At 44.5% G+C, this 138,638-nt stretch overlaps 3 protein-coding genes across 12 annotated transcripts; 1 reads left to right on the plus strand and 2 right to left on the minus strand.

Moving 5' to 3' along the window:
• Positions 1-21,192: 21,192 nt before the first annotated feature.
• Positions 21,193-78,622, minus strand: KLHL22 (kelch like family member 22). 7 transcript variants are annotated; one of them, XM_040416409.1, is made up of 9 exons: positions 78,132-78,366; positions 77,916-77,933; positions 61,789-62,103; positions 57,244-57,409; positions 55,595-55,819; positions 52,580-53,073; positions 45,275-45,467; positions 23,240-23,473; positions 21,193-22,738 (listed from the first exon to the last, which is right to left on the minus strand). In XM_040416409.1, exons 3-9 carry the CDS (start codon positions 62,007-62,009, stop codon positions 22,352-22,354), a joined length of 1,920 nt encoding a protein of 639 aa, XP_040272343.1. In that variant the 5' UTR covers positions 62,010-62,103; positions 77,916-77,933; positions 78,132-78,366; the 3' UTR covers positions 21,193-22,351. The 7 variants fall into 7 exon arrangements, with proteins under 7 accessions (XP_040272343.1, XP_040272341.1, XP_040272340.1 ...); XM_040416407.1 differs by lacking the exons at positions 77,916-77,933; positions 78,132-78,366 and adding an exon at positions 78,570-78,622; XM_040416406.1 differs by lacking the exons at positions 77,916-77,933; positions 78,132-78,366 and adding an exon at positions 78,418-78,558.
• On the minus strand, positions 75,867-76,339 carry LOC120988748 (60S ribosomal protein L30-like). Its single transcript, XM_040416412.1, has one exon. It carries the CDS (start codon positions 76,273-76,275, stop codon positions 75,925-75,927), a length of 351 nt encoding a protein of 116 aa, XP_040272346.1. The 5' UTR covers positions 76,276-76,339; the 3' UTR covers positions 75,867-75,924.
• A 2-nt stretch (positions 78,623-78,624) lies between the features above and the next one.
• MED15 (mediator complex subunit 15) lies at positions 78,625-118,629 on the plus strand. Of its 4 annotated transcripts, XM_040416403.1 has the most exons (18): positions 78,625-78,835; positions 89,014-89,101; positions 89,815-89,866; positions 90,637-90,666; positions 91,439-91,651; positions 101,027-101,346; positions 103,878-104,213; positions 104,292-104,480; positions 108,359-108,475; positions 109,148-109,275; positions 110,486-110,610; positions 110,920-111,054; positions 111,171-111,234; positions 111,327-111,393; positions 113,090-113,250; positions 114,830-114,996; positions 117,761-117,859; positions 118,220-118,629. In XM_040416403.1, the coding sequence occupies exons 1-18, from the start codon at positions 78,768-78,770 to the stop codon at positions 118,354-118,356; spliced, it is 2,496 nt and encodes an 831-aa protein (XP_040272337.1). In that variant the 5' UTR covers positions 78,625-78,767; the 3' UTR covers positions 118,357-118,629. The 4 variants fall into 4 exon arrangements, with proteins under 4 accessions (XP_040272337.1, XP_040272334.1, XP_040272335.1 ...); XM_040416400.1 differs by lacking the exon at positions 108,359-108,475; XM_040416401.1 differs by lacking the exon at positions 108,359-108,475 and having other exon boundaries at positions 104,295-104,480.
• The last annotated feature ends 20,009 nt before the right edge of the window (positions 118,630-138,638 follow it).

The following is a 138,638-nucleotide window of genomic DNA, read 5'->3' on the forward strand; positions in this document are numbered from 1 at the left end:
CTGTACCACTGCTTGAAGAAGGTGTCTTCCAGAAACTGGCAGTAGGACTGGGAGTTGAGCTTGACTCCATCCTCAACCCAAAAAGGCCCCACAAGCTCATCTTTGATGATACCAGCCCAAACCAGTACTCCACCTCCACCTTGCTGGCGTCTGAGTCGGACTGGAGCTCTCTGCCCTTTACCAATCCAGCCACGGGCCCATCCATCTGGCCCATCAAGACTCACTCTCATTTCATCAGTCCATAAAACCTTAGAAAAATCAGTCTTGAGATATTTCTTGGCCCAGTCTTGACGTTTCAGCTTGTGTGTCTTGTTCAGTGGTGGTCGTCTTTCAGCCTTTCTTACCTTGGCCATGTCTCCGAGTATTGCACACCTTGTGCTTTTGGGCACTCCAGTGATGTTGCAGCTCTGAAATATGGCCAAACGGGTGGCAAGTGGCATCTTGGCAGCTGCACGCTTGACTTTTCTCAGTTCATGGGCAGTTATTTTGCGCCTTGGTTTTTCCACATGCTTCTTGCGACCCTGTTGACTATTTTGAATGAAACGCTTGATTGTTCGATGATCACGCTTCAGAAGCTTTGCAATTTTAAGAGTGCTGCATCCCTCTGCAAGATAGCTCACTATTTTTGACTTTTCTGAGCCTGTCAAGTCCTTCTTTTGACCCATTTTGCCAAAGGAAAGGAAGTTGCCTAATAATTATGCACACCTGATATAGGGTGTTGATGTCATTAGACCACACCCCTTCTCATTACAGAGATGCACATCACCTAATATGCTTAATTGGTAGTAGGCTTTCGAGCCTATACAGCTTGGAGTAAGACAACATGCATAAAGAGGATGATGTGGTCAAAATACTAATTTGCCTAATAATTCTGCACGCAGTGTATTTTATCAATATGTTGTTTTTGTAACAATAAAGATTTTCTATCTTATATTCTATGCGACTGTGTTGAGTATTTATAGGGGTTTATAGCATTTTAACACCTTAAGGACATGGCCATATTTCACCTTAAGGACCAGGCAATTTTTTGCAAATCTGACCAGTGTCACTTTATGTGTGAATAACTTTAAAACGCTTTGGCTTATCCAGGCCATTCTGAGATAGTTTTTTCATCACATATTGTACTTCATGACACTGGTAAAATGGAGTAAAAAAAAAAAGTTTACCAAAAATTTGGAAAAATTAGCAAATTTCCAAGTTTCAATTTCTCTACTTCTATAATACATAGTAATACCTACAAAAATAGTTATTACTTTACATTCCCCATATGTCTACTTCATGTTTGGATCATTTTGAGAATGACATTTTATTTTTTAGAGATGTTACAATGCTTAGAAGTTTAGAAGCAAATCTTGAAATTTTTCAGAAATGTAAAAAAAAAACACTTTTTAAGGACCAGTTTAGTCACTTTGTGAGGCTTACATAATAAAAACCACCCAAAAATGACCCCATTCTAGAAACTACACCCCTCAGGGTATTCAAAACAGATTTTACAAACTTTGTTAACCCTTTAGGTGTTCCACAAGAATTAATGGAAAATAAAGATAAAATTTCAAAATTTCACTTTTTGGGCAGATTTTCCATTTAATAATATTTTTCCAGTTACAAAGCAAGGGTTAACAGCCAAACAAAACTCAATATTTATGGCCCTGATTCTGTAGTTTACAGAAACACCCCATATGTGGTCGTAAACTGCTGTATGGGAACACGGCAGGGCGCAGAAGGAAAGGAATGCCATACGGTTTTTGGAAGGCAGATTTTGCTAGACTGGTTTTTTTGACACCATGTCCCATTTGAAGCCCCCCTGATGCACCCCTACAGTAGAAACTCCAAAAAAGTGACCCCATTTTAGAAAATACGGTATAGGGTGGAAGTTGTTAGTACTAGTTTAGGGTACATATGATTTTTGGTTGCTCTATATTACACTTTTTGTGAGGCAAGGTAACAAGAAATAGCTGTTTTGGCACCGTTTTTTTTTGTTATTTACAACATTCATCTGACAGGTTAGCTCATGTGGTATTTTTATAGAGCAGGTTGTCACGGACACGGCGATACCTAATATGTATACAATTTTTTTTATTTATGTAAGTTTTACACAATGATTTCATTTTTGAAACAAAAAAAAATATGTTTTAGTGTCTCCATAGTCTGAGAGCCATATTTTTTCAGTTTTTGGGCGATTATCTTAGGTAGGGTCTCATTTTTTGCGGGATGAGATGACTGTTTGGCACTATTTTGGGGTGCATATGACTTTTTGATCGCTTGCTATTACACTTTTTGTGATGTAAGATTACCAAAAATGGCTTTTTTTACACCGTTTTAATTTTTTTATGGTGTTCGCCTGAGGGGTTAGGTCATGTGATATTTTTATAGAGTAACTTATTACGGACGCGGCGATACCTAATATGTATACTTATTTTTTATTTATGTAAGTTTTACACAATGATTTCATTTTTGAAACAAAAAAAAACATGTTTTAGTGTTTCCATAGTCTGAGATCCATAGTTTTTTCAGTTTTTGGGCGATTATCTTGGGTAGGGTATGATTTTTGCGGGATAAAATGGCGGTTTGATTGGCACTATGTTGGGGTGCATGACTTTTTGATCGCTTGCTATTACACTTTTTGTGATGTAAGGTGACAAAAAATGGTTTATTTAGCACAGTTTTTTTTTTTTTTTACGGTGTTCATCTGAGGGGTTAGGTCATGTGATATTTTTTTAGAGCCGGTCGATACGGACGCGGCGATACCTAATATGTATACTTTTTTTTTTTTTTATGTAAGTTTTACACAATAATATCATTTTTGAAACAAAAGAAATCATGTTTTAGTGTCTCCATATTCTGAGAGCCATAGTTTTTTCAGTTTTTAGGCAATTATCTTAGGTAGGGTCTCTTTTTTTGCGGGATGAGATGACGGTTTGATTGGCACTATTTTGGGGTGCATATGACTTTTTGATCGCTTGCTATTACACTTTTTGTGATGTAAGTTGACAAAAAATGGTTTATTTAGCAGTTTTTATTTTTTATTTTTTACGGTGTTCATCTGAGGAGTTAGGTCATGTGATATTTTAATAGAGCCGGTCGATACGGACGCGGTGATACCAAATATGTATACTTTTTTTTTTATTTATGTAAGTTTTACACAATAACAGCTTTTTTAAAACAAAAAAAATGATGTTTTAGTGTCTCCATATTCTGAGCCATAGTTTTTTAATTTTTTAGGCGATTCTCTCAGGTAGGGGCTCATTTTTTGGGATGAGGTGATGGTTAGATTGGTACTATTTTGGTGGGCTGGATCTCACAGGCTCGTCACCGTAAAGGCAGCGCAGATGCCTCAGGAAGGCATCGCGCTGCCTTCCATGCCATCGGGTCCCCCCCACAGCCCCATGGGGACCCGATGGCACCACCGCCGCCCAATAAAAAGCCGCAAACCGCAGGTCTGAATTGACCTGCGGTTTGCGGCGATCACCGACATGGGGGTGGGTCCTGGGAACCCCCGCGCATTTAGCCGAGGTGCCTGCTCAATGATTTGAGCAGGCACCGTCTTCCGATCACCGCCCGCCGCGCGGCGGTAATCGGAAATACACAGGGCGTACAGGTACGCCCTGCGTCCTTAAGTACCAGGACATAAGGGCGTACCTGTACGCCCTGTGTCCTAAAGAGGTTAACCATCTCAGCTCCCCTAGCTTAAACACCCTTAATGACCAGACCACTTTTTACAATTCTGCACTACACTACTTTCACGGTTTATTGCTCGGTCATACAACTTACCACCCAAATGAATTTTACCTCCTTTTCTTCTCACTAATAGAGCTTTCATTTGGTGGTATTTCATTGCTGCTGACATTTTTACTTTTTTTGTTATTAATCGAAATTTACCTAAATTTTTGCAAAAAAATGACATTTTTCACTTTCAGTTGTAAAATTTTTCTAAAAAAACTACATTTCTATATAAATTTTTCTCTAAATTTATTGTTCTACATGTCTTTGATAAAAAAAATGCAATAATGCATATTTATTGGTTTGGGTAAAAGTTATAGCGTTTACAAACTATGGTACAAAAATGTGAATTTCCGCATTTTGAAGCAGCTCTGACTTTCTGAGCACCTGTCATGTTTCCTGAGGTTCTACAATGCCCAGACAGTAGAAAACCCCCACAAATGACCACATTTCGGAAAGTAGACACCCTAAGGTATTCGCTGATGGGCATAGTGAGTTCATAGAACTTTTTATTTTTTGTCACAAGTTAGCGGAAAATGATGATTTTTTTTTTTTTTTTTTACAAAGTCTCATATTCCACTAACTTGTGACCAAAAATAAAAACTTCCATTAACTCACTATGCCCATCACGAAATACCTTGGGGTGTCTTCTTTCCAAAATGGGGTCACTTGTGGGGTAGTTATACTGCCCTGGCATTTAAGGGGACCTAATGCGCGAGAAGTAGTTTGAATTCCAAATGTGTAAAAAGTGCCCTGTGAAATCCTAAAGGTGCTCTTTAGAATTTGGGCCCCTTTGCCCACCTAGGCTGCAAAAAAGTGTCACACATGTGGTATCGCCGTACTCAGGAGAAGTAGGGCCATGTGTTTTGGTGTCTTTTTACATATACCCATGCTGGGTGAGAGAAATATCTCTCTAAAAGACAACTTTTCCAATTTTTTTTATACAAAGTTGTCATTTGACAGAGATATTTCTCTCACCCAGCATGGGTATATGTAAAAAGACACCCCAGAACACATTGCCCTACTTCTCCTGAGTACGGCGATACCACATGTGTGACACTTTTTTGCAGCCTAGGTGCACAAATGGGCCCAAATTCCGTTTAGGAGGGCATTTTTAGACATTTGGATTCCAGACTTCTTCTCACGCTTTAGGGCCCCTAAAATGCCAGGGCAGTATAAATACCCCACATGTGACCCCATTTTGGAAAGAAGACACCCCAAGGTATTCCGTGAGGGGCATGGCGAGTTCATAGAAGTTTTTTTTTTTTGGCACAAGTTAGCGGAAATTTTATTTATTTTTTTATCACAAAGTCTCCGTTTCCGCTAACTTGTGACAAAAAATAAAATCTCAATATGCCCCTCAGCGAATACCTTGGGGTGTCTACTTTCCAAAATGGGATCACGTGGGGTATTTATACTGCCCTGGCATTTTAGGGGCCCTAAAGCGTGAGAAGAAGTCTGAAATATAAATGTCTAAAAAAATTTACGCATTTGGATTCCGTGAGGGGTATGGTGAGTTCATGTGAGATTTTATTTTTTGTCCCAAGTTAGTGGAATAAGAGACTTTGTAAGAAAAAGCAAAAAAACAAAAATAAAATCTATTTCCGCAAACTTTTGAAAAAAAAAAGAAATCTTCTATGAACTCGCCATGCCCCTCAAAAGTGATCTTTTTATAGCGCCGTGCGATTTTACGGTGTTTTTGCAGTGATCAGAAAAAAAATAATTCTGCCACTGCGGTGGGGCGGACTGAATGCAAGTGTGCGCACAAGATCAGGCCTGATCGGGCGAACACTGCGTTTTTTGTAGAGCCTATAGAACATGTCCTATTCTTGTCCGCAATTGCGGACAAGAAAAGGCATTTTCTATATAGTTCTGGCAATGTGCGGATCCGCAAAATGCGGAAAGTACATTGCCGGTGTCCGTGTTTTGCGGATACGTGGTGTCCATGTTTTGCGGATCCGCAAAACACATATGGACGTCTGAATGGAGCCTTACAGGGGGGTGATCAATGACAGGGGGGTGATCAGGGAGTCTATATGGGGTGATCACCCCCCTGTAAGGCTACATTCAGACATCAGTATGTTTTGCGGATCCGTGGATCCGCAAAACACATACGGACGTCTGAATGGAGCCTTACAGGGGGGTGATCAATGACAGGGGGGTGATCAGGGAGTCTATATGGGGTGATCACCCCCCTGTAAGGCTCCATTCAGACATCCGTATGTTTTGCGGATCCATGGATCCGCGGATCCACAAAACACATACGGACGTCTGAATGGAGCCTTACAGGGGGGTGATCAATGACAGAGGGGTGATCAGGGAGTCTATATGGCGTGATCACCCCCCTGTAAGGCTCCATTCAGACATCCGTATGTGTTTTGTGGATCCGCAAAACACATACGGACGTCTGAATGGAGCCTTACAGGGGGGTGATCAATGACAGGGGGTGATCAGGGAGTCTATATGGGGTGATCAGGGGTTAATAAGTGACAGGGAGGGTGTAGTGTGGTGGTGTTTGGTGCTACTTTACAGAGCTGCCTGTGTCCTCTGGTGGTCGATCCAAGCAAAAGGGACCACCAGAGGACCAGGTTACAGGTATATTAGACGCTGTTATCAAAACAGCGTCTAATATACCCTTCAGGGGTTAAAAAAATCGCATCTACAGCCTGCCAGCGAACGATCGCCGCTGGCAGGCTGCAGATCCACTCGTTTACCTTCGGTTCCTGTGAACGCGCGCGCCTGTGTGCGCATGTTCACAGGAAATCTCGCCTCTCGCAAGAGGACGCGCCGGCACGTCCAGGAGGAATAACAAGGCCGCCACCAGGACGCAATCCTGCGTACGGCGGTCCTGTAGTGGTTAATGGCTATGTACACCTTCGGAGGCTATTTTTGTTTATAATTGCATTTTACTAATTTTTGGCTAAAAATCATATTTTCAATTGGTCTTTATTAAAAATACAGAGTCCTTTTTTCTGTACAAAGCTAAGATGATCTAGTAGCAGCCTCTGGATTTTCTCTCTTTTCCATTATTTGGGGGAGCTGAAGGACTCCTTATCTCTGCTCTCTGACCTTATAAACACTCATTATAGCTCAGTTCTTATCTTACTGATAATAGTGTGGCTTAAAGAAATTTATGACCTCTTAGTAGTTTACAGCACAAAGTTAAAGTGAAAGTACCAGTCACACAGTTAGAAAAACAGTTAACCCTTTGTGACAGAACAGCTCAATATTTTTAATGAAGGCCAACTGAAAATATGATTTTTAGCCAAAAATGAGTAAAATGCTCAAATCAAATCAATCAAATATTGCCTCTGAAGGTGTACATAGCCTTAAGGGATTTTCCAAAATTGTATACTGATGACCTAGGTCAGGATAGGTCATCAGTATCTGATCGGAAGGCATCTGACACCCGGGACCCCTGCCACTCACAGTAGCACCATAGCCTTCTTGCAGATTAGCCTAGGCCAGTGATGTCACATTCATCTGTCACTTGGCCTAGGTGCAGCTCAGCCCCATTGAAGTGAATGGAGTTGAGCTGTGATACCAAGTACAGCCGACATACAATGTACAGCGCTGTGCTTGGTGAGCTAAGAAAAGGTTGTGGCACTACTGCCTTCTCAAATAGTAGATCGGTGGGGGTCCCTGATGTTGGAACCCCATCAATCAGATGCACGTGTGATTTACTAAAGGTGGATTTACACTGCAATCATTGGGAAGATTATCAGGACGAGCATTTGACTGTGAGAAGGTGCAGCTGATCATCCAATGAACGAGCAAAACACTTGTTCATTGGGTGAAACTATTACTAGTACAGGCACCTAAATTATCGTTTCTGGGCAGCAGATTTTGCTGTCTAAACAGTGATCTGCTGGCCAGAAACAAAGCAGCTTCATGAGGATGAGCGATCACAATAGCAACTGCTCGTTCTCATACTGTGGAGGAGATCGCTGCATGTAAATATAGTGCTTCACCTCCTCTTAATGAGTAGCCGACTGTCAGGAAGCAGCGCTTCCTTCCCAATAATCTGCTGCTCCTCTGCCCGTCTAAATGCACCTTTAAAGGGGTTCTCCAGGAATAAAAAAAATGAAAATACTTAAATATTATTTTATAATAAATATATTCACAAATACCTTTCATTAGTTATAATTAAATGTAATGGCTTGTTTTGTCTATGGAGTAATCATTAGGAAAAATAAAACGGCCGACGTCCTATCAGTACACACAAAACCTGTCCTAATGACACAAGAGAACAAGTTACTTTATCACAATGAGCCATAGTGCTGCCTCATCCTCCTCTCTGCTCTGCCTCTCAGGAATTATGATCCTGAATACAGGTGAATCTCTGTGGGAATGGAGATGATGATGATGATGAGACATGAGAGGTGGGTGAGGTGTGGCTAATGAGCAGAAGCACTTGTATGCAGTCTCCATTGCCACAGTCTGTCCTGTCCATCCTCTCTGTATTTCCTCTCCTCATTGTCATATATCTTTATTGGACACGAAATCGGATATCCTTAATATATCTATTCCACAACAAGAATTTAGCAATTTGCTCACATCGTTCCAATTCAAACATCAACCGTCATCAATAAAATATTTGGGAGTACAGATCCCCATAGACCGACTCTTTGTATACATTAAATTATCTCCCACTGCTAGATCGGACAACAAAAGACCTATCCAACTACAATAAAAAAGGTTTATCTTGGTTTGGGAGAATGAATGTCTTAAAAATGGATATCTTGCCGAAATTCCTATACATCTTTCAAACAGTTCCGCTGATACCTCCTCCTGCATTTTTTCGTTCTATGCAGACTTTAATCACCAGATTCATATGGGGCTCTTCTAGTCCTCGAATCGCACTCAACACATTGAATAGACCTAAATCCTCAGGGGGGGCGGGCCTACCAGATTTTAAACTTTATCACGCTGCTTCTTTTATTAGACTACTTGACTGGCAATACCATAGTCGATCTAAACAGTGGGTCCAGCTAGAGCAGTCCCTTTATCCCTTTCCCCTTAACCACACTCCTTGGATTGACGCGGAAACTCGTCCCCAGCTTAAAAATTATAACAAACTGACACAACAAACCCTGAAACTATGGGACTCATTCGTACGGAGAGGCATTTGTTCTAGGAAATTTAGTCCCTTAACACCACTCTTCCACAACCCAGCTTTCCCAGCTAGTTCTAATAGAGACTCCTTCTTAGGGATGCAGGCCTCTACGGACCCGCGTTTTTATCACCTCCTATCAGGAGCTCCCTTGCCGTCTTTTCAGGACCTGTCCGCAAAACACTTGAATGTCCGTATATCGTGGCTAGAATACGAACAATTGAAATCTTATATTTCCTCAAAAGGTGAGAAGGGCTCCTTTGGAACGTCCTTATCCGAAACTGAGAAATTATTTATGCTGTCATCTCCGCCGACTCACTTGATTTCTTCGCTGTACAGGAATCTGATGGAAGATACACATGAGGGCAGACCAAGTTTTATTTCAGGTTGGGAGCAAGAATTGGGTTCCTCTATAACAAAAGAGGATCAACAGAAAGCGTTCATATTCTCTCACAAACTATCAATGGCTTGCTCAGCACAGGAAAAAACTATAAGATTACAGGTACCCAGTTAGACTTCATAGGATATTTCCATCAGTCCCAGAATCCTGTTGGAGATGCGGTACGGAGAAAGGAACTATGCTGCACATTTGGTGGGGCTGTAATAAGGGGCAACCTTTTTGGAACAAAGTCTTTGACTTATATAGGAAAATGACAGGGAAGTCAATAGAAAACACCCCTCAAATAGCGCTCCTCTCCATCCTACCAGGTTCTATCGCATCTCAGAAACGTAACATGTTGAGATTCTTCATCTCAGCGGCTAGGGTAGTGATCCCTAGGCATTGGCGCACTACACATGCGCCTAACATTAGAGAATGGGATCAAGAAAAGTTGCACATAAATAGAATGGAAGAGATTTCTGCTGAGGCTTCGGACCTTTCGAACAAATTTCATAAGATATGGTCGCAATGGATCGAGTTCCAAGACTCTCCGGAACTTTTATCAATACTCGCATCGTGATGGCTGTCACTCTCATCATACATTCCCCCTCCTGTCCTCTTCCTTCCCAACCCCCCTCCTTCTTTCTCTTTATTTTCACCTTTCTCTCTTTTTTATGTTTGTCTCTTTATTGTAAGCTTAATGTTATGTTCTCATAGAAAGTGTTGGGGTTAGTCCCCATGTTATACTAATTAACGTGCACATTGCAGAAATACTTTGGCTGTCATGTATTCATGTCAATACACATATATGATATGTATTTCAGTGGATGAAATGTGGACATGTTAATTGCTTGATAACTGAACTGAATAAAAACAGTTTAAACATATATCTTTATCAATTTTGTTCCGTGAGTGTGTATATTCAACAACATTATGGATCAGCTGCGTTGGGCTAGGTGGACTGCCTGCTGTAGCATAGTCACTACCCGGGTCACTGCCTGTAACACCCATCTTCTGATCAATAATCAATATACAGATGTAACACCACACTGGCTAGCCAAGAAAAATATGGAACCTTTCACTATTTGCACAATCAATTAAAGAATTACTCGATCTCGGTGGGACCTCCATTTATGTCATATATCTTCTATATAAAAAGAATCTTCATATAAAAGAGAGGATAAAAAAAAACAACATAAAATGATATTATCCTTCAGGCGGACATAAAAACGCCTCTAAGTTCTTTTATCGAGTATCTTAATTTGATTTGTGTAAGCAGTGAAACAAGGGACAATTGTATGCAAAATATATAATCGTTTATTATAAAAACAAAGAATATAAAAACAATACAACTGCAAAACAAATGATGAAGTTACAAAGTAACACCCAAAATGTACCACACGGTGGTGCTAACACACCCCTATCTGATCAGCACAGTATGATTTAGTGATTTATGACAACCAGTGTCATACTTTTAACAAACAGACTCATACACCAAGAGAAATGTAGGATCTTCTGTTATCAAACAGGCTATAACAATAAAACACGGATATACAGGAAAATAACTGTTATCCCTTGACTCTGTTTTCCTATGACCAATCAAAAATATATGATATTAATATGATAAAATATTCAGCTCGGCAATCAGACTAGGGAAAATAACTTTCCAAGGGTTTAGTCCTCTTTTCAAATAATGTCAGATCTTCCATTAACAATATGCATCTTTGCTAAGAGAATAATCAGCATTATGGAGGCACCTAACACTATATATTCCCACAGTATGGGAACTCTTGGCTATATACCGAGAGAAATATCTTATTAATATCACGAGTAGTAAACAAAATATACGTTACCGGTTCAAAGGTAGACAGAGTTCAGATGGGACCAGTTCTGAAGAACTTTCCTAGTAATCCAAAAAAATAATCCAAGTTTCTTCTGGTAAAGTTTTCTTCCATCCATCCATTCAATCAATCAAAAAGAAAACTTTACCAGAAGAAACTTGGATTATTTTTTTGAAAACTAGGAAAGTTCTTCAGAACTGGTCCCATCTGAACTCCGTCTACCTTTGACCCGGTAAAGTATATTTTGTTTACTACTCGTGATATTAATAAGATATTTCTCTCGGTATATAGCCAAGAGTTCCCATACTGTGGGAATACATAGTGTTAGGTGCCCCCATAATGCTGATTATTCTCTTAGCAAAGATGCATATTGTTAATGAAAGATCTGACATTATTTGAAAAGAGGACCAAATTCTTGGGAAGTTATTTTCCTTAGTCTGATTGCCGAGCTGAATATTTTATCCTATTAATATCATATATTTTTGATTGGTCATAGGAAAACAGAGTCAAGGGATAACAGTTATTTTCCTGTATATCCGTGTTTTATTGTTATAGCCTGTTTGATAACAGAAGATCCTAAGTTTTTCTTGGTATATGAGTCTGTTTGTTAAAAGTATGACACTGGTTGTCACAAATCACTAAATCATACTGTGCTGATCAGATAGGGGTGTGTTAGCACCACCGTGTGGTACATTTTGGGTGTTACTTTGTAACTTCATCATTTGTTTTGCAGTTGTATTATTTTTATATTCTTTGTTTTTATAATAAACGATTATATATTTTTGCATATACAATTGTCCCCTGTTTCACTGCTTACACAAATCAAATTAAGATACTCGATAAAAGAACTTAGAGGCGTTTTTATGTCCGCCTGAAGGATAATATCATTTTATGTTTTTTTTTTTATCCTCTCTTTTATATGAAGATTCTTTTTATATAGAAGATATATGACACCATGGACTCCATTCCTACAGAGATTCAGCAGAAGGTCATCTGTATTCAAGATCATAATCCCTGACAAGTAGAGAGGAGGATAAGGCAAGTCTTTACCTCAGTGTTGTGAAGTAACTTATCCTCCTGTGTGATCAGGACAGGTTTTGTGTGTACAGGACAACGGCCATTTTATTTCCCCTCATGATGTCTCCCTAGACAAAATGAACCATTACAAATGGTGAAAGGTATTTGAGAATATATTTATAATAAAGTAATATTTAAGTATTTTCATTTTCTTATTTCCCAGAGAACCCCTTTAAGCTTATTATTTATCTCTGTACTCTTTATATATAATCCTGTACTCCACAGCATCCTTCTGACATTGTCTATTCAGCACAGGTCACTAGAGAGGTTACAGCCATAGTACAAATGTAACGTTAAGTAAGCCTGCTTTGCTGCTTGAAATCTGGCAGTGGTGTGCTTGTTCCTGCCTCCATTTCCCATGGATGCTATTTCAAAAGCTTTTCTTGATTTGAATAAACATTGCCTTTATCCTGTTACTGAGAAAGTAAAAGAGAAAGGAAAACACTTCTGTCTTATCTCCTCTGTTCCAGCCGATCCCTTCTGCTGGCCGTTTGCAATAATGTTCCATCCATTCTGGCGGACCTTCATGGCTCACAGTGGTGACGTCACCCACTATCCCAGGCCATGATTGCCACCAGGTTACATTTCATCAGCACAAGCTGACGAGCTGCCTAGAAGTGAAGATAAGAATTATATCGGCACACAGTATCTAGTTGTGTTGTGTTCAAAATTCAGATTTAAAAAAATTGTCTTAAAAACAAAAAACCTTGTATAGAATTTCCTGAATCAGAGTAATTAAAGGGGTTGACCAACAACAAAAAGTCAGAATGGCTTAAAAAGTAAAATAAGTCATACCACACCGATCCCAAGCTTCTCCCGTTCTGACACTTCCCTGGTCCACCACTGGCCTTACTTCTAGATCGCTTTTAATATGCAGAAAATGAATGCCACTTGCTTTCTTACGTTCGTAAGTGGTGATTGGCTGAACAGTAATATTTCAGTGTTGAGAGGGACCTGGAAGCAGAGAACAATGGAGGGTTATGGGAAGGTTTGGAACAGGAGTGGCAGAGGATCAGTGAAATGAGTATGACTTTTTAAAGAGGACCTGCCACCGTTCCTGATATGTCATGTTAGCTCTAGTTGGAATGGAAAAGAACTGTACAAGAAAGATGGTTTGCATCTTTCTCTCAAGGGAACGAATGTCCTTAGTGAACAGTTCAAAGTATTTGCTAAGGAGCATTTAAACTAGGAAAGGGGGGCAAAAGAGTGATAATCCAGCAGTCCGACTGCCCCCCGGAACAATGCCAGAAGATGCCAGTAGCACATAGGTTAAGAAATGACAAGCTCAGAGTCTTGTCTACAAATGCTCGCAGTTTAGGGAATAAGATCAATGAACTTGAGTCTATAATGGCATCTGAGAATATAGATTTAGTGGCTGTAACTGAGACATGGTTCAATGGGAGTAATGACGGGGATATAACAATACCAGGGTTCTCTCTATATAGAAAAGACAGAGAAGGCAAGAAAGGGGGAGGAGTGGCCCTGTATGTGAAAGATAGCATAAAATCTAATTTAATACAAGTTAGCGAGATTTAGAATCAGTTTGGGTTACCTTGCAGCTTGATAATCATAAGGTAACTCGTGTAGGTGTGATATATAGACCACCTAGCCAAGTCAAAGAATTAGATGATCTACTAGTTGAGGAAATAGCTAAAATGACATTGAAAGGGGAAGTTATCATTATGGGGGACTTTAATCTTCCTGATGTAAACTGGAAAACCAAAATAGCTAGTTCTGCCAGAAGTACAGATATTCTAAATTCCCTACTGGGATTATCTCTACAGCAAGTAGTTGAGGAGCCAACCCGGAAGAAGGCCATTTTAGATTTAGTATTCACAAATAGGAATTTGGTATCTGATATTACTGTAGGGCAGGCATCCTCAAACTGTGGCCCTCCAGCTGTTGTAAAATTACAACTCCCACAATGCCCTGCTGTAGGCTGATACCTGTAGGCTGTTCGGGCATGCTGGGAGTTGTAGTTTTGCAACAGCTGGAGGGCCGCAGTTTGAGGATGCCTGCTGTAGGGGAAAGCTTGGGGTCTAGTGATCACCAACAAGCATTACAGGCAAATTTATAAGATTAGGCAGAGAGAGGCCAAACAAGTTATAAGAGCTTCTAAAGCACAGACAGAAGAGAAATTAGCTCAGTCAGTGAAAAAAGGCGATAAGACATTCTTCAGATACATAAATGAAAAAAGGAAACTAAAACAAGGAATTACCAAATTAAAAACAAAAGAAGGAAGGTATATGAAAGAAGACAAAGAACTAGCTGACTGCCTCAATGAATACTTCTGTTCAGTTTTTACAAAGGAAAATGAAGGAAAAGGACCTCAGTTAGGAAGGAAGACTAATGAATCTTTTGATGCATGTGTCTTTACAGAGGAAGAGGTTCTAAGTCAGCTGTCTAAAATTAATACAAATAAGTCACAAGGGCCTGATGGGATACACCCAAAGCTATTAAAAGAGCTTAGCGGTGAACTAGCGAAACCATACTTAAGGAGAGGATTGTGGAACATCTAAAATCCCATGGATTGAAAGATGAAAAACAGCATGGGTTTACTTCAGGGAGATCATGTCAAACTAATCTTATTGATTTTTTTGATTGGGTGACTAAAATAATAGATGGCGGAGGTGCAGTAGACATCGCTTATCTAGACTTTAGTAAGGCTTTTGATACTGTCCCACATAGAAGGCTTATCAATAAATTGCAGTCTTTGTGCTTGGACTCCCATATTGTTGAATGGATTAGGCAGTGGCTGAGAGACAGACAACAGAGGGTTGTAGTCAATGGAGTATATTCAGACCATGGTCTTGTTACCAGTGGGGTACCTCAGGGATCTGTTCTGGGACCCATATTGTTTAATATCTTTATCAGCGAAATTGCAGAAGGCCTCGATGGTAAGGTGTGTCTTTTTGCTGATGACACAAAGATTTGTAACAGGGTTGATGTTCCTGGAGGGATACACCAAATGGAGAAGGATTTAGGAAAACTAGAGGAATGGTCAAAAATCTGGCAACTAAAATTTAATGTTCATAAGTGCAAGATAATGCACCTGGGGCGTAAAAACCCAAGAGCAGAATATAAAATCAGTGATACAGTCCTAATCTCAGTATCTGAGGAAAGGGATTTAGGGGTCATTATTTCAGAAGACTTAAAGGTAGGCAGACAATGTCATAGAGCAGCAGAAAATGCTAGCAGAATGCTTGGGTGTATAGGGAAAGGAATTACCAGTAGAAAGAGGGAGGTGCTCATGCCGCTCTACAGAGCACTAGTGAGACCTTATTTGGAGTATTGTGCGCAGTACTGGAGACCATATCTCCAGAAGGATATTGATACTTTGGAGAGAGTTCAGAGAAGAGCTACTAAACTAGTACATGGATTGCAGGATAAAACTTACCAGGAAAGATTATAGGACCTTAAGGCTGGTTTCACACGGGCGTTGCGGGAAAAGGTGCAGGTGCGTTGCGGGAGCATGCGCGATTTTTCAGCGCGAGTGCAAAACATTGTAATGCGTTTTGCACTCGCGTGAGAAAAATCGCGCATGTTTGGTACCCAAACCCGAACTTCTTCACAGAAGTTCGGGCTTGGGATCGGTGTTCTGTAGATTGTATTATTTTCCCTTATAACATGGTTATAAGGGAAAATAATAGCATTCTGAATACAGAATGCATAGTAAAATAGCGCTAGAGGGGTTAAAAAAATAAATAAAATGATTTAACTCACCTTAATCCACTTGCTTTCGCAGCCCGGCATCTTTTCTGTCTTCATCTTAGCTGTGTACAGGAAAAGAACCTGTGGTGACGTCACTCCGGTCATCACATGATCCATCACATGATCCATCACCATGGTAAAAGATCATGTGACGGACCATGTGATGACCGGAGTGACGTCACCACAGGTCCTTTTCCTGCACACAGCGAAGATGAAGACAGAAGAGATGCGCCGGGCTGCGCGAGCAAGTGGGTTAAGGTGAGTTAAATAATTTATTTATTTTTTTAACCCCTCCAGCGCTATTTTACTATGCATTCTGTATTCAGAATGCTATTATTTTCCCTTATAACCATGTTATAAGGGAAAATAATAATGATCGGGTCCCCATCCCGATCGTCTCCTAGCAACCGTGCGTGAAAATCGCACCGCATCCGCTTGCGGATGCTTGCGATTTTCACGCAGCCCCATTCACTTCTATGGGGCCTGCGTTGTGTGAAAAACGCAGAATATAGAACATGCTGCGATTTTCATGCAATGCACAAGTGATGCGTGAAAATCACCACTCGTGTGCACAGCCCTATAGAAATGAATGGGTCATGATTCAGTGCGGGTGCAATGCGTTCAACTCGCGTATCGCATCCGCGCGGAATACTCGCCCGTGTGAAAGGGGCCTAACATGTATAGCTTGGAAGAAAGACGAGACAGAGGGGATATGATAGAAACTTTTAGATACATAAAGGGAATCAACAAGGTAAAAGAGGAGAGAATATTTAACCACTTCAGCCCCCCTAGCTTAAACACCCTTAATGACCAGGCCACTTTTTACACTTCTGACCTACCCTACTTTCACCGTTTATTGCTCGGTCATGCAACTTACCACCCAAATGAATTTTACCTCCTTTTCTTCCCACTAATAGAGCTTTCATTTGGTGGTATTTCATTGCTGCTGACATTTTTACTTTTTTTGTTATTAATCGAAATTTAACGATTTTTTTGCAAAAAAATGAAATTTTTCACTTTCAGTTGTAAAATTTTGCAAAACAAAACGACATCCATATATAAATTTTTCTCAAAATTTATTGTTCTACATGTCTTTGATAAAAAAAAAAATGTTTGGGTAAAAAAAAAAAAATGGTTTGGGTAAAAGTTATAGCGTTTACAAACTATGGTACAAAAATGAGAATTTCCGCTTTTTGAAGCAGCTCTGACTTTCTGAGCACCTGTCATGTTTCCTGAGGTTCTACAATGGCCAGACAGTACAAACACCCCACAAATGACCCCATTTCGGAAAGTAGACACCCTAAGGTATTCGCTGATGGGCATAGTGAGTTCATAGAACTTTTTTTTTTTGTCACAAGTTAGCGGAAAATGATGATTTTTTTTTTTTTCCTTACAAAGTCTCATATTCCACTAACTTGTGACAAAAAATAAAAACTTCTATGAACTCACTATGCCCATCAGCGAATACCTTGGGGTGTCTTCTTTCCAAAATGGGGTCACTTGTGGGGTAGTTATACTGCCCTGGCATTCTAGGGGCCCTAATGTGTGGTAAGTAGTTTGAAATCAAAATCTGTAAAAAATGGCCGGTGAAATCGAAAGGTGCTCTTTGGAATGTAGGCCCGTTTGCCCACCTAGGCTGCAAAAAAGTGTCACACATGTGGTATCTCCGTACTCAGGAGAAGTTGGGCAATGTGTTTTGGGGTGTCATTTTACATATACCCATGCTGGGTGAGATAAATATCTTGGTCAAATGCCAACTTTGTATAAAAAAATGGCAAAAGTTGTTTTATGCCAAGATATTTCTCTCACCCAGCATGGGTATATGTAAAATGACACCCCAAAACACATTGCCCAACTTCTCCTGAGTACGGAGATACCACATGTGTGACACTTTTTTGCAGCCTAGGTGGGCAAAGGGGCCCACATTCCAAAGAGCACCTTTCGGATTTCACCGGCCATTTTTTACAGATTTTGATTTCAAACTACTTACCACACATTAGGGCCCCTAGAATGCCAGGACAGTATAACTACCCCACAAGTGACCCCATTTTGGAAAGAAGACACCCCAAGGTATTTCGTGAGGGGCATAGTGAGTTCATGGAAGTTTTTATTTTTTGTCACAAGTTAGTGGAATATGAGACTTTGTAAGAAAAAAATAAAAATAAATCATCATTTTCCGCTAACTTGTGACAAAAAATAAAAAATTCTAGGAACTCGCCATGCCCCTCACGGAATACCTTGGGGTGTCTTCTTTCCAAAATGGGGTCACTTGTGGGGTAGTTATACTGCCCTGGCATTCTAGGGGCCCTAATGTGTGGTAAGTAGGTAAATGACCTGTGAAATCCGAAAGGTGCTCTTTGGAATGTGGGCCCATTTGCCCACCTAGGCTGCAAAAAAGTGTCACACATCTGGTATCCCCGTACTCAGGAGAAGTTGGGCAATGTGTTTTGGGGTGTTTTCTTACATATACTCATGCTGGGTGAGAGAAATATCTTGGCAAAAGACAACTTTTCCCATTTTTTATACAAAGTTGGCATTTGACCAAGATATTTATCTCACCCAGCATGGGTATATGTAAAATGACACCCCAAAACACATTGCCCAACTTCTCCTGAGTACGGCGATACCAGATGTGTGACACTTTTTTGCAGCCTAGATGCGCAAAGGGGCCCACATTCCTTTTATGAGGGCATTTTTAGACATTTGGATCCCAGACTTCTTCTCACGCTTTAGGGCCCCTAAAATGCCAGGGCAGTATAAATACCCCACATGTGACCCCATTTTGGAAAGAAGACACCCCAAGGTATTCAATGAGGGGCATGGCGAGTTCATAGAATTTTTTTTTTTTTGGCACAAGTTAGCGGAAATTGATATTTTATTTTTTTTCTCACAAAGTCTCCCTTTCCGCTAACTTGGGACAAAAATTTCAATCTTTCATGGACTCAATATGCCCCTCAGCGAATACCTTGGGGTGTCTTCTTTCCGAAATGGGGTCACATGTGGGGTATTTATACTGCCCTGGCATTCTAGGGGCCCTAAAGCGTGAGAAGAAGTCTGGAATATAAATGTCTAAAAAATTTTACGCATTTGGATTCCGTGAGCGGTATGGTGAGTTCATGTGAGATTTTTTTTTTTGACACAAGTTAGTGGAATATGAGACTTTGTAAGAAAAAAATAATAATTTCCGCTAACTTGGGCCAAAAAAAATGTCTGAATGGAGCCTTACAGGGGGGTGATCAATGACAGGGGGGTGATCAGGGAGTCTATATGGGGTGATCACCCCCCTGTCATTGATCACACCCCTGTAAGGCTCCATTCAGACGTCCGTATGTTTTTTACAGATCCACGGATACATGGATCGGATCCGTAAAACACATACGGACGTCTGAATGGAGCCTTACAGGGGGGTGATCAATGACAGGGGGGTGATCAATGACAGGGGGGTGATCAGGGAGTCTATATGGGGTGATCACCCCCCTGTCATTGATCACCCCCCCCCTGTAAGGCTCCATTCAGACGTCTGTATGTGTTTTGCGGATCCGATCCATGTATCCGTGGATCCGTAAAAAAACATACGGACATCTGAATGCAGCCTTACAGGGGGGTGATCAATGACAGGGGGTGATCAATGACAGGGGGGTGATCAATGACAGGGGGGTGATCAGGGAGTCTATATGGGGTGATCACCCCCCTGTCATTGATCACCCCCCTGTAAGGCTCCATTCAGACGTCTGTATGTGTTTTGCGGATCCGATCCATGTATCAGTGGATCCGTAAAAATCATACAGACGTCTGAATGGAGCCTTACAAGGGGGTGATCAATGACAGGGGGGTGATCAATGACAGGGGGGTGATCAAGGAGTCTATATGGGGTGATCAGTGGTTCATAAGGGGTTAATAAGTGACGGGGGGGTGTAGTGTAGTGGTGTTTGGTGCTACTTTACTGAGCTACCTGTGTCCTCTGGTGGTCGATCCAAACAAAAGGGACCACCAGAGGACCAGGTAGCAGGTATATTAGACGCTGTTATCAAAACAGCGTCTAATATACCTGTTAGGGGTTAAAAAAAATCGCATCTCCAGCCTGCCAGCGAACGATCGCCGCTGGCAGGCTGGAGATCCACTCTACCTTCCGATCCTGTGAACGCGCGCGCCTGTGTGCGCGCGTTCACAGGAAATCTCGGCTCCCGTGAGATGACGCGTATATGCGTCGCTGAGCGCAGGGCTGCCGCCTCCGGACCGCAATCCTGCGTTAGGCGGTCCGGAGGCGGTTAAAAGAAGAAAAACTGCTACAAGAGGACATAGTTTTAAATTAGAGGGGCAAAGGTTTAAAAGTATTATCAGGAAGTATTACTTTACTGAGAGAGTAGTGGATGCATGGAATAGCCTTCCTGCAGAAGTGGTAGCTGCAAATACAGTGAAGGAGTTTAAACATGCATGGGATAGGCATAAGGCCATCCTTCATATAAGATAGGGCCAGGGGCTATTCATAGAATTCAGTATATTGGGCAGACTAGATGGGCCAAATGGTTCTTATCTGCCGACACATTCTATGTTTCTATGTCTGTTTTAGTAACCACTTGCACCCCCCTTGTAATAATTCTGGAGCATTTATTCTTATGACTCTATACTGTGCCATTCCTCTATTATATCTACTAGAAGTCTGACACTAGAAGCACTGATTAGATAGCGTCAGACAGTACAGGGACACACCCTCAACTGGCACCACATAGAGTTATACTAATAGATGCTTTAGAAAAGTCAGGAGAGGTTACAGAGGTCTTCTTTTAAGCCTTTTTTTTTTTATTAAAGGGAACCTGTCATCGGGATTTTGGGTATAGAGCTGAGGACATGGGTTGCTAGATGGCCGCTAGCACATCCGCAATACCCAGTCCCCATAGCTCTGTGTGCTTTTATTGTGTAAAAAAAAAACGATTTGATACATATGCAAATTAACCTGAGATGAGTCCTGTCCCTGACTCATCTCACGTACAGGACTCATCTCACGTACAGGACTCATCTCAGGTAATTTGCATATGTATCAAATCGTTTTTTTACACAATAAAAGCACACAGAGCTATGGGGACTGGATATTGCGGATGTGCTAGTGGCCATCTAGCAACCCATGTCCTCGGCTCTATACCCAAAATCCCAGGGACAGGTTCCCTTTAAATCACCAGCCGGACAACCCCTTTAACAGAATATATGACTCCTAATTTGCAATGTGTGCCTATGATACAGATAAATATCTGCAAAACGAAAATCATTAAAACAATACATATCAAATGCATAATTACAGCTTTACTGCTTTTATAGAATACATTTTTAGGGAAAACACCTTCAATGTCTTAATCTGCCCAGTGGACAAAGAATATTTATTCATAAAGCCTTCAAGCACCAATATTGGTCACAATTGCCATGGGGGTAATGCCAAGATGGCAACAGGTTTGCTAAACATAAAAAAGCAAATAAATGTAATATGCACCTTCAATTTGTTATAGGAGGGAACATTCATGTGCTCACAAAACAAAAAAAAACATAAAAAATTATACAATAATTTTTTTAGCATCTTAGGCACTCAAAAATATTAAAGTAATAAAACTTTTCCCTAAAGGTCTGTTTCAGTAAATACTTGTAAACCCTTCCCCCCATGAAATAACAACCTTAGAGGACACTGTGTTGTGCTGGTCCTCTGTTATTCCCCCTAGAAATGTATTACTCATTTAACAACTAGGCATTACCATTCTCCTTCTTAAACAGGTGTGTCCCTACACAGTCTTTATTACACATTAATAAAATGTGCCCCAGAATTAATTCATGGGAATACAATTTACTAAAATAGACACGAGGAGAGCTGACATGTTATCTTAAAGGGGTATTCCTATCTCAGACACTGATGGCATATCGCTAGGATATGCAATCAATGTCAGATAGGTGGAGAGGTGGCTGCGGTGTGCACTCTCCATTCTCCGTTATAGAATGCCTGAAAATAGCCAAGCATGCTTTTCGGAACTCCCTTACCAGTGAATGGAGAACATGCTGAGCACAGTTCGGGGGGCCCCATTCTGGAGATAGGAGGAGGTCCCAGAGGTGAGAGCTGCACTGATCTGACATTGATGGCATATCCCAGCAATATGCCATCAATGTATGAGATGAGAATACCCCTTTAAGACTGCATGTCTTTAACATTTGGCATTGTGTTGTACATTGTGCAAAACTAAGTGCTTTCAAAACTCTAGGCGAGAAAATGCGACAAATCCACAAAGGAGTTTGGAAGGTGAACATGTGAACAGCACCACTCCATGCAGAGGACAATCAGAAGACCTGTCTGGGGAAAAATGGCACTGTACGTGTAACTTGAAAAAGAGACACATTGCTTAGTTCTTTGTGCAGTAAAAATTACCTGCTGAGCAAAGGATTTTAAAAAAAATCACATAAGTACATAGTTGGAGGTGACAAATTGTCAGAAAAACTTTTAAAGTCAATCATTTTTAAATGCTCAAAAGACAGAAGTCAATCTTCTCCAGAATTATCCAAGTCTTCCCAGTCTGAACCACTGATCCCTTCAGATATATTGTCAGCTGGGTGCTGTGCTCTCTCCATACAATGCATGTACACCTCCTGTGTCCAGACATCTGCATCAACCAGAACAGATCTGGGAAGAGTCACAACACAGGCAGCCATGCCTGAAACGTCGTCCTCTAGTTGAGGTCCTTCCTCCCATAAGTCTTTTTCTGCATCATATACGTGTACGTAATCCATACGATCTCCTTGGTTATGTGACCTTCCTCCTAAGACGTAGATTTTATTTTCAAGAACAGCAATCCCAGGCTCTCCATGACCTGCTGGAACTGGAGTCACCAATGACCAATGGTCAGTCTTTGGACAATAACAGGCCACCTGAAAATAGTTCAAAAGGCACAGTCATTGACAAAGGGATACACCAATGTATACTTAGAGCTGTATCTAAAGATGGTCATGCACATTAAATCAAAGATGGTTGATAGTTGAACATCAGTGGAATACTTATACAGTGAACGATTGGCACATATGACCATACACATTTTAGTCCATGTTGGCAGTTGTTTAAACGGGCCATATATGCTCAATGACACCAGGAAATGGAAGAACACTCTGGGAACCTTCTTTCCAAGTGACGGCCTCCCCTTATGTAATGACAAATAGTCACATGACGCAAGAGGATCTGGTCAACAAACATTCTTGCATAACCCTTTTAACAGATGCTTAGGTTAATGGACCAGTCATAAAACTGAACCTTTGTTGGAGATGATGAGATTAGATTGTTCGAGTACATTCTGTGTACTTTGGTACATAATATATACTATGGCTTTACAGTATTTTACCAGCAGTGTTAGAAGAATAGGGGTCTCCCAAATTTACCTCCAATATATCCTGCCGAAAGCCCTCATCATCATTACTTCCTCCGATGACATAAAGTTTATCCAGAAGTGCCACCATACCATGCCAAGCCCGTCTTACTGGCCCCTGAGCAACACGTGTCCATTGATTCCTCTCTGGGTCATAACAGCAGGTTTCTTTTAAATATGTGTTCTGCCTCCGGCCACAAGCGATGTACATTTTACCATCCACAGCAGTGCTGGCATGAGCGTGCACCTGTAATCAGAAAGAGCAGATATTGTACATTCTGGCCGACCATTTCTGAGACCCACACTTAGTCATAGCTATTCATGCTGACAACCACTGCATTATTCATAAGTCCATCAATGCTACCGGTTTCTTTAAGTGGCGATTGCCAGGAAGAAAGCGCCTGCTCATCAGTGGAGGAGACCGCTGCATGTAAATCTCCTCCACAGTATGGGAAGGTCCAATCTTTGTTTGCCAGCAGCAGAACGTGTTTAGATGTCATGATCTGCTGCCAGCAAACAATGACTTAGGTGTCTGCACAAATGATTGAATAACCCAACAAACAAGTGTTTCCCTCGTTCATCTGTTAATTGGCGGCACCTTTAAACCACCGGACAATTGCTAATGAGCATTCCTATGAATGCTCGTTAGCGATTATCTGGCAGATTCTCGGCCCACGTAAAGAGTCCTTTACACTTTTACCCTTTAAAGGGGTTGTCTGTTTCTCTCTGACCTAGGTGTCACTGGTTAAGGGGAAGGGAAAATACCAAATACACACCACAACGAATATACAACAATCTAGGCCTCAAAAGCTAAGGAAGAGGGATGGTAACCTCCTAGTAATCCCTAGGCCTTTCCCTAACTCCTGCCAGTATAAGCAGATCCTGATGGTGGAAATACTCATACACCGGATACCTAAAGCCCTGCTAAAACTGACGAGCCCTAGGATAGGTAGCATGGGTTGAGACAGCTGGATCCTTCCAGAATGAAGGAACCTGCGTCTTCCTGAGGCCTAGAAACAACACACACCAGATAATAAGAAACAGCAAAGGCAGCAAGTACTTAGCTTAGAGATGTATGGAGAAGCAGGAGATCCAAGACAAACCAGCACTAGCAACTCCAAGCAGAAACTATCAACCGCATGGTCAGCAGTGTGAGGCGGATCTAAATACAGTCTCATCCCTGAGGAGAGGTGAGATCCTGCTAAACAACAACATACGTAGAGGAAAACAGAGAGACCTGTCAGATAGCCTCACTTGCAGCAAGTCTATCCGATCTTTTCACCTCTCTCACAGGAGGGACCATGACAGTACCCCCCCTTCTACGGGTGGCCTCCGGACACCCAGGACCGACTTTATCACGATGCGCCCTGTGAAAGGCCCTCACAAGGCAACTGGCATTCACGTCGGTCGCAGGAACCGACATTCTTTCCTCTGGACCGTAACCCTGCCAGTGCACGAGGTACTGAAGAGATCCATGAAGAATACGTGAGTTCACTATCCTGGCAATCTGAAACTCAAGATTACCATCCACCATTACAGGAGGTGGTGGCAGGGAGGACGGTTCAGCAGGTTCAACATATCTTTTCAGCAATGACTTGTAAAACACATTATGAATCTTTAAAGCCTGCGGAAGCTCAAGACGAAAAGCAACTGGATTAATAATGGCAGAGATCTTGTATGGCCCAATAAGCCTTGGCCCCAACTTCCAGGAGGATACCTTCAACTTAAAGGGAACCAGTCACCTCAAAAATGCATCTACAACCGCAAGCAGTACCTCGTAGTAGCCCGCAGCCTGTTAATAATCATATCTTTCATCCTGTTGTCCGATGCTGCGCAAGTTCAAAATACAGTTTTATTCTCCATCAGCGCTACAGTGTCGGCCAGCTTGAAGTCAAGAGGGCAGCGGCCTCCTTGCTTCAAGTCAAGGTAACCACGCCCCCTAACCGTCCCCTGTTGCCTGAGAGTGACAGCCTGCAGTGCGGCCGCGATTCCCCAAGTCTCGCTCATGCGTGGTGCGCACATCTCCTGCTGCCGCTGTTAGCCGGATTTCAGCGGCGCAATGCGCATGCGCGAGACTTGGGGAATCGCGGCCGCACTGCAGGCTGTCACTCTCAGGCAAGAGGTCCCGGTTAGGGGGCGTTGTTACCTTGACTTGAAGCAAGGAGGCCGCTGCCCCCTTGACTTGCGCTGATGGAGAATAAAACTGTGTTTTTTGAACTTACGCAGTATCGGACAACAGGATGAAACATATGATTATTAAAAGGCTGCGGGCTATTATGAGGTACTGCTGGCGGGTGTAGATGCATTTTTGAGGTGACAGGTTTCCTTTAATGTTTCTTGTGGACAGCCACACAGAATCACCCACTCTCAGGTCTGGACCACTCACACGTCTCTTGTTAGCCATACGTTTATACTTTTTGCCCATTTTATTTAAATTGTTTTGAATCTTCCGCCAAATAGATGACAACGAAGAGGAAAATCTTTCCTCTTCAGGTGTACCAGACGTCTCAGTACCAGAAACTGCAGATGGAACCGATATGCACCAAAAAACATCGACTTATCAGTGGACTCCTTGATTCTCAGAGACAAAACATCTCAAACAAGTCTCCAGATTTTGGTTAGTGCGCTCAGTCTGCCCGTTCGACTGAGGATGAAAGGCCGAAGACGAGTACAGAACGCCTTCCAGAATCTGGAAACAAATTGAGTCCCTCTATCAGACACCACATCAGAGGGAATGTCGTGTAGTTTCTTGAGCAAGAGTTTTGGCATTAGGTAAACCTGATAATGGTATAAAGTGCGACATCTTTCTGAAGTGCTCAACAACCACCAGAATCACAGTTTTCCCAGAAGTATTAGGCAAATCTGTGATAAAGTCCATGGACAAATGAGGCTAGAGTCGGGATGGGATAGACAAGGGAAGTAGAGATCCTGAAGGCCGAGTATGAGCCACCTTAGCACGCGCACAAGTCTCACAAGCTGCCACAAAGCCCTCAACACCTTTACGTAACCCTGGCCACTAGTATCTTCAAGAAATGAGATCCACAGTGGATCTGCTCCCAGGGTGTCCCATAAGAACAGTATCGCGATGTTCCTTAAACACCTTGTGTCGTAGTTCCGAAGGGACAAACAACTTCCCCGGGGGACAGGAAATCGTGTGTCTCTCCCTGGGCATCCAACACCTCTACCTCAAGTTCAGGATAAAGGGCGGATACAACCACCCCATCAGCCAATATTGGAGCAGGATGCTCCGAATCACCTTCTCCCCTCCCCCTGGGAAAGCTACGCGACAAGGCATCCGCCTTGACTTTTTTAATCCCAGGACAATAAGTGACAATGAAATTAAATCTAGTAAAAAACAACGACCATCTGGCCTGCCTTGGGTTCAGACGTTTAGCCGACTGCAGGTAAGCCGGATTTCTGTGATCAGTAATTACCGTAACGGGATGAATCGCTCCCTCCAACCAATGACGCCACTCTTCAAAAGCCAACTTAATAGCCAGCAACTCTCTATTACCTACATCATAATTTATTTTGGCAAAAGAGAGTTTTTTAGAGAAAAAAGCACAAGGGCGCCATTTGCTAGGAGAAGAACCCTGTGACAAGACTGCTCCAACCCCTACCTCTGATGCGTCAACTTCCACAATAAATGGTTGTGACACATCCGGTTGCACCAGAATAGGAGCAGATGCAAAACATTGCTTTAATGCTAAAAAAACATGCAATGCTTCTTCAGACCAGACTGAGAAATCCGCACTTTTTTTCAGTCATATCAGTTAATGGTTTAACAACAGTTGAGTACTTCAAGACAAATTTACGGTAGTAGTTGGTGAACCCCAAAAATCGCATGAGTGCCTTCAGATCTTCAGGTCGATCCCAGTCTAAGACAGCACAAACTTTTTCCGGATCCATACGAAAACCCGAAGATGAGAGTAGGTACCCCAGGAATTGCACTTCAGGGACTGCAAATACACACTTCTCCATTTTGGCATACAATTTATTCTCTCTTAAGATCTGTAAGACCTGTCTCACGTGATCCTTATGCGTTTCCATATCAGGGGAATACATTTAAATATCATCTAGATAGACCACCACAAACCTGCCCACAAGATGATAAAAGATGTCATTGATGAAGTGTTGAAAAACCGCAGGAGCATTGGACAAACCAAAAGGCATGACCAGATTCTCAAAATGACCCTCAAGAGTATTAAAGGCAGTTTTCCATTCGTCGCCTTCCTTGACTCTCATCAGATTATATGTCCCCCTCAAATCCAACTTAGAGAACACCTTGGCGCCGACAATCTGATTGAATAAATCTGGGATCAAAGGAAGGGGATAGGGATCACGGATAGTGATGCGATTAAGCTCATGGAAGTCCAAACATGGCCTAAGAAGTCCATCCTTTATTTTTTTTTAACAAAGAAGAACCCCGCCACCATTGGCGATTTGGATGGTCTGATATGACCTTTAGCCAAACTCTCGGTGATATACTCTCGCATGGCTACTCTTTCGGGTTTAGAAAGATTATACAACCGAGACTTTGGCAATCTAGCTCCGGGAATAAGATTGACGGGGCAACCATACTCCCGATGAGGAAGCAACTCCGGGTCTTCACCCTTAGAGAATTCATCAGAAAAATCTGAAAGGAAAGGAGGTAACATTTTAGTAGTTACAACAGAAAGCGACGTGCTAAGACGGAAGGCTGAAATCACTCCAATCGAGAATCTGTCTCACTCGCCAAGTGATAGTAGGGTTATGTTTGGTTAACCATGGTAAACCTTACACCAGAGGAGCAGGAAACCCCTCCAGCACAAAACATGAAATGGATTCAATATGAGAATTTCCCACCTTTAGGCGAATGTCCTGCACGATTTGAGACAGACACTTTTGAGAGAGAGGGGCGGAATCAATCGCAAACACAGAAATATTTTTGTCTAATGCGCTTGTTGTCAAACCATGCATACGGACAAACTGGCCATCCACTAAGGCTACTTTCACACTCGCGTTTTGGCTTTCCATTTGTGAGATTCGTCTAGGGCTCTAACAAAAGGTCCAAAATGGTTCAGCTTTGCCCTAATGCATTCCGAATGGAAAAGGATCCACTCAGAATGCATTAGCTTGCCTCCGTTCAGTTTCCATTCCGCTCTGGAAGCGGACCCCAAAACGCTGCCTGCAGTGTTTTGCTGTTCGCTTGACGATCTGTCCTGGCACACAATGTAAGTCAATGGGTACAGATCCGTTTTCTCTGACACAATCTGGCATAATAGAAAATTGACTTTCAATAGAGTTCATGACGGATCCGTCTTGGCTATGTTACAGATAATACAAACGGATCCGTTCATGACGGATGCATGCGGTTGTATTATTATAATGGATCCGTTTTTGCAGATCCATGATGGATCCGCCCAAATCGCGAGTGTGAAAATAGACGAAGTTAACCCCTGCCCCACTGTCAATAAATACTTCCATTTCCACAGTTTTGTAATCCAGCGCCACCTTGGCAGGCAGGAGAAATCAGGTACTACCGGTAAAAGACAAAAGTACAAGAGTGAGAAGAGGACTAGACACATTAGAACTTTTTTTTTCCCCCTTTTCACCTTGATGTTTAACGTAAGGACATACGTTAACAAAATGTTCTCTTGACCACAGAAAAAACAATGTCTTTTCTTAACCCTAAATTTTTTATCACCTGGTCCAGGTGTGACCTGACCCAATTGCATTGGCTCTTCACCAGACACCAGCTCGAGTGTCTCTTTACCCAGAGTGTCAGAGGAGACCGCTCCCCTGTATGATAATACGTCCCGAGCGAGAGGAACTTTAGATCTCTCCCTCAGGCATCTATCAATACGCACCGCCAGAGATGTGGCCACCTCCAATGACTCTGGATTTGCGTGAAATGCCAAGGCGTCCTTCAGGTTCTCAGACAGTCCTTGACAAAATTTACTACGGAGAGCTAGGTCATTCCACTCGGTATCAGTTGCCCACCTCCTAAATTTAGAGCAATAGGACTCAGCTGAATGCTCTCCCTGCCGCAAGCAACGCAACATAGATTCGGCCAGGGAAACCCAATCTGGGTCATCTGAAAAATTAAACAGAAAGCCCAAGACTGAGGGTCACCTTTCAGCAACAAAATAATAATCCCCACTCTCTGACTCTCGTCCCTAGAAGAGCTAGGACGCAGTCTGAAATATAATTTGCACGATATCCTGAACCAAACAAAGTTGTCACTTCCCCCGGAAAACCTATCAGGGAGAGCAACCTTCGGTTCAGGGAAGGCCTGGTTCCCGCTGCCTAACCCACCGCCTGTGGTCTCTGAAACTGTGCAACGGCCGTGCGGAGGTCAGCCACCTCCAAAGACAGCCCCTGCATACGATTGACCAGTGCAGAAACAGTATCCATAGCTGCACTGATAAAACAAAGGATAACGGTTTAGGCAGTTGATAATGTCACTGGTTAAGGGGAAGGAAAACACCAAATACACACCACAACTAATAGACAACAATCTAGGCCTCAAAAGCTAAGGAAGAGGGATGGTGACCTCCTAGTAATCCCTAGGCCTTTCCCTAACTCCTACCAGTATAAGCAGATCCTGATGGTGGAAATACTCATACACCGGATACCTAAAGCCCTGCTAAAACTGACGAGCTCTAGGATAGGTAGCATGGGTTGAGACAGCTGGATTCTTCCAGAATGAAGGAACCTGCGTCTTCCTGAGGCCTAGAAACAACACACACCAGATAATAAGAAACAGCGAAGGCAACAAGTACTTAGCTTAGAGATGTATAAAGAAGCAGGAGATCCAAGACAAACCAGCACTAGAAACTCCAAGCAGAAACTATCAACCACATGGTCAGCAGTGTGAGGTGGATCTAAATACAGCCTTATCACTGATAACGAGTGGCACCTGAGGAGAGGTGAGATCCTGCCAAACAACAACATACATAGAGGAAAACAGAGAGACCTGTCAGATAGCCTCACATGCAGCAAGTCTATCCGATCTTCTCACTTCTCTCACAGGAGGGACTGTGACACTAGGAAATGTTCAAGCTCAAGTGAAAGACCTGGAGCTGCTGTAATTACACTGCTCCGCTGCTGCAATGTTGACCACGTGCAGGTAAACAGAGAAGAGAACGCAGCACTCATACAAATGCTGCGTTCTCTTCAAACAGCTGATCAGTGGGCCGCCGGATGTCGGACCCCCGCCAATCTGATACTGGTGACCTATATGGGTAATCAATATGAGAAAACTGGACAACCCCTCTAAAGACCAAGTCATTTTTGGTGGCAACATTTAGATTTTTTTTTACTACGCCCTCCAAGGGCCATAATTTTTTATTTTTCCATTGAGCCGTATGAGGGCTTGTGTTTTTGCCATATGAGTTGTATCTTTCAATAGCACTAGTATAAAAATATTTGTGGGGTGGAATGTAAAAATTAACCAGCAATGCTGCCATAGTTCTATTGGATTTAGTTTTTACTGTGCTGTAACTTTATCCTGCGGGTCAGTACAATTATGACTATACCAATATTATATAGTTTTGTTATTTTGTTATGTTTTACAAAATAAAATAAAATAAAAAAAAGCTTTTTTTTATTTTTAAACATTTTTATTTAGGAAACACCAAACAAAAACAAATACATATTTAATCAATGATATCATACGGTAATTCTTATTCCTCATTTTCCTTTTTTTCTTATTCTTTCCCTTACCCATCCCAATCAACCCAAACCTACCTTCCCTCTCTTGTGATGAGTCTCTTTTTACATGAAAAAGAGCTTTTTGCTGCCATAGTTTGACACTCTAATTTTTTCATTTCTGTCGACTGAACTGTAGCTTTATTGGTACTATTTTTGGTTACATATGTCTCTTAATTCTTTTTTTTCAGAGGGGATGTGACCAAAAGACAGCAATTTTGGTATTGCAAATTTTTTTGTGGTATTAAAGGGTTTCTATCACTTCGTATGACATAATTAGCTGTCAGACACTAGCGATCTGCTAGTGTCTGCTCTGGCCAACCATCCTACTATAATCACTTGTGGGGCAGCGGTTTTGCTAAAAAACTAACTTTTATAAATATGCTAATGAGCCTCTAGGTGCTATGTGGGCGTCATTAGCACCTAGAGGCTCCGTCTACCTTCATACACAGCCGCCGCCCAGCGCGTCCCTCCAGCCCGCCCATGTCCTCCTCCGTGTGACGCAGCGGACGAGTTCTCGCGCATGCGCCGTGCGCGGCTGTATTCGGCGCATTTGAGATCTCAGCTCGGAGCGGTCAGACATTCAATGCGCATGCGCCGAATACAGCCGCGCATGCCCATTGAATGTCTGACCGCTCCGAGCTGAGATCTCAAATGCGCCGAATACAGCCGCGCACGGCGCATGCGCGAGAACTCGTCCGCTGCGTCACACGGAGGAGGACATGGGCGGGCTGGAGGGACGCGCTGGGCGGCGGCTGTGTATGAAGGTAGACGGAGCCTCTAGGTGCTAATGACGCCCACATAGCACCTAGAGGCTCATTAGCATATTTATAAAAGTTAGTTTTTTAGCAAAACCGCTGCCCCACAAGTGATTATAGTAGGATGGTTGGCCAGAGCAGACACTAGCAGATCGCTAGTGTCTGACAGCTAATTATGTCATACGAAGTGATAGAAACCCTTTAACCATGCAGGATAAGTAACACGATATTGTAATATTTCAGACATTTTGGACATGGCAGAATGTCAAGGTATATCTTTTATATTGAATAATGAGCGGGCACTCATACACTTGGCAACCAAATTGACATATGCAGAAAATATTTATTAAATCCCCATAAAACACAAGTAATAAAATTTATAAGAACAATGTAGCAATAATATACAACATTACAATCACATATATTGTGGTAGATATAATCGATACTAGTATATTCGATAAAAATATTCGATAGATTGAATGGTAGAAAATTCAATGTTGGAATATTCGATAGAATATTTGATACCACTCAATAGTATCGATAAATTCAATAATATATATCATACCAGAAACTTCAAGTATTGTCCAGATCTTATATATGCTGTTATTTGGGAAAGAGAAGGTATTTTCTTCTAGAGCTCTATCCCAATTTGGGAAACTGAATGTCACTGAAAATCTTGTAGGTGTATTCACTGGGAGCGCAATATGTTCATAAAGTGTCCACAGGAATCCTGATAATGTGAAAAGTCTCTTATAGCATATCCTTTTAAGGTCGATATAAGCTTTGAATCGAAGAATAAATCGATATTTGGCTTACCGTCTAGCGTCTGCTGTCTCCCTATTGCTTCAATGGAGCTTTAAATATTTGCCGGCTTATTCAGTCGCTCCATACAGCAAGCTGGTTTAGATTTCGCGGGAGTTCCAAAGATCGCGGGAGTTGCCACTCTGTTTCGCAATTTCCTTCGGTGTAGCTTTCGACGATAAGAATAATTAATCCTTTACTGTAGAAATTTTCTTCTGTATGGCCATACAGTATTATCGGAGGTTTTTCAATGCAGGTACATCACTTGTTTCACCATACGCGTTTCGGGTAGATTCACTCTCCCTTCCTCAGATTCACTCTCCCTTCCTATCGTCGAAAGCTACACCGAAGGAAATTGCGGAACAGAGTCGCAACTCCCGCGATCTTTGGAACTCCCACGAAATCTAAACCAGCTTGCTGTATGGAGGGACTGAATAAGCCGGCAAATATTTAAAGCTCCATTGAAGCAATAGGGAGACAGCAGACGCTAGACAGTAAGCAAAATATCGATTTATTCTTCGATTCAAAGCTTATATCGACCTTAAAAGGATATGCTATAAGAGACTTTTCACATTATCAGGATTCCTGTGGACACTTTATGAACATATTGCGCTCCCAGTGAATACACCTACAACATTTTCAGTGACATTCAGTTTCCCAAATTGGGATAGAGCGCTAGAAGAAAATACCTTCTCTTTCCCAAATAACAGCATATATAAGATCTGGACAATACTTGAAGTTTCTGGTGTGATATATATTATTGAATTTATCGATACTATTGAGTGGCATCGAATATTCTATCGAATATTCCAACATTGAATTTTCTACCATTCAATCTATCTAATATTTTTATTGAATATACTAGTATCGATTATATCTACCACAATATATGTGATTGTAATGTTGTATATTATTGCTACATTGTTCTTATAAATTTTATTACTTGTATTTTATAGGGATTTAATAAATATTTTCTGCATATGTCAATTTGGTTGCCAAGTGTATGAGTGCCCGCTCATTATTCTATTGTTACATTTGTCTTTTAAGAGAGGGTGGGGTGATTCCCTCTATATGAGCTTGTAGCACCATACCGTAACTACTTGCTAGTGAGCCACCACAACCTACCAATATCTTTTATATTAAATATAAATATTTTATATAAAAAATAAAATGTCAATAAAATATGGAAATCAGTTAGGAAATCCACTAGGCGGACATAAAAACGCCTTTTCTTTTATCTTGAGACTCTAAATTTAATTTAGGCAATTAATGAAAACAGAGGGGCAATCAATTATGCAAAAATATATGTAATAATGTATTTATAAATGAGTAAAAATCCAATATAAAACAGATATAAGATCAATGGATAGACAAATCGACGCAGTACCAACAAACCACCACTATATGGTGGTGTAACCCACTATCACTTTCTCACCAGCACAGAATTATTTAAAGTTACATAAGATAAGATATAAATGCTATATCTTTATCAAACAGACCAATAATTAATACATCAAGAGAAACTCAGGATTTTCTGTTTACCAACAGGTTATAACATGACAAAATACTGATTAATACAAGAACAATAAATGTTGTCCCTTGACTCTGTCTCAGCCTATGACAATCAAAAATATAAATGATATTAATATGATATTATATCCTACTCGGCAATCAGACTATGGAAATATAATTTCCCAGACTTTTTCCTCTACACAGACAATGTCTAATCTCCCATTAGCAATATGCCACTTTGCTAAGAGGACAACTAGCATTTAGGGAGGTGTTTAACACTATACGTTCCCACAGTATGGGAACTCTTGACTATATGCTGAGAGGAATATCTTATTAATATCACAAGCAAAAAGTATAACATACGTTACCAAGTCAAGGATGGGCAGAGTTTCGGATGAGACCAGTTCTCAGGAGTTCTCTAGTAGTCAAAATATAATTCAAGTTTCTTTTGATATCCTTTCTTATTGATCTGATCTGATGGTTTTGATCCCCCTCTATGTTCCTATCCAGCAATACTTATCCTCCCTGATATCTTACGTTACCACCTCCTGGATTATGATCTCCCAATCAACTGAGGAGGGTGTAACGTATGTTAATATTACTATGATGTAATCTTAACCCTTGATATGCTGGAGAAAACAAGTTATAAAATAATATAATATCGTCCATCTACCTCTAGATGGCACTGTTGTACCACATAACAATTTCAACATTAATTCTAAATACCTAATAATATGTTCACATGACCTTTTTAACCTATCTAGTATAAATCAGTATTAAGGGTTTCTTCCTGAAATTATTTTAGCCTGATCATGTGAAGTATCTACTATCAGCTCAAGGTTTTATCTGAATTAGGCCTCATGCACACGGCCGTTGTTTGGGTCCGCATCCGAGCCGCCATTTACTTCAATGGGGCCACAAAAGATGCGGACAGCACTCCGTGTGCTGTCCGCATCCGTTGCTCCGTTTCGAGGCCCTGCAAAAAAAGTCAGTTTTGTGGACAAGAATGGGCATGTCTACAATGGGCCGCCCGTTCCGTTCCGCAAATTGCGGAAGGCACAAGGCCGGCTTCCGTTTTTTGCGTTTCCGCGATTTGCGGACTGCAAAAAAACGGCACGGTCGTGTGCATGAGGCCTTATAGTGCATAGCTGATGTAGATCTGATTTTCTGCCAGAAAGACTGACTGACTGCCAGAAGAGGTACCAAATTTAATTAATTTATTAAAGGGGCACTGACAGGCCCAATAAGCATAATTAGCTATATATATGCATGCACAGGTCTTCTAATGTGCATTAAAAACATATAAGTATAACCCCTGTCCACCTTATAAATACAGCAAACTGATGTTTTATAACCTGAAGTAATCGCTTTTCTTTCTGCCCAAGGGGCGGCGTTTCAGCTTGACTTCTGCCCAGCCAGCCTCCCCCCAACCGCAGTTTTGAAGCGCCGCCCAGCTCATCAATATTCACTTCGCTGGGCGGCTTCTGCTGTCCCCGAAGTTCCGAGATCCGGCGCATGCCCAATAGAGATCCGGCGCATGCACAATAGAAAGCTATGGGCATCGGACTCACTTTCAGCTTCTGCGCATGCGCCCGGCACCCATAGCTTTCTATTGGGCATGCGCCGGATCTCGGAATGTCGGGGACAGCAGAAGCCGCCCAGCGAAGTGAATATTGATGAGCTGGGCGGTGCTTCAAAACGGCGGTTGGGGGGCGGCTGGCTGGGCAGAAGTCAAGCTGAAACGCTGCCCCTTGGGCAGAAAGAAAAGCGATTACTTCAGGTTATAAAACATCAGTTTGCTGTATTTATAAGGTGGACAGGGGGTATACTTATATGTTTTTAATGCACATTAGAAGACCTGTGCATGCATATATATAGCTAATTATGCTTATTGGGCCTGTCAGAGTCCCTTTAAGTTTGTCAAATCTTAGGGTACTTTCACACTAGCGTTTAAGTTTTCCGGTATTGAGGTCCGTCATAGGGGCTCAATACCGGAATAAAACGCTTCAGTTTTGTCCCCATTCATTGTCAATGGCGACAAAACTGAACTGAACAGAACAAAGTGCTCCGAAATGCATTCCGTTCCGTTTAGTTGCGTTCCCAGACCAGTGAGCAAACCGCAACATGTAGTGGTTTTCTTTCCATCCTGGGATGCGGAGCAAGACGGATCCGGATCCCAATGCAAGTCAATGGGGACGGATCTGTTTTCTCTGCCACAGTCTGCAACAATAGAAAACTGATCCGTCCTCCATTGAGTTTCAATTGAGTTCATGACGGATCCGTCTTGGCAATGTTAAAGATAATACAACCGGATCCGTTCATAACGGATGAAGATAGTTGTATTATCAGTAACGGAAGCGTTTTTGCTGAACCCAGCCGGATCCAGCAAAAACGCTAGTGTGAAAGTAGCCTTACTCCAGCGCACTTTGGATGAAAGCTACATGCACACGACAGTGAAAAAAGACATCCGTTAAAAACTGATAAACTGTCCATTTAAAAAAAAAAAATCTTTATTTATGTCATTTTTCAATAACAAGACAACGTATAACACAATAGTGTACATCAGAGAGTATAGTACGAATAAAGATCATTAGGTCACATCTCCGATTTTTTAATTATATGGTCATAAGACTAACCCCAAGACCACGGAATGACATGGGAGACTAATAAAGGGTAACAGTATAGTTACAATAAGCTAGAGTCATCCAACTCCTCCAATCACGTTGATGTTGACTGTTACCAGGGGCGGACTGACCGGTCGGGCACTTCGGGCATGGTCCGAGGGCCCGGGCGGGATGGGGGCCCGCCGCAGAATAACATTATGTGTTAATGTTATCCCCCAGGGCTCCATTTGCGACTAGAGCCGCGCCGCAGCTCTGAATACAGCGGCGGGCACAGACAGAAGCTGAACTATCATGTTCACTTCTTATCAGCAGCGCAGTGGAAGAGTCTCTCCCTCCCCCTGTGCTGCCGCGGCCAATAAGAGGAGGGACAGGGGGAGGGGCTGTGGCCACTGCGCCACCAATGAAGATAACTGAGCTGTTAATACAAATACAGGAGGCGGGTGCCGGAATCAAATAGCGGCACCCGACCTCTATGACAGGGAGCGGCACCTAAGGGGTTAACTGCCGCTGATCGCAGCTCCCTGTCATAGAGGTCGGGTTCCGCTATTTGATTCCGGCACCCGCCTCCTGTATTTGTATTAACAGCTCAGTTATCTTCATTGGTGGCGCAGTGCGCCCCCCCCCCCAGTATAATACAAATTGAGTGCGGCGCCCCCCCCAGTATAATAAACATTGAGTGCGGCCCCCCCCCGTATAATAAACATTGGTGGCGCAGTGGGCAGTGCCAATGAGGGTTAAAATAAATAAATAAAAATTAACTTACCTCCTCCAATTGATCGCGCAGCTGCCGGTCTCCTGTTCTTTCTTCAGGACCTGTGGTGACGTCACTGAGCTCCATCACATGGTCCATTACCATGGTGATGGATCATGTGATGTATCATGTGATGAGCACAGTGATGTCACCACAGGTCCTTTGACAGGTCCTGAAGAAAGAACAGGAGACCGGCTGCTACGCGATCAATTGGAGGAGGTGAGTTAATTTTTATTTATTTTTTTAACCCTCATTGGCACTGCCCACCAATGTTTATATATTTATTATATTAGGGAGGGGGGCGCACTGCGCCACCAATGTTTATATGTTTATTATACTAGGGAGGGGGGCGCACTGCGCCACCAATGTTTATTATGTTGGGGGGGACGCACTGCGCCACCAATGTTTATTATACTGGGGTGTTGGGGGGGGCGCACTGCGCCACCAATGTTTATTATACTAGGGAGGGGGGGCGCACTGCGCCACCAATGTTTATTATGTTGGGGGGGGCGCACTGCGCCACTAATGTTTATTATACTGGGGTGTTGGGGGGGGGCGCACTGCGCCACCAATGTTTATATGTTTATTATACTAGGGAGGGGGGGCGCACTGCGCCACCAATGTTTATTATGTTGGGGGGGGACGCACTGCGCCACCAATGTTTATTATACTGGGGTGTTGGGGGGGCGCACTGCGCCACCAATGTTTATTATACTGGGGTGTTGGGGGGGGGGGGGCGCACTGCGCCACCAATGTTTATATGTTTATTATACTAGGGAGGGGGGGCGCACTGCGCCACCAATGTTTATTATGTTGGGGGGGGGGACGCACTGCGCCACCAATGTTTATTATACTGGGGTGTTGGGGGGGCGCACTGCGCCACCAATGTTTATTATATTGACCTTCTACTACGCATTCTGCTTTAAAGAATGCTATTATTTTCCCTTATAACCATGTTGTTATAAGGGAAAGTAATACAGTGAATAGACTTTCATCCTAGCAACCATGCGTGAAAATCGCACGGTTCAAACGGAAGGATGGATGCGGCATTCCGGTATTTTGAATGCCCGATACGGCACTAATACATTCCTATGGGGAAAAATGCTGAATCCGGCATTCAGGCAAATCTTCAGTTTTTTTCGCCAGAGATAAAACCGTAGAATGCTGCGGTTTTATCTTTTGCCTGATCAGTCAAAAAGACTGACCTGAAGACATCTTTTCCGGTATAGAGCCCCTGTGACGGAACTCTATGCCGGAAATAAAAAAACGCTAGTGTGAAAGTACCCTAAAATATTAAGTTTAAATCCCCCCTTTCCCAATTTTACATATAAAATATATAAACAATAAATAAACATATTACATAGCGCTGTGTCCGAAAAGTCCAAACTATTAAATTATTAAAAAATATCTCCTATGCGGTGAGCATTCGCCATTTTTAGTCACCTTGTCACCCCAAAAAATAGGATAGGACTGTTCTATTATGGGCCGAACGTTTCATAAAATGCAAAATGCACGCAGCTTTTTTTGGTGTTTTTTTTTTTTGCACGGTATTGAGTATCGCAATACTTTCTTATGGTGATGAAAGCGAATCAAAACTTTGGTATCGAAACAACCCTACGCCAATCTGATCGGCGTAGCGTTGTCACGATACCAAAATTTGGATTCAGTTTTGATTTGGCGACTAAAAATTTAATTTGGCTCCTAAATTTTTCAGTTCAGGAGCCAATGGCTACTAGGTATTTTTTTTAGTCTGGAGCACTGTGCCCAGCACCCCGATTCCGAATGTTATGCTGGCCTGGTAATGGCAGCGGGGCCCGGTGCAGTCACTGTATTCTATTACACCGGGCCCCGCTCACTGTAATACTAATATTCATATGTGAACAACTTGAAATCCTCTGCAAACCTCTCCCTCTCCCTCTCTGTACTCACAAACTCAGTAGCAGGCCGGGCGGCAGCGCAACTCACTGACGTCACGCGCCTGCTCCTCCCACTATGAATTAAGTAGGAGGAGCAGGCGTGTGACGTCAGTGAGTTGCGCTGCCGCCCGGCCTGCTACTGAGTTTGTGAGTACAGAGAGGGAGAGGATCGCAGAGGATTTCAAGTTGTTCACATATGAATATTAGTATTACAGTGAGCGGGGCCCGGTGTAATAGAATACAGTGACTGCACCGGGCCCCGCTGCCATTACAACACCAGATGCCGGCCCCCAGACCCTGTATTGGGGGTCATTCACTCACAGCGACACTGTTATGGGGGGATCTGTGCATGACACATATATAGCATAAGGTGCTATATGAGTGTCACCCACAGATCCCCCCCCACAACAGTGTCACCCACAGAGCCCCCACAACAGTGCCATCCACAGCGCCCCCACAACAGTGCCATCCGCAGAGCCCCCACAACAGTGCCATCCGCAGAGCCCCCACAACAGTGCCATCCGCAGAGCCCCCACAACAGTGCTATCCACAGAGCCCCCATAACAGTGCCATCCACAGAGCCCCCATAACAGTGCCATCCACAGAGCCCCCATAACAGTGCCATCCACAGAGCCCCCATAACACCTTTTGGTTCAAAATATTTTTTAATTTGGCTATTCCCCACCCCTCTTGTAATTCTTCCACTACTTGTGGGCTGCGCGGGAATGAGTTCAGTCACTTCGGTGCGCAATCCCGTCCTGCAGCGCGTGATCCCGCAAGACCCGCCGCTGTAGGTCACGGGTCTCGCGGGATCACGCGCCGCAGGATGGGATTGCGCACCTAAGTGACTAAACTCATGCCCATGTAGCCCGCAAGTAGCGGATCAGTGAAACAAGTACAAGGTGGGTGGGGGGATGATCTGTGGGGTTGCTCAGACGGCTAGGCCCTTCACAGTAGTTATTAACCCCTTTCAGCAGTCCCCCATTCACTGAAGGGGGGACTGCTGAAAGGGGTTAATAACTACTGTGAAGGGCCTCCCCCCCTTTCACAGTAGTTATGCCCAGATATGTGCCCCCTTCACAGTAGTTATGCCCACACTGCTTCTAACAGAGGCTCACTAATGGACGCTGAGATTAGATCACCCCATATGAAAGCATTGAATCAATGCTTTCCTATGGGGAAAAATCTGACCCTGGAGGTCATCATGCAGAGTGTGAGGACGTCCAGCGTCAGATACCAGACCAAAGGTCTGTTTTACTCCAGGAAGCCCTCAGGTGGCTGCCAGCGACTAGAGGCTGACTTATTGCTGGAATGTAAACAATGCAGTTTCTCTAGAACATTGCAGCTCGATTTGCAAAAGGGACACTGTACCCAGACCACTTCTATGAGCTGAAGTGGTCTGGGTGCCTTTTGTGTCGCTTTAACTTTGAAATCTTATTAAAGATTGTGTAGGGTGTGGCTGGAGGTGGGACAAGGGTGGGGCTTGCAGCAGAACATGGGTGGGGCCTGTAAGGGGGCCCTTGATTTATTTTGCCAGGGGGCCCTGAGGGTTCTCAGTCCGCCCCTGACTGTTACCTTAAGCAAAATTTGGCTAAAGGAATTATCTCCTTCTGTTTAGTCTTATTCCATTTTTATCAGTGCAATATGTAAGGAAAAAACAAAGGAAACACAAACCAAAAATAAATTCAAATTAATAAATAAAAGTCAGCTCGGATTTCAACCATATAAAGCAAAGTTATATTGCTTGCATAAAATAAACCTCTAGTTCAGGTGAACTGTTAGGCCTCTTTCAGACGGGCGTTGCGGGAAAATGTGAGGGTGCGTTACGGGAACACCCGCGATTTTTCCGCGCGAGTGCAAAACATTGTAATGCGTTTTGCACTCGCGTGAGAAAAATCTTGCATGTTTGGTACCCAAACCTGAACTTCTTCACAGAAGTTCGGGCTTGGGTTAGGTGTTCTGTAGATTGTATTATTTCCCCTTATAACATAGTTAGAAGGGAAAATAATAGCATTCTGAATACAGAATGCATAGTAAAACAGCGCTGGAGGGGTTAAAAAAAATAATAATAATTTAACTCACCTTAGTCCACTTGTTTGCGATGCCGGCATCTCCTTCTGTCTCCTTTGCTGAACAGGACCTGTGGTGACGTCACGCTGGTCATCACATGATCCATCACCATGGTAAAAGATCACGTGATGGATCATGTGATGACCGGAGTGACGTCACCACAGGTCCTTTAACTGTAATTAATGCTCACCACAGGTCCTGTTCAGCAAAGGAGACAGAAGGAGATGCCGGCATCGCGAACAAGTGGACAAAGGTGAGTTAAATTTTTTTTTTTTTTATCAATTGTCTTTTTATTGAGTATTTTCAGGAATAAACATGTACATATAATGGGAAAAAAAACAAACATGACTTTGGAGTACATTATTCATGATATAAAGATATATCTAAGTGCACTTGAGCATAAGAATAACATACATCATGTTTATATGCATATATATCCTTACATTGAGCAAGTTTGAGAAAAAACATATATAATGGTCATGGATGAATATTACTATAGTGTTAGCCTATAGGCTATTAAAGTAGCAAAATTTCTATATTTGCAATAACTATGCCGAATTATATAAAATTTACTGTAATATAAATTTGGACATACAAGGGGGAGTGACAAGACTAGATACATTAGGGTTAGGATGAGTGGGGTAAGGTGTGAACTTTGTCAGTTTGAGACATCAAAAACCATGTCCCATTGCTTCCATACTCGGTCAAATCTATCTATCGAGGCAAGCAACGTAGCCGACATATATTCGAAGCGTCTGACTTCTAACACACTATTTATGAGTTCAGCTCATGACGGGCAATCTGTCCTTTTCCAAAATCTTGCTAACAAACGCCTAGCAGCAGTCAAGATGTATAACATCAACCTTAGTAGATGCTTCTTCAAAGGAATTCAGAATTAACCATGTTATAAGGGAAAATAATAATGATCGGGTCTCCATCCCGATCGTCTCCTAGCAACCGTGCGTGAAAATCGCACTGCATCCGCACTTGCTTGCGGATGCTTGCGATTTTCACGCAACCCCATTCACTTCTATGGGGCCTGCGTTGCGTGAAAAACGATGACTATAGAGCATGCTGCGATTTTTACGCAACGCACAAGTGATGCGTGAAAATTACCGCTCATGTGAACAGCCCCATAGAAATGAATGGGTCATAATTCAGTGCGGGTGCAATGCGTTCACCTCACGCATCGCATCCGCGCGGAATACTCACCCGTGTGAAAGGGGCCTTAGGGATGACATTGCCTATGTTATCAATGTTGTGATCAGGGGTGTAGCTATAGGGAGTGCAGAGGTAGCAGTTGCTACCGGGCCCAGGAGCCTGAGGGGGCCCATCGACCCTTGTGCCGCATATGAAGACACCAGTATTATAGAAAGTGCATGTTGTTCAAGTTAGACCTCTGACTGGAGGGAAGGGGTTAGGTCAAGAATTTGGCATGGGGTGGGGGTGCCGTTTAAATTTCTGCCTCAGGCAGCACGAAGGCAATGTGCTTCCCTGCCCCTGGCCACAAAGCACTGAGGGAAGGGGGGCCCAAGCTGAACTCTTGCATCAGGGCCCATGAGCCTTTAGCTCCGCCCCTGGTTGTGATGTAGAGGTTTATGGTGGTGTTCAGGCCGAAGGGGAACAGCCATCTAATGGGATGCCTCCTGGATCTCAGCTCCAACGTGAGCAGGCGGAGGGCTCTGCGCTTAGCCAGAGTGCTTGCAGCCAGATCTTGGAATAATAGGATCTTATTGTTGTCAAGCATGATTTCTTCTTTATCCCTCGCTGCTTTTAGAACTTCTGCAGTGTCCAGGTAGTTTAGCAATGCGCAGATCGTGTCCCTAGGAGGATCTCCTGTCGGAGGTTTCGGCCTCAGTGCTCTATGCGCTCTTTCTATCGTTATAGTGGCCGCACGATCTGGGCCCAGCAACATGGCGAATATGCGTCAGACCGCTTCCATCAGCTCATCCGCTGGAACAGATTCAGGTATGCCTCTCAGCCTCACATTTTTTCTCCTTCCTCGATTCTCTTGATCTTCAAGATACAGGTAGGCGTTGTTAATCTGTGAGCGAAGCGTTTGCACTTGAGATTGCATCCCTTTACTATGCTGAACTATTGCAGCTTGTGATTCTTCTAAAGCCTCCACTCTGTGCCCCATGTGCTTTACCTCCAATTTTTATCGGCCAGCTCCTTCATTACTGGTGTTAAGGCTTGTGTTAACGTGTGCTTCAGAAAGGATCTGGTAATGGGCATCGGGTCTTCCCCACCTTGTGCTTCAGAGTGAGTGCACGAGCTCGCGCCATCTGAATCTTCTTCCTCATGAGCCGCATCACTGTAGTCTGCAGACGCCATTTTACAGCGCTCGGCCGCCAGAGATAACTTCTTCTGGAAGTATTTATTCATGTCCCCTTGGGATTTCTAGACCCGTGGGGTGGTCCCCGGGTCTCTGCTTCTTTCCTTGCTGAGTTTGCTCATGATTTGGCAGGTGAAATCGCTGTTTTAGCTAGTAAGCCGGGTAGTGTGGTGAGGAGCTCAAAGTTCAAGCGTCCTGCACAATGCTCCGTTGGCTCCGCCCCCAAACTGTCCATTTTTAATGGATGTTTTTTACACTGATGCCTTTCCGAGAAATGGACGTTAAAAAAAATTGACCAATTCAGTTGTATGGGGCTGTCGGTCAGGGAAAAACGGACAAGATAGAACAAGCTTTATTTTTTTTATACAAACGGAAAATGCAAATGTGATCGCACACTACATCCAGCACTCTGCCCTCCATGCTGGATGAGACATTGGTTTATATTTTGGCCAAAGCATAGTAAGCCACTCACCGCGTCAAGGCTGTCTCATGAGTGGTCCCTAACTCTTGTTCCTACCTGTTCATGGGCCATGACAGCCACATAAAATCCAGGGAATGCAGGTCAGCATGCAAGCCAAGTACACTTTGCTTGTAACCCCGTCCGGTGCCATTACAGCTTTCATCGGATCCAGGGATGCAAGTACCAACATGCATGCTGAACCTACCATATACTTCTCCTGGAGCCAGATGGCTAATGGTAGGTTCTATGCGGTTCTATGTGTACTTGGCTTGCATGCTGACCTGCATTCCCTGGATTTTATGTGGCTGTCATGGCCCATGAACAGGTAGGAACAAGAGTTAGGGACCACTCATGAGACAGCCTTGACGCGGTGAGTGGCTTACTATGCTTTGGCCAAAATATAAACCAATGTCTCATCCAGCATGGAGGGCAGAGTGCTGGATGTAGTGTGCGATCACATTTGCATTTTCCGTTTGTATATGTATTTCGCCATAGTGATGTGCACCTGCAGCAGGTTGTGCTGACCCAACCCCTTATTTTTTTCTTTATTTTTTTTATGTCCGCTATTAACTGGCCGTCAAAAAAAAGCCATGTTAATGACCCCATAGACTACCATTGGTCTTAAAATGGACGTGTGATGGCTGTCAAAAAAACATCCATCACATGTCCGTTTTTCACTGTCATGTGCATGTAGCCTAAGACCGGTGTACGAAACACCAGTAAATCCCTAAATTGTCTCTCAATAGCCACACTTGCTTTATCATTTGACATAAAAATAATAAAATGTCAGAAAAGAAAAAAGCTGATTGAGTCTAAGTGGACTGAGCATATCTATCATAAAATCTCATTTCCTGACCTAGGCCTTCAAATCACTATAGCAGACTCCCCAATGCCCCCTCAGATGACTGCTTTAGGGAGTGGGACAGGCTGCTGCCAGATTCAAAAGATTGAATATGTTGAAACCTAACATCCTAATTCTACTATGGCAAATGTTACTGGACAATGGAACGGCCCCCATACACATTAGACTGTTGCCCAATCCCACAGAAATGTAATCTACATCTGTATCTATATGCAGTTAGTGATATTTCCAACAAGTAAGCTGAAATATGAAAAACAATTTTCTTGCCTGTTTCTGAAGTGATGCCACGTATTCCCATGTGTTGGTGTATGGATCATACCTTTCCACCTCCTTAAGCTCATCGTGGTAATCTCTCCCTGCAACTGCATATATATATTTCCCCAAAACGCAGACAGATAGGTCAGCCCGAGGCTGCTGCATAGACCGGATCTGGAACCAGCGGTTATGCCGGGGGTCATATCTTTGGGGTGGTGGAAAAGAGAAGAGAAATATTTTATGTTTACAGGTAACAAACACAATATCAAGTACATAAAAAGGCCAGATGGCGACGTGTCCCCGCAAAGTTTTAATTTTCTTATCAGTGCTGCCAGTGGAAGACACATGCAACCTTTTGCTTATTGCCGCACAACTATATACGTCATGGTGGTAAGCTCTTTTCTGTAACCCAATGTATAAAAGTGTCTGTTACACTGCGATCTGCTGGCGTCCAGGGGTGCACCTAGCCTTTCTGCCGCCTGAGGAGAAAATTGAAAAAGCTCCCCTCGCCCCCCACCCATACCAAATTCTCAACCTAACCCCCTTCCCTCCTAACATTACGTATATCACTACAGCACATACAGGGTAATACAACGCCACATACTTCTTACATCCAGTGACGTCTCCTTTGATGTAGATGGGGCCGTTCCGGCCCCATTGAAAATGAATGGGTCCCCACCCGTTCCGCAAAATTGCGAAACGGACCTGGTCCCAAGTTGCGGACGGGTGAATGGACCCTTATAGTGTAAACCTAACGTCCTCCAAAAATAATTGTAGTAAGCTGATACTGTGCCAAGGTGCCCCCACAGTAATAGTGCTCCCCAAAGTCCCACCAATAGTAATAATTCTCTGCTAGAGCACACATGGTAGTAATAGTGCCCACTGTGCCCTATAAGTAATGCTCCCATAGTGCTCATACTAGTAATCATGTTCCCCATAGACCCCCAGTAGTAATAAAGCCCACCATAATGCACCCCAGTAGTAATAATTCTCCTTATAATGTGCCAGTACAAAAAATGCCCACTTTTAATGCCCCCAGTTGAGCTTATGTCCCCATAGTGCCCCCATAATGTGCCAGTATAAAATACCCCTATATAGTGCCCCCATAGTGCTCCTCTCCCCCCTTCCTCCTAGTGCCCCCATAATGTACCAGTATAAAATGCCCCTATATAGTGCCTCAGTAGATGCCCTCAGTGTACCCCATAACTTGCAAGTATAAAATACCCCTTCTTAGTGCCCCCCATAGATGAGCCCATAGTACTCCTCTCCCCTCTTTCCCCATAGTACCCACCATAATGTGTCCCAGTATAAAATGCCCCTAAACAGAGCCCCCCATATAAAATATCCCTTCTTTGTGGCCTCAGTAGATGCCCCCATAGTGTTCCTCTCCCCCTTCCCCCATAGTGCCCCCGATATAAAATACCCCCACTTTGTGGCCTCAGTAGATGCCCCCATAGTGTGGGAGTTGTTCGCTGTGTGTCAGACCTTATACCCCTCTAATAACCCATACGGCCCCTGTAATTGCCCATACGGCACAGGTAGGTTAGCGTTAGGTCCCATGCCACTTTGAGATACCTTGACGGGGTGCGCGGGCTCCGGTATGTTCTTGATATAAGAATATATTGGCGAAGGTCTCATTTTAATATCAGTGTGAGGGTTTAGCCATATATTGTCAATTGCACATCCATTATAGTGCACCATTTTTTCTTTGTAAATGTTTCCTTTATATAGCCAATTACATCCACACATTTAGCTCCCCTGTGTAGGATCTTCTGTGATACATGTGGTCCGCTGCCGGCATCCTCCATTGTATGCATTATTGATGGGGATTGCTGTTAGCAACGGATCACATGTGCAGGATTTGCTCCCCCGATTATATATGCGCAACATCATATGGGGTTTTGAGCATCTTTCTGCCTTTTATGAACACGTTATTTTGTTTGTACATGCATGCCTGGAGGTGTGGCAACTCCAAGTTTGAATGTGCCTTGATTTTGATCTAATGGTAACATTCAGGTGCACCTGTGCAGCCTGCGTCACATGAGTCAGTGATAGGTGGGACTCACAGCCTCCTCCCTCCTACCATTGTATGTGTGATTTCACACTGGAGGTAACTGGGAGTTGTTCGCTGTGAGTTGGACCTTATGCCCCTGTAATAGCCCATACAGCCCCTGTAATTGCCCATACGGCACAGGTAGGTTAGCGTTAGGTCCCGTGCCACTCTCAGATACCTTGACGGGGTGTGCAGGCTCTGGCATGTTCTTGATATAAGAATATATTGACGAAAGTCTCATTTTAAAGCAGGCATCTCAAACTCGCGGCCCTCCAGCTGTTGCAAAACTACAACTCCCAGCATGCCCGGACAGCCTACAGGTATCAGCCTACAGCAGGGCATTGTGGGAGTTGTAGTTTTACAACAGCTGGAGGGCCGCGAGTTTGAGATGCCTGTTTTAAAGGGTTTCTGTCAGCAGGAAAATGGCTATTAGCCTGGCTGACATTAGTGATGTCTTAATGTCAGCTGAACATAACTATATTTGTGCCATCTCACTGCCTGCTGCCGTTATTGAGAAAAAATAACTTTTGGTATATGCAAATGAGCCTCTAGGTGCAAGGGGGCGTTGTTCCTGCTCCTAGAGGCTCCGTTCTCCCACCTCTGGGCACGCCCTGCTACACTTGATTGACAGGGCCAGGCACCATTGGTCTACGCTTGCCGGCCCTGTCTCCTTTGGAAATCTCGCGCCTGCGCCGTCCTGTTCAGTATTCAGCACAGGCGCAGTGAGTGAAGCCGGCAAGCGCCCTTCACTTACTGCGCCGAATACTGAACAGATTTCCACAGGAGACACGGCCGGCAAGCGGAGACCAACGCTGCCTGGCCCTGTCAATCAAGTGTAGCAGGGCGCGGCCTGAGGTGGGAGAACGGAGCCTCCAGGAGCAGGATCAACGCCCCCCAACCCTGCACCTAGAGGCTCATTTGCATATTATAAACGTTATTTTTTCTCAATAACGGCGGCACGCCGTGAGATGGCACTAATATAGTTATGGTCAGCTAACATTAGTACATCACTAATATCAGCCAGGTTATTAACCATTTTCCTGCTGACAGAAACCCTTTAATATCAGTGTGAGGGTTTAGCCATATATTGTCAATTGCATTTTCCATTGTAAAGCACCATTTTATCTTTGTAAATGTTTGCCCCCATAGTGCCCCCCAATAATGTGCCAGTAAGAAGTGCCCCCATAGAGCCACCCAATAATATGCCAGTAAAAAGTGGCCCCATAGTGCCCCCCAATAATTTGCAAGTAAGAAGCGTCCCCGAAGTACCCCCCACAAATGTGCCAGTAAGAAGTGCCCCCCCCCATAGATGCCCCCAATCATGTGCCAGTAACAAGTGCCCCATAGCGCTCCTCTCTTGTATTGTACCATATAAAAAAAATAAACATACTTACCTCCATCAGGCTGGCAGCGATGTGATGCAGGCCTCTTCCGGCCTGTGTCCCGCGCTGTACGGCTCAGGCGACGCGATGATGTCATCACGCCACCTGCACCGGCCTCTGATAGGCTGCAGGCCTAGTGCCTATTAGAGGAACGGGGAAGGGAGACGCCTCTCCCTTGCCCTGCAGTATCCATCTGTATCGCTGTCCTGAGGACGGCGATACAGATGACTATGGAGATGAGCGCTTCCACAATGGAAGCGCTTATCTCCCTGTACCCTCTGCCCCCCACTTGCCACCAGGGCCGCGCCGCCTGAGGCGATCGCCTCACCTCGCCTGAATGGCAGTGCGGCCCTGCTGGCGCCCCATGGAGCTGCAGATCTCATTAGAAAGCTGCAGTCACAGTAAGTATCCTAGAGACCAGACAAAGTGGTCTCCCAGTGTGGCATCGCTATGTACAGCGATCTGTCCCACTGTAAAGTCAAAAGGACAGTAAGGGTGCACTCTTCTTGATGTGGGATCACCCCCTGCTGGCAGTAAAATTAACTGTGACCGGAAGGGGTTAATTCACTTTTTTTCATAAAACAAAATAAATTAAAAAAGTTTTAAAAAAAATAAATACAACGTACACACAATACACACATTTCCTCCAAAATAAAATAAAAGCTTCTGACATATACCTCCGAAGGAAGGCTGCAACAGATCCCTCTTTATAGGCATATAGCAGGATACATTGCCCATAGGGTGACATTGTAAACAATAAAAACAACATAGGTTTTTACAATATACCCTTCTATGTACAGTAATAGCATAGTCAACTATGATGCCATTGTTTTTGCTGTTCACCAATTTATAGTGGCCAAACGAAAGCCAAAAGGACACTCTTGGTTTATATCAGGTGAAGGGAGCCACACACAGTATCTCACAAAAGTGAGTACACCCCTCACATTTAGGCTATATGCACACGAATGTTGTTTGTTTCCATGTCCGTTCAGTTTTTTTGGCGGATAGGATGCAGACCCATTCATTTCAATGGGTCCACAAAAAATGCGGACAGCACACCGTGTGCTATCCGCATCCGTATGTCCATTCCGTAGCCCTGCCAAAAAAATATAACATGTCCTATTCTTGTCCGTTTTAGGCATTGTTACAATGGATCCGCAAGAAAAAAACAAAAAACGGATGGCATATGGATGTCGTCCGTTTTTTTTTTTTGTGGATCCGCAATTTGCGGACCGCAAAGCACATACGTTCGTGTGCATGTAGCCTTATATAAATATTTTATTCTATCTTTTCATGGGACAACACTGAAGATATGACAGTCAGTGTACAGCTTTCCGTTCACGTTCCATTTTTTGCGTTCCGTATACCGACCATATACGGAACCATTCATTTCAATGTATCCGCAAAAAAACGGAAGGTACTCCATATGCCTTCCGTTTCCGTATTTCCGTTCCGGTCAAAGATAGAACATGTCCTATTATTGTCCGCATAACGGACAAGGATAGTACTATTCTATCAGGGGCCAGCTGTTACGTAAAAAACAGAATGCACACAGACATCATCCGTATTTTTTGCGGATCCGTTTTTTGCGGACAGCAAAATACTGAAAAAGCCATACGGTCGTGTGCAAGAGGCCTAAGTGTAAATTTGGTGTGCCCCTCAAAATAACAACACACAGCCATTAATGTCTAAACTGCTGGCAACAAAAGTGAGAACACTCTAGGGTTGGGCAATAAACCGGTATTAACGATATACCGCAGTATTAAGAAACTGCGATATCGCCATTTCTTAATTACTGCAGTATTTTAGTGACGTCATAGGGGCAGACACACGTCACAGTGCTGAATGCCTCTAAAACGTCCGGCGCACATTACAGCCGGCACAGTGGAGGAGAGATTCCCTCCCCACTGTGATCCGCCTGCCGCTGCGCCCCCAATGAGAAGGTAATAGTGAGGAGGAGGGGAGGGGCTGTGGCCACTGCGCCACCAATAAGAATTACCCTCAATACAAATATAGACTGCGGGTGCTGGATGTATCACATACCCGGCACCCGGTCTTAATGACAGGAAGTGGCGATCCCGCGAACCGAGGCAATTTACCCCTCAAATGCGGCACCTGAGGGGTTAATTGGCACGGTTCAGTGGGATCCCTGTCATTGAGGCCAAGTGCCGGCTGTGTGATATGGCTTACACCCACAGTTTATATTTGTATTATGGGGTTAATTACATTCATTGGTGGTGCAGTGCGCCCCCCCATACCCTAGTATAATAAATTATAATCATTGGTGGCGCAGTGCACCCACGCCCACAGTATTATAATCATTAGTGGCAGTGGCCACAGGATCCCCTACCCTCTTCATTGGTGGTGCAGTGGTAGCTTCTGATAAGTGAAATCTCACTGATCAGTTACCATGGCAGCCAGGACGCTACTGAAGCCATCCATGGCTGCCATGGTAATCTCACTGCTGCCGTGTGCACAAAGCACAGGTGTGAGATCCTATGCACCATAATAACTCTCTAGGGATGAAAAAATACCAGGTTCTAGCCCCATGAGGGGGCTAATAGTTATTAAAGGGAACCTGTCACCTCCAACAAACATCCCAAGCCGGCAGCAGTACCTTAGAGTAGCCAGCAGCATGTTTGTAACGATCATTTTCTTCCTGCAGGCAGATGAAGCAAAAGCTGTAAAAACGTTCTTTAATCCTCTGCCGGCGCGCTTCTCTAGTCAGGCCTGAAGTCACGGAGGCAGCGGCCTCCTTGCTTCAAGTCACGGTAACCACCCCTTCTTCCCTGCATGTTGTCCCAGAAGGAAGCCTCTTCTAAAGATGATGCACAATAAAGGCCGCAAACAGTTTGCTAAAGACAAGCAGACTAATTACATGGATTACTGGCACCATGACCTGTGGTCTGATGAGACCAAGATAAACTTATTCAGATGGTGTCAAGCGTGTGTGGCGGCAACCAGATGAGGAGTACAGAGATAAGTGTGTCTTGCCTACAGTTAAGCATGGTGGTGGGAGTGTCATGGTTTGGGGCTGCATGAGTGGTGCCTGCTGTGGGGAGCTACAGTTCATTGAGGGAACCATGAATGCCAACATGTATTGCGACATACTAAAGTGGGGCATGATCCCCTCCCTTCGGAAACTGGGCCGCAGGGCAGTATTCAAACATGATAACGACCCCAAACACACCTCCAAGACGACCACTGCCTTGCTAAAGAAATTGAGGGTTAAGGTTCTGGACTGGTCAAGCATGTCTCCAGACCTAAACCCTATTGGGCATCTGTGGGGCATGAAGGTGGAGCAGCTCCACCAGCTTCATAATGTCGTCATGTAGGAATGGAAGAAGATTCCAGTGGCAACCTGTGAGGCTCTAGTGACCTCCATGCCCAAGAGAGTTAAGGCCACACAAAATAGTGACACTTTTGGAACAATTTTCCAAGCCATTTTCACTTAGGGGTGTACTCACTTTTGTTGCCAGTGGTTTAGACTTTAATGGCTGTGTGTGGAGTTATTTTGAGGACACCAAATGTACACTGGTATACAAGCTGTACACTGACTACTTCACATTGTATCAAAGTGTCATATCTTCTGTGTTGTCCCATGAAAAGATAGAATAAAATATTTACAAAAATGTGAGGGGTGTACTCACTTTTGTGAGATACTGTGTGTATATATATATCTTTATATATATATATATATATATATATATATATATATATATACACACACATACACACACACCTGGGTCCTGTTAACAGTGCTGAGACTAATAATCCAATAGGATTCTGTTCCACTCACACACTGACACAGAATATGATTACAATTAATTATAATTAATTATAAGAGGCAGAACTGAAAGAAAAAAAGCAATATCCCCTCACCTCCAGCATCGCGCTTCTGCACGGTAGCCTCTCACGTTGTTGTCTCCCCCAACCAAGTAGACAAAGTTATTGAATACAGCAATGCCTTGGTTAGACATGCGCGGTGCCTGAGGGGCAGTTAGTGGTCTCCAATCCCCGATCAAAGAATTCAAATATTTGGCTTGATCGCTGAGCACAGTAAAGGGGGTAGAATACATGCCTCCGAAGCCCACCACACAGTTGAACTCGGAACGCAGTTGTGTGTGGGGCCCCTGTAGGACTGGCTGCATGATTTCATTCTTGTGATATTCCAAAGCACTGGATACTGTCTGCTTCAGAGGACATCCTCCCAACTTGTCGTGTAACCTTTGTAGCACTGGGAACTCCATCAAGGGAAAGCGAACAGTTTCTAATAACTTCGGAGACTCAGACAAGCTCACCTGGTCTGTTTCCACTTGCTCTGCAGTGTAATGATACAGCAAAGCCCCCTCATAAACCTCATTTTCAGAACCTACCTGAAAAACAAATGTAATACAGTGCATAGGAACAATATCGATCAATCATTTTGTGTAAATAAATCTTCCTCAGCTCTCTGACTTTCTGCTTCTTCTCTTCTCTCAGCTACTGTCATAGTGAGCTCACATGTCAGTACCATCAGACAAACCTCAAGCCATGGTTCTCTAACTCTCCCACTCTGCTAACTTAGGCTACTTTCACACTTGCGTTTGGTGCGGATCCGTCATGGATCTGCACAGACGGATCCGTTCAGATAATACAGCTGTCTGCATCCGTTCAGAATGGATCAGTTTGTATTATCTGTAACATAGCCAAGACGGATCCGTCTTGAACAGCACTGAAAGTCAATGGAGGACGGATCCGTTTTCTACTGTGCCAGATTGTGTCATAGAAAACAGATCCGTCCCTATTGACTTACATTGTGTGTCAGGACGGATCCGTTTGACTCAGTTTCGTCAGACGGACACCAAAACGCTGCAAGCAGCGTTTTGTTGTCCGCCTCCAAAGTGGAATGGAGACGGAACGGAGGCAAACTGATGTATTCTGAGCGGATCCTTATCCATTCAGAATGCATTAGGGCAAAACTGATCTGTTTTGGACCGCTTGTGAGAGCCCTGAACGGATCTCACAAACGGAAAGCCAAAACGCTAGTGTGAAAGTAGCCTTAAAGGGAATGTATCATGCGAACATTACCTATTGTTTAAATCACATTTTTAAGTTAAACAGATTATTTTTTTTAATTTTTGGTGATTTTTAAAAAAAAATGTATATAATTCAGAAATTTTTACACTGGCCTCTAGGTCTAATAATTTGTCATAATTGCCTGTTCTGTACAAGTAGCTATTATCATGATCACCACATGCAGAATTACAATGACAAGTAACACCTCTATATAGATAACACTGGATCCACCATTTACAATACGTGCTATCACAGCTCATCTACTCCATACTGACCTCTGCACAGTCAACGGGGTCCCCTCCTGTCTATTGTGTCTGTACCCCATGTAGCTGGTGTCAAAAAGATATGAAGTCTTAACATATTATAGGCCCAGTGGCCAGTGTGAAAAATTACAGTTATATACATTTTTTAAATATAGATAATGACATAGATAAATAAAGAAAAACTCACCCAAAATTGTAAAAAATATTTACCGTATTTTTCGCCCTATAAGACGCACCTAGGTTTTTGAGGAGGAAAGTAATAAGAATTTTTTTTTTTAACCAAAAGATGTGCTTTTGGTGGGTTTTGAACTAATGGTGGTCTGTGCATGACACTATTATGGGTGATCTGTGGATGACGCACTGTCATGTTGGGGATCTGTGGATGGCACTGTTATGGGGGATGTGTGGATGGCACTGTTATGGGGGATGTGTGGATGGCACTGTTTATGGGGGATCTGTGGATGGCACTGTTATGGGGAGGGGCATCTGTGGATGGCACTGCTATGGGGTGGGGGATCTGTGGATTACATTGTTATGGGGTGTGGGATCTGTTGATGGCACTGTTATGGGGGGGGATCTGTGCATGACACTGCTATATATGTGTAATCCACAGATCCCCCTCATAACAGTGTCCCCCAATACACCGGCCCTCTGCTCACCGAAGTATTTCTAGATTGTAATCCTTAACCTGTTAATAAGTTTAACTAAAGCTGCGCTCTCCCCTGTATCCGTACAGCACTTACTAACAAGCTTCCATAGCAGGCAGAGCGGCTGGCAGCGTTACGTCACTCACTGACGTCGCGCGCCTTCTCCGTCTGCTTCATTCATAAAGTGGGAGGAGCAGGCGCTCAACGTCAGTGAGTGACGTTACTGCTGCCGTCCGCTCTGCCTGCTATGGAAGCTTGTTAGTAAGTACTGTACTGATACAGGGGAACAGGGGAGAGCGCAGCGTTAGTTAAACTTAATAACAGGTTAAGGATTACCGTCTAGAAATACTTCGGTGAGCGGCGGGGCCCGGTGTAAGAGTACAGTGACTGCACCGGGCCCCGCCGCAAGTTCCGGACTCCAGCCCCTCCTCTCTCCCCGCTGCGATGTAAAATGGAGGCATTCGCCCCATAAGACGCAGGGGCATTTCCCCCTACTTTTTTTGGTGGGGGGGGGGAGGAGAAAGTGCGTCTTATGGGGCGAAAAATACGGTAACATAAAAACGTGATTTAAACAATAATTCATTATCTGACGACACATTCCCTTGAAAGGGGCTGCCTCGTCTCAGCCTTTCATATCCAAGATGGAATAACTGACAGTAAGTGCCAGGCCAGGGATGCGGAGTAGGCAGGGAGTTATACAGTGTAGCTTGCTGTGCTACACTATTTGCTTTGCTCCCATTCACTGCTATGGGAGTTATGGAATCAGTGGAGTACCAGACGCTCAGTAATTCTGGCCACCCTGGCCCAGCACTTCTGCTATTCTATGTTCTGCCTACAATTTATAAGTAGAAGGTAAGAAGTTATTGCCTATAGATGCATCTTTCATCACTTCTTGGACAAGAAAGGTAGTAAAACCAATGTAAGCTTACCTCTAGGCGGTTACTGCTTAGCAGAGAGTACACTTTCTCCAGTGGGAGCTGTCTGTATATTGGAGTACGCGAAAATGTAATAAAATTTCTAAGCACAAAGGTATCCAACTCTTCGCTAAGTTGGTGCAGGTGGAACAGCTCAGCTAGCTTGTACATCTCCACAACATTTTCCTCATCCACCCAGGAAATAAGAAAGTCACAGCAGAAGCTGATAACTTCAGATATCTGAGAAAACAAAAAAGCCCTTTAACTCTGCTAAACTGGAGTGGAGAATCTGAGAACGCTGGCATAACTGTTCTTGAAGGGTATTTGTAGTTTTCATATACTGATCTCGCTTTACAGCTTGTATAAGGGCTCATGCACATGAACGTGATCGGCCCAGGGAACATGGTCCGTGTGTGTGCTGGATCTCCCGGACCAACCCCGGCTCCCCTGAACTGAACTAAATGTATCTTAGTGTTTTATGATGCAGTCAGTTCATAGCTGATGGCGGATCTCTTATACTGATGGCCTATTGTAAAGGCAGGTCGTCAGGTGTATAATGCTAGATAGTCCATTCAAGGGCCTACAGAGGCATTTACACTTGAGATATTTATGGTTCCTCCACCTATTGGCAAGCAAAGGTGGGAAGATAACAGGGGACAATGCAACCTCTCTATTTTATCTCCTCCTCTATGAAGCCGCATGAGCTTGCTGAATTTAATGGAGTTGGCCACTATATAAGTACTTTCCACTATATAGTGGGAGGTAGGGTAAAAAAGAGTTTCCTAATATAGTTTCTAAAAAAAATCTGAATGGTAATGTTTTTATAATGAGCCCTGCCCCCTCAGCCCCGCTCTGCGTGCAGCCAGTTCGTCCATGGCTGCACGCGACATGGAGGAGCTTTAGAGAAAGCTCGTCCATGGCTTTATTTTAACTGCACATGCGCTGCTTTTCCTAATAAGAGTTAGCGCGTGCCCAGTCTGCCCCTGCCACTGGCACGCTCCCTGCTCCGACTCTGTCTCTACAACCGGCTTATTCCTGTATTCCTGTCAGAGTTCGGAGCGGGAAGAAAAGTAAGAGCGGGAAGAAAAGACACGCCCCCTGAGCTGTGATAGGGAGAGAACAGACATGCCCCCTTAGCTGCTGCACACTCCCCTGAGCTGTGATAGGGAGAGAACAGACACACCCCCTGAGCTGCAGCATAAGACACTCCCCTGAGCTGTCAGCTTGATATAAATCTAGAAGAGAAATGAATGGGGGGATCTCTGGATCCATGTGAGGTACAGGGCTGGTTCTAGCTTTGTTAGAAAGAGGTTGTCATGTACTATATGATGTATTGGGATAACCCCTTTAAGTTCCCAGTCCGCCCCTGGTCACCTGACAGTAAAGCTGTAGCTGCTCATCTGTACCGTATTGTCCGTCATCTACCTGTAAAAGAGCTGCAGCATCCTGCAACTTGTAGAGTGTAATTACAGTTTTCCTGAAACATCAGCAAGACGAATTCTGCTGCTCAACTGCATTTTTTTGCCGGATCATATTACATACTAACAAGGTATAAAGATATAGACAAGAAACATAAGCAACATGTAAAAATGTTAAAAAAAATGTCAATTTCTTCTTACTAACTCACAGCAGACAAAGTCATCATTGGTATCATTTGTGCCCACCTGAAGCTGGCAAGCTGCTGCAAGTATCTCCTGCACATTGTTAGTGCCAAGTTCCAGTTCAGAGGTGTAGATAAAATCCAGAATCTTACACATGGCGTTATAAGTGATGCCATGGATCTGCACTTCATGCTGATCCATTTCTCTTAAGCCTCCTGCAAACATTCCCCTGATAAAACACAAAAATTGTACAAATGAGTATTTGACATTGAAACCATCACATCTGCTATCTAAACTGCTTAGTTTGTGGATTTGTAGAGGTCATTTTGGTAAAACTAATGTATGGTGAGATGCTAGTATGATTAATAATTCGACCGTATGCACTGGACGGCTTTATTTCACGTGTTTGGGTTAGGAATTAAACAGGTTACATTGTAACGGACTATCATACATTTGTTTCCTTCTCCCTACTTGCAAGTGATGCATATTTTCACGTGTCCCTATTCTGACCCTTGTAAGTACCATTGCTAGACAGCAGGCCTTTTTAAACCTTGCCCCGATGCTGGTCTTCTGGGCCTGTTTAGCTTTACTGGATAGAAGGCCACACCTATGTAGGGCCCAAACAAGGTCTGTGCCTTCCCGTGATAGAACTCCTGCTCCATTGCACTTTTGCCTCAACACTGCATCTCCAGTTTTCAGAGACCTCCACGTCACCACGTTTAGTCAAACAGCGCTAGACTGTAGGCTTAGTTCTGAAATGGTTCCTGCAATGTACACACAGTGAGGGTAAGGCTTTGTTCACATCACCGTTCAGCCTTTAGGAGCAGGAGAACTGAAGCGACAGATTTGGCACATAACTGAGCTGAACGTAACCTAAGGACCTAATAGACTATAATGGGGTCTGTTAGGTTTCCGCTCAGAAGATGATTTTGGAGCGGAGACAAAAATTGTGCATGCAGGACTTTTTTCTCTGCTTCAAAAATCTTCCTCTGAGCGGAAACCTAGCGGACCCCATCATAGTCTATGGGGTCCTTAGGTTCCGTTCGGCTCAGTTATGTGCCGAATCCGTCCTTTCCGTTCTCCTGCTCCTAAACGGAGCAGGAGAATGGAAAGGCTGAACGGTGATGTGAACGAAGCCTTAGAGCCACAGCAGAAATCCAAGGCTTAAGATGCCCATATACTTTGATGGCTGTTTGATCAGCCTACAGCTTTCTGTACTGACTCCCCACTACACATATGTACTCGCCTGAGTGTCTATGTGTTTTCATTGAGGAAAAAAGTGGCGCAAGACACCTCTGGCGGCAGCTTATCTCCTAGGAGAACAAAAAGGTTTGAAAGTTGAACTTCAACATGCCCGAACCTAAGCTCCATGGACAGATGAGTTAGGAGTGCCCCATATGAATTATACTGTCTGCTGGCTTGGCCGATAATAGTTTAATGTGTATGGGGCCCTTTACACTTTGATTTCTGCTCCGGGTATGCAGTTTGAAGTGCTGCAGATCCGCATGAGGATTAGCCTCATTCAATGGGTTTAATCTGTGTGGAGCTAGTCTGCCAGTTTGTCCATGTGGAAACTCTTTAAAGAAGCACTCCCACATTTTTATTCTCAGACCTGGTAGAAAAGTACATGCTGTAAACTGTAGTGGAGGTAATTTTCTTACCAGTGACTATATTTGTAAATTATAAAGTCCCTACTGATCCTCAGCTGTGTCATGTGACTGACTCTCCGACTGTCCAAATAACAAAGCATCTCATGTGTGGACAGGGAGTCAGTTTCTCAATGTATTCCTATAGGAGCCTCAAAGTCAGTCTTATAGGAATGAATAGAGAAGTAACTAACTTCCTGTCCTGTGTCAGTTTGAGAGTCTGAGTGTTGGTCACATGACACAGCTGAGGAACAGATGGGAGGTTATAATTCACAAATACAGTCATTGGTATGAAGATTACCTTCACTACAGTTTACATCTTGTACTTTTCTAACAGGTCATAGAATTCAAATTTTTGTGGGAGTGCTACTTTCATTTCAGGGATTTGTAATCCACAGCACGAGAAAGGAGTTACAGAAGCTCAATCATGTCCAGGGGATGAGAACAGACATCGAATCTGATTCTGAGTTTGGTGCAAAAACCTGCTGTAGTCCATGTCAATTCTGACCGGTGTCTCCAGTAAAACTACATTAAAAGGGTTTAAAACAGAAACATCTTTTATACAATAATTTACAATACTGCTGGTTTTTCAACTTTATAAGGTTCTAGATATATCTAAACAAAGTGGGAAGAACACATTGAAGAGGTTCTACAGGCCTGTACCTAAAATGGCTTTCAATTAACCTGTGGAGACAATACACTTCCAGCAATACTTACCCTTCCGTGTTGCTGATTCTGCGACCCTGACTGGGATCTATGTAGATGCAGCTGAACAGGAAGAAAGAGGACGGCAGAGGAACAGCCTACGGCCACTCAGGAAGGCAAAATCGGCAGTGTGATGGAAGGGTGTTTACTGCTGAAAGTGTATTCTCTCCACAGGTTAGTTTTTTTACTCCATGCCTTCCCAGATCCATAACGTTTTTATTTTTACGTTCACATAGCCATATGGGAGCTTGTTTCTTCTGGGACAAGTTACCGTATACTTCCTTATGGCACCATTTAACTTTGCATACAATATAGTGGGAGGCTGAAAAAACTTCCAAATGGGGTGGAATTTGAAAAAAAAGGCAATTCCGCCATAGTTTGACGGGTTTCATTTTCATGACATTCCCTATGAGATAAAACTGACCTCCTACCTTCATTCTCCGGACCAGTATGAGTTCAATTACACCACATTTATATAGTTTTTCTTGTTTCTTTTAATACTTAAAAATAATAAAAACTTTAAATTAAAAAAATATATTTTTTTTTTGCGTCACCATATTCTGACCCCATAACTTTTTATAGTTGAGTCTATAAGGGCTCATTTTTGTGAGGCGATCTGTAGTTTTTATTGACACCACTTTGGAGTGTGTATGACTTATTGATCACTTTTTATAAATTTTTATTTTGGGAGGTTAAGCGATGAAAAAGCGGTAAATCAATCATTTTTTTCTGTTATACTGTTTACGGTACGTGATAAATATGTCGGGTGTTCTGGGATACAGTGGTGCAAATAATGTTTTTTTTTATTTATTTTTATTATGGGGAAAGGGGGTGCTTAGAATTTTTGTATATAAATATTTTAACTTTTTTTTTACATATATTTTAAAGCTGTTTTCCGAGATTTTTTAACTGATGACCTATACTCATGAGTATCTGACTGGTGGGGGTCCAACACCCGGGACCCCCACCAATCATCTGTTTTGAGAAGGCACTGGGGAAGCACACTAGCACTGGAGCCTTTTTCCAGCTTTGCCTAAGCCATGTGATGTCACCTTCATATTACCTAGGCACAGCTCAGCCCCACTGAAGTGAACTGGGCTGAGATGCGATACCAAGCATTGGTACAATTTATGGCACTGTGCTTGGCGAGCTTAGAGAAGGCAGAAGCGCAGCTGTGAGTGCTGGTGCCTTCTCAAACGGCTGATTGGTGGGGTTCCCATCCTATCAAGGATAGGTCATCAGTATAAAAGTCTTGGAAAACTCCTTTATGTCTCCTTAGGGGAATAGAACGTGTGATTATTAGATATTAGATCGCTTGTCCCATAGAGTGCAATGAATTACCATGCCTGTGGCATGGCTCCATAGGAACTAATGCTGTGGTAGCTTCGGATCCTTCAGAGGGGCCGATGCTACCACAACGAATGAACGGCTCACTGCGCAGGGAAGCAGTTTGGGTCCCTGGAGCACAGTGCACTTGGGAAAAATGGCCTCAGATGTCGTAGCCACAATTAACCATGGCATCTGAGTGGTTAAATGTCCGAGATTGGCATTATCGCTGACATTAGCCCTGGGTGTCTGCTGTGTGACACAGCTATGACACCCACTGCGCTCTGGAGCAGCCGCCATTTTTAAAGATGGACTTCCACCAAACATGTACGGCGGATGTCCCCAAGGGATTAAATCTGAATGATAGATGCAACATACATCTACATATAATATATTTGTTTTATGGGTTGTAATAAACTACCTACCAAATCTGCAGAAATATAGATCTTGAAATAGCTTGGTACTTGTAGATCCGAAGTTGATTCTCTCAAAACTTTGTTTGGTCAGCTCTGGCACCTGGTCCAGCAACTGCTTTATAATGTTTTTAAAGGGAACCTGCCATGTTGAAAATGATATCTGAGCTGCAGGCAGCATGTTACACAGCAGGGGAGCTGAGCAGATTGATACATAGTTTTATGGCAAAAGATTTTGTGTAACTTGTATTTCCTTAATTTAATGTTTTGCTCATTCTGGGCTTTGAAGTCAGGGAGGTGGTCCTATCAGTGATTGACATTCTTCCCTCTATGACTGTGTATACACAGATAGCTGTCAATCACTGATAAGACCGCCCACTTGACTTCAAAGTCCAGAATGAGCAGGAATTTAAATGTCGAAATTATAAGTACTCTCCAAACAAAATTACAAAAGTAATATTAGAAAACACGCAAGAAAAATGAGGTATCATAGAAAAACATAAACTAGGTCCTTGTACCTGAAATAATCACAAGATGCAGCCAAGAGGATCCGATGAGCTTCCACACATCTTCCTTCAAGCTTGAGGACCACATCAAATAATATACCTCCTTCACGGAGCCCAACAAGACCATTCAGAAGAGTTTCTGAGTGCTGTGTACTCCTATATATAGTGTTTTGTGGAATTAGCTGCTTTTTGGGCACATGGTTAGGTTTCACATCTTCATGGTCCTCTGCCATTTTTGCAGAAATATTCCAAACCCAAAACTGGAACTTCTGTCAGTATCTCATCCATATGAAAAAGATGAAATCAGTTCTCTGACCTTAGATGTATCTGAAAGAAAAGTCTTATTGTAAAAATAAGTAAAGTCATTTCATACTATAAAAGGTCAATGCTGTGTTTTATAAGTTTTCTCCATGTTTTCCAAGTTCCTTCCAAACTCCAAAATCTTACAGATCCAGAAATTTTTGTAAGGAACATTACACTGAGATCCCCATTGGGGACAGGGAAGGTTCTTCTTCGCACAGTGTGCACACACACACACACACACACACACACACTGTATTTTTCACTTTATAAGATGCATCTAGGTTTTAGAGTAGGAAAATAAGAAAATTTTTTTTTTTCGTCAGACCTCAGATCAGACCCCATATATCAGACCTCAAATCAGACCCCCATATCGGTTGCTCTGATCAGGCCCCTATCAGATCCTCAGATCAGACCCCCATCAGAGGTAAAATAAATAAATTAACTTACCTCTCCTTCTCCAAGTCTGCGCTGCACTGTGACCTGACTTTGCAAAACATCAGGTCAAAGTGAGCGGAAATTACACACAGGTGGACTCTATTTACTAATTGGTCACACTGGATTTTATTTCGGGGTATCAGTGTACAGGGGGCTGAATACAAATGCACATCACAATTTCCAGATGTTTATTTACAAACCGGATTCCAAAAAAGTTGGGACACTAAACAAATTGTGAATAAAAACTGAATGCAATGATGTGGAGATAGCAAATGTCAATATTTTATTTGTAATAGAACGTAGATGACAGATCAAACGTTTAATCCGAGTAAATGTATAATTAAAGGAAAAATACGTTGATTCAAAATTTAACGGTGTCAACAAATCCCAAAAAAGTTGGGACAAGTAGCAATAAGAGGCTGGAAAAAGTAAATTTGAGCATAACGAAGAGCTGGAAGACCAATTAACACTAATTAGGTCAATTGGAAACATGATTGGGTATAAAAAGAGCTTCTCAGAGTGGCAAAAAAAATGTGGAAATGTTCAAGGGGTATGAATACTTTTTCAAGACCCTTACTTCTCTATGTATATATATATATATATATATATATATATATATATATATATATATATATATACATACACACATACTACAGGCCTTGGCGCTGCGCTCGTGTGCCTGCTCTATGTCAGTAAGGTGACTACTCATTACAGAGGACCATGATCTCCTTCTATTGCGATGTATGTGATACAGCCAAGCACTTTTTTTATGTTTTTAACATGCACATTATGCACTTTAGGATGTATGGGCATATATAAATATTATACCTCACACTATAACAATATAATTATGCCTTACACTGGATGAAATGCACATGTATACTGAGGAGATTAGGGAATATATGCACCTTTTTAATTGAATTATGTTTGATCTATATTTAATCATGTGAAAAGCTGTATAATGATGAAATGGTACACATGGAAGTTTTTATTGGGCACTGATTGATTAATTGAGAGTGATATAAGTATATGCATTTGCACAGTTGTAATTCACTTGGCTTGAGAAAGGTTCCGTGAGGGGACCGAAACGTCGCTGCTGTGACATGTGTGAATAAAGCCACATTTTTTTCACCATATACAGCGATGTGCCGTGGATTTCTACAGTTTATATATATATATATATATATATATATATATATAGTGGCATACATACACTGCGTGCAGAATTATTAGGCAAATGAGTATTTTGACCACATCATCCTCTTTATGCATGTTGTCTTACTCCAAGCTGTATAGGCTCGAAAGCCTACTACCAATTAAGCATATTAGGTGATGTGTATCTCTGTAATGAGAAGGGGTGTGGTCTAATGATATCAACACCCTATATTAGGTGTGCATACTTATTAGGCAACTTCCTTTCCTTTGGCAAAATGGGTCAAAAGAAGGACTTGACAGGCTCAGAAAAGTCAAAAATAGTGAGATATCTAGCAGAGGGATGCAGCACTTTTAAAATTGCAAAGCTTCTGAAGCGTGATCATCGAACAATCAAGCGTTTCATTCAAAATAGTCAACAGGGTCGCAAGAAGCGTGTGGAAAAACCAAGGCGCAAAATAACTGCCCATGAACTGAGAAAAGTCAAGCGTGCAGCTGCCAAGATGCCACTTGCCACAGAGCTGCAACATCACTGGAGTGCCCAAAAGCACAAGGTGTGCAATACTCAGAGACATGGCCAAGGTAAGAAAGGCTGAAAGACGACCACCACTGAACAAGCTGAAACGTCAAGACTGGGCCAAGAAATATCTCAAGACTGATTTTTCTAAGGTTTTATGGACTGATGAAATGAGAGTGAGTCTTGATGGGCCAGATGGATGGGCCCGTGGCTGGATTGGTAAAGGGCAGAGAGCTCCAGTCCGACTCAGACGCCAGCAAGGTGGAGGTGGAGTACTGGTTTGGGCTGGTATCATCAAAGATGAGCTTGTGGGGCCTTTTCGGGTTGAGGATGGAGTCAAGCTCAACTCCCAGTCCTACTGCCAGTTTCTGGAAGACACCTTCTTCAAGCAGTGGTACAGGAAGAAGTCTGCATCCTTCAAGAAAAACATGATTTTCATGCAGGACAATGCTCCATCACACGCGTCCAAGTACTCCACAGCGTGGCTGGCAAGAAAGGGTATAAAAGAAGAAAATCTAATGACATGGCCTCCTTGTTCACCTGATCTGAACCCCATTGAGAACCTGTGGTCCATCATCAAATGGGAGATTTACAAGGAGGGAAAACAGTACACCTCTCTGAACAGTGTCTGGGAGGCTGTGGTTGCTGCTGCACGCAATGTTGATGGTGAACAGATCAAAACACTGACAGAATCCATGGATGGCAGGCTTTTGAGTGTCCTTGCAAAGAAAGGTGGCTATATTGGTCACTGATTTGTTTTGTTTTTGAATGTCAGAAATGTATATTTGTGAATGTTGAGATGTTATATTGGTTTCACTGGTAAAAATAAATAATTGAAATGGGTATATATTTGTTTTTTGTTAAGTTGCCTAATAATTATGCACAGTAATAGTCACCTGCACACACAGATATCCCCCTAAAATAGCTAAAACTAAAAACAAACTAAAAACTACTTCCAAAAATATTCAGCTTTGATATTAATGAGTTTTTTGGGTTCATTGAGAACATGGTTGTTGTTCAATAATAAAATTAATCCTCAAAAATACAACTTGCCTAATAATTCTGCACTCCCTGTAGAAAAGTAAGGGCCCCATAGCAAGGATCAAACCAGGCCCCCTACACAGGACAGTAAGGTTTCCGCCTAATCCCCTTTGAATGACCCTTGGCCCATTTTTTCCACTGCCTCGTTGGGCTAAACGTTTTTCTTTAGGGGTACAGTCCTGACCAAGTTTTCACCCCCAGTAGAAGAGGAGATGATCCCAGCTTAGCAGTCGCATGATATGCCGCTATGGTAGTTACGCCCCTGTGTGTATATATACACAGGTGAAACTCGAAAAATTTGAATATCGTGCAAAGTTCATTTATTTCAGTAATGCAACTTAAAAGGTAAAACTAACATATGAGATAGACTCATTACATGCAAAGCGAGATATTTCAAGCCTTTATTTGTTATCATTTGGATGATTATGGTTTACAGCTTAGAAAACCCCAAAGTCACAATTTTGAGGTCCCCTTTGCTCAGGGGGTATGGATAAATTTGTGTGATACTTTGAGCCTAGAATATTGAACCTTTTCATAAAATTCTAATTTTTTGCTGCATTAATGCAATTACTTTTAATTTGCATTACTGAAATAAATGGACTTTTGTATGATATTCTAATTTTTCAAGTTTCACCTGTATGTGTAATATATATAAATATATATATATATATATATATATATATATATATATATATATATACACACACACACACACACACACACTCAGCTTTAAGAATTAAAGAAAAAGCCATGAATTTTAATCTGATAATCTCTCCACAACACTGCAGTTGGCCGTATATAAGAGACTGGGAGTAAATAAATGCAACTGCTTAACCTCTTCCTGACACAGTCGTTTTTTACATTCCTAACAGAGCCTATTTTTGCAAATCTGGCATGTGTTACTTTATGTGGTATATCCAAGCCATTCTGAGAATGTTTTTTCATGACACATTGTACTTTATCTTAGTGGTGAATTTGAGTTGATATCTTTTATCTTTAGTTATAAAAAAAATCTAAAATGTAAAGAATATTTGGCAAAAGTTGCTATTTTCTAAATTAATAGCTTTATTTCTATTTTATACTGGAATCATTTTGTAAATGTAATTTTATTTTTTGGGACTTTGGAACGTTTAGACTTTTACAAGCAATTTTTAAAAGTTTCAAGAAAATGTCCAAAACCTATTTTTTTAAGGACAAATTGAGTTATGAAGTGACTTTGAGGGGCTTACATAATAGAAACCACCACATTTTAGAAACTACACCGCTCACATTATTCAAAACTTATTTTACAAGCTTTGTTAACGCTTTAGGTGGTTCACACGAAATAACGGAAAATGGAAGTGAAATTTCAAAATGTAACTTTTTTTTATACATTTTCTATTTTGATCCATTTTTTTCTTGCACAAAAGCAAAGCAAACCTTAATATTACCCTGATTTTACAGTTTACAGAAACACCACATTATGTGGTCGTAAACTGCTGTGTGGGAACACCACAGGGCTCAGGAGAGGAGGAGCGCCGTAAGGTTATTATGATCAGATTTTGCTGAAATGGTTTTTGTGTGCTATGTCACATTTGAAGAGACCCTGAGGTACCCCTTCAGTGGAAGCCCCCAACAAGTGATCCCATTTAGGAAACTAGACCCCTAAAGGAATTTATGTAGGGGTGTATTGGGTGCTTTTACCGCACAGGCATTTCATAGAATCTAGAAACATGGCTCTGAAAATGAAAAATTGTATTTCTTCCGATAAAATGTTGCTTAGGCACCACATTTTTAATTTTCACAAAAGGGAACAGGAGAAAAACCAACCCACAATTTGCTACCCATTTTCTTCTGAACAACACAACACTCCATATGTGGTCGTAAACTGCTGTATGGACACACCACAGGGTCAGAAGGGATGGAGCGCCATATGGCTTTAGGAGGGCAGATTTTGCAGAAATGGTTTTCAGACACCATGTCACATTTGAGGAGACCCTGAGGTACTCCTACATTGGAAACCCCCCCTCCCCAAAGTGACCCCATTTTAGAAACTACACCCCTCACGGAATTTATTGAGGTGTGTAGTGAGTGCTTTGACCCCACAGGCATTTTACAGAATTTATAAACACTTGGCTGTGAAAATGAAAAATTACAGTTTTCCAATAAAATGTTGCTTTAGCCCCAGTTTTTTTCATTTTCACAGGGGTACCACAATTTGTTACCCATCTTCTCCGAAATACAGCAACAGCCCATATAAGGTCATAGACTGATGTTTGGGCACACTGCAGGGTTCAGTAGAGAAAGAGCACTATGTGCATTTGAGGCCTAGTTTGGTCATTTACAGTTGTGTTCAAAATTATTCAACCCCCAATGCTGTAAAGGGTTTTAGGGAATTTAGTGTACATTTGTAATTGTGTTCAGAATGAAATCTTACAAGGACTTTTTAAAGAACCAAATGCAACTAAAATGACATCAATTGTTTTTGAAATACAGTATTAAATGTTTTTTTTTGTGATTTCTTCATTGACACAATTATTCAACCCCTTAAAGACTACCACTCTTAAGAACAGAGGTTCATTCAAGTGTTTTCGATCAGGTATTGAAAACACCTGTGGATGTCAAGGAGCAGCAATCAAGCATAATAAGCACCAATTAGGCAGATGTAAAAGGACTGTGATACTCAGCTCCTTCTAGACATTTACTGGTGTGTTTACAAACATGGTGAAGTCAAGAGAATGGTCCAGGAAGACAAGAGAAGAGGTGATTTCTCTTCACAGGAAGGGCAATGGCTATAAGAAGATTGCAAAGATATTAAACATACCAAGAGACACCATAGGAAGCATCATTCGCAAATTCAAGGCAAAGGGCACTGTTGAAAGGCTACCTGGTCGTGGCAGAAAGAAGATGCTGACTTCGACTGCTGTGCGCTACCTGAAGCGCAAAGTGGAGAAAAGTCTCTGTGTGACTGCCGAGGAACTGAAAAAAGATTTGTCAGATGTGGGTACTGAAGTTTCAGCTCAGACAATAAGCGCACACTGCGTAATGAAGGCCTCCATGCCAGAACTCCCAGGCGCACCCCCTTGCTGTCTCCAAAGAATAATTAGAGTCGACTGCAGTATGCCAAAAGTCATGTGGACAAACCACAAAAGTGTTCTGTGGACTGATGAAACAAAATTAGAACTGTTTGGGCCCATGGATCAACGCTATGTTTGGAGGAGGAAGAACAAGGCCTATGAAGAAAAGAACACCTTGCCTACTGTGAAGCATGGCGGGAGGTCAATCATGCTTTGGGGCTGTTTTGCTTCTACAGGTACAGGGAAGCTTCAGCGTGTGCAAGGTACCATGAATTCTCTTCAGTACCAGGAGATGTTGGATGAAAATGTGATGCAGTCCGTCACAAACCTGAGGCTTGGGAGACGTTGGACCTTTCAACAGGACAAGCATACCTCCAAGTCCACTAGAGCATGGTTGCAGATTAATGGCTGGAACATTTGAAGTGGCCATCGCAGTCACCAGACTTAAATCCGATTGAGAACCTCTGGTGGGACTTAAAGAAAGCAGTTGCAGCGCGCAAGCCTAAGAATGTGACTGAACTGGAGGCTTTTGCCCATGAAGAATGGGCGAAGATACCTGTAGATCGCTGCAAGTCACTTGTGTCAAGCTATGCTTCACGTTTAAAAGCTGTTATAACTGGAAAAGGATGTTGTACTAAGTACTAAGATTGAATGTCACTTGGGGGTTGAATAAAACCGATAATGATGTGAGCACAGAAAATACATTTGTGGTTATTTCATTATAAATGTTATGTTATATTTGTCTGACTTACAAGTGCCTCTTTGATTTAATTGTAAACAAGATGACTGAAATGATCAAAATCAATGTCAAACTGGCCAAAACACTCAATTTCAGTGGGGGTTGAATAATTTTGAACACAACTGTATATAGCACAGGCTGACAACTGCAGAGGCTCTGAGGTAAAATAAAAATAGAAATCCCCAAGAAGTGACCCCATTTTATAGTAGCTTAATAAAGAAGAATAGAGTAAGGCTCTCCAGGCAAAATTACCTACGATAATGAGATTTTTTTTTTAAACGTATTTAAAGGGGTTCTGCACTTTCATTTAACTGATGATCTATCCTCTGGATAGATCAGCAGCTTCTGATCGGCGGGGGTCCGACACCCGGGACCCCTGCCGATCAGCTGTTTCAGAAGGCAGCGGCGCTCCAGCAGCGCCGCGGCCTTCTCACTGTTTACCGCCGGGCCGCCGGCCCACTGACGTCACGACTAGTATCAACTAGCGTGGGAGCTGCTAAGCTTCATTCAAGTGAACAGAACTTAGCCGCGCCCACGCTAGTTGATACTAGTCGTGACGTCAGTGGGCCGTCGGCCAGGCGGTAAACAGTGAGAAGGCCGTGGCGCTGCTGGAGCGCTGCTGCCTTCTCAAACAGCTGATCGGCAGGGGTCCCGGGTGTCGGACCCCCGCCGATCAGAAGCTGATGATCTATCCAGAGGATAGATCATCAGTTAAATGAAAGTGCAGAACCCCTTTAATGAATAACAAAAACAAATTAAGAATCTATAACAATATGCATATACCGTAATGACCACAGAAAATAATCTATAAATGGCGATAAAGCAATATAATCAATAAAATAGAGTGTAACTATGTATAAAACCTATCCAGATGAATCTGGTTAATAAAAATCAGCTGCGGGCTCTGCAGCAACACACTTATTAATAGTATAGGGCAGATCTGTCTATCAAAATAGTGTCCCGTGTTTAAAACTCAGCAATTTATTGACTTAGCTGAGTGGAGAATTCTCCAATAAGTTTATATATAAGTTGTGCATGTAGTGGCGGCTGTATGGAGTCAGATGATGATAATGTCGGACTGTGATGTAGACCCCACTAGTTGATAGCTCTGAGGTCCAGTACAGATCTTTCAATATTCAGTGCCCAGATTCTGTAAGTGATTAAACTTATAACTAACTTTAGTGAACTCACCAGTCCGAGTGGTGCATATCGAGATTTGCCACGGCGTACTTGGAGCACTTAGATCCAAACTGAAACCCGGCACATGCACTGTTTAGTTAGAATGGCTGGCTATTCTGTTGTGCCGCAGTGGTTTAGCTGGATAGGAATTGAATGAGGGATTTACTTTTGCTCCATTTCTTTAAAAAGCGGCAATATCTACTACTATAATAGACATTGAATAATGTGTAGGAGGACCAAATTATTACACATAATATCTAGTCACTGGTGAACAATCTTTAATACTAGGGTATGCATCTCCTCCTAAAAAATTTAAATGAACCTTTAAAGGCCCCCTCCCCTTCTCCTTATCATGCTCTCTCTCTGCCCCCCCTCCCTTTACCTCATAATTCATCCAATATATATTAATCATGATTGTAAATTATTACTAATTAAGATCAAGAATAAATAATATATACAATTCATAAACTTTAGGAGTATTAATATTTAAAATAATTGATGAATGCCAAGTAATATGTTGAGAACCTTAAATCATGATTGTTAATGTTAAGTAATTGGTTAGGCATCTATTATAATCTATTATAATCATGCTAAAATTACTCTAAAACTAGTTATGACACCAACAAAGGCATGTTGTAATACATGATCAAAAATCCCCTGTAAAAATAAAATAAAATACAACTAAAAATAAAAATAATAAAAAGGTGAACATGATAGGTAGTCAATACAGCAATGATGAATAATGTGATGTATTATGAACTAGTAATGACAAACATGATGATGAATTTTAAGCTTTTAAGTTAAATTACATCAATAAGGTTTGTGATACCTATTAATTGATCATGAATTGTAACTTATAAATCATAAATAGGTAAGAACCGGACGAGGGAAACAGAAGATCGCGGACATGTGCGAGATCCAACCAACCAATGTATGTATAGACGGGCACACTATGTGCAGTATCTTTGCACAGGCCATACATGTTTCGGGGCTTCTGGCCCTCTCCTCAGTAGCCAAAAATACAAACTATTAGACCAGAGATTAAGGGGGTGAGTAGTCATTTTAGACACTGATAACTACAATCTTGAGTGCCTCAGACAACTCACAGATGAGGTTGGGTCATATTCACCATTAACATATGACCCAACCAAAGAGTATTTTGAAAACCTACAGAACAGATGTGTAGAAGAGCAAAAGACAGGTATACTTAGCCAACGAGAACTTGCTTTTATTTTGAATACACCAAAAAGGACTCCTATGTCTTATTGTATACCCAAGATACACAAAGATAGCACCAACCCCCCAGGCAGGCCTATCATATCAGGTATAGGGTCTGTTTCATCCAATTTATCACAATATATAGACCATTTCCTCCAACCATATGTTACACAATTACCCAGTTATATCAAGGACACCACCTGGATTATTCAAATAGTTGAGCATTTAGAGTGGCAGGAAGGTTGGCATTTAGTGACCTTAGATGTTCAGTCACTATACACCAGTATAGTGCACCAATGGGTTAGAAGGGCGTCGGTTTTATTTGGAACACGACAATAGATTTTGTTTTCCGTTCAATTAAATACATCCTTACGCACAATTATCTTATGTTTGAATCAAAGTATCATCTCCAAACTACTGGGACCGCCATGGGAACCAGATTTGTGCCCAGTTATGCTAATCTTTTTATGGGCTATTGAGAACACCTTTTCTGGGTGCGAGTCTGGTGCTCTAGCGGCATTACATAGATGGTATTCTGTTTGGAATGAAAACAGACGATATCTTGACACTTTTATCAATAAACTCAATATAAACCAATATAATTTACAGTTCACACCACAAATCAGTCCAGATTCTATGGAATTTTTGGATTTGCGTATTTCAGTTATAGGCTAAACATTATAATGCTCCACATGTAGGAAACATAAAGCAAGGAGCTGTTTTATTTTACCCTCTAGCTGTCATTTACCAAGTTGGCTTCTCCATGTGCCTTTTAGTCAGTATAGAAGACTTAAGCTACTTTCACACTTGCGGCAGAGTGATCCGGCAAGCAGTTTCGTCGCCGGAACTGCCTGCCGGATCCGGCAATCTGCATGCAAACGGACAGCATTTGTAGACGGATCCGGATGAGTCTTACAAATGCATTGCAAGAACGGATCCATCTCTCCGGATGTCATCCATAGAAACGGATCTGTTATTCTTTTTTTTCACATTTTTACTGGTCTGCACATGCCGGATCCGGAACTAATACATTTCAATGCAAATTAATGCCGGATCCGGCATCTGATCCGAAATTTTGAAAACCTACAGAACATATGTGTAGAAGAGCAAAAGACAGGTATACTTAGCTGCAGTATTTGCTGCAGTATTTTGTCCGTCCAAAACGCTGTTCAGTGACTGAACTGAAGACATCCTGAACAGATTTCTCTCCATTCAGAATGCATGGGGATAAAACTGATCAGTTCTTTTCTGGTATTGAGCCCCTAGGACGGAACTCAGTGCCGGAAAAGAAAAACACTAGTGTGAAAGTACCCTTAAACACAACTGCACTAGAGGAGCCACCTTTGAAGTTCTTACACAGCAATTTAGAGAGAAGAACTATTCTACAGAAATCTCTAGATAGGGAGTACACACCCTAGACAAGAATTATTATTTTTTCCAAGAGAAGTCAGGTCTACCTGTCCCCACAAAAACAGAGGAAATCAATTTGAAACTCATTTAACCCTATAATACAGGACAGAAACAATTATTCAGAAACACAAGCACCTTCTAAAGGAGGACAGGATGTTGGGAATACATTTGCCAATATAACTATTGTGTAGAACCAACTTTAAGCCCACCTCTGTCACCATTAAAGTTAACATCATGGCTGGGATTAGAAGAATTCTTTAGAAGTGGGTCATGGAATGGCTGCACAACCACTAATTTCCCTACGAAGACCTCTTTTGTTAATTCCACTGTAAATGACTATAAGCATCATATTAGGGAAATACTCTCTTGTCGTAGTGTAGGGTTGATATATCACATCAAATGTATTGGTAGGACTTCAAGATCCTTGAAAAAGAGGTTGCCGAACACATGTACAATATCAGTATTGGTTTATGATAAACATACCTTGTGAGCGCATTGTAGCATCCTACAGTTTTGCCCAAGATCTGTTCAGGCTTTGAGAGAAGCACTTAAAGAGTTTGTCCAGGTTTTTCTATTGATGACCTATCCTCTGGATAGGTCATCAATATCAGATCGGCGGGGGCCCATCACCCGCCACCCCGCCGATCAGCTGTTTGAGGAGACAGCACGCAGTGCGCTCATGTCATCTCCCTTCTTGCTCGCTGCTGCTGTCCCATAGACATACAGCAGAGAGAAGGAAGTGAGACGGCACGTGCGCACTGTGCGCGCCGTCTCCTCATGCAGCTAATCGGTGGGGGTGCTGGGTGTCACACCCCGCCAATCTTATATTGATGACCTATCCTGAGGATAAGTCATCAATAGAAAAAGCCTGGACAACCCCTTTAACAGTCCAACCTGAGCAGAGTTCAGGCAGCAGGATGAGGGGAGGCTGTTTTAGCTGCTCATATCTTGGGATTGGTAGCAGCTAGAGACATGCGCCTGGTCTTGTTTGAAAGCTGGCATTCCAAGCACATTCACAGCAGGGAGTAAAAGCGGCGAATTTATGCTTTTACCTTCAGATGCATTCACAGCATCCCGATTTCTAACAGCGATATCTTCAAATGTATCAGAAATAATGATTCTGGTATTGTTTGAAAACTTGGAATACCAGCTTTCAAAACAAGACTAGGCCAATATCTCTAGCTGCTACCTTCAGTCTGGAGGAGAAAGGGAGCAGTTGGGGAGTTGACAGCCTGTAAGAGGAAACAAAAAAATATATAAAAATAAATATATTTGGCATTATCGTCATTGTCCTACCCACACAATAAAAACTTATGTTATTTATACTACACAGTGAACACCGTAAAAAAATCCAGAAATACAGCAGTGGTAGTCGGCACACTATTCTGTCCTATACTATTAATCAGTGGGTTGCTGAAGATAGATAGTAATACATCTTTCCTTATTAATTTTATACTAGCATTTACTCATAGAATTTACCAAGGGGTGTAGTGAGAATTTTGACCCCACACGTGTTATGCAAAAATTTAAGCGCAGCAGAAGGTGCAAAGTGAAAATTGCAGGTTTTCTACAAATACGGCATTTCAGTGCCCAATATGTTGTGCCCAGCTAGTGCCAACTGAAACCGACCACACTTGAATTGATAGAAGCTGCGTAAGAGTCTTTTTTTTGCAGGATGAGTTGCCATTATCATTGGTTCTATTATAGGGCACATACAACTTTTTGACCTATTTTTATTTTTGAGAAGCAGGATAAAGAAAGGGCAGAAACTCTGCTGCTACTTTTTGAGTTTTGTTATTGTGGCATACACCATGCAGGAATAATGATGACATGTTATCTTTATTTTGCTCGTCAGTAAGTTACACAGATACCAATTTTATATCGTTTTTTTTTATGTTTGACCACTTTTACACAAAATATTTTTTTTTTTTAAAATGGCTATTTGCCATTTTCTGAACACCTTATTTTTTTATTTTATTTTTTTCAACGTTCATGCAATGTTCTCATGTGAGGGCTTGTTTTTTGTGGAATGAGGTGATGTTTTCATTAGTATAATTTTGGGGTGCATAGGAATGTTTGATCGCGTGATATTATGATTTCAGAAACGGGGGTGACCAAAATAAATTGGCTGTTCTGGGACAGGTTTTATTTCTTTTTTACGGCGTTCAACTGACGGGATATGTGCCAGTGGTTATGGATGTGGCGACACCAAATATGTAATATTTTTTTGTTTTTGTTCAGTTTTACACAATAAAAACATTTTTGAAAAAAAAAAATCATGTTTTTGCTTTGCTGTTTTCTGAGAGTCATGTCGGGAAGGGGTTAATCTCAAAATGTTGGGGGCTGGAAGGTGAGACCACGGAACATCTATGGGTATACACACAGAGGACATTTTTAACTGAGGTGCCATTTACACTGGCATATAGGATTCTTAAAGTCCTAATGATTGCTAACTGACGATATTACGCCACCATTTTTGTGTCCACCTGGATAACAGCTCTGCGGTGGACAAGCATGTGCAGTTGTTTCAGAGCTCCGTTCCCACTACTCACCCATTCTTCTAATTGCTGGTGGTTTATGCAGTTAGACACAGCCTCAGGGATCTTACAGTTTATGGAAACATAGATTATTAAGTATATAGTTACATATGTCTACCTAGATATATACATACACTACACTGCCTAGCTACACGGTGTGACACTTCATACAGCTCATTGGCGGGGGTTCTGGGAGTCGAACCTCCACCGATCTGATATTGATGACCTATCCTGAGGATAGGTCATCAATACTATGACTGTACAACCCCTTTTAGATACCAAGGCCAAAATGATAAATGTGGTTCCATGAGAAACACTTTTGTCTAACATTATACAATGTATTTTAGGCCACACCCACTTCCCTATGAACCTCCGCCCCTTCTAGCTATGTCCCATCCCCTTTTCAAGGAAGTCAGAAAAAACTGTAGAGACTCTAGTTGCGCCACTTTTTGACAGATTTTAGGAGCATATATACTGGAACACCTTCCCAATTAAAATATACCTTTTTTTTTTTTTTTTTTCTGGGAAACCAGTCATTTATTAACAGTTTGGTGTACAAATTTACTTCTTACTGGGTTGCTGTTCAGGCATGCTTCTAATGATATCAGAGTCACCTGGATCAATGATAGCCAGTGTGCACACTCGGTAGTATTTACCGCAGGCTGTGCCAAGCTCAATGTTGTTGCCACTGTAGTGGTGGACTCCGGTCTTGGCCAACATGGCATAGTATTCAATCTCTGATTTTCTCAGAGCCGGGCAGTTGTTGGCGAGAATGACAAGTTTGGCCTTGCCCTCTCGGATCCTCTTCAGAGTCTGCTTGTACCCAAGGACATACTTGCCGCTTTTCATCACAAGCTGAAGCCTTGAGTTAAAAGACTCCAGGGACTTTTTCGTCTTCTTGGCGGCCACCATGATTGCTGCGCGGGGATCCCGGACCAGAGGTCTAGCTCCAAGATGGCCGGGGACCGAGAAAAAAGCTAAAATATACCTTTTAATAATAATAAGATTATTATTAAAAGGTATATTTTAATTGGGAAGGTGTTCCAGTATATATTCAATTATTCTTCCCTTAGATATATTTACTGCTAAGCAGGTTCTTGATGTGGTAGATTTTAGAAGCAGACACATTAGAAAATCTGGGCCAGGGTGTTTTCATCTTTAGGAGAGCTGTATGACATCTAATGTATTCTATATTAGATAAATCTAAAAAAAAAAACTAATATTATTAATTAGTCTGTGTTTTCTTTTCAATTCAATCACTTCAAACATCTCCAGAATCCATCCTTACAGGAGAAACAGCCAATATTCTTATAGTCGCCCTGATCTATTCTTGTCTCGATTACTTTAACTCACCAGACTCATCTACCAGGCCAAGCTCTACACTGTGCGTCATGTGCCGTGGCTAAGGACTAGATCTTCTAAGTCTGAAACGCGTTGGTAACTGTTTGCTATTAAAACTGAATAAAGAAGGTATGTTTTGTGGAAGTGCTGGAGAAGTGGATGTATTTTTCTGCACGTTCTCTAGAAACCCGTTTCTGGTCCAGGATTGTCTCCTTGCACTCAGGTTTCGAGGACTAACGGACTGAGGTGAGCGGACCGTCAATGTTTCTTATGGAGAAGTTCAACCTCTACACCAACGCCTTCTCCTTGTGCCGGTCACTGCACTGGTTACCCATCCATATCAGTCTATACACAGTGCTGCACATCCCTGACTTCTGTCTACTTACTACCCATGCTCTCCGTTCTGCTAACGATCTAAGACAAGCATCCTCCTTATTTTGAGCATCACACCCCCATCCCACTTTTCTTGGGCTACCCCAGACGATCAGGTTCCAGCCCCACATCCAGTGTCTAGACTACTTTCACACTAGCGCTTGAGATCCGGCCGGCTGTTCCGGTAGATCTGGATCTTTCTACATTCCGGCATTGCCGGAAGTTTGGAAGTCGGCGATTCTTGGCATATTTTGCCTGAATGTAGCTGAATCTCTGCTGGTCCCCATTATGGTTAATGGGGCCAGACGAAAATCTCAAGCGATCTTTAAACCCATCTTTTCAGGCTGTGATATCACATGCTGTGATCTACCTCTTCTTCATTCACCTCCATTACTCCTCAGAACCTGATCCCTTCACCCATCAGTCAGAAACGTACTTGATACCAGTGCACACGCAGATAGCGGCCAGCGACTGGCTCACGCAGCTTCACATCTGCTCTCTATTCAGTATAAAGATGGCTGAACCACTGTACATAACCAGCACTTTTTACCTCATATCCCTCTAGATTGTAAGCTCTTGTGAGCAGGCCCCTCACTCCTGTAGTTTGGGTTGTCGATTAGTAATGCCTGATTTTGTCTGTTCATGTACAGTCCTGGGAAATATGTTGCCGCCATAGATTATTAGTAATAAAATATAAAACACACACACTGGTACATTATATATATATCAGGAGACAATACAAACACCTGCAGTATGTTCGGTTTTAGCCTCTCGGACATCTCACGTTCATCTGGATAAGACGTGATCACAGCAATAGTAAAAGAGAAAGGAGATCTTACCCGGAGGAGGGAAATGATCTACGAAAGTGAAAGGAAGTTCAATGTTTAGTAAAAAAAAAACTAAAAAAAGTCAACTAAAAGAAATGTTTTCTATAGCTGATCAGAAAATGCATCCAACTCCACAGCTTCCACATCACTGGGGGAGTTCACACCTGGCACTGCCAGCACAATGGCACCATCACCACTGAGAAGGAAGAGTCTCCACAACGTACCCACCTGGTGCCAAGTACATCACAGCCTGATAAGGGAGGGGAGCATTTCTAGGCAACAAGTGATTTCCTTACTAAATATAACGCTGGCCCTGGGTGCTGAAGGCTGGCACTGCCACTTCCTGCTCACAGGCAGGCTAGGGCACTAATCATGTGTCACTGCCATGGGAGGCTGAGCTCTCCACACAGCCCCGCCCACACTGCCTGTAAACTACCGGGGCTCGTCACGTGACCAGGGCTCAGCTCCCTCCCCGTGTGACGCTGTTACCTGTGCCCAGCACAGCTCCTCTCACCTGGCCCCCTAGTGCTAATAGCTCAGCAGCGTCACTTCCGCAAACATGGCGTCACCCGGAACGTAGACTGCTAAAAGAGACGGAGAAGTGAGCACGACTCACAAGTCAGGCAGGACGATAGGTGACGACTACTGCCGTCCTCAGCATCTTACCTCAGGCGCTGTCACTCACAAGCTTCGCACAGGATTATTAGCCAATCGGCTGGAGGGGGCGTGGCGTCTGTTTGTACCACCCCCTTGGAGGTCCGCTCGTCGCTTCTGACTGAACAAAGTCCCACGCTGCCTTGCGACACTTCCGGTCGGCTTGTCGAACAGAGATTCCTACTTGGAAAGAGAGCGCCAGAACCGAGGATGGACGTGTCTGCTCCTGACAGTGACTGGCGGAGCGCGGGCTTCAGGCAGAAGCTGGTCAGCCAGATGTAAGTGCTGAGCTGGGGGCTGCTCTCTGGGGCTAGGCCTCAGCCTCGACCTCTCTGTCTCCTAGCCGGCGCTGAGCGGAGAATAAAGCTGGAGGACTGTATGGAAGTCCGGTCTTCAGGGTTGGATCTCCTGGCGGTGGGGGTGGTCTGCCAGTCATTGGGGTAATCAGTGCGGTACATGTGCGGCATAGTGGGAACAGCAGCATGCTTTGTGGATCTGGAGAGAAATGACAAATGATGTACAGTTCAGGCGGACTGATCCTTGGGGTGCGGGCAGTGACACCTGAACACTGGGTGATACCCCCCTCATCAGTGGGGGATGTCTCCACGGGGCGCAGGAGACGCCCGCTGAGCGCCGGGGTGTCTCCACGGGGCGCAGGAGACGCCTGCTGAGCGCCGGGGTGTCTCCACGGGGCGCAGGAGACGCCCGCTGAGCGCCGGGGTGTCTCCACGGGGCGCAGGAGACGCCCGCTGAGCGCCGGGGTGTCTCCACGGGGCGCAGGAGACGCCCGCTGAGCGCCGGGGTGTCTCCACGAGGGGCAGGAGACGCCCGCTGAGCGCCGGGGTGTCTCCACGGGGCGCAGGAGACGCCCGCTGAGCGCCGGGGTGTCTCCACGGGGCGCAGGAGACGCCCGCTGAGCGCCGGGGTGTCTCCACGCGGCGCCGGAGACGCCCGCTGAGCGCCGGGGTGTCTCCACGGGGCGCAGGAGACGCCCGCTGAGCGCCGGGGTGTCTCCACGGGGCGCAGGAGACGCCCGCTGAGCGCCGGGGTGTCTCCACGGGGCGCAGGAGACGCCCGCTGAGCGCCGGGGTGTCTCCACGGGGCGCAGGAGACGCCCGCTGAGCGCCGGGGTGTCTCCACGGGGCGCAGGAGACGCCCGCTGAGCGCCGGGGTGTCTCCACGGGGGGGCAGGCCATACCATCCAAATACTTGGAGATGTTTCCGTGTGGCTGGGAGATGTCCATGAATGACATTGATCAGTCGCACTGCAGTAGTGGCCAGTAAATACTTGGCTGACCTTGGCCCATCTGTGCTTATAGCATAACTAGTTACCTGTCAGTTCTGCCCACCTTCATATAACCTGCACAGAAATTCCCATACTGTGCATGTACAAATAATGCAGCCATCGATTACCCAGATAGGTCCCTGGCACACTCTGCCCGTATGTAACCCCGTTATAGACCAGGGGCCTCATTGATCAAAGCGGTCTTAAAGAAAAACTGTCTTTGTAGCCCATAGCAACCAGTCGGAGTGTGACCTGAAAGCTGTGCTGTGATTGGCTGCTGTCATAAATGTGGTCCAAGGAGTTTATAAATGGCTGCTTGCGTATAAGTCTTTTTTCTGTGCCAGTCTCTCTTATAAGAGACTGGTGAAGGAGAAATGACTGTGCCCAGCAGCTGCATCCATGCTAACGCCATGACTTGGACAGCTTGTGTGCGTCCCAGAACCACTGGCGTCTAACTTATTACTTCCAGCATGTATAGCGCCAGCAGAAGACCTCTAAGGTTTTTTTTTTTTTTTTTGCCCCTGTAGCTTGTTTTTTCTTAGACAAAAATTCAGTGGTCAGATGTTACATTAAAATCTGTAGTGAAATATAAAATATACTTCATATAAGGCAAAGACATGCGGTGTGCCGGTAATGATAAATGTGCTTGGGCCGATGACCCCGCCTTCTCTGGGCCTTTTTTTCTTTTTTTTTTTTTTTTTTTTTCTTTAGGAAATTGGTCAGTGCAGAATAAAAATGCTAATTGTAACTAAATTTTGTTTAGTCTCAGTGGTATTTAAAGGGATTGTCTGCTTTTTATACTGACTAATAAAACCAAACTTGTTGGAGTTAAGGTACTTTCACACTAGCGTTTTTCTTTTCCGGCATAGAGTTCCGTCCAAAGGGCTCAAAGCCGGATCCGTCCTTTGCGCAGACCGAAAAAAATAAACGCCGGATCCATTTTTCCGGATGACACTGGAAAGACGACTCCTGCCTTTTTCTGACTGATCAGGCATTTTTAAGACGGATCAGGATCCTGATCCGTGTTACGAATGCCATCAGTTGGCATACGTTTTGCCGGATCACTCTGCTGCAAGTGTGAAAGTAGCCTTATTCAGGGCAATCAGCTGCAAAGAGGTGTAGACCTTCTTTTCTTGACCAATATGTATTTTATTTAATAGTGCAAAAATCGCACAACGTTTCAGGCCCTTTTTCAAGCATGTTAGGAGCACCTCGGTCAGGGGTATTGGCTGCCTGCTTTTTTATATTGATATCAGATTGCCAAGGGGCCGACTGCTGGCACCCCCACCGATCAGCAGTTTGAAGAGAAAGCAGCCCTTGTACGAGCACTGCCTTCTCTTCAAATGAATAGGATGGAGTCGTCCCATTGAAGTGAATGGGGATGGCACATTTGTAATTACACCTGCTCACCGATGCGGTTGTGACATCAAGCAGGTAAACAAAGCAGAGAAGGCAGTGCTTGTATGGGTGCTGCCTTCTCTTCAAACTGATTGACCGGGTGCTGGCAGTCAGACCCTCGCCGATGCGATATTGATGACCTATCCTGAGGATACGTCATCAATATAAAAAGGGAGACAACCCCATCATGACTTGCACTGTACATGTCAGGGTGGATAAAAATCAATGATCTTTTTGATTTAAATCAGATTTTTTTTTTAATATAAAATGCTTTTTGAGGAAAATATATTACCATCCAAAGGTTATTCCATCATGAAATAAAGATTAGTTTTTTAATTATGTAGAATAAGGCTGTACGTAGACTCCCATATTGTTGAATGGATTAGGCAGTGGCTGAGGGACAGACAACAGAAGGTTGTAGTCAATGGAGTATATTCAGACCAAGGGCTTGTTACCAGTGGGGTACCTCAGGGATCTGTTCTGGGACCCATATTGTTTAATATCTTTATCAGCGAAATTGCAGAAGGCCTCGATGGTAAGGTGTGTCTTTTTGCTGATGACACAAAGATTTGTAACAGGGTTGATGTTCCTGGAGGGATACACCAAATGGAGAAGGATTTAGGAAAACTAGAGGAATGGTCAAAAATCTGGCAACTAAAATTTAATGTGAATAAGTGCAAAATAATGCACCTGGGGCGTAAAAACCCAAGAGCAGAATATAAAATCAGTGCTACAGTCCTAACCTCAGTATCTGAGGAAAGGGATTTAGGGGTCATTATTTCAGAAGACTTAAAGGTAGGCAGACAATGTCATAGAGCAGCAGGAAATGCTAGCAGAATGCTTGGGTGTATAGGGAGAGGCATTACCAGTAGAAAGAGGGAGGTGCTCATGCCGCTCTACAGAGCACTAGTGAGACCTCATTTAGAGTATTGTGCTCAGTACTGGAGACCATATCTCCAGAAGGATATTGATACTTTGGAGAGAGTTCAGAGAAGAGCTACTAAACTGGTACATGGATTGCAGGATAAAACTTACCAGGAAAGATTAAAGGACCTTAACATGTATAGCTTGGAAGAAAGACGAGACAGAGGGGATATGATAGAAACTTTTATATACATAAAGGGAATCAACAAGGTAAAAGAGGAGAGAATATTTAAAAGAAGAAAAACTGCTACAAGAGGACATAGTTTTAAATGAGAGGGGCAAAGGTTTAAAAGTAATATCAGGAAGTATTACTTTACTGAGAGAGTAGTGGATGCATGGAATAGCCTTCCTGCAGAAGTGGTAGCTGCAAATACAGTGAAGGAGTTTAAGCCTGCATGGGATAGGCATAAGGCCATCCTTCATATAAGATAGGGCCATAGTATTCAGTATATTGGGCAGACTAGATGGGCCGAATGGTTCTTATCTGCCGACACATTCTATGTTTCTGTATGTGTAATTTTTTTGGTAAATAAATTCCATTAATCCATTCACAATGTCATGCTCTTCCAGAGGTTTTTGTAAGATTATTGCGCAGTTTCTCTGCCTACAAGATATTATCACAGATGCTTCGTTTACTTTTGCAGTTCTCAAAACTGAATTTGACTCAGCAGAGATCACATGCCTCTTCTTCACAGCAAAAATGTTATAACATGAACAGAGTTGAGAAAAATACCTTAATCCTAACTTCTACAAACCTATGAATGCAGAATCAACCTAATCAAACTAATATGAAAAGTACTTTAAATCTACTTGCATATTATAAGTTATACCAGCAAGAATTAGTCTTTATGTAGAAAACTGATTTAAATCAATCCTTACTGACTAGTGATTTAAATCGTGATTTAAATCATTTTGATTTAAATCAAATCCACCCTGGTACATGTACAGCGCAAATCAGGATTTTAAAGATGGCTCCCACTCATTATCTGTGTGGGCCTCGTAGTTATCGGGTGCCTGCCGTTTTACACAGCAGACAATTAAAGACTGTGTCTGTGATCGCCAATAACCGCGATCAGACATTTAAACCCTCAGAGCACTGCACCCAATGAGACCCAATGGCCCCATCGATCTCTTGCTATGGCAGTCTCGGGGCCTTTTAAGAGCTCAGAGTCCAGTCATAGGGAAGTTCCTATCAGGCCCTTGATGAAGATTAAAGGGTTTCTATCACTTTGTTTCACATAATTAGCTGTCAGACACTAGCGATCCGCTAGTGTCTGCTCTACCAAACCATCCTAATATAATAGGTTTTGGGGCAGCCGTTTTGCTAAAAAAAAGAACTTTTATTGATATACTAATGACTGGGGGCGTCATTAGCGCCTAGAGGCTCGGTCTACCTTCACAAACTGCCGCCGCCCAGCGCGTCCCTCCAGCCCGCCCATCTCCTCCAGAATGCGATCCTCCCTGTGAACGTATGTATTCGGCGCATGCGCAGTGAATGTCTGACCGCTTCCCTGCTCAGACATCTCCACTGCGCCTGTTCCTCGGAGCACTATGACGTCATAGGCGCAGTGGAGATGTCTGAGCAGGGAAGCGGTCAGACATTCACTGCGCATGCGCTGAATACATACGTTCACAGGGAGGATCGCATTCCGGAGGAGATGGGCGGGCTGGAGGGACGCGCTGGGCGGCGGCAGTTTGTGAAGGTAGACCGAGCCTCTAGGTGCTAATGACGCCCCCATAGCACCTAGAGGCTCATTAGCATATCTATATAAGTTCTTTTTTTTTAGCAAAACGGCTGCCCCAAAACCTATTATATTAGGATGGTTCGGTAGAGCAGACACTAGCGGATCGCTAGTGTCTGACAGCTAATTATGTGAAACAAAGTGGTAGAAACCCTTTAAAGGCTGATTTCTCCACATTGGGGGCACATATGAAGATCGGACCAAGCGCAGTAGACTGTGGAGCAGCGCACGTCTTCCATGGTTTTATATCGAGGTATTCCGTCACAGGATCTCAAATCCGCAGCAAAACAGTTTTCTCCTCATTCATTGTGAACTGAACAAACCGGAAGGGAGTGCACCAGAATGCAGTCTGTTTCATTCCCATGACGCACAGAAAACGCTGCAAGTGGCGTTTGTGTGCGTCATGGGATACTGAGCAACATGGGGGGGGCGGATCCAGTGCCTATTGACTTACATTGGATTTAGTGACGGATCCGTCTTGTTAATTTTGGGGATAATACAACCGGATCATTGTGAACGGATGCGTTTTTGTTGATCCCCTGATGGATCCAGCAAAAAACGCAGATGTGAAAGTGGCCAAATCTGACGGGCTCATTATCTGTACTATCTGACATTATAGACCAGGGATCAGCAACTTTTGGCACTCTAGCTGCTGTGAAACTACAACTCCCAGCATGCACACTTAGGGCTCATGCACACAAAAGTATGTATTTTGCGGTCCTCAAACGTATCTGCAAAAAGTACGGATGACGTCCGTGTGCATTCCGTATTTTGCGGAATGGAACAGCTGGCCCCTAATAGAACAGTACTATCCCTGTCTGTTATGCGGACAATAATAGGACATGTTCTATATTTTTTGCGGCACGGAAATACGTATGAAAATGGAATGCACATGGAGTAACTTTTTTATTTTTGTTTGCGGACCCATTGAAATGAATGGTTCTGCATACGGCCCGCAAAAAAAACGGAACAGACACGGAAAGAAAATACATTTGTGTGCATGAGCCCTTATTCGGCTGTTCTTGTAACTCCCATAGAAGTAAAAGGAGGATGCTGGGAGTTATAGTTTCAGAACTGGAGTGCTGGAGGTTGCTGATCCCTGTTATAAACACTCCTTACAGCTCCGTTCTTCTCTTACTGATAATGTAGGCTTCGTTAACATCACTGTTCAGCCTTTCCGTAAAGGACAGATTCGGCACATAACTTGCAAAAGTTGTACATGCAGGACTTTTGTCTCCGCTTCAAAAATCTTTCTCTGAGCGGAAACCTACGGACCCCATTATAGTCTATGGTGCCCGTGGGCTCCGTTCGGCTCAGTTATGTGCCGAATCCGTCCTTTCCGTTCTCCTGCCCCTAATCGGTGCAGGAGAACGGAAAGGCTCAACGGTGATGTGAACAAAGCCTTAAATAAGTGTTTATGACCTCTTAGTAAATTTGAGATAAGACAAAATGAAAGTTCAAAGTAGGGATCGACCTTTTATCGGTTTTACCGATATTATCGTCCGATATTCAGTATTTTGACCGTTATCGGTATCGGCATCTATTTTGCCGATATTCCGATAACGTATGGGGAACCAGGATCGCGCTGTTGAAAGCCTTCTCCGCGTTCCCTCAGCGGCACAGTGGAGAAGGAAGCAGTGTCTCCCTCCCCCCTGTGCTGCTGCCGCTGCAGCCAGTGAGAGGAAGGAGGACAAGAGAAGGGGAGGTGCTGTGGCCACTGCGCCACCAATGAAGAGAAGTCTCTCATTCATTCATATACAGGAGGCGGGAGCTGGCTGCAGAATCACATAGCCGGCTCCCGACCTCCTATGAGCGGTAGCTGCGATCCGCGGTAGTTAACCCCTCAGGTGCCGCGGATCGCAGCTACCGCTCATGGAGGTCGGGAGCCGGCTATGTGATTCTGCATCCAGCTCCCTCCTCCTGTATATGAATGAATTAGAGACTTCAATTCATTGGTGGCGCAGTGCGCCCTTCCCCCCCCCACCCCACCCCACCCCCCCACCCCCAGCAGTGGCCACAGGATCCCCTCTCCCCTGCTCCTCCGATCGGAGCCCCAGCTGTGTAATCCTGGGGCTCCGATCGGTTACCATGGCAGCCAGGACGCTATTGAAGCCCTGGCTGCCATGTTCAGCTCCATGCTGCTGTGTGCACAAAGCACAGAGCAGCAGGGACAGTGTGAGATCCTATTCACCCTGATAGAGCTCTATCAGGGTGAATAGGACAAGGGTTCTAGTCCCTAAGGGGGCTAAAAGTTAGTAAAAAAAACACCAAAATATTAAGTATAAATGAAAGAAAGATTTTAAAAAATACACGTTAACAATAAACATATTACTTTTCAGCAGATTTGTGTAGGATTTTTATTTTTTTTCAAAAATGAAAATTGCCAGGATATCGGTATAAATTATCGTCTATCGGCCTGAAAGTTCACAAATTATCGGTATCTGCCTTAAAAAATCAATATCGGTCGATCCCTAGTAAAAAGTACCAGTCACACAGCTAGAAAAAGTTAATCCTTTGTGACAGAACGACTAAATATTTTTAAAAAAGACCAGTTGAAAAAAGGATTTTTAGCCCAACATGAATAAAATGCAATCTCAAACAATTTGTCTCCGAAAGTGTACATAGCCTTTAAATTTAAAGGGGGAAAATGGTTAGGGCATATGGCTGCCTTGACCGTAATCTGGCCTGCCTGGTGCTTTACCTATTTGTTCATTTTCTTGTTTTCCATTTGTCTATTTTCAGATGAGTTTTGCTCTTTCTCCCTTTATTGCTCCATTTAAAAGAATAGTCCATCGTAGTATGAAGTAATGAATTAATGTGCCCTAGGATTTGTCCCACATACCAATGCACTCACACTGGTGTTTCTTAAAGAAATTATTCTAGTGTTTCTCATCGTCCTAGTGTTTCTTAAAGGAATTGTCCTAGTTTTCTTAAAGGGGTTAGCCAATTTCACAAACAGCCCCCCTATGTCCCGGGCCCCTCACCGTTAATATACTTACCCTGCGCTGCTTCTGGCCCCCGCACCACCGCTGCTGCTTCTCCCTGTACACGGGGGTTGGGGTTGCAGGCCAATGGCAAGCAGGGATGAGCCTCCCTAGCACCACGGGTGACGCTAGGGAGGCTCGTCCCAGTCTTCCATTGGGGCCGGCACATGGGGGGGGGAGGGAGTGTGATATTGGATTACCCCTTTTAGAGGACTCGCCCCAGTGTTTCTTAGAGGACTCGCCCCAGTGTTTCTTAGAGGACTCGCCCCAGTGTTTCTTAGAGGACTCGCCCCAGTGTTTCTTAGAGGACTCGCCCCAGTGTTTCTTAGAGGACTCGCCCCAGTGTTTCTTAGAGGACTCGCCCCAGTGTTTCTTAGAGGACTCGCCCCAGTGTTTCTTAGAGGACTCGCCCCAGTGTTTCTTAGAGTTAATAATTGTAACCATTTTGCCAATTTAAACAGTTTTTGAAAATTGTCCAGATCCCGCCATATGGAGCTTCTTACCTTGACCTGGGTCCCTGTGCGGTCTCTTTTGTCCGTGGCGCATTGCTCTATAGTTTCAGGCTTTCTTACTACTTGTCAGGAGAGCTGGAGACGGAACTACCTGCACTGTCTCCATTTAATAACTTAGGGCTCTTTCACACTTGCGTTATTGTCTTCCGGCATAGAGTTCCGTCGTCGGGGCTCTATGCCGGAAGAATCCTGATCAGGATTATCCTAATGCATTCTGAATGGAGAGAAATCCGTTCAGGATGCATCAGGATGTCTTCAGTTCCGGAACGGAACGTTTTTTGGCCGGAGAAAATACCGCAGCATGCTGCGCTTTTTGCTCCGGCCAAAAATCCGGAACACTTGCCGCAAGGCCGGATCCGGAATTAATGCCCATTGAAAGGCATTGATCCGGATCCGGCCTTAAGCTAAACGTCGTTTCGGCGCATTGCCGGAGCCGACATTTAGCTTTTTCAGAGTGGTTACCATGGCTGCCGGGACGCTAAAGTCCTGACAGCCATGGTAAGTGTAGCGGGGAGCGGGGGAGCAGTGTACTTACCGTCCGTGCGGCTCCCCGGGCGCTCCAGAGTGACGTCAGGGCGCCCCAAGCACATGGATCACGTCATCCATGCGCATGGGGCGCTCTGACGTCATTCTGGAGCGCCCCGGGAGCCGCAAGGACTGTAAGTATGCTGCTCCCCCGCTCCCCGCTACTACTATGGCAGCCAGGACTTTAATAGCGTCCTGGGTGCCATAGTAACACTGAACGCATTTGGAAGACGGTTCCGTCTTCAAATGCTTTCAGTACACTTGCGTTTTTCCGGATCCGGCGTGTAATTCCGGCAAGTGGAGTACACGCCGGATCCGGACAACGCAAGTGTGAAAGAGGCCTTACTTGGGATGTATGTCCTGAACACAGCAGGGGGGAAAGACTGGAAGGCCTTTGAGAAGGCAGCGATTCGCCAGCTGGAGGAGAGCCAAAGAGTGAGAGGAACCAGCAAGGCATTGTGGGGCTTGTAGTAGACTGCCTCTCTGGTTTACATCACATGTGCCTCCTGTAAATCTCTCCCACAATCTCTTCTATTCAACGTGGCAAAGGGGGGGGGGGGAATGAACCAGGAAAGTAACCGCACGTCTTATGCCACCTGTAGACTGTAAGCAGATCCTGTGAACGTTTCTACGTCTGGGAGCTTTTGGGGCCACAGTAGGTTGACCCCTTTAAGCTCAGCCCTATATTTCCCCACTACCCATCATCCTGGAGAGGGTAGAAGGCTGGCACACACATTAGATTGTCGACAGATCGCTTAATATGACAGGATTTCCCCTTACGTTATTCTGCTTTCACTTATTACTTCGGCCCCATTTTTCGTTCTTGTTCTGAATACAAGCTGCATCCTGTGGAGCCTCCGAAGCTCCGGAAAAGGCAGTGTCATCTCATTGTTTCATTCTTGATGGTTCCTTTTTACATTCTCCTAAGATCTGCCTGAAAAATATTTTCTGGAAATGTCCCAATCTTCCTTCTCTTGCCCTGACTGCCCAGAATGCAGAGCAGCACCGGAAATGCAGATCGGTCGCTCTACTCTGGGGGTGATGGAGATATGATTGCTGTCTAAATGGCATCTTCTTGCATTCCAGTGAAGAAGCTATGCGCAAAGCTGGGGTTGCTCACAACAAGTCTAGCAAGGAGATGGAGAGTCATGTCTTTCTGAAAGCCAAAACCCGGGTAAGTGTCTTTTACCTTACTTTCTTGCACTGCCTATAGAAATATAATACAGAAAAACCCATTCTTTTATTTTGGCTGCAGTCAGGGTGCTTTCACTATCCTTAAAGGGGTTATCCAAGATATAACTGACCTTCCAGAGTGGCAGGCCTTCAGTGGTGATCATACTTACCTGGTCCCTGCTGCTGAGTTCCTTCTCCATCCAGCATCCTGTTGACGGTGGGGAACATGTGATTGCTGCAGCCAGTCGCTGGCCTCAGCAGTGACCTGCTCCCCCCGTGTTGCCTATGCACACCAGTTCACCATGTAGCCAATCACTTGTATCGGAATTATATGGAATGTCACTGCTGAGGACAGTGTTTGGCTGCACAGTGACCTGGTGTATTTGGGAGGTCACTGCTGCAGCCAGGGAAACGCCATTTGGGAAGGTCAGGGCTTGACTCTGCTGCCCCAATTTTTATCTCCTTTAGTTTGCGTTTTGATTTTAATGTGATCACTTTGTAGTCACTTTGACATTGACTTGTTTCTGTTGGTCAGGGTCAAAGAATTCTGTATTGTTACACAATAAATAAGTAGGAAGTCCAAGTAGGAGAGTAAAATGTTTTATAGCTGCTGGTTGCAGAAGTTTTATTTTTTATTATGATTAGGGGTTCATTTTCCAAACTGAAGATGATTGTGAATTCTGATTGCTGATTTTGATTTCTTCTGAATTACAGGAGGAATATCTGTCTTTGGTGGCCAGGCTCATTATTCACTTTCGAGATATCCGTAAGTCACAATTCAAATTGTAAGGAGCCTATTTTAAAAGTATGAAGCTGGAAACACACATTCCGTTTTTGGTGCTTTATATTTTGAGACATGGATCCAACAGGAAGGGGACGTATAAGTCCTTCAGTTATGTTTCTCATTCCTTGGAATCTACTGGTTTTGTCTTCAACTGCACGAAAACTGAATTCCGAAACTTCCAACCGCCCATCACCCTTTCCTGATGGGTCTGCTAAATATTTAGCTTCAGTGACCCAGTGTAACTTCAAAGTAGCTCGAAATGTGGAAATACCATATAAAATACCCTGTCCTGTAGTCGTATTGAGGAACTTGGCTATTAGCCTGAGATTGGTAGCAGTCCATTATTTGTATAAATCTGTGCACTTTGCTGAATCCAGCAGACGTAATGATACCATACACTAGATCAGTGATGGCGAACCTTTTAGAGACCGAGTGCCCAAACTGCAACCCAAAACCTAATTATCTATCACAAAGTGCTAACACAGCAATTTACCCTGAATATTACAGTCCAGTATAGTCTATCTTGCATGTACTTTATTATTTAGCTATAATAGCCTGCCTACATTCAGTGAACTGCCTGTGCTGTTCATAGTGCGTCCTGCGCTGAATGAATTGCAGGAAGTCTAAGGCATATTGGTACACCATAGACATATTGGTACACCATAGACTTTTTCCAGGGTGCGGGTGCCCACACGTGCCATAGGTTTGCCGTCACTGCACTAGATGATCAATCTCATGTACTTTCCTTACAGATAACAAGAAATCTCAAGCATCCATCACCGGTAAGATATATTTTTTCTTTTTGAAAGTTTTACAGATACAGTTTAATTGTAAAGATTATATTTAGGTAAATTTTATAGATATTTTATTTGGTAATTTAACAAGACTGGCGGTTCATATGTCAGTCTTGATACTTTGCGCGCTGGAGTGAAATGTGGCTAATTTAATAAAAGCGTTATCCCATACGCCCCCCCCCCCCCTTCCTCACACACACCTCCAAATCCCGCCGCTGCGTCAGGGGGAGGGGAGCAGCCAATAGCAGGCCGCGATGGTGACCAGCCTTCTAGCGTCACTGGCGATGCTAGGGAGGCTCGTCAGTGTTGCAACCTGCTATTGGTTGCTCTCCCCGTCGCTGGATGTTTTGATCCGTGCAACAGGGATATGCAGCAGTGGCCATGCTGGGATCCGGAGGCATGCGAGTGCCTGGGACCAGGTAAGTATCGTCTATAGGAGAGGCCCGGGCATTGTGGGAGGGTATTTCTGCTATTGGATAACCAGTTTAAGAAACATGCCTCTTATTAAAGGTAGGTGCATCTTTGGCCCTCCATATGGCAGAAAGTCAAATGTATTCCAACTAGGAGTTGGCGTAGATTTGAATTCTAATTTACTGCTTTTGAAAATTATAGTAGTCTGCTAAGAACTGCCCACTGCTTGGTAAAAGTGGCAAGGTGGGTGCAGGACAGTAAAAAAACAAAAAACACATTTTCTTACCCTGAAAAACTAGCAGTCAGTTTCCCCTTATCATTTTTCAATTATATTTCTCTCCCCAAATAGATCCAATGAATGCCCTCCAGACGTTAACAGGCACAGCTCCTGTAGGTGTACAGGGAATGCCCATGGGGGTCCGTCCCCCTGGTGCTCAGTTGGGAGGCATCAGTGGAATGCCACAAATGACTCAACAGATGAGTCTTCCTGGTCAACCACAGCCTGGAGCATCTGGAATGGCACAGCATGGCATATCTGGAGTGTCAGCTGGAAACCAGCCAAGTAAGTCTTTATTTTCTTTGGAGTTTGGAACGGTATAGACAGTATATAGATTTTCTGAATGATATTTCTGAGCAGTTACCACCTGTCCAGAGGCTGGAATGTATCAGTAGTCGCATGAAGGTCTCAGTAAATATGCATACTTTAGGCCGGAGTCAATAAATAGAGTACTATTGCACGGCTATACACAGTCACTAAACCAAACTGCACCATGGGCTGCTCTAACCTCTTAAGCATGCACAATGAACATGCTACAACTTGTAGCCCACTCCCGGGTGTACTCTTACAACCAACTGTCTAAAAGCTAGGGCAATCTAAATCGGCTACTAACCTGGAGTCAATGACTCGGCAGAAAGGTTGATTTCACCCTACAGATGTTTGGACGTCCACGCTAGTCTAAGTGCTGCACAGTGTGAGGTTGTGCGTGAGATTAGAATACCAGTAGTCCACCGCTCCTCTGTAGTCAGTCTGTGAGTGCGTTCCATCTGGTGCCGAAACACACATAACTGAAGATCTCGGGAATTGAAACGCGGGCCGTTTAAGTTGAGCAAGATGGCGCCGCGCAACAGCTCCAGTCTGTCCGGCGTGGTTTGGAGAAATAATTTTGATCTCCTACCTTAGGGATACTCTTCCATGTACTTCCTGCTTTTTTAAATTCCCGCGCCAGTGCTAGAGGTGCCAAGGCTCCTTTCAATCTACACGGGGTGCTGCCATCTTTGATTGTTGTTCAGCACTAGAGGTGAATACTACTCTTAGATTTACATTAGGTTGCTAAAATGACAATTTGCTGCACAAATCTATGCACAATCTGCTCAGCTTCTCCTGCTCCATAACATGCCGTGTGCAGCTTGCACTGAATTTCATGGTGACCCTCCAAGTGCTGCAGTAGTTTTAGCCTAAGGTCCACACAGAGCAGGCCTGTAACAGTGCAGTGCACTACATGATACAACTGATGGGAGATTTAGAGACACCAGCTGTTTCTCCATTTCTAGCTTCTGTGTTTTCTAAGAAAGAAAGAGGAAATTACATTAAATCTGGTTTTCTTAGTTCCGTTTTTATGTGAAACAATTTAGACTCCATTTCATTAAAGGGTTTGTCACTAGATTTAGCACTATTAAGCTAGCTGACATTAGCGATGTGCTAATGTCCGCTAAACCTAACTAGCCTATTCCTACCCGAAATTTTTATATTATGCTAATTAGACTCTAGGAGCAGGGTGGGCATTGTTCCTGCTCCTAGAGGCTCCGTTCTCCCACCTTTGTCGCCTCCCTCCATTTCACCAGAGCACAGGGCTGGCAGACAGATGCGAGCGCTGCCTGGCCCTGTCGATCAGGACTTGGAGGGAGGCGACAAAGGTGGGAAAACAGAGCCTCTAGGAGCAGGAACAATGCCCCCCCTGCTCCTAGAGGCTAATTCGATTTCTGGCGTAACTGGGGCATAGATAAAAGTAGGAATAAACTGGTTAGGTTTAGCTGACATTAGCACATCGCTAATGTCAGCAAGCTTAATAGGGTTACATCTGCTGACAGAAACCCTTTAAGGTTGCATTCACATAGCCGTGTGTATTTTGCAGGCCGCAAAACACAGATCTAAAAAAATACAGATGACATCAGTTTTTGTTTTTGGGGGCGGGAGGGGTGTCCCATTGCAAAGCAGACAAGAATTGGACATGTTCTATCCTTTTTGCACTACAGCGGCACGGACATACGAATGCAGATGGCACACGGTGTGTTGTCCACCTGTTTTTTGCAGACCAATAAAAATTAATGGGTCCGCGAGAGATCCGCAAAAAATGCGGATCAGATGCGGACCAAAAATACGCTCGTGGGAATGGGGCCTAAAGGGGTTGTTCAGCTTTTACCGAGTAGTGGCCTATCCTTGGGATAAGTGATCGGCAGGGGTCTGACACTCTGCACCTCTACCAGTCAGCTGTTCAGGTGGACAAGGCTGGACAACTTCTCCTGTAATTTCTAGGGAAGTGTCAATATGGAATCTTCAAGTTATGAGCAAAGAAGCCACTTTTACGGAGTCTGTTAGGATACCTAAAGCCTTGCATTTACTTTTATTTTTAGCTTTGTTACCTCACTATATGTGCAGTAGCAGATAAAATGTATTCCAGTCTAATATTTCTTACGATCCGCCATTACCTGGAAAGTATTTGTTACTTACATAAATGGGGGGTCTTTCCAGTCAGAAAACAAAGGTTTGAAACTGATGGCACATATTTGATATACTTCCCCAATGTTTCAGTATCCCCTTCTGGTCCTGCTGCACTTCAAGGTTCGTTCTGACACAGAAAGGGAGCCCTCTGTGCTGGCACGTGACTATTGACGTATTTGACGGAGGCTGGATGCCCCAGTTACAGTGAGGGGGGGGGGGGGGGGGTCTGTGTCCTCCAGAGGTCTTTTAATGAGCTTCTGGGGGACGTGTTATGTGCCAAAAATTAAAATGGAAAAATACAAAATACAAAAAAATTTAATTTAAACATGCAGTGGCCAACGGAAACGGTCACCATGTTATATATTAAAACGATCGTCACAAAATGTTTGTCAATCGTAATATTTAAGAAATAAAAAGCTATAATTAAAAAATTACTTTTTTAATTTAAAATCTCTCTAAAAAAAACATTCTAATAAGTCCTAAGTGTCAAGTAAAAAAAAAAGTAATTATTTTGGTAGTCAAACAAATACAAAAGTTCGGGACACTAAACCACTAGATGCACAAAATCACTAAAAGTTGCCTGGACATGCAGGCCTTTTTTAGGCCCGATAATGAAAGGTACGATCAATTTCACTTAAATTGAATTACTTTTTTTTATCTTGCTGGACAACCCTTTTAACTCACAAAAAAAAACTACACACACCTTTTTATGTAGCGCAACAGCAGCAATCTGTACACATAAAATTAGTTGTATGAATTAGCTTGTATGTGTGATATGTATAAGTAAATAGGGGAGTTGAGCACAATTGGTGCTGCATAAAGGCGTATCGCTTTCACTCTGCAAAAACAGATATAAAAACTGCTTGTAAGTAGGCATTTTCTTAAAGGGTTTGTCCACTCCTTTTACTATTGATGGCCCAATAGTATGATACCTCCCTGATCAACTGGTTCAGAGTAGCTCTGTCTGGAGATACACACCTCTGTCCATTTTGTAGTGGATGGAGTTGGTTAATGGAGCTCTTCTCCCATTGAAGTGAAGCCCCATCCACAGCACAATGGACAGATCTCTGTAGTTTCAGTGTCAGTGTTCTGAAACGGCTGAGTGGTGGGGGTCTGACTCCCACAACTCAGATATTGATGGCGTGTCTGAGGATAAGCAATCAATAGTAATGTAGTGAACAACCTACTTACATGAATTGTCCCTACAATTGTTCCTGTGGCGAACCTCAGTACTGAACGTAACTAATGTAATATCTGGCCACTGTCGGAGTTGATCGCATAAACCCGTCAAATCCACTGTACCTAAACATATCCTTAGGCCTTTTGCACACAACTGTGTCTGTTTATGGTCTGCAAAATACGGATGCGTTTTTTTTTTTTGGACCCATTGACTTGAATGGGCCCGTGGTCTGCATTTTGCTTTGAACATCCATATGTCCGTTCCACAAAAAGATAGAATATGTCCCATACTTGGCCACAAAATGTGGACCATGGGCCCATTGAAGTCAGTGAACCCACAAAAAAAATGTGGATGCAAAGCTGACGGTATCCGTATTTCTCATCCATATCATTGGGGGACACAGGCTTGACCTTGAGTATAGCTGTTTCCACTAGGAGGCGACACTAAGCACAAAAGTGTGAGCTCCTGCCTACCGGGACTAAGCTAAAACTGTTTTAGCTTAGTGTCCGCAGGAGGCAGCCCTCCCCAAGGGGCTGCACACGGAAGGTGGTAACCCAGCTGGAACCAGGGGGGCAGAACACGCCAGACGGGTAAGTATTCCTGGCTCCAACCCCCCTCTCCCCCTTCTCAGGTTACTTGCTGTGGATGACCCCCAGCTCTTCTGTGGGGGTGGGGGGCAGGAGGGTGTCCCTCTGTACTTGTCAAACTTCTTTCTGTCAGAGATGACTCCCGACTGCCCGCCCCCACCTGTTTCTCTTTCCTCTGCCAGGGCCGCTTGTAAATTGAGGCCCCAGCTTCTACAGCGGCCTACTACAAATCCGCTCGCCGCGGGTACTTCTCACCCGACCGACACCTCCGCTCGGCCGGGGCTCCTTGCGGCAGCCCCGCTATACGGGGGGTGAGAAGGAAAGACCTCCAGTGGGTACACCAGCGCTTCTTTTAATTTATCGTGGGCGGTCTACTCCATTAGGTTGGCGGGGCATGAGTTCTTCCAGTTCCCCCCCCCCCCTCCTTTATCTAACTTCCTGGTGTGAATTCTTCGTGCTTGTTGTCTGACTCCACCCATCTCCTGCTCGGGAGGAACTCTGTGGACTCTGGCACTATTTTTTTTTCCGGACAGGCTGCAGTAAGGGACACAGGCTGGGTAAGCTCTTTCCCCACCTTCCTACAGGGTCTAACTTTAGCTCTCCTACCTTTTCATTACAGGTACTCGCTATGTCTGAACCCAGATCCCAGGCCCCAAAGCCGCCGGTCACTTCCGTGCGACATTTTGCATGTGCTTCTTGTCGCTCAAAATTCCCATCCGGTCAGTTGGATCCCCTCTACTCCTCTTGCTCTGCTCCACCGCCAAGTGGCTCTGACCCTGTCCCAGTTGCCCTTCCTGCCCAGCCCACGGTAGAGCTGGAGTGGGTGCGCTCTCTAAGATGGTGCAGGACGTTTCCCAGTCTAACAGGGCCATTGTGGAAATGTTGGGGCGTTTGGCCGTGCGGCCATCTTCTGACCAGTCAGACTCTGGGGATCCCTCTGCTACTCTCCATCGCGGCCGTCCTGCAAAACGGGCCAGACCACCCTCTCCTTAAAGGGTGTCTGCGTCCCCCATTTCCTCCATCTCCCCGCCGCCTTCCAGGGAGTCTTGCTCCGACTCGTCCTCATTAGAAGAGGCTTGTTCTGAGGATAAGTTGTCAGACACCGACTTTGTCTCACCGGAGGACCAGTCTCCCAAACTGTCCGCTATGGTAGACAATCTCTTTGCATCGGTTATAGAAACCTTACAGGTTAAGGACCCTACGGCCTCATCTGCCGGTTCTAGTTTTTCCTTCAGGCGATCCCGTTGCTCGCCAAACGTCTTTCCCAACCCCCCGGAGTTTGAATCCTCCCTTTCCAAGGAATGGAACTTCCCTGACCAGGCGTTTTGCTTTGCCGAAACGCTTAGATGTCTTATATACCTTTTTCAGAGGATTTGACCCTCCATTATCCCTCCTGTCTAAGAATACCTCATTGCCTATGGCAGATGGGGCTTCCTTCTCGGACCCCAGGGATAAGAAATTTGTAATCTTTTGCCACATCTGCCTTTGAAGCAGCTGGCACTGCCCTACGCCTGTTTTTTGCCTCTACATGGGTCAGCAAGGCTATGACCGAGTGGGCAAACAAGCTACGTCGGGGCCTCGCCTTGGAACTCCTTGGAGGAACTTTCGGATATTGCAGTGCAAGTTTCCCACGCCAGCTCTTACATCTGTGAGTCCTCTCTGGCCGCGGCTAGGCTTTTGACCCGTTCTTCAGCCCTTCTGGTGGCTATTCGCCGTACGCTGTGGCTATTTTGCTGGGCAGCAGATAATGCTTCTAAACAGGCCTTGACGTCCCTCCCCTTTGCAGGTAACAGGCTTTTCGGCAAGTTTCTGGATGAGATTATCACTGATGCTACAGGGGGTAAAAGCACCCATTTACCGTAGAGTAGGATGAGATTCAACAGGTCTAAAAAGCGCAGACCTCAAGCCCAAAGCAGCCAGCTGACAAATTTGCCCCAGACCGGAAGCGCAAGCCATCTTTCAAGCCTCGCCCTCCCTATACCCCCAAGTCCTCCTCTGCATGACGTGTGGTCTCTGGCGCCCCCCAGTTGAGTGGGAGGTCGTCTTAATCTGTTTCAGCATGTTTGGCTAGCTCACATCTCAGATGCCTGGGTACGAGAAGTCCTCTCGGAAGGTTACAAAGTTCCGGTCCCCACCTCCGCCCTGTTTTTTTCGGTCGTTCTCCCCCCCCCCCCCCCCCCCCCTCGACCTCTCCCTCCTTCGCCCACTTTTTTTTTTTTTCAGGCTATTCTCACCCTTCTGCGGCAGGGAGTGATTGTACCAGTTCCGCTTCAAGACCGTTTTCACAGATTCTACTCCAATCTCTTTGTGGTCTTCAAAAAGGAGGGTACGGTCCGTCCCATCCTAGACCTCAAAGCCCTCAACCGCTTCCTTTGGTTCTACCGTTTCCGGATGGAGTCCCTGCGATCGGTCATTGCTTCGATGGAACCGGGGTAGTACCTGTCCTCAAAAGGCATCAAGGACGCTTATTTCCATGTTCCCATCTGCGTCAGTCACCAGAAATATCTTCGGTTCGCAGTAGGACCTTTTCATTACCAGTTTGTGGCCTTCCCGTTCGGTCTTGCCACAGCTCCCAGGATCTTTACCAAGCTTCTGGCCTCAGTCATGGCTCTGCTTCATGCCAGGGGGATAGTAGCGATTCCGTACTTGGACGATTCCCTGGGGTTCGTCATTCAGGACAACAGCGGACAGCCTACGCATCGTCCGGGGACACCCTGGAATGCTTCGGGTGAGTTCTGAACCTGTCAAAGTCATGTCTAAACCCATCTCGACAGTTGATGTTTCTGGGAATGCGGTTCGATACCGATCGGGCCAAGATATTTTTGCCCCCCAGAAACACTCCACTCTCTGTCGTCAGAACCTCTCCTTGTTGCGGCCTCAGCCTCTTCCCATTCGCCAGTGCATGAGGGCTCTGGGCTACATGGTCTCTTCCTTTGAAGCAGTGCCCTATGCGCAGTTCCATACCAGGGCTCTTCAGCGCCACATTCTGACCGTTCCCCGGCCTCCCTGGATCGACTCATCCGTCTCTCAGACCTTCGGTGGTGGTTGATGTCTCCAATGCTAACATCGGGCCGCTTCTTCCTCCCCGCTCCGCTGGATAGTGTTGACGACAGACGCCAGTCTCCGGGGCTAGGAGGGAGTTCTGGACAATCTCTCAGAATGCTCCCTTCCAATCAATATTCTAGAATTGCGGGCGATTCGCCTCTTTCTGGTTCATTGGACGGACCATCTCTGGGGGTGTCCAGTTTGGGTTCAATGCAACAACTCCACGGCAGTCGCATATCTAAATCACCACCAGGGTGACACCCAGAGCCCTGCAGCCATGTCTGAAGCAGCGCTCATCCTCTCCTGGGCGGAAAGCCATGTTCCAGTTCTGTTGGCAGTTCATATCCCCGGCGTCGACAACTGGATCGCCGACTTTCTCAGCCGAGAGAGACTCTATCCCGGCGAATGGACTCTGCATCCACAGGTCTTTCTCACAATCTGCGAGCAATGGTGTCGGCCGGATGTGGATCTCATGGCCTCTCGCTTCAACCGCAAGGTAGAGAACTTCGTTGCTCGGTCCAAAGATCCTCTGGCTCAGGCTTCAAACGCCCTTGTGATCCCGTGGACGCAGTTTACGTTTCCTTATGTGTTCCCTCGTCTTCCGCTCATTCCGCGTCTTCTCTGGAAAATCAGGTCCGAAGGTCTGCCCGTCATTCTCGTTGCCCTGGACTGGGCATGCAGAGTATGGCACACATCCCTAGTCTCACTCCTCGCAGACTAACCCTGGCGTCTTCCCCTTCGGGAGGACCTCTTGTCTCAGGGACCGATCTTCCACCCGAATTTAGGGTCGCTACATTTAACGGCATGGCTGTTGAAGCTGCCGTACTAAGGGCTCGGGATTTCTCTGATGCTGTTGTCCAGACCATGATTTTGGCTAGGAAGCCGTTGTCCTCCCGGATCTATCACCGGACCTGGAAGTCCTACTTTAGTTGGTGCGAATGTCACCAGTTGTCGCCCATTCGGTTCTCGTTGCAGCGACTCTAGTCTTTTCTGCAGTCAGGCATGGACTTGGGACTGGCTCTCAGTTCCCTCAAAGGGCAAGTTTCGGCCCTTTCCATTCTTTTTCAGCGGAATTTGGCTTCACTTTCTGTGGTTCTGACCTTTTCTGCAGGGGGTGGCGCACGCTGCGCCCCCTTACCGGCCTCCGTTGACTCCTTGGGACCTTAATCTGGTGCTCAGTGCTCTCCAGCCCTCTCCGTTTGAGCCTTTGCAGCAGGTGTCCCTTTCCTTCTTGTCCTACTCCTTTTTGATGGCGGTCACTTCCATCTGTAGGGTGTCGGAACTAGCGGCTCTTTCCTGTCGGTCGCCTGCCGTCCTTATTCTCCATCAGGACAAGGTAGTCCTTCGTACAGTCCTTCCTTCCGAAGATTGTGTCGGCATTCCATCTCAATGAAGAAGAGATCATTCTTCCTTCCTTTTTGTCCTGCCCTGTCTCATCCTCGTGAGCAGTCACTCCACACTCTGGATTTGGTTCGGGCCATTCGCATCTATCTGTCTCAGACGTCCTCTTTCCGACGGACGGATTCATTATTTGTCATTCCAGAGGCACCAAGACCAGGGCTGGCTGCGTCCAAAGTTTCCATTTCCCGATGGATTCATTTAGCCATTGTGGAAGCGTACCGCGTCAGTGACCGGGCTACGCCCTGCCAGGTTACTGCTCATTCTGCTTGAGCAGTGGGGGCCTCTTGGCCCGTACATCATGGGGCTTCGGCCCTTCAGGTGTACAAGGCTGCTACTTGGTCATAGTTGATAGTGCACACCTTTGCATCTTCTGACGTTTCTCTGGGGCGCTGAGTTTTGCAGACGGCAGTTCTCTGGCCGGATGGTTTCTTCGTTTATGACCCACCCCTGGGACTGCTCTGTAACGTCCCAAGGTGAAGCCTGTGTCCCCAATGATACGGATGAGAACTAGATTTTTGTTCTTGATGTAAAATCTGTTTCTCTTCCGTTCATTGGGGGATACAGCTCCCACCCATTCTCTCTGGTTACAGACCTCGTTGTGGCCTGCGTGATTCTGGGTTTGTACATTGTTTGGTTTTCCTGTTTTTCTTTTTGCTTCTCCTACTGCTTTTGCACAAACTGTTTTAGCTTAGTCCCTGTAGGAAGGGTATAGCTGGAGGAAGGAGCTCACACTTTTGTGCCTAGTGTTGCCTCCTAGTGGCAACAGCTATACCCAAGGTCAAGCCTGTCTTCTCCCCCTCCAAATGAACAGAAGAGAAACAGATTTTACAGTAAGTACAAAAATCTAGTTTTTGCGGACCGCAAAATACATACGGTCATGTGCATTAGTCCTAAGTCTACTGTGTATACCCCAGTTGGCAATTACATGAAACCACTGACAGGTGAAGTGAATAACATTGATTGTTGGGGAGGGATCTGAGCAGCCCTGTCTTCTTGCTTTTTTAGCTCAACTCCAGCTCCAGCAAATGGCACAGCAGCAACAACAACAGTTTCAGCAGCAGCAAGTAGCTGCCCTCCAACAGCAGCAGCAGCAACAACAACACCAGCAGCAGCAGCAGCAGCAACAGCAGCAGCAGCAGCAATTTCAAGTTGCTCAGCAGAATGTAATGCAACCACAACAGCAGCAACAGTTTCAGATGGCCGTGGCTGCAGCACAGCAGCAGCAACAAGCGCAGCAGCAGCAGCTTCAAGTGGCAGCTCAGCAACAGCAGCAGCATATGTTGAAACTACAGATTCAGCAGCAGCAGCAGCAGAACCAGCAGCAGGTAAGTAAAAAAAAAAAAAGACTTGAAATTCTATATGCAGGCAAAAAAAAAATACAATAATCAAATTTCCCATGTACATTCAATTTGTTTACTTCATTCACACTCCCTATGGTTTTATGATGTGACGTGCTGTGTGGGGGATATATATATATATATATATATATATAATGTCCATTTTCAGGTCAGTCTGTGTATTTGAACCATAATTTTGCAGTGCATGGCTAGAAATTTCTACTCAATGATATACCATTTAACGGACCTGTCAACCTCTCCCGCCTTGTTTGCTTTTTGTAACTACTTGCGTCCCCCATGTAATAACAATTCGGAGATGTTTTTTCATATAACTGTTATTCCTAGTGAAAGTCATGAATTCTTTCCAAGCAGTTTGCAGTAAAGGTGCAACTAAGTGTTACCAGTTGGGGGGGGGGGGGGTGTGGGGGGGTGTGTCCCTGCACATTATAACACTACACAGTCTGCAGTTGACAGCACGCATTGGATAAAGACAAAACCCCACTGGTAACACCTAGATAGATCTTTATTGCAGACTGCTGGCAATTCATTCATAAATTTCTAGCAGGAATAATAGAGGCATAGAGATTTATGAAAAGATTCTTCAGACCAATTACATGGAGATTAAAATCGTTTGGCCACCTGCACACTGTGGAATGTGTTTTTTCACTTGGAAAAATTAAAGATAAAAAAAAATCTCATGTACAATTTGAATTTATAATTTTTTTTCTGCACAGAAATTGACCTGTCATTTATGTGCATAATCATACATAAACTCAAATTGGGTATATCCTCAGTAAATTACATCAATAACATAGTAAACAGATCACTTTTCCCAAACCATGCCCCCCACCTCCTGAAAACCACACTGCACCTAGACCGTAAATAACACTCCTCCTCACAAACAGACAAACACCACGATCACACATATATATCTTATGAATCCAGTAAGGCAACACCATCCAATCCTGTCTTTACTAAGTAGTGCCTCCTCCCAACTGAAGGTCTTCCCCTGGAAGGTAGTCCTGGCGTCGTCATCCACGGTCCCCAAATAGATTCAAACTTTTTATCAGTACCTCGTTTGTGATATACTCCCTTCTCTAACCAGATTATCTCATTCATATGAGCAATACACTCTTCTTTGGTTGGTTCTTTGGAACTAATCCAATATTTAGCTACTAATTTCCTGGCCTGGTATAATAATCTGCATATGCGAATGTTGGAGCTGTCTGTGGTATCACTCTGCAGCAAACCCAGTATACAGGTCAATGGTTCAGCAGGGAGTCTCACCCTATATACTGCACGCCAGAAAGAACCCAAGGCAGTACACTCCTAGAACACGTGAAGGAGGGGAGCCTCAGAACCACATTTGGGGCAATTTAGATGTGTCACAAACACCCAATTTATAAAGCAACAAAGTTGTCCTGTATACCCTATGTATCAAATATTGCGAGGGTCTGTGCGCCTCACACAATGACAGTGATGGTCCCATAGATACACAATTGGCGGAGGGGTTATCTGTTAAAGAACCAATGACTTGTCCCATACTGTCAATGGAAAATATTCATGATAAAATGAAAGCAATAGTCTATAAAAATAAATAAATAAATCGCCGCTTTTGTCCCACCCCAACTCCTAATCTGCTCTGCCAAGATGGATGCATGAATAGTAGTATCCATTGTTTTTCTCTGCACCCCTTAGACATGACAAAGTTGCAGGGATTGGAGGATTTAACCCTTTTTAAATGAATGTTGAGGCCTGTGGCAAAACCTCATCAAATCCGCACCAAAAGCTGGTCGTATTCCGGTTTAGGTGCGGAAACGCACAGAAATCCACAGGAAAATTAGTGCAGGTACCCCAAGTAAAACACTGTTCAGAAGAGATATGCAGGGAGCTGCATTCACTTTACTGGGGCTGCACTACAATCTCTGGTGCAGAAAAAACCTCACAATTGGTGGGTTTCCCAAGGTTTGCACCCGCCACTGATTATAAAGGGATTGCATATCCTAGCGAGGTATGTTACTATGACATTATCTTCATTACATGGATTCTCTGGGCTTTGCCTAAATCCTGTGTATGAACTAACCTGTGGAAGATTAAAAGTTTCAGCAGTACTTGCCCTTCATCAGGCTGCCGATTCCATGATTTCTGCTGTGATCATATGACTGCTCGGCTGGCTGCAAGCTGTTTGTCCCCGACCAGATGTGCTCATGTTTCTTCCTGTTCAACTGCATGTACATTTGATGGCTGAAGAGGAAGAAAGAGCACATCTGATCAGGATCTCAGTAGAACAGCCTGCAGCCAGTAGAGCGATCACAGTTAAGACTGCAAAATCAGTTGCCCAATGGAAGGATAAGTATTGCTGAACATTTCTATTTACCACAGGTTAGCTGATACACAAAATGTAATTAAAGCCCAGAGAACTCCTTTAATTTGCAGACTGATAAATCTGGATATAAAAAAAAAAGTTTATTCAGTTTTCTCTTCATGTGTGTTTTTTTTTTTTTCTTTTTTCCCATTAGCAATTACAGCAACAGCAAATGACTCAACAAATGGCAGCGCATATTCAACGAATACATCAACAACAACAACAACAACAACAACAACAACAGCAGCAGCAAGCCATGCAACAGCCTTTGCAGCAACAGCAAATGCAACAACAGCAACAACAGGTTATGCCGCTCCGGTTACAGCAGCAGCAGGTGGCACAGAGTCAGCAGCAGTTGCTTTCTACACAGCCCCAGACTCAGCCCCTGATACAACAAGGTCAGACTCTGCAAGGACAGATTCCTTCACAGGTTATGTCTGTAACACTCACACCGCAGCAGCAGCAACAACAGCAGCTCAAGATAATCCAGGTATTTATCTGCACGTAGAGCTGTACTGCACTTATTGTTTTTTTAAGCTATAGGCAACAAATTTGTTTTCTATTTTAGCAGATTCAAGCGCAAGTGCAAGCACAGCAGCAAGCTCAACAGCAAGTTCAGGCACAGCAGCAGGCCCAGCAGCAGGCTCAACAGGCACAGCAGCAGGCTCAGCAGCAGGCTCAACAGGCACAGCAGCAGGCCCAGCAGCAGGCTCAACAGGCACAGCAGCAGGCTCATATGGCAGCTGCAGGATCCCAGGTAAGGTTCTGGAGCAGCTGTACAATCCTCTCTGCATGTGTTTTATTCTTTTTTTATATTCCTAACTGCAGCCAAAGCCTTTTAAAGGAGCATTGCAGATTTATATCAAAACCATTCAAAATTATTTTACTGACTTATCAGATCTGCCTTCAAACCCCCTAGATATGTGTGCCTTGCTTAGTGGGCTCTTGGTATTCAGTGTTATCCTGTCACTTTGAACTTGCACTGCTCCTTTAATTCTTGTTTTTCTGTGGTGGGTGTAAAAAATATTGCCTGCTGGTTTTAGTGGCGCTATTATTGCTGCAAAAACCCAGATATCTGTGAATAAAAACAGCCTTGCGCTAATAAATTCTACTGTGCTCCACGTTAAACATGGAAAAGTACATGTACTGCAAGGTGTATGTAATAGCTAATGTAACGGGCTTTTGCATTGGTCATAGGAGACTGCTTGTACTTGGGAAGCATGACTTGCTTATTAGACAAGCGTGTATACTGCAGCTGAGGTGCATCTAGGGGTTATAGAGTTGGCGTTTTTCATTGACTGGTCCTTCCAGTTTTGTATCTTAATGTTCTTTTATTGTGGCAGTTCTCCTGTATTGACTGTTTCACACTTGATGTCACATGCATAGGGGTATAAAAATTGTTTCTTTGCAGGGGTCTTAGGACAGGCCATAGATATCTGATAGGTCCAGGTCTTATCAGACAATATAGCACCGAGAGCTTGGCTGTTTCTGTAACTCGTACCACCTCTCGATACATTTGGGCGGCCAGCGATTAGCCTGTGGATATGCCAAAGATGAGATTACCCCTTTTTAAATAGACACCTTAAATGGGTTGTCTAAGTTACCTAAAAAGGAGTCCCATGCCACTAAAAACCTTTAAATGCACCCTATTTCCTTATTTCAAAATGTTACTTTACTTTCACACAGTTTCATTCAATAGAGAATGGTGTAACTAGCACATTTCTAAATTGCTTCATTAAAAAAATATGTCTGCATCCATGTGAAAAGCTAGACCCTATAGGGGTCTCACTTCCACCTAACAGCAGGCTACTGCAAAGATCTGTCCCTGGTAACAGGGTGGGCGTGTCAGAGCTAGCTGAGATCCTGATAAAAGAACTGCTTCTACCCTGCTTATGAATTCACAGGAGTGTCCTGCCTTTCTGTAAATGTGACTTATCACTCCTGATCTGTTCTGGGAGATCCAGAGCTGAAAATATAGTGATAAGGGAAAGGCTGTCACAGCAGTACAGTGCTGGCCGAAGAGACACGCCTACTGCTTGTGAGCTGTGCAACTGAAGCCTCAAATGGCATAATCTGGCTGAAAAAAACCCATTAGGGAATCCCAAACATAACTGTCCCTTCGCAAAGAAGCCCAGCCATTATGCATACTCGGGTACACTTTAAAGGCTATGTACACCTTCGGAGGCAATTTTTAATGATTGCATGTTACTCATTTTTGCCAATTATTTTTTAAATTGGCCTTTATTAAAAAATATTGAGCTGTTCTGTCACAAAGGGTTAACTTTTTTTTTTTTTTTTTAGCTGTGAATGGTACTTTCACTTTGTGCTGATCATCTAATAACCCTTATCTCGAATCTACTAAGAGGTCATAAACACTTATTTAACCCACATTCTTAACAGTGAGATAAGAACTAAGCTATAATCAGTGTTTATAATGTCAAAGATCAGGAATAAGGAGTCCCTCTGCTCCTGGTCTGATGGAAAAGTGAAAATCCAAAGGATCCTGTATTTTCAATAAAGACCAATTTATTTATTTCTTTTTTTTTAGCTCAAAATGAGTACAATGCTATAATATGGCATGGGGACCATAGAGATAGGTGTGTGTATGTGTATATATATATATATATATATATATATATATATATATATATATATATATATATATAGATATATATAGATGTACACATACACATTTTTATTTTTTTTAACCTTTGTAATTTATGTTGGCGGGGGGAAGCATCTGAGCTCTTGTTTTGTGTATGTATGCATGGGTAGAGATCCTATAAACTTTTTCATTTTATTTTTATTTTTTTCCCCTTCCATAAAAAAATAAATAAATAGGTAGCAGCAACATCTCCACAAGCAAGTAGATGTAGTGTGGATTGATAAGGAACACTTTTGTGCTGTTTCAGCGTGTTATGGGTACATTAAGTGTTAATTGGGTCATGTACATCATTGCTGGGCACTTTAGAATCAGTACAAGATGCTCTTTTCAAGGACATATTGTGATGTCCAGCCTAAGAAAAGTGCATCTTTGTATAACACTTCCCCATTCCAACTACTCTACAGAAGCTTTCATTCTCCCAGTCCACCTTCTTTTACATTGTGACCATTAATCTCTGATCTAGAAAAATTCTCAGGATCCAGAGTGCCTAAAAATGAAATTCTGGCAACTGTGTACATCTTTTCAGTAGCAGCGGGGTACACAAGCAGTATGTTAGGAGCTGATGATGGAGCTGGATTCCATCCCATTAGATTAGGAAAAGCCTTCCACAAAATATACAGCTTCTGCACGTAGCTGTAATCTGCCGTTGTGGATGAGAACGAAGGCTTAGGCCAGTAAATTCTCTGCAGCACATAAAGCAAGGACAGATATGAACAAATGTTCAGCACAGTATACACATTGTATTCAGTAGTATGTATATAAAGGGCTTTACTAAATGTGCTTCAAAAAGCCCATAACCATATGTAAATTGTGTTGTAATAGTTAAAAAGCAACCATGTGATGTCACAAGATATAATTGCACAACTGAATTACTAAAGACATTTTATTCTGGTCTTTTTAAAAACTTTTTTCTTTAAGATTCCTGTACACTTGTAGTTGTGGTATTCGCCTGGATAGGTAATCCGTATCTGATCGGTGGGGGGTCTGACATCCGGGACCCCCGCCGATCAGCTGTTTGAGAAGGCACGGCCTTCTTGCAGTTTGCCGAGCACAGCACCGTACTTTGTATAATGGCTGTGCTTGGTATTACACACAGCAACATTCACTTCTTTGGGACTTTGCACCTAGGCCACATGACTGATAAACGTGTGGTCACTTGGCCCAGGGAAAGCAGCAAGAAGGCCGCAGTGCTACTGTGAGTGCCGCTGCCTTCTCAAATAGCTGATTAGCAGGGGTCCTGGAAGTAGGACCCTCACCGATCAGATACGGACGACACATGCTGAGGATAGATAATCAGTATTGGCATCAAATTGAAAAATATATGAAATCTTTGTATAATAGACGATCAGCCATGTCCTCCTCCTCCTCCTCCTCACTATCCCGTGTCTGGCAGCAAGGCAACTAGCTGCAGCAGGACACAAATGTTAGTCCCCACCTTCAGCCATTAACCAGCCAAAAATGAATGATTTGCACGAAATTAACCCCGTATTGTCAGCTGTTTGTTTCAGAAAGTTGAGGATACAGACTAAGGAAGAGTGGTTGGCAACATTATCGCCTGTTTAATTATTCATTTCTAGGTTTAGTGCTGCTTTAATGCAAGTCTCTGTAAGAGCGGGAAATGTTTTCCCGGCTCTTGTCCTTACATGACGTGTGGTTGCACTACGTTGTACATTCATGGAGCAGTAAGAAGTTATAAAGTTTCTAGTTTAAAAAAAAAAAAAAGACTAGACAAGTGGTCTTGACGATATGGAATTCTGGGGCTGATCTCTGAGACGGCTATGGTCTGCAAGCTTTTAGTGCAGGTGTTCCATGCTTGGGGTACTGTAATAGAACTAAAGTGTAGTTTTTAGGGCGTTTTGGGCTCCCTTACCTGTGGCTTTTGCATGCACCCCCCCCCCCCCCCCCCCTCTCGCCACTTGAACTGCATTTCTCGTTTTACTTTTGTATGTTGTCACTCTGTCCTCCCAAAGATGATCACCGCAGCTATGACTCGAGGTGGGATGGCAATAAGGTCGCGGTTCCCGCCTACCACTTCATCTGACACGCCTCCAAGCTCCACCCCACTGGGAGGATTGCACATCCCACAGGTATTGGCTGACTTGTGGGTGCCAGAGCTGTGACCGTCGTTCAGTCCCTCTTGATTTAATCCCGGAGGACGGTTCAATGATCTGCCTCTCTTCTGTGGGCTGTTCGGTAGTCTCCTCTCTAGTGTCCTGATGTTTGCCTTTTGGACTGTGGTGCCTAATAGTCTGTTAGCATATGCACTAGAGTAACGGTGTGCCTGCGACCTTGCTTACTCTGTAGAATAGCTAATCCTAATGTAAACCAATAGAGACCCTTTTATTTTAGCAGATCGACATCTCCATCCCCTTATTTTATTTTCGCTTTCTACTGCTTGCACTACTTTCTCTATTCTAGGTTTATTGTGGTTGTGGTGTTGCATCCGGAATTCAGCATGTAAAGCACAGAAGTGCTGAAGCCTCCCAGGAAGTGTCGAGCTTGACTTACAGGCTGCTCTGTGTCTATAGTTTTCTTTACATATAATGCATCTTTGATGTGTTTGGCATCAAGAGGACTTTCGTTACATCCATCCCTTGTCATTATGCAGCTTTCTTTTATACAGGTGGCCGTATGATTTTCAACACTACCTCTTCCTCTTAAGCAAGGAATTTTAACTAACCAGTACACATGTTGTCTAAAAGACTTGCATTGCTTGAGCTTTTTTCTGAAGTTTTTCCCAATTGTATATTTCATTTCAGGTGACTCAAAGCAGTATCTCTTTAATGTCGTCACCATCACCTGTACAGACTCCACAATCCATGCCGCCACCTCCGCAGCCATCGCCACAGCCCTCACAGCCAATGTCTCAACCCAACTCCAATGTCAGGTGTGCAGCTCCTTGATTCTGAGACTGTGTTTTTATTGCTTGTTATGTTACATACACGTGAGTATGTGCATAACACCTTCACTTTGCCCCTTCTATTATTCACAGCCAGAGCCTCTCGTGTTGATGCTCAAGGGGGCAAAGGGCTACACTGTCAGCTTTTATGTCATTCACGTGTACAAACTAGATTTTAAATACCCAGCGTTCCTAAGCAAAGCAACCCTTACTCAACAGAATACATAAAAAGTAATCTGAAAGATATGATCATGCTCTTTTGAAAAAGCACGCACATAACATGGGTTGAGAACCTAGGATTTAGATGACATAGCACCAAATGTATTATTGAGAACTTTGCAGCGACTTTTATAGCTTGTCTCACATCTCATGAATAGTAAGGGTACATGAACATGTGCCGTGCATTGGGGACTATATATTACGGTCCCCCAATGCATGGGCACCGTTCGTGTGACCTGCGCTGGCGGATGCAGACCCTTTCAATTTGAATGGGTCCCTGATCTGTCCGCGCTGCAAAAAAAGTAGAGCGTATTCTATTTTTTTAAATATTTTTTTTTTTTGCAGTGGAATGGCACTAACCGAAATGCCACGGAAGCGCTCCATAGTGCATTCCACTGTGTGCCTCTGCTCCGTATCTTCCGGATTGCTGTTTGTGGGATGCAATACAGGCAAGGCCGGCACACGTTCATGTGCGTGAGTTCTGAGGCTGAGTTTCCACAAACAGGTTTGATGTGGTTTTTGAAGCCAAAGCCAGGAGTGGATTCAAAATGTGAAGACAACTGTCTTTTTTCTTTGTGCATGTCCTCTGTTTATCATCCAAACTGGCTTTTGCTTCAAAAACTGCATAAAAAAACCTGAACGTAGAAATCCAGTCTAAATATATCAGTTGTTAGGGCCTGATTGATGCTGTGCATGAGTTCAGTGACTAAATATCTGCACATTATTCCCAGCTTAAGTTGATGGCAGTGCTTTGTCGTCCTCGCAGAATTGTCCATTTCAGATGAATTCTCAGAAAGTAAAGAATGTCTTGACACCACAGGACTGTTTGGATCCAGATTAATACATTAATTATGCCTAAATTCCGTGCAGCATCTTTTTAGGAAACTCAGTTACTTTACCACAAGACTCTTTGGATTGGAATTTCATAGAGGTTATTTTACTTATTGATGATCACACATTTGTTGCTCTGTTTTTCCAGCTCAGGTACAGCGCCCTCACCAAGCTTCATGCCCAGTCCATCCCCACAGCCCTCTCAAAGTCCAGCTTCTGCCCGAACCCCTCAGAATTTCAGTGTGCCCTCTCCAGGACCCCTTAATACTCCAGGTAAGCATTGCAGCCCCAGCCAATAGATCTGTTCGAAGGCTAGATTTATAACGCCTGTATATTTGTACCCTGTCTTGGCTCTGAATTTTGTGGAGGATATCCCAGATTTGTGACAAAGGGGGCACTGTCTCTCTCGATACATTTTATCTACAGAACAGGTTCCAATCAAAATGAACAAATGCACGATAATGTCACTTTCTGCCGAGTGTGCAGAACATGTTTGCGGATGACCTGGGCTGGTTTTCTCCTTTGAAGATTTTTTTTTTTTTGACTCGTTATTTTTTTATGATTTTTTTTATGGTACCTCAGGCAATCCAAACTCTGTGATGAGCCCTGCAAGCACCAGCCAGTCAGATGAGCAGCAGTACTTAGAGAAGCTGAAACAACTCTCCAAGTATATAGAGCCTTTACGACGCATGATTAACAAGATTGATAAGAATGAAGGTGAGCACAATCGCATTCCAGTTATTTTACTATTTAATCGGATGTGTGCAAATCACGATACTTGCATTTCAACTATCCCACAGCATAATTCACTGTCTAACCATACCCTATTGCAGATCGCAAAAAAGATTTAAGTAAAATGAAGAGTCTCTTGGATATTCTGACTGATCCATCTAAGAGGTATATGCATACTGTCCTTCAAGAAATTCTCTTTTCCAGGCCGTCCATTTCGGTATTTTACATTGTTATTTTATATTTTTTCCCTGATCAAGATGCCCCCTACAAACCTTGCAGAAATGTGAAATTGCACTGGAGAAACTGAAGAATGACATGATCGTGGTAAGCAATGTCTCAGATCAGTCCTTGCGTGTTTTCGTTGACCTGCTTCACCTGTAGATTGTTTTTTTTAACTCAGAGGTGCAACTAAAGAAAACAAAAGATATAGATGTGTGTGTGTATATATCTCTATCTATTATAGATATGTCGATGGAGAGTCATTTATTAAACAGAAATTCGCCTATATTAGGCGTATTTTTGGCGCAGATTGTGGCACAAAGGTCCTTTTGAGCTCAGTCTGCGACTTTCCCCGCTCACGCCAGGTCTAAAAAAAGTGGACTTGGCGCAGATGGGGAAGGGGATGGGCCAGCAGGCCCGTCTCATTTACCATTTTCTACAGCTGTTTTAGGTGTAGAAAATAGTCTAAATGTAAGACCGCAAGGAAGCTATCTTACATTTAAAAGCGGTAGTGGATCTGCCAAAGTTACGCAGAGACCGGCGTCTCTTCATAACTCCGGCAGATCCACCACCCGTTATAGGGGTTATTAAGACCGGCGTTTAAAATGCCTGTTTTAATAAATGTGTCCCATAATCCTTAAAGGGAATAGTCACCAGTTTTTTGGTGTCCTAACTAAGTTTACCATAAACAAGTGACAAATCCCCCTTGGCAAAATGCTGGGTGGCTTTCTTTAACGGGAACTTGTCACCATGAAAATGCCTGCAGGCAACAGGTTATGGAGCAGGAGGAGCTGAGAAGATTAATATATCGATTTCTGAGAAAAGTCAGAAACTTTTAATTTAGACATTTATATTCCTGCTCATTCAAGACTTTGAAGTCAAGGAGGTGGTCCTATCAGTTATTGACAGCCTTCCCTCTATGACTGTGTATACAGAGATAGCTGTCAGTCACTGATAGTACCACCTTCTTGACTCCAAAGCCTAGAATCCGCAAGAATTTTAATGATTTAAATACAAGTTAGGCCTTATGCACACAACCGTTGTGTGTTTTGCGGTCCACAAATTGCGGATCCGCAAAACACGGATGGCGTCCGTGTGCGTTCCGCAATTTGTGGAACGGCGCGGACAGACATTGATATAGCTGCCTATGCTTGTCCGCAAAATGGACAAGAATAGGACAGGTTATATATATTTTATTTTTTTTGCGGGCCACAGAACGGAGGAACGGATGCGGACAGCACACGGAGTGCTGTCCTCATGTTATGCGGCCCCATTAAAGTGAATGGGTCCGCATCCAAGCTGCAAAAACTGCGGCTCGGATGCGGACCAAAACAACGGTCGTGTGCATGAGGCCTTATACTGAATCTTTTCCCACAAAGCTATAGAGTTCAGCTCCTCCTGCTCTAGAATATGCTGCCTTCAGCTCAAACACCATGTTCAGTGTGCAGATTAGTAATTGTCTCAGCCATTGTGCTAAAATCTTGCATTAAACAGCTCCAGTGCATAATGAGTCCTGAATATTCATGAGCTCCTGGCTTTTTTCCGTCCCTTAGCTGCTAATGCAGTTGGAATAAACTGTTAATCAGCAGCAGGGGGCGGAGAACACCAGAAGCTCATGAATATCAGGACTCTGCATGTGCTGGAGCTGTTAGAACTGGTGACCGATTCCCATTTAATAAATTATTCAATTTGGCAAACAGTTAATGCAAATCTCACGTGTGCCTTGCTGCGCCGATTTGTGGTTATGCTAGGTGATGATCTTATGAAGAAATTTAGCCTCTTTCTTTTTGTCCCTTTCCAGACAACTCCACCTCCTCCAACTGTTCCTTCCACAAAGCAGCAATATCTGTGTCAACCATTGCTGGATGCAGTTCTGGCAAATATTAGATCGCCTGTATTTAACCACTCTTTGTACCGAACATTTGTACCAGCTATGACTGCTATTCATGGGCAGCCCATCACGTAAGTTAGTGCACTATTGGCTGATAGCACCGAATCCATGAGATATGTATACCGACTATTTAACCCCTTTTTGACCGGTCAATTTTCTGTTTTTATTTTCCATTCACGTAGCCGAATGAGGTCTTGTTTTTTTGTGGGACAAGTTGTACAATTTTTAATATTGCTTAAAGGGAACCTGTCACCTCCTAAATGCATGTAAACCCGCCAGCAGTACCTCGGGGTAGCCCGCAGTGTGATACTAATCATACTTTTCATCCTGCAGTCAGATGCTGCATAAGGTCAGAAAACAATCTTTATCCTCCGTCCTCGCTAATTTGCATTTCAGCTTGAAGTCAAGGGGGCAGCTGCCTTCCTGCTTCAAGTCAAGGTAACCATGCCTCCTCTTGCCTTTTGAGTGACAGCCTGCAATTTGGCTTTACTTTTTGAAGTCTCGCACATGCGCGGTTCCCTCTATTTTATTGCGCGATCCCATGCCCTGACCTCTCGGATTCCATGGTCATAATTGACCATAGCATCTGTGTGGTTAAAAGTCTGTGATCGATCACAGACTTTGCCTCCCTGTGTGCCTGCTTTTTAAAATGGCAGAAACCTGGTGGTTATGGCGCCTGCTCAGCTCCTGAGCGGGCACCATCTGTAAGGACCTGACATTTGCTGTACATATACAACGCACGTCAGGAAGGGTTTAAGCAGTAACTAGCAAAAGTTTTCTTCTGGTACTGCTAGCTGACACAACACTCCCAAGGGCCTCAGTAAAACTTAATGGGGTATTACCATCTGAGACAAAAGTATACATCATAAATGTCCGCTAGATGCAGGTTCCCTTTCTCTCCCAATCAGCACTCCAAAGATGAGCCCATGCATGCAACTTATTCCATTGTAGATTATGGGTGTTGTAGTACCAGCCTAGCATTTCACAACTCCCATGAACTGCAATTGAGAGAGCTGCATGCATAGACAGCCTCTTAACGTGTACTCTACTTTCTGGAGTGCCAAACAGAGGTAACCATTTATAGCGTGCCTAAAGACATTTTTGTTTTCTGATGGTTGACAATACACAAAATGCCCAGGCTGCAGGTTGAGCACCCATGCAGTTGAAAATTGCCATTTGCATCATGTTCACACACATTTGTCACTAAGCCAGGCAGGATGTAGATATATAGTACATGTTGATTAAAGTCCCCACAGCTACCTTCTACCTAGTTTTAGTGGTATCAAGTGTATGTGTGCGGTGATGTGAATCCACACAAGATCTCCTCGGGCCTGTAAAAAGCAGTCATTCCTTAGCATTAGCATAGTAACTTTTTTTTTTTACATTTTATAGGACCTTTTGCAGAGTATTTTGATCTCCTTTAAAGATTTTCAGAGCAAAGTTTCCAGTATTAGATCATGATTTTCTAACGTGTATCCAGTAGTTTTACCTAAGACTTTTTTTTATTATCATTTGTCAGGATCCCTAGGCAGGTAAATGATGAGCAGTATTTTATCACTGGCCATAATTGAGTTACATTGAAATGATTAGTAGGTAATCCAGTTGTGCATCCTAGAAAATGCCACTGATGCTGAGGTGTTGTTGTTTTAGAGCTCAAACGGTTCTTCCCCGAAAGAGGAAATATGAAGATGATGAGAGGCAAACTATTCCCAATGTGCTCCAGGGGGAGGTTGCAAAATTGCACTCCAAGTTTTTGGTCAACCTAGATCCATCTCACTGCAGTAATAATGGAACTGTCCATCTTATATGTAAAATAGGTAAGTGTTCACAGCATGGAACCTGTATTTGTGTGTATATATAGAAATGTCTGTTACGTCCTTTTTTTTTTTTTTTTTTGTGCAATATGTGGTCGCAATCAACCTTCTGATGTGATGCGGTCTCCTAACTGTTCTGAAGTTGATTTGAGCTGACTCCAGGTCATGACATGGAGACACATACAAGATGTGTTCCTCATAATGCACTTTTTTCTTTAGTATATTGAGCAGTGCGTGTATTTACAGTTCTGTTCAAAATAATAGCAGTCAGACATCACTAATCTGATCAATCACTGTTTTTGGTAGAAATGATATTTCTACATGTCAAATAATTTACTAGCAGGTGTAGTAGAGTAATAGAAACCCGACATACATGCTGCTGATTCTGTGTAATTCAATTACTTATTTAAAGGGGCATGTTCAAAATAATAGCACTGTGAAGTTCAATGAGTGAGGTCATTCATTCTTTGAAAATCCATTGGCAATTATTGCCCTTTTTTAAGGAAGAAAGGCAGCAAATGTTGTACATGCTGGTTATAGAGCATTTCTCTCTGAAATTCTGAGGAAATTAGGTCGTTCCAGACATTGTTCAGAAGAACCGCATACCTTGATTTAAAAAGTTGATTGGAGAGGGGAAAACATATAAATAAGTGCAGAAAATAATAGGCTGCTCAGCTAAAATGATCGCAAATGCTTTAAAATGGCCACCAAAACATCAAAGACGTGGAAGAAAGCGAAAAACTACCATTCAAATGGATAGAAGAATAGCCCAAATGGCAAGGACTCAGCCAACAATCAGCTCCAGGAAGATCAAAGAAGGTGTAAAGTTACCTGTGAGTACTGTTACAATTAGAAGAGGCCTATGTGAAGCCAAGCTATCTGCAAGAAGCCCCCGCAAAGTCCCACTGTTGAAAAAAAGACATGTGCTAAAGAGGTTGCAATTTGCCAAAGACCACATTGACTGGCCGAAAGAGACATTTTGTGGACTGATGAAAGTAAGATTGTTCTTTTTGGGTCTAGTGGCCGGAGACAGTTTGTCAGACGACCCCCCCCCCCCCCCCCCCCCCAACACTGAATTCAAGCCACAGTACACTGTGAAGACAGTGAAGCATGGTGGCACAAGCATCATGATATGGGGATGTTTCTCATACTACGGTGTTGGGCCTATTTATCGCATACCAGAGGTCATGGATCAGTTTGAATACATCAGAATACTTGAAGAGGTCATGCTGCTTTATGCTGAAGAGGAAATGCCCTTGAAATGGGTGTTCCAACAAGACAACGACCCCAAACACACCAGTAAACGTGCAACATCTTGGTTCCAGACCAACAAGATTGACGTTATGGAGTGGTCCGCCCAATCCCCGGATCTTAATCCAATAGAAAACTTGTGGGGTGACATCAAAAATGCAGTTTCTGAGGCAAAACCAAGAAATAGAGAAGAACTGTGGAATGTAGTCCAATCATCCTGGGCTGGAATACCTGCTCACAGGTGCCAGAAGTTAGTTGACTCCATGCAACACAGATGTACAGCAGTTCTCAGAAACAGTGGTTATGCAACTAAATATTAGTGATTCAAAGGAAAGCAAAATCTTCAAACATTTTTCAGTTTATATAGTGAATGTTTGAGTTTTGTAAAGGAGAATACAAACACAATTTTTTTTTTTTTTTTTGAACAGTCTAATCACTTTTCTTCAATTTTTTTTTTTTTTTTTTAGAGGAACAACATATATATTTTTCTTCATGTTTTGATTTGGAATAGAATGTGTAGTGTTCCCAATGCATTTGTGTGTATGGAAATAAAAGCTATTAGAAGGATTTTGAGCTTTATTCACTTTTTAAACACACTGCTATTATTTTGAACACAACTGTATACATGTAAAAAGCAGTAAGTGTCATAGTAGAGACAAGCTTTGAGTTACTATGTCTAGTTTGAGATAACAAAAATGCAAGGATCAGCATGGGGGGGGGGGAGAAAAGTAGGGGCCCCATTGTGGAATTTGTGCCCTTTCCTCCCAAGAATACAACATGGTTTTCACAATCCCTATCCTGTCTAAGTACATGTTTTTAGATTGATATAATATTTATACATCTACAAAATGGATGCCTTTATGATTTCCCTTACAAATATTTTGCTCGGTAGTGCCCTTTGACCACAGGTAATGATATTTGGGAGTCGGGGATGAACAATGTGGTATAGATATGCTCTTGTAAAGGAAATCTGTCACCTCAGAAACACCCCCTAAACCTAGACTAAGCGCTGAATAGAGTAAGTGGTGCAGAGTCCGGTTATGTTAGTTTTATCTTCATACTTGCTTGTATTCTGATCCTGTGCTCTGACAAATCGGCCGTAAAATGCATTGAGAGGAGTCGCGTGTGCTTACACACAATGGAGAGGACTCGGGAGTCCCCTCAATGCATTTTACTGCTGGTTTGTGGGAGCACAGTGTTGTACTACTTATTTGCGAGATTTCTTAGGAAATTCTCACCACAATTGTTTTGGGGGGGGGATCAAGGTTCAGTGTATGGAAAATAAGTGCCTATTACAAGCAAATGGGGCTGAACATGAGACTGGTACTGTGTTGAGTGCTGTAGTAAAGGCTCTAGCAAGTGTCATAGCTTTTCATCAGTTTTTGACTGGGTACATGAATACACTCCTGACATGAATACACTCCTGAAAATATCAATTCAAATATTCTGCCTGTAGTATCTCTTTACTGCCACTCACAGATTCATTTAATTACATATAATTTTATTTTTTCTCCAGATGATAAAAACCTCCCAAGTGTGCCTCCTCTGCAGCTCAGCGTGCCAGCAGACTACCCTGAGCAGAGTCCACTATGGATGGACAATCCACGGCAATATGGTATGTCAATGGCTTCCTGTTTCAGCTGAAGTTCAAGAGCTGCAGATTTCTACCTATGTTGGGCTGAAATGGTGTATATGCAGAATAAATCTTACAGAGAATGAATAGAACGTTCAGGCAGATCTTTTTAATTCACAGGGATTTGTTAAAGGTTGTGCTGTACTAATATTGACCTATCCTCAGGATAGGTCATCAACATCAGATTGGTAGGGGTCCCACTCCTGATCAGCTGTTTTCCTCTTCAAAGGTCATGGGTCATCAGTATCACAACAGAGCACAACCCCTAACTAATGACTATGTATCAATTATAGTAACGGGTTCTTACATTTTTATTTTTTCCCCCCGTTGTATATTTTTCAGAAGCAAACCCATTCCTGCAGTCTGTATATCGCTGTATGACATCCAAACTTCTCCAGCTTCCTGACAAGCACTCTCTCACAGCCCTACTGACGACCTGGGCACAGAGCATTCGGCAAGCGTGCCTGGCGGTGGCATAGACACAGCAAGGAAACCTTGGACTGCCTTTATACTCCTGCATATGTTACCTTATTATCATCTGCCATTAACTGTTAGATAAGAGGAGTCCATTGTCTTTCTACGTAATAGCTCTGTGCCAACATTTATAGTATGTAATAGACACCTTGCTGTGGTGAGCATCTAGCTAGTGGCAGAGCATGTGATCGAATATGCATAAGAATGAATGCCTGATGCATACTTTGTACATATGTTTTTGCATTTTGTTTATTATAATAAATCAAAGATCCCCATTATTAAGCAAGTCATAACTACTATGGCTGGAGCCGAAAAAGCAGACGCTACAAGGATTGTTCATCATTGTCATGCAGAAAGCAGCAGTCATCGTGATGATGCTCCCAAGATACAGATGTGACAAAAATTCTTAGGATCAAGTTACACACATATGGGTTTAGAATGAAAAGTTTTTTGTTTTTTAAATCTATTTTATGTTTCGTTTCCTCTATGGAATTATTGGAGCAGCCCACTGTCACAAAATAACCCAAATTCACACTTATTAAATTGTATTCTAGGGCTTGCTTCCTTGTCTCCCCCCCCCAGCCTCCACCGCATCATACACAATGATCATGACCTACATATAATGGTTGTGATTTTGTATAGATAGCGTTCTGGTAAACCCTTCTTCAAATTTTGTTGGTTCCACCCAGATGGGCTGTACCCTCTGCTCAGACACTAAACTAACCAGTTGGATCGAAAGCAGTAGGAGCATAAAAAAAAACAGACTAACAGTGAAGCCAACATGTCCTAAACCAGAAAGAGGACCATTATCAAAGGGTCCTGGGAAAACCTGAATGAAGGAAAAAAAACAAGGGTGGGATCTGTGTCTCCCAATGTATCCATCGAGAAAAGGATTTTTACAGTAAGTACAAAAATCCAGTTTTCTCGTGAATGGCATTGAGGGACACAGTGCCATGGGCTGTCCCAAAGCAGTCTCTGAGGGTAGGAAGAAACAGCCATGCGAAGAACCTTGCGACCCAAACTGGCATCAGCAGAGGCCAAGGAACGAATATGGTAGAATCTGGAGAAGGTGTGAACTGAGGCCCAGGTGGCAGCCTTGCAGACCTGGGAAGCAGAGGCTAGATGTCAGACCACTCATGATACTCTGACTGCCCTAGTGGAGTGAGTGGTCAACTGGAAGGGGGACTCTCGACCCTTCACCACATAGGCTTTCTTGACAGCTGACCTAATCCAGCAGGAGATGGTAGCTTTGGAGGCTTGTAAACCCCTTACATGAGCCCTCAGGGACGACAGTCAGATCGACGGAAGGATTCTTAACTGGAGATACAGCTGAATCGCCCGAACCACAGCCAGATGTGGATGAGAGGGGTTGGGACAGAACGAAGGTAGGACAATCTCCTCATTAATGAGGAAGGAAGAAACCACCTTGGGAAGAAAGGAGGGAACTGGGCGCAGGACAACCTTGTCCTGGTGAAAAACTAAAGAGGGGGACCAACGCGAGAGGGCCGTCAGCTCGGAGACTCTGCAAATGGAAGTAATCATGACTAAAAACCTAATTTTAAAGGAGACCTAAGAAAGGGAGCCCTCCTTCAAGGGCTTGAAGGACGAGGACTGAAGTCATCTAGGACCAAATTGAAATCCCAGGGTTCCACCGGAGAACGGAAGGGAGAGACTTGATGAGCCACCCCTGAAGGAAAGTCCTAACCTGGGAACCAGAAGCCAAGGGCCTTTGGAAAAGGACAGACAAGGCCAAGACATGACCTTTGAGGGAGGCCAGGCGGAGACCCTTCTCAAGGTAGGCCTGAAGAAAGGCAAGAATATCCTAGGGACAGAAAAAAGGAGAGGGTGAACCTCGCCTGATTCACACCAAGCAAAATAAGTCTTCCAGGTACGATGGTAAATCCTGGCAGACTGGGGTTTGCAAGCATGAAGCCTAGTCTGGATGACTGACTCAGAGAGACTGCGCCCTCAACAGCCACTCTGTTAAATGAAACTGAGATAAACTCTGGTGGAATAGCGGACCCTGAGAAAGGAGGTCGGGACGCAGAGGTAGCCACCATGGGGCGTTAGTGAGCAGGAATACTAGGTCTGCAAACCACGCCCTGGGGGGGCCAGTTCAGAGCTACCAATTTTGCCCGAACCCAATCCATTTTGAGGAGTTTGAGTACCCGAGGAAGAAGCAAAAGGGGAGGGAAGAGATACAGGAGACTGAATTGGGACCACAGGAGCACCAAGGCGTATACCGCCAGAGCCTGAGGATCCCGAGACCTGGCGACGTAAAGCGGGAGCTTTCGATTCAGACGGGAGGTGAAGAGATACATGTCTGGGATTCCTCAATGCTGACAGCTTTTGAAACCCCTCTGGATGGAGAGACCACTCGCCTGGGTCGAGGCACTGGCGACTGAGGAAGTCGACTGCCCAATTGTCGACACCGAGTATGTAGACCGCGGAGAGAGCGGGAAGGTGTCCCTCAGCCCCCGCAGGATGTGAGAGGCTTCTTTCAGGACTGGCGAGCTTCTGGTGCCCCCCTGCTGGTTCAAATAGGCCACTGCAGTGGAGTTGTCCATCTGAATCCGGACAGGATGACCGTGGAGGTGGTGAGTACAACAGGACAGGGCTAGGTAAATGGCCCTGAGCTCTAGAATATTGATCTGTAGGGAGCTCTCCCGTATCAACCACTGACCCTGGGCAGTGAGACCCGAAGACTGCCCCCCAACCTGCCAGGCTGGCATCTATGGAGAACACCTGCCAACTGCGGGGAAGGAAGGAGACTGTTCAGCCACCAGTGCAAGTCCCGGAGGACCTGTGGGGACAGGTGATCAAAGCCTGACGGAGACTTGTTCCACCGGGCAAGGCTAGAGAGCTGAAGGGAGCGGGTGTGGAATTGGGCATAAGGAATTGCCTTGAAGGCGGCAACCATCCGGCCCAGGACGTGCATGCACACCCTGATGGACAGAGGCGAAGGCGAGCCACCTTTGACTGGAGAGCCACTACCTTGTCCTGAGGAAGGAACACACGGCCAAGGTGAGTGTCGAGGACCATGCCTAGGAATTCCATCCTCTGGCATGGAGAAGTGCGACAAGGGGAGCCAACACCTTGGTAAGACCCTCGGGGCAGAAGCCAGGCCGAAGGGCAACGCCACGAATTGAAAATGCAGAGAACCTACCACGAAGCGAAGGTTCCTCTGATGAGACTGAGCTATGGGGACATGCAGGTAGGCGTCTCGGATGTTGATGGAAGACAGAAACTCGCCCACCTCGAGGGAAGCAATCACCAACCTGAGGGACTCCATGCGAAAGTGGCGGACACGGACTAAGTAATTGAGCGCCTTCAGATCCAAAATGGGGTGAAGTAAAACCCCTGAAAACGTTCTGAGGTCGGGACGGGAACAATCACTCCGTGCGCATGAAGTTGATGAATGGCCTGAAAAAAAAACAGCCACCCGGAAGGGGGACCTGGGCGGTGACGACTGAAAAAACTGACCTGTGTAAAGGGTGGAGAATTCTATCTTGTATCTGGAGGACACAACCTCCAGAACCCAGGCGTCGTCCACGCTTGTGCTCCATTGCTCCTGAAAGGAGAGCAATCGAAAACCCATCATGCAAATAACTGCTTTGCAGACTGGGGTTTGGAAGTCTTAGGGTGGGCGTGCCAGGAGGGCTTGGCCTTGAAGGAAGGCTGAACCGTCTTTTTGTCCTGACTGGAAGAGCGATCCCGAAAGAAGAAAAAGCACTGAGATCGCGATGTAGACATGGGACAGTTCTGTCAGGAGAGAACTTTTCCCACCCGTGGTCTCAGAGATAAGCTCCTTGAGAGAGTCTGGGGACAAGGCACTGCGCACAAACAGGCTCAGGTTGACCGCATGGCAACTTTTTATTACAATGGGCGCACGTATAAAACATGGTGACCCCGAGTAGGGGCTGGGGATGGGAGTCTTCTCTGGAAGAAGACATGGGGACTTATTGGGAGCCTGAAAAAAAGAGGGAGGGAAAGCAGCCAGCCAGAGGCTGTCCTACCGGACCCCAGGTGCTGTGTCCCTGAAGTGGTGCTGCAGCAGTCGCAGGAGAGTGCCAGGAAGGCTGCAGGGAGATCTGGAGAGCCTCCCTCAGGAGTGCTGACAAGATGGAGGCCCAGAATAAAAGCAAGCAAAAAGTAGGCAAAAACTCCACCCACAGCAAAATCCTGCGCTAAATTGGGATAGGAGGTGGAGACCCCTCCCAAGAGCCAAGAGAAGCGGGGAGGGGCCAAGTAAAAGGCCCAGGAAGCAAGCGGCCTAGGCGAAGAAAAAGCCAGGGCCTCGATTAGTGGCGCGGCCGGGAAAGGAGCGCTGACGGCGGGAAGGAGCCACGGGAAACCGGGGGCCCTCTGGAACGAAAAAAAAAAAAACTGGTGAGGGGGGCTCCTGGGGAGAAGTGACGCTCAGGGAGGGAAAAAATGGGGCAAACAGAGCACCAGGGGCCCGAGGGCAGGGAAAATGCGGCCTAGTCTCCGGCAGAAGCCGAGTACTAAAGTAGAAGAGGGCCCGGGAGATGGAGCAGCAGGGGGTGGCCAGGGATGATGCAAATAAAGAGGGGGGAACAATGTGGAGTGAAGACCCCCAGACCAAAGGAGGGGAACTAACCCTCAACCCCCATGGGTAAAGGGGAGATACTCCGGCGTCTTCAGGGTCACCCCTTCAGCAAACTTGTCACAGATGTGGGATTGCCGGCATGCCACTGTGGATGCAGTAAAGCGGGACTGGGTGACAGGCGAGGTCCACAGAGTACGCGCCCACAGGTTGTGCAACTAAAGTGCACACGATGGAGCCCCATCCTGCAGCAGGCAGAGACCTGCAGAAGAGAAGAAATAAGAAGCAGCAAGACCTGCAAAAAAACAGCAGGTCATGTCTGCCTCCTACGGACACTAGACTAAAACTGGTTAGTCTAAACAGAGGATATAGCCCATCTAGGTGGAGCCAACACTTTTTCTTTCTAGTGTCAGCTGGGCATATACCCATGGTGCTGTCTCCCCCAATGCCATTTACGAGAAATAAAAAAAAAATGTAATCCCATATGGAAAACTGTCAAACGGAAAAAATGTAAAATGGCAGATTTGTCATTTTTTGGTCACTTCTCCAACAAAAAATTAGTCTTCACACAGCTCCACACACAAAAAAGTTATATGGGTCAGAATATGGAGACTAAAAGAAAAAAAAAAAAAAAGAAAGTTTTTTTTCTCCACTGTAAAAACGAAATACAAAATATACATATGTGCAGACTCGGACTGGCCCGCCGGGGAAATCCTCGGTGGGGCCCCTGCCTAGTTGAAGCCCCGCCCCTCACGGACATCTCTCACCAGGAGCAGCTCCAGAGACGGACTAGACACTACTTTGTGGTTACAGGACCTGTGGTGCTGTCACAGTCATGTGATCAGCCATGTGTGTGGGAGGAGTTAGGGGAACACAGGCTCTGTGTAGGACTGTGCTGGTCTAGAATGCAGAGGTACTTTATGTATGGAAGGTGTGTATAAAGCAGAGCTGTCAGTGTAACCAGTCTATTATACAGTTTTCTGTGTGTAATGTGCACAAAGTAGTTTACTATATACACATTGCACACACAGCTCTGCTACATGGCCATTACACAGATAAAACTATCTGTGTAATGGGCATGTGGTAGAGCCATGTATGTAATATGTATATAATAGCGTCGGGTGGGTGCCGTGTATAGCAGCCGTGGTCTTATGTTTAGTGTATGATGTTGGATAAATGTAAAATTGTAAATTTAGAAATATCCGCCTCATACCGTTACGTGGGCCTATGCATTATATATGTGAATTACCGCAAAATTTGTACTCCTCCTCGGCTAAAAATACTCCTCAAAATTGTTAAGAGGAGTATTTTTTACTCTTCTGGAAAAAAGTAGTGCAACCTCTGGACATATTAATCAGCAGTTGCAGGCAGCCCCAGCTTTCTGCTGGCAAGCGCCGCTGCCTGCTGCTTCAATAGGAAGAGCAGAGCTACACAGAAGGTGGCGAGATGATCTTAATCATCTCGCCACTTAACTTGCCCTGCAGTGATGCTGGCGTCTGGTGCTGTCATCTTTCAGTGGGTGGCAGGACCCACTTTTGATACATGTGGTGCGCTGCCTGCGCTGCATGCATTCTGCGTCCTCACAGAGCCCTGCCGCCCGCCCATATTCTAGAGTCTGCAGAGCGCAGCAGTGGGAAATTACTGTGCAAATGTGAAGGTGGTGCTGCCTGTGACTCGGTGGACATCACAGGCTGCCGCTAGTCCCCCAAGACAGTATGAAATATAGGTAAATCTATAGTTTAATAAAAATATAATTTCACATTTTGCTGCATTCCCCTCTGGAAATTACAACTCCTAGCATGCACTGTGAGATGCAAATCTTTAGGACCCGTTGGGAGTTGTAGTTTTTCTGCAACATGCTGTAGTTTTATATCAATGATTGCATACTACAAAATGTAAAAAACACAGTATTTTTATTTTGTGCTTTAGTTTTTTTTTTTGTATTAACCTGTAGGATACCTAGGTTTCAAGTAAAAAAAAAAAACAACGCAGCTTTCCCATAAAAAAATCATATAAAATTATAAATAACAGAAAAAAGAAAAACAGACATACACTCACCTAAAGAATTATTAGGAACACCTGTTCTATTTCTCATTAATGCAATTATCTAGTCAACCAATCACATGGCAGTTGCTTCAATGCATTCAGGGGGGTGGTCCTGGTCAAGACAATCTCCTGAACTCCAAACTGAATGTCAGAATGGGAAAGAAAGGTGATTTAAGCAATTTTGAGCGTGGCATGGTTGTTGGTGCCAGACGGGCCGGTCTGAGTATTTCACAATCTGCTCAGTTACTGGGATTTTCACGCACAACCATTTCTAGGGTTTACAAAGAATGGTGTGAAAAGGGAAAAACATCCAGTATGCGGCAGTCCTGTGGGCAAAAATACCTTGTGAATGCTAGAGGTCAGAGGAGAATGGGCCGACTGATTCAAGCTGATAGAAGAGCAACGTTGACTGAAATAACCACTCGTTACAACCGAGGTATGCAGCAAAGCATTTGTGAAGCCACAACACGCACAACCTTGAGGCGGATGGGCTACAACAGCAGAAGACCCCACCGGGTACCACTCATCTCCACTACAAATAGGAAAAAAAAGGCTACAATTTGCTCGAGCTCACCAAAATTGGACTGTTGAAGACTGGAAAAATGTTGCCTGGTCTGATGAGTCTCGATTTCTGTTGAGACATTCAAATGGTAGAGTCCGAATTTGGCGTAAACAGAATGAGAACATGTATCCATCATGCCTTGTTACCACTGTGCAGGCTGGTGGTGGTGGTGGTGGTGGTGGTGTAATGGTGTGGGGGATGTTTTCTGGGCACACTTTAGGCCCCTTAGTGCCAATTGGGCATAGTTTAAATGCCACGGGCTACCTGAGCATTGTTTCTGACCATGTCCATCCCTTCATGACCACCATGTACCCATCCTCTGATGGCTACTTCCAGCAGGATAATGCACCATGTCACAAAGCTCGAATCATTTCAAATTGGTTTCTTGAACATGACAATGAGTTCACTGTACTAAAATGGCCCCCACAGTCACCAGATCTCAACCCAATAGAGCATCTTTGGGATGTGGTGGAACGGGAGCTTCGTGCCCTGGATGTGCATCCCTCAAATCTCCATCAACTGCAAGATGCTATCCCAGGGATGGCCAACCTGAGGCTCTCCAGCTGTTGCAAAACTACAACTCCCATCATGCCCAGACAGTATACCGATATCAGCCTACAGCAGGGCATGGTGGGAGTTGTAGTTTTACAACAGCTGGAGAGCCACAGGTTGGCCATGCCTGTGCTATCCTATCAATATGGGCCAACATTTCTAAAGAATGCTATCAGCACCTTGTTGAATCAATGCCACTTAGAATTAAGGCAGTTCTGAAGGCAAAAGGGGGTCCAACACCGTATTAGTATGGTGTTCCTAATAATTCTTTAGGTGAGTGTATAATAGGTATCGCTGCATCTGTAATGACCTGCTCTATAAAAATATCACACAATCTATAAAAAATGCAATAAAAAACAAACAAAATAAAAACAGTGCCAAAACAAAGTCTAATGCCAAGCAATCTAAAAATCATATGTACTCCGAAATGGTACCAATCAAACTGTCACCTCATCCTGCAAAAAAACAAGCTCCTACATAAGACAATTGCATAAAAAAAATATGGCTTTCAGAAAATGGTAACACAAAAAGATATTTATTTTTCACTGTGTAAAACTTAAAGGGATTGTCTTATCTCAGACAATGGGGGCATATGGCTTGTCTTATAGATGTGGGTCCCTTCTATATCATTTACGGAGCCCCACAAGGTGGTGGCTGGAGGACTCCGGTCCGGCCACCACCAAGCAGTCTCTCCATAGAAGTGAATGGGAGAGCACTGCTCATGACCGGCCACCACTTCCATTCACTTCTAAGGGCCCAACGGAAATAGCAGAGCCAGCGCACGGCCTCATAGAAAATAAATGGAGGGCGGCTGCGTATGAGCAGTGTGCCCTCTACCACTTTCAGGGCTCCATTCTCAATATAGGTGTGGGTCCCAGCATAGGTGTGACCTGCACCTATAAGACAATGGGGGCATATCCTAGCAATATGCCCCCATTGTCTGAGATGAGAAAATCCATTTAATAGAAATAAAAAAAAGACATATTGGGTATTGCTGCGTCTAACGACCTGCTCTAAAAAATTTTACATGACCTATCCCCTCAGGTGAATGCCATAAAAAAATAAAAATAAATCCTTTTTTTTGGGTTCCCTTGCCCCAAAAATGTGTAATATTGAACGAACCAAAAAAATGCAACAATTATTATGTCAACTCTTCCTGCAAAAAAAAGAGTCCCTACACAAGATCATTGGCAGAAAAATAAAAAAAATGTATGGCTTTCAGAAATGGAAACATGATTAAAAAAAATGCTTTATTACATAAACAAACAAACAAACAAAAAAACAAAAAAAAAAGACATTGTCACAGTGTAGTTCACTGTGACACAGGTTAGGCTACTTTCACACTTGCGTTCGGGATTCCGCTTGTGAGTTCCGTTTGAAGGCTCTCACAAGCGGCCCCGAACGGATCCGTACGGCCCCAATGCATTCTGAGTGGATGCGGATCTGCTCAGAATACATCAGTCTGGCACCGTTTGACCTCCGTTCCGCTCAGCAGGCGGACACCCGAACGCAGCTTGCAGCGTTCGGTTGTCCGCCTGGCTGTGCAGAGCCAAACGGATCCGTCCAGACTTATAATGTAAGTCAATGGGGACGGATCCGTTTGAAGTTGACACAATATGGTGCAATTTCAAACGGATCCGTCCCCCATTGACTTTCAATGCAAAGTCTGGACGGATCCGTCTGACTAACTTTCAGAAAGATAATGCAGACGGATCCGTTCTGAACGGATCCCATCGTTTGCATTATAGGAGCTCCGAACGCAAGTGTGAAAGTAGCCTTACAGTGCTGCTCGCTTTGGTAGCTCTTGGGCGTACCGGCTGCGGTAGAGGCCGTGTAGGGCGATTACCTGAGGAACGAACAAAACGTTCATTCATCGGGTACCGTGATTTGTTTGTGCGCACATAAAGATGATCATTTATGTGCAGACAAGAATAGGACATGTTCTATTTTTTGGGCGAACGGAAGTGCGGATCCGCAAATGCGGATAGCACATTCCGGCCCCATTGAAAATGAATTGGTCCGCACCTGTTCTGCAAAATTGCGGAAAGGATGCGGACCCATTTTGCAGACGTGTGAATGGACCCTTAATAAGAAACAATTTGATATAGAGCAGTGCACAATACAGTTCTGTTTTGCACACTGTATTGTGTGCTAAACTGCAAATATTCATGTGCATGAGCCCGAAAAATGAATAAGTAATATTTCTGTTTGGTAGCTGTAGGGTGGGCCCCTAGAATAATTTCCACTGGTGGGCCCTAGGCACCCCAGTCTGACACTGCATATGTGGCCTTGCTGAATTCATACTGACCTGGAGTATGAAAGTAACTGGTCAGTTTTATGGTATAGGGAACACCGTAAAAACAACAAAACCCCAAAAACGGTTATTGAATTGCGTTTTTTTTTTTTTTTTCAATTTCGCCCCATTTAGATTTTTTTTCCCCTGCTCCCCACCACTTTGCATGCAACCGTAAATAGTGCCATTAGAAAGGGCATCTTGTCCTGCAAAAAAACAAGCCTAAAATAAAAAGTTATGGCTTTGGGAGGGCTGGGAGTAAAAAAATTTTTTTAAATCGCCTGGTCATGAAAGGGTTAAGGATCCACGCATTTACAATAGGTGACTTCTGCACAGGTCACAGAGCATGCCTAAAAACTCTCTCATAGACATCAATGTGGTCCACTGCAGACATGGCTTCTGTAACAATGCTGTTAACAGCTGAGGCAAGAGGTTCGCCCCCTTTCACATGAGCGAGTTTTCCACACGGATGCGATGCGTGACGTAAACACCTAGCACCCGCACGGAATCCTGACCCATTCATTTCAATGGGTCTGTGTACATGAGCGTTTTTTGTTTTTTCACACATCACTTCTGTGTTGTGTGAGAATCGCAGCATGTTCTAGATTCTGCGTTTTTCACGCAGCCCTGGCCCTATAGAAGAGAATGGGCTTCAGTGAAAAACGCATTGCATCCAGAAGCAAGTGCGGCTGCAGTGCGTTTTTCACTGATGGTTGCTAGATGTTTGTAAACCTTCAGTTTTTTATTGCATGCATGAAAAACGCATTGCACCCGCGCGGAAAAAACTAAACTTGCTTGCTAAATGGTGCGAGTTTCCCTGAACGCATCCGGAGCCAATCCGCCACGCTTGTGTGAAAGAGGCCTTAATCATGTTCAGGAAAACAAAACAAAACAAAAAAAAATAATCTATAGTCAGAAGATGAAAACATTAATGGAAAAAAAAAAAAAAAAAAAGCGTTTTATCAAGACTGGCCTTTCCATACGCCAGTTTTGATTCCCTGTGTGCTGGAGTGATATTTATTCATTTATTAAGAGGCATCAAGCGCATCTCTGGCACTCAGTGTGCCAGCAGCTCAAATCTATGCCAGCTATGGGCCAATGGACTTGAGCTATAACTATTTCTAAGGGGTGGGACTAAGTGGCAAAGATCAAAAAGTTGCAAATTATAGTGCAAATATGGCATGTTCCGTAATTTGTGACTTTGCCACTGTAGTGTCAAATAGTCACACACTGAAGGGCATTTATCAAACTATCTGGTCTTAAAGGGGTTGCGCAGTGCTACGACATTAATGACATCGTCAGGATAGGCATCAGACACGGCACCCTTGCCGATCAGTTGTTTGGAGGGGTAGCAGTGCTTGTGTGAGCACTCTCTCCTTCGCAAGGGTGGTGCAGTGCTCATCCCATTCACCTGAACAGGACAAGCAGTTGTAATTACAAAGTGGATAACACACAGGTCATTTTGAAGGGAAGCTGCGTTAATGAACGCCGCTACCCTGCCATACTGTGGTGGGAGCTGTTTTAAAAGCAGAGAAATTGAAATTTAGGAAATTCTAATTTTTTAATTTTTTTTTGTAAATTTGGGAATTTTTCATAAATAAAGGTGAAATATATTGACTCAAATTTATGACTATCGTGAAGTACAATGTGTCACGAGAAAACAATCTCTGAATGACTTGGATAAGTAAAGGTGTTCCAAAGTTATTGCCACATAAAGTGAGATATGTCAGTTTTGCAAAAATAGGCCTGGTCAGGAAGGGGGCAAATGGCCCAGATGGGAAGTAGTTAAGGTGAAATAGGGCTGAGTCCTTAAGGGGTTAAATAGATTCCCTTACTCCATGTAAAGATCCGTTTCAATCAGTCACTCAACCAATTCCTTCCAAATTCTACCGCTGGACTTGGATAAAGTCCAAGAGAGGCGGTATATTAGTGATAGGAACCCATCTGCGGAAGCTACCTTGACGCTTGGTAGATGGGCCTGACACAAGTTTGATCAAAATGTGCACTAAGAGCTTCCATTGATCCATTTATAGTAGGTATTATACCACTTGGATTTAGAATGATCCCCATTTCTCAGTTTTACTGCTTATATGTATGTGCAGCCATATTTTTTTTATTAATTATGTTTGCTTTATGGATATGCACCAATGAGTATGAATTGGAGTATGCCAGTCTAAATTTTCCTGTAATATCTACCACTGGATGCTCACATATTTTTATCCTATAACACCACCTATAGCCAATTTTACCACTGCCACTGTTTCCGAATAGAAAGGTTATTGCAGCCATTCCTTCTCCTCCATTGTACCATACTCTGTGATACAATTTAGATGTTTCCTACCTCGCCAGTTTTGTGGACCGCAAACTGCAGATCCACAAAACACTGGCACCAACCATGTGAACCCTGTATCATGGTGCAGCCCTATTGACTTCAATGGATCCACGATTCGCAATATGCAGCCAAAGAAAGTTCATGTCCTTTCTTTTGCAGCGCATAGCACGGGTGCTTCTGGGTCCCTGACAGCGATTTAGTTTTGTTCCTCTCCAGTACTACTAAATTTAATTAATTCTTCTTCGATAAACTTTGGAGTGCTATGGGACAAACTGTAGTTCTAAAATTCTCTAAACCCTTCTGTTAAGTGGTTAAACGGAGTCCGTCACCACATTTGAGCATATTAGACGGATCAAATAGCGTTATATGTGCCACCCAGAACTTAAAAACGGTACCTTTGTTGTATCTAATGGAGTTTTCTTTCAGCCAAAAATGAACTTTTAAGATTCTGTAAATGCGCCCTCTCAAGTGCCCAGGGCGGCGTCTCAATCGTCCGAGCCCCAGGCAGCACCTCAACGGCTCATAACCCCGCACTCCGTGTGCCTCTGCCCGCCCGTTTAGTCCCCTCCTCTGTCCTTTTCCACTGCGCTACGAATTTGACCGCGCAGCCGCAGTGGAAATGGAGAGAGGAGGAGAGTAAATGGGCGGGCAGAGGCACACAGAGGGCGGGGTTATGAGCCGTTGAGGAGGTGCTGCCTGGGGCTCGGACGATTGAGATGCCGCCCTGGGCACTTGAGAGGGCGCATTTACAAAATCTTAAAAGTTCATTTTTGGCTGAAAGAAAACTCCATTAGATACAACAAAGGTACCGTTTTTAAGTTCTGGGTGGCACATATAACGCTATTTGATCAGTCTACTATGCCCAAATGTGGTGACAGACTCCATTTAAACATGTCTAAAGTCTCAACAGTAGAGATGAGCGAACTTCTGTTTTAAGTTCGGCGTCTAAAGTTCGGCTTCTGGTTAGCGGAGGATCCAGATATGGATTCCGAATTCCGTTGTGGTCCGTGGTAGCGGAATCAATAATGGCCATTATTGATTCCGCTACCACGGACCACAACGGAATTCGGAATCCATATCGGGATCCACCGCTAACCGGAAGCCGAACTTTAGACGCCGAACTTAAAACAGAAGTTCGCTCATCTCTACTCAACAGTAATGAAGCTGATTTTAATTGGTTTTAATGGCATTTTGTTCACATGTGGTTTTTGGCGGTAATATTGCCAGCTCCAGATGTTAGCTGAAAGTCTATGGTGAATATGAAACTCAGGACACAAATATTTTTTTTTTCTTTTCTACTGGCATTTTTGTTAAAGTGGCAGTAAAAAAACAAAACAAAAAGGAGACTTTTGTATTACTTACCAGTAAAGTCTCTTTCTCGCTCTTCCTTGGGGGACACAGGAAACCATGGGTATAGCTCTGCTCTCTAGGAGGCGTGACACTAAGTGAAAGCTGTAAGCCCCTCCTCCATCAGCTATACCCTTCAGCCTGGAGAAGAGACTGCCAGTTGCGTGTCCAAGTAGTGAAAGATAACCACCAACCGGAAAAAGAACTGTCGAGCCCCAACGGGGGCAACCAAGCCGGAACCACAACTGTAACCCAAATGAAGGGCGGGTGCTGTGTCCCCCAAGGAAGAGCGAGAAGGAGACTTTACTGGTAAGTAATACAAAAGTCTCCTTTTCTCGCCCATATTCCTTGGGGGACACAGGAAACCATGGGACGTTCCAGAGCAGTCCCAGAAGGGAGGGACCAGAACAAACTCAACCAACACCAGAGGCATCAATCAACTGCCGCCTGCAACACCAGACGGCCTAAAGCAGCGTCAGCCGACGCATGAGTATGCACCCTGTAGAACTTGGTGAAGGTGTGCAAGGAGGACCAAGTGGCCGCCTTGCAAATCTGCTCCGTAGAAGCCCGATTCCTCTGAGCCCAGGAAGCCCCGACCGCTCTAGTGGAGTGAGCGGTAACACCAAGGGGCGGAACCTTGCCCTTGGCGAGATAAGCCTCAGTAACAGCCATCTTGACAAAACGGGCGATAGCCACTTTGGATGCCGCCATCCCTCTGCGCGACCCTTCCGGGACCACAAAGAGCGAGTCAGTATGCCTGAAAGAGCTGGTTACTTCCAGGTAAATCTTGAGCGCCCTGACAACGTCCAGGCGATGAAGCTTCCTCTCCCACGGGTGGGAAGGGGAAGGACACAAAGAGGGGAGAACGATGTCCTCGTTCAGATGAAAGGCGGAGACCACCTTAGGAAGGAAGGAAGGGACCGGACGAAGAACCACCTTGTCCTGGTGGAACACTAGGAAAGGTTCCAGACAGGAGAGTGCAGCCAATTCGGACACCCTCCGAAGAGAGGTGACGGCTACAAGGAAAATAACCTTGCAGGACAGAAGTCGCAAGGAAACAGTCCGCAGAGGCTCGAAAGGGGAAGCCTGGAGCGCTGAGAGAACCAGGTTCAGGTCCCAGGGCGGTACCGGAGGACGGTACGGGGGAACCGCGTGAGCCACGCCCTGAAGGAAGGTCTTGACAGGACCAAGGGGGGCCAGTGGGCGCTGAAACAAAATGGACAGCGCAGACACCTGACCCTTCAAAGAACTAAGGCCCAGCCCTTGGGCCAGTCCGCTCTGCAGGAAGGACAAAATGGTGGGGAGAGAAAAGCGGAGCGGAGGAATCCCCAGATCGGCACAGAACCCCAAAAAGGTCCTCCAGGTCCTATAATAGATCCTAGAAGAGGACGGCTTACGGGCGCGGATCATGGTGCGGACGACGTCCGCAGAAAAACCCCTACGCGTCAGGACGGTGGTCTCAACAACCACGCCGTCAAACGTAGGGACCCTAAACGCGGGTGGAAGATCGGTCCCTGAGAGAGAAGATCTTCCCTGGCGGGCAGCGGCCAGGGCGCGTCTGCCAGGAGCAGCATGAGGTCGGCATACCAAGACCGGCGGGGCCAGTCCGGAGCGACCAGAATCACCGAGACGCCTTCCGCCGCTATCTTCCGAAGGACCTTGGGCAGGAGAGGGATGGGAGGGAATATGTATGGGCGTGCGAAGCCTCGCCAAGGAAGAACGAGGGCGTCGGCTCCGCAAGCTCCCGGATCCCTGGCCCTGGACAGATAGGCGGGGACCTTGTGATTGAATTTTGAGGCCATGAGGTCCACGTCCGGTATGCCCCAACGAAGGCAAATGGCCTCGAATACCTCCGGGTGAAGAGACCACTCGCCGGGGTCGACGGTGGTGCGACTGAGGAAGTCCGCCACCCAATTGTCCACCCCTGGAATAAAAATTGCAGATAGGGCCGGGACGTGGGCTTCCGCCCAACGGAGAATGCTGGTGACCTCCCGCATTGCTGCAGCGCTGCGAGTGCCCCCCTGGTGGTTTATGTACGCCACAGCCGTGGCGTTGTCCGATTGTACACGAACAGGATGACCCTTCAGCAGATGAGTCCAGTGTCGTAGAGACAGAAGGGCCGCTCTCAGCTCCAGGACATTGATCGAGAGTTTGGACTCCGATGGAGACCAAATGCCCTGGACGGATCGGGGAGGAAACACGCCTCCCCAGCCCAAGAGACTGGCATCGGTTGTAACCACCAACCAGTTGAGTGGCAGAAAGGACCTGCCCAGAAGAGGGGACTGTAACCACCAGCGGAGAGATGACCGCACCGGAGGCGATAGACGGAAGGGATGATCCAGAGACTCCGGCGATTTGTCCCAGGAGGAGATGATCGCCCGTTGGAGAGGGCGGGAGTGAAACTGCGCAAATGGGATCGCCTCGAAGCAGGCAACCATCTGCCCCAAGACCCGCATGCAGAAGCGGAAGGACGGTCGACAAGGAGACCCCGAACCGCCCCACGGAGGGTCAGACGTTTTTCCGAGGGAAGACGTACCTCCGCCGCTCCTGTGTCTAAAAGCATTCCCAGGAAGACTAGCTGTCTGGAGGGGGGAAGGGAGGACTTGGGGAAGTTGATGACCCAACCGAACCTCGCCAGAGTCTCTAGAGTGAGATCCACGCTGGCAACCGCTTGAGAAAGGGACGGAGCCTTGATGAGGATATCGTCCAAGTACGGTAGCAGAAAAACACCCCTGGAACGGAGTAAGGCCAAAACCGGGGCCAGGACCTTGGTGAACACCCGGGGGGCAGTTGCCAGCCCAAAGGGAAGGGCGACAAACTGGAAGTGGAGGTCCCCCACGGCGAATCGGAGGAAGCGATGGTGACACCGGGCTACCGGAACATGGAGGTAGGCATCCTGTATATCGATGGAAGACATGAAATCTCCCTGCTCCAGGGAAGCCACCGCGGAACGGAGGGACTCCATCCGAAAGCGTCGAAGGAGGAGAAAACGGTTGAGCTTTTTGAGGTCCAAAATGGGCCGCACCGAACCTCCCTTCTTGGGAACTACAAAGAGGTTCGAGTAGAACCCTTGGAACCTTTCCTCTAGAGGAACTGTCCAGTAAGGCTTGAACGGCCGCGGAGAACGCAGCCGCGCTTTTCGGGTCCCGCGGCGGGCGGGAGCGAAAGAACCGATCTGGAGGGAAGGATGCAAATTCGATTTTGTATCCGGAGGACACAATTTCGAGGGCCCAGGCGTCGGAGACGTGAGCCATCCAGACGTCCCTGAAAAGGAGGAGCCGGCCCCCCACCCGGGTGGGTGGGGGCGCGCCTTCAGGCAGAGGACTGCTTTGCTGCGGGTGTGCGGGCAGCCTGCGGCTTGCGCCAGGAGGGCTGGGCCCGAAAAAACGGCTTCCTACGCTTGTCCTGGGGAGGAGCCGAAGCGGCAGCTGTGGTGGGAGCCCCAGAGGCCCTGCGGGAGGACCGAAAACGAGACGCACCAGGGCGTCCGCTGGGGGCGCCCCTTGCTTGGGGTTGAGGAAGATGGGTGCTTTTACCACCCGTGGCCTCCGAAATAAGTTCGTCTAGGCGGACCCCGAAAAGGCGGGAACCCGCAAACGGTAGCCCCGCCAAGGAACGTTTGGAGGCAGCGTCCGCTTTCCAAACCTTCAGCCAGAGCTCCCTCCTGACGGAAACTGCCAGGGCGGAGGAGCGTGCAATAAGGGCTCCCGCACCAAGGGAGGCCTCACAAACAAAATTCCCGGCCCGAATAATAAGCTGGGCCAAGGAACGTAGGTCCTGGATGGGGACGTCCGAGTCCAACTCCTGTTCCAGCTGCGCACCCCAAGCAGAGATTGCTTTCCCTGCCCAAGCAGAGGCAAAAACCGGTCTGAGAGCAGAACCGGAGGCAGCAAAAATGCCCTTGGAAAGGGTCTCCATGTGACGGTCCTCCGCTGACTGAAGAGAGGACCCGTCGGGAACAGGGATGGCCGTGTTCTTTGACAGCCGGGCCACAGGGGGGTCCACCTTGGGTGGGGAAGACCATGTGGCCACGACATCGGCTGGAAAGGGATAGCAAATGTCCAGCTTCTTGGGGCTGACAAAACGGGCGTCCGGGCGAGCCCAAGCCTTAGACACCACAGAGGAGAAATCAGAGTGGATTGGAAAGACTTTTGAGGCCTGCCTGGGTCTGATAAAGGAGACGCTAGCTGCGTCAGAGCTAGGGGGATCATCCTGCACCTTAAAGGTGTCACGAATATCAGAGATGAGCTGACCCATCGCTGAGGCTAGCTTGGACGGCAGGGCCGAGTCCATTTCCAAATCTGAAACCGCCAATTCACCTTCAGAGAGCGAATCCTTTGGAGAGGAGAGGCTCGTCTGGGTGCGCACGCGTGGCGGGGAGAGTGAGGCCTCAGAGGAGGAGGCTCGCTCTACTCTAATACGCTTCTGAGAGTGCCTAGCTCGGGAGGGGTCACTAAGAGAGAGTGAACCCGCTGCAGCGGCAGAAGCAGTGGACCCGGAGGGCGCGACAGTCAGAGAGGCGTCCTGCGGGGTAGGTGGCCTGTCTATTAGGCGGCCCACGACATGAGTGAGGCTTTCCACGGCCTGGGACAGGGATCTAGCCCAGTCAGGCGGGTCAGAGGAAGCAGGGAGCGACACAGCGGGCGACTGAGGCTGCGGTGGAGCTCGGCATGCAGTACAGTGCGGATCAGACTGCCCCCGGGGAAAGGGTTCCCTACAAGCAGTACAGGCATGGTACCAAGGCTTGGCGGCTGCAGAAGGGTCTGACATGGTGGAAAAAAAGATGTTGCACTTAAAGTGGGAGACCCCAAGAAAAGTGGTGGCACGGAGGGGGTTAACAGTCCTACCAGACCCGGATGATGCAAGTGGCAGCGGTAAGGGGAACAGACTGAGGAGGCTGTGGAGGAGAGGCAGCAGCACGGAGATGAATGGCTTCAGGATCGCACGGCAGAGAGGATTCCACGCAGCACTGAGAAGTGGAGCACGATGAAACCGGAAGTAGCGGAGCGCATGTAGGAAGCTCCGCCCCTCCTCTGCCGCGCTGAAGAAGAAGCAGAGCCGCGCGCGCGCGGCAAAATGATTTTAACCCCCAAGGATGATGAAGTGCCGGCCTGAAATGGCGCCGTTCACGCCAAGTAAGCGGCCCCCGCCGCGCCTGGATGTGGCAGACGGCTTGCTTTTTTCCTGCAGCCGTCCCCTGAAGGCAGCGTCCCTGCCAAGGACTTGCCCAGATAAACTCCCCTGCCCGGTAACGGTCCCGATATGCCCGGGGGGGGGGGGATTGGTCGCACGATGTAGCAGTGGCCATGTAGCAGTGGCCAAGGGGGATGTAGCAGTGGCCATGGGAGCCCAGGAGGCCTGTAGCAGCGGTGGGAGGGAGGAAGGGGAGGCTGGAGCAGCCACTCTCACCATACGCTGTCTTCGCCCTCAGTCCATCCAGCGGGGGTCGCCCCTTCAGCTCCTGGCACCGCAGTGGCAGGAAGCCGGGGGAGGGACTTGGCGTGCGGACGACCCTGAGCTGGCGGGACGCAGGGGAGCGAGGCTGCCCTGGTCCACCTTGTCTTCTGTGGGGGAGGCGGCAGTGCGGAATTACCGGCACTGGCGCAACTCAACCCCGGGAGAAACAGAGGGGTCTAATGCGCCTCTGTTGTCCCTGTAGGTAGAAAAAAATCGAATTAAAAACAACAAATAACGCAAAAATAAAAAATCATAGGAAAACAACCCTGCATAAGCAGGGGGTGTCTTGCCTCCTTGGACACTAAGCAAAAACTGGCAGTCTCTTCTCCAGGCTGAAGGGTATAGCTGATGGAGGAGGGGCTTACAGCTTTCACTTAGTGTCACGCCTCCTAGAGAGCAGAGCTATACCCATGGTTTCCTGTGTCCCCCAAGGAATATGGGCGAGAAAAAAAACTTTGAAGCTTTTGGCATTTCTCTTCTCTATAGGGAAGCAAACATCACAAAAAAAAAAAACTACTTCATACAGTTGCTTTGAAAAACCTGTCCCTTTTTTAAAGCCATGGTACGTGTTTACAGACCCTTACTGAAGCTCTGAAAAAAACCTACAATGCAAACAAATGTGATTTTAACAAACTCCACAATCAGATCACGGAAAAAAGATAAAGAACATCCTGCACGATATGATAGTAAATATGCGGATGTACATGGCTACATTTATAAAGTCACCGAAAATAATGCACTATAGTAATAGATGCAAACATAACATATGGACTAAGCCCTCACTCTCATGATAAAATCTGAGACTCTTAGCCAATACATTTGGATCAAAACACATCTGTGCCCACCTACCCAGCGCCATGGTGGTCTCAGTTCAGGCGGGTCCTACGCTAAACTTGCCTATGCCGTTATGCATTTATGCTCAGGAGCGCAGACCTCGCACATATAGTGTGCTGCTCCTAGTTACCTCCATGTGCAGCAGCAATCGGTGGGAGGAAGAGCACACACACCTATATGTACCACCTTAGTCAAGGTCGCCCATTAGATAGGTGGGGCAAAAATGCACATGAATGCTACTCCCTATGCATAACGGCATAGGGAGGTTTAGCGTAGGACCTGCCTAAACTGAGACCA

Source organism: Bufo bufo, chromosome 2 (assembly GCF_905171765.1).
Source record: "Bufo bufo chromosome 2, aBufBuf1.1, whole genome shotgun sequence".
Classification (NCBI taxonomy): Eukaryota; Metazoa; Chordata; class Amphibia; order Anura; family Bufonidae; genus Bufo; species Bufo bufo.

What these genes read in the sequence shown, in the direction of transcription:
- MED15 (XM_040416403.1), top strand. Translation starts at nt 78,768, where the DNA reads ATGGACGTGTCTGCTCCTGACAGTGACTGGCGGAGCGCGGGCTTCAGG. An exon ending in TATTCACTTTCGAGATATCC is followed by an intron (nt 89,867 to 90,636) that starts GTAAGTCACAAT and finishes CTTTCCTTACAG; the next exon opens with ATAACAAGAAATCTCAAGCA. An exon ending in GAGGATTGCACATCCCACAG is followed by an intron (nt 108,476 to 109,147) that starts GTATTGGCTGAC and finishes ATTTCATTTCAG; the next exon opens with GTGACTCAAAGCAGTATCTC.
- LOC120988748 (XM_040416412.1), bottom strand. Translation starts at nt 76,275, where the DNA reads ATGGTGGCCGCCAAGAAGACGAAAAAGTCCCTGGAGTCTTTTAACTCA.
- KLHL22 (XM_040416407.1), bottom strand. Translation starts at nt 62,009, where the DNA reads ATGGCAGAGGACCATGAAGATGTGAAACCTAACCATGTGCCCAAAAAG. An exon ending in CAGCAGCTTGCCAGCTTCAG is followed by an intron (nt 55,820 to 57,243) that starts GTGGGCACAAAT and finishes TTGTTTTCTCAG; the next exon opens with ATATCTGAAGTTATCAGCTT. An exon ending in TTCGGCAGGATATATTGGAG is followed by an intron (nt 22,739 to 23,239) that starts GTAAATTTGGGA and finishes AACTATTTTCAG; the next exon opens with GTGGCCTGTTATTGTCCAAA.